Below are 144,179 nucleotides of genomic sequence, written 5' to 3'. Positions count from 1 at the left end.
TGAAGGGAACCGGAGATGGCCGATCGAGGGTTCAAGTGAAAAGATCACTCCTGTCTTTGGGGTATGCAGCCTTCCATCTCCAGCACCTCGGGCCAGCCCTCGTACTTGTTGGTGTCGGCGTTGTTCTTTATGTGCTGTAGAGACAGAGACAGAGGTTTTGGATTAGACCCAATGTCAGCATCCCAAATTGCAGCCTATTCCCTATATAAAATGCAAGTGTTTTGTGCACTACAAGGGAATAGGACACCATTTGGGAAGCACATTGCATGGCCCCTCTTGTCTGATAAGGCTGTGTGTGTACTGGGCACAGCAATCACAAACAATGTCCCAAGAACACATAAGGGAGGATGGAAAGTCAATATTGAAGGAGTGCCTGTTCACTCTGGGACATGTTCAAGGGTCAGATGGAAATGTAAAAAGACAGTATTCTCAAAATGGTCTTCTCTGGTGAAACTCAGATAACGAAATCAATAGTTCAGAACTGTAAAGAACAAAAACTAAATCATGGAGCGGCTGTGTTTTACATATCTTATAAAGCAATTTTTAGTTTACAAACAAACGTCACGTTCGAGTGCATTCTCACGTCAAAGTGCCCTGCTGCAAGAGAGTTATACGCTGATGTCGGGACCTTGACAAACTGACCATGAACACCAGACTGAAGGCTATAGCTATGCTCAACAAGTAGATTATTGTTCTGGCTTCATCTAGCTCCATTTGAGATATTTCACCTTGCCTCGCTAGGTAATCAATCCTCTGATGACATCTGCGACGTTGTAGACCAGGGGTGTTCAACTCTTAACCTACAAGGTCCGGAGTTGGTTCTGGTTCTGTTCTACCTGATAATTAATTGCACACACACACTGTGTGCCAGTCTAAATCAGTCCCTGATTAGAGGGGAACAATGAACAAAATGCAGTGGGATTGGCTTGGAGGTCCAGAGTTGAGTCTGAGGGTTGTTGATGAGGACATCCAGGTGCAGTTTTACAAGTTATTGTATCGACTCCAATATAAAACATGCCCATTTCTGAAGCAGAACAGCACGCACAAGTCTTTATGACAGGGCTGGGAAATGAATCTGTATCATGATAAATGGTGTGTTCTAGGTACTATATTTCTATAGACAAAGTTCTCTCAGTTGTGCTTCACTGAAGCCATGATATTTCAACGGGGAGCGGTGAAAAAGTCCCGTTGTGAACAGACCAAAAAGAAAAAATGTGAACAAACCAGGTTAAGGAGGATAAAGATTTAAAAAGTGGGTGGGGTGGGGGGTGGGGGGTTGAAGTTACCTGCTCAAAGGGACTCTTGGTCTTGATCCCTTTGCCTCCCACAAAGATCCAGTTGTCCCTGAAACCTAATGTGCTGATGCTAGAACTTCCAAGTTCACCAATCATCTTCTTGGACTCGTCGTTCAGCCTGTGGACCACAAAGCAGGGTCGTATTCATTTGTTCACACCGTAGCAAAATGTTTCAACACAAAAATAAAAAGTTTCTTATTGGCCAAGTTCAAGTAGTCCCTCACCATTTCTGTCCGTTTTCTAGTGAATACATGGCTAGAATGTCATTGAGAGTCTGTAGACTAGACACTTAAATATCTCTACCTACCACTCTTTCCTTTACTTGAACCTTTGCTCTTAGTCACCATTGTTATACATCAGTAATTGGTGACTCCTTTAATATCAGCAGTTAGGGAGAAATTCATTTACATTTCCCCGCAGTCAGTTAACGGGTTTATTTATGTGATAGTCGTTTGTTAATTCTACAAGGGTTCAATTCAGTCCCTGGAGGAACGAAACAGATTGATCAAGACACTTAACTGAAGTATTTGCCTAAGCTTAAAATTATAATCTAAGAGTTCACGGAGAAGTTAAATGCTGAATGTGCATCTTTTCTTCAGTTCGGAACACCTACTTGGAGGCCGAGTCGTCAAACGTGGCCATCATCACTACTGTTCCTTCTTCAATAGTCTTCAGGAATGTGATGAGCGTGTTGACATCTGCACACACAACAAAAACACAGGTACAAGACTGGTTTGCCTGGTCCGCCTGCCTAGTCAAGAGGCACTCCATGACACGGAAACACAGGAAATCTAACTGAAACTAAGGCCTCACCTCCCGCCCACATGTCAAAGTAGTCTGTCTTGATGAGGTCCCCTGTCTTTCCTGTGGAGAACAAACAACTTGTTTAAGACAAGCTAATGTACACTCACAAGCTAAGTGAATTATAGTACATTCAATGACAATGGAAAGTACTGTTTACACTGAGTGTACAAAACATTAAGAACACCTCTTTCTGTGACAGACTGACCAGGTGAATCCAGGTGAAAGCTATGATCCCTTATTGATGTCACCTGTTAAATCCACTTCAATCAGTGTAGACAGGTCAAATAAGGATTTCTAAGCCTTGAGACATGGATTGTGTATGTTTGCCATTTAGAATGTGAATTGGCAAGAGAAAAATATTTAAATGCCTTTGAATGGGGTATGAGAGTAAATGCCAGGCGCAGCGATTTGTGTCAAGAACTGCAACCCTGCTGGGTTTGTCACACCAAGTTTCCGGTGTGTATCAAGAATGGTCCATTACCCAAATGACATCAAGCCAACTTGACAACTGTGGGACACATTGGAGTCAACATCCCTGTGGAACGCTTTTGACACTTTGTAGAGTCCTTGCCCCGTCAAATTGAGGCTGTTCTGAGGGCAAAAGGGGGTGCAACTCAATATTAGGAAGGTGTTCTTAATGTTTTGTACACTCAGTGTATATGAACAGCGGTATGGACGAGTTAGTATTGAAGTAGTTAACCAAGGCAGGGATGGGCAACTACAGTCCAGGGCCATGTTGTATGCAGGCTTTTGTTCCAGCCCAGCACTAACAGCCATCTAGGCACTCTACACATCCTCAAAGGACTCGAGCTGCCAATCGCTGAACAAAGTAAATGTTTCACACACCAGATGTCATTTTCAATTGTCATATTACTCACAGATGTGGTCATGTAAAACAACCGATTTGACTACAAGGAGAAGTACTGTTTGTCTATGGCATGTAGCAGTGACAAGGCTAGTTTACCATTAACCAGGGCGATGTTAATTCCTCTGCCCACGTTGTTCTTGACTCCACTCATCAATCTGAAAGGACAAATTAAGTATTGTGACAGTGAGCCTGCATGTATTTTATTGGGTACTTTGTGGTTAGGTTAGTCCCATCCTTGTCTTTGTTCCCTGCACTGAGACTTGTCACACCCTGGTCGTATAGCGTCGACACAAAAATAAAAGACTTATTCTGAACCAGACTTGATTCCCTTGAAGCACTGCCTGAGGAATTGGATTTCAATAGCACGGATGCAGAATGCCACAAGAGTCAGTCAACAGTTTATTAAATAGAGAGTTAACAGTCAACAGGTTGCTTCAGGCATGTTTAAATTGAATCTCTACCTCAGTTACAAGATAGTTCATACCGGTCTACCTGAGTCTGTCTAGGAATCTATAAAATAAGAATAGAAATGCATCCTGTAGAACAGACATGGATAATTGTGTTGTAGAATATCCTATTGTGTCAGCCTTGCACTCTAGATTTCTACCTGGCAATAGATGTTTACCTTTTAGTCATTTAGCAGACGCTCTTATCCACAGCTACTTAGTTGCACATTCATCTTAAGATAGCTAGGTGAGACACCACATAACAGTCATAGTAAGTGCTGTAAATTCTTTCAAAATAAAAAGTAGTTATCAGTAAAGTCAGTGCTAGAAGGAAAAGTCAAGCGCAAGGTTCTTTTTTGCGCGGGGGGGGGAGATAAAACATGTCTTATTTAAAACACTTGTTTCTAATTAGGCCCCTGCGTATCGGTTAAGAGGGGGGTGGGTCGTTGGTTGTACTGTTATTATAGGTTAAGAGGGGGTGGGTCGTTGGTTGTACTGTTAATATAGGTTAAGAGGGGGTGGGTCTTTAGTTGTACTGTTATTATAGGTTGAGAGGGGTGTGGGTCTTTGGTTGTACTGTTATTATAGGTCTATCATGTCTCTTACATGTTGTCCTCCAGGCAGATTTTGGGACCGACAACACTGGCTGCTCCGCTGGCCATCTTAAAGGAGAAGTGTCCCTCGGGACATGGCTTGGAGAGGCCACACTTGTAGCGTTCCTGTCTGGTAGCTGTGAATGGAATTCCAAACAGAGTATACAATACCAACACACTTTAGCATCCCCCCCCCCATCAAACACACACAATATCAGCGAACACGTACATATTTAGGCCCTGTAAACACAGTCTACTATTACACACACATCTCTCACGCACAATATAACTCACACACCTACAGAACAAACCAGACTATTTACATAGAACTCAACAGCTAAAGAACCAAAACATTCACAATAAAGGCCAGGTGGTAAGTACACAATACACACAGATGAACTACTTAGCTCCTAACACTTAAGCATTCAAGGTGTATCCATGGTTTGTTAAGAGAAGATCAGTTCTGATTTTCATATACCACAGGGAGGAAAGAAAAAAAGAAATGTAACTTGATTGATTGCGGGAATCAGGTTAAAGTGATGTAACAGGAGCAGTTATTGAAGTATACTTACGGCCTTCCTCTACAGGCATAGACCCTGTTGTGGAGGGACAGAAACAGACAAGTTTGACTCGAGTTCCAGATGTCTTTATGACATTAGCCCGTGAGCTCCTTATTTAAGAAAGTTAAAACATTGAGCTTTGCACTAAATCTGGCTGTAGCCTGGCTAAAAACATAGTAAGCTGGCCAGGCCTTTTAGCATCACACATCTCCATGTGAAATCAGATGTATCTTTTTTAAAAACATGCCCTAGCAAATACTCTTCTACTTGCAGGTGCAACCTAAAACATTATCCCAGTTTGATATCCTGCTTGTGTACTCATTCAGATATCAGATAAAAGCACATGGCTAGCTAGTTGGCTAAAGCAGGTTCTACCACTTCACAATAGCCTTGAATCACAGGTTTTTACTAATAAACTAAATATTTTCAGGGGGTGGATTCTTGTTGTTTGGTTTAGCGTTTGAACAGCCGCAGAGATTATATTTGGTTACAAATACAAAATAGGCTACTTTGATGAATACCCTGTAGATCAGAACAAGGAACCGAGCGGCAACACTGCCCCCACGGCTACGGAAGGGAATGATACCGAGCGACAACACTGCCCCGATGGCTACAGAAGGGAATGATACCGAGCAACAACACTGGCCCCACGGCTACGGAAGGGAATGATACCGAGCGACAACACTGGCCCCACGGCTACGGAAGGGAATAATACCGAGCGACAACACTGGCCCCACGGCTACGGAAGGGAATAATACCGAGCGACAACACTGGCCCCACGGCTACGGAAGGGAATGATACCGAGCGACAACACTGGCCCCAAGGCTACGGAAGGGAATGATACCGAGCGACAACACTACGGAAGGGAATGATACCGAGCGACAACACTGGCCCCACGGCTACGGAAGGGAATGATACCGAGCGACAACACTGGCCCCAAGGCTACGGAAGGGAATGATACCGAGCGACAACACTGGCCCCGGAAGGGAATGATACGGAGCGACAACACTGGCCCCAATACGGAAGGGAATAATACCGAGCGACAACACTGGCCCCACGGCTACGGAAGGGAATAATACCGAGCGACAACACTGGCCCCACGGCTACGGAAGGGAATAATACCGAGCGACAACACTGGCCCCACGGCTACGGAAGGGAATAATACCGAGCGACAACACTGGCCCCACGGCTACGGAAGGGAATAATACCGAGCGACAAACACTGGAATAATACCGAGCGACAACACTGGCCCCAGGCTACGGAAGGGAATAATACCGAGCGACAACACTGGCCCCACGGCTACGGAAGGGAATAATACCGAGCGACAACACTGGCCCCACGGCTACGGAAGGGAATAATACCGAGCGACAACACTGGCCCCACGGCTACGGAAGGGAATGATACCGAGCGACAACACTGGCCCCACGGCTACGGAAGGGAATAATACCGAGCGACAACACACTGGCCCCACGGCTACGGAAGGGAATAATACCGAGCGACACACACTGGCCCCACGGCGACAACACTGGCCCCACGGAAGGGAATAATACCGAGCGACAACACTGGCCCCACGGCTACGGAAGGGAATAATACCGAGCGACAACACTGGCCCCACGGCTACGGAAGGGAATAATACCGAGCGACAACACTGGCCCCACGGCTACGGAAGGGAATAATACCGAGCGACAACACTGGCCCCACGGCTACGGAAGGGAATAATACCGAGCGACAACACTGGCCCCACGGCTACGGAAGGGAATAATACCGAGCGACAACACTGGCCCCACGGCTACGGAAGGGAATAATACCGAGCGACAACACTGGCCCCACGGCTACGGAAGGGAATAATACCGAGCGACAACACTGGCCCCACGGCTACGGAAGGGAATAATACCGAGCGACAACACTGGCCCCACGGCTACGGAAGGGAATAATACCGAGCGACAACACTGGCCCCACGGCTACGGAAGGGAATAATACCGAGCGACAACACTGGCCCCACGGCTACGGAAGGGAATAATACCGAGCGACAACACTGGCCCCACGGAAGGGAATAAATACCGAGCGACAACACTGGCCCCACGGCTACGGAAGGGAATAATACCGAGCGACAACACTGGCCCCACGGCTACGGAAGGGAATAATACCGAGCGACAACACTGGCCGGCCACGGAAGGGCGAGCGACAACACTGGCCCCACGGCTACGGAAGGGAATAATACCGAGCGACAACACTGGCCCACACGGCTACGGAAGGGAATAATACCGAGCGACAACACTGGCCCCACGGCTACGGAAGGGAATAATACCGAGCGACAACACTGGCCCCACGGCTACGGAAGGGAATAATACCGAGCGACAACACTGGCCCCACGGCTACGGAAGGGAATAATACCGAAGCGACAACACTGGCCCCACGGACAACACTGGCCCCACGGAAGGGAATAATACCGAGCGACAACACTGGCCCCACGGCTACGGAAGGGAATAATACCGAGCGACAACACTGGCCCCACGGCTACGGAAGGGAATGATACCGAGCGACAACACTGGCCCCACGGCTACGGAAGGGAATAATACCGAGCGACAACACTGGCCCCACGGCTACGGAAGGGAATGCCCCCACGGCTACGGAAGGGAATAATACCGAGCGACAACACTGGCCCCACGGCTACGGAAGGGAATAATACCGAGCGACAACACTGGCCCCCCCACAACACTGCCCCCACGGCTACGGAAGGGAATGATACCGAGCGACAACACTGCCCCCACGGCTACGGAAGGGAATAATACCGAGCGACAACACTGCCCCCACGGCTACGGAAGGGAATAATACCGAGCGACAACACTGCCCCCACGGCTACGGAAGGGAATAATACCGAGCGACAACACTGGCCCCACGGCTACGGAAGGGAATGATACCGAGCGTCTCAATTTCCTGTAGCACAAAAGTACGGCCGAATGCCAGAGAATATTACAAGGAGTCACCCCTTTTGTAACGAAAAACAACATGCGCTACACACCTTCCGTCTTCGTAGTGTGTGAATTTAGTTTCAGCCAGAGACTAAAGGGTGTCGCATGCAGACACGACAAAGGTTTTTCTGAAGGCCTAAATTTATAATCCCTGAGGAAGATTATTAATACCATCTATTGAGAGATGTATTCAAAACCAATAGCCTTTGAAACTAAGTGATTCCTCCTTGGAATTCCATGCAAGATCAGGCAATAGATTGATACAGTTACAACACTGGAAAACACCTGTAACCAAACTCACCAAACACATTCCCCAGATTGAAGTCCATGTTAATTTCCAGCAGCTGGAAGGCAAGGAAAACTGCCAGGAAAAAGACAGAAACCAATGCAGCCAACTTCAAGATGCCTGAAGGAAAGAAGATACATAGACCAAAGAAAGAGAATGAAGAGATCAATAGACAGCGGGAGAGAGGAGAGAGAGGAAATGGAACTCTATTTCAACACCATGTCTAATGTGTGTGTGTCATAAGGTCTCTGATGCTAACATAGAAATTAATTTGCTTGGTGACCTGAACATTGACTGGTTATCTAGTTGTCTTCTCCAGAGGAAGTTTCTTACTGTGACTAAAGCCTGTAACATGACCCAGGTTATCACTCAACCAACTAGAGTGTAAACCAATAGTGTTGGATCTGTGACATCCACTAGTATTGATCAGATCTTCACCACTGCTGCAGAGCTTGGCTCCAAAGCAATATCAGTTCCCATTGGCTAGTGACCATAACAATGTGGCAATAACAAGAAAAGCCAGAAGTACCAAAGGCAGGGTCTAAAGCCATTTATAACAGATCTTACAAAATGTTCTCAGGACTCTTGTTTAAGATGAAAAACATTTGTTGGCCTGATGTGTATGAGGAGAAACCAGATGCAGCACTTGGAGTATTTGTAAAATTATTCTTGCAAATTGTTGACAAGCATGTACCTGTTAAGAAACTGAGAACTGTTCGAGCCCCCTGGGTCGATGAACTGAAAAATGGTATGGTCCAAAGAAAAAGGACAAACAATTCAGGCTGCTCAGCTGATTGGTTGACATACTGTCAATTGAGACTTTTTTATTTGTTATAATAATAAGAATATTACTAACAACAAGATAATTTACATTTAAAAAATCTATGGTAAAATACTTTGGATCACCTTAAGTTATATTATGGACAGAAAACCCAATTAAATCTACATCGTTCATTGATGTTGATGGGCCATTTTAGCAAAACCTTTTGATATAGCAAAATCATTTCAATGACAATTTCACCGGTAAAGAGGACAAACATTAGTTAGTTAAAACATTGAACCACCATATGTGCATTGAAGATCTAATAATGAAAGAGTAGGAACGCCGTTTTGAATTTGGTCAAGTTAGTGTGGAATAGGTGGAAAAACAGTTACCATCCATCAATGATAAGCCACCAAATATAGACAACCTAGATGGGAAACTACTGAGAATGGTAAGACTGTATTGCCACCCCAAGTTACCATGTCTTTAACCAGGATTGTGTCCACAGGTGTGGAAGAAAGCTAAAGTAATTCCACTACCTAAAAATAGTAAAGCACCATTTGCTGCCTCTAACATCCACCCAGTCAGTGTGCTGCCTGTTTTCAGTAAACTGATGGAGAACTGCGTTTGAACAAATGCAATGCTATTTTATAATGACTTTCAGCATGCATATAGGGAAAGGCACTCAACTTGTACTGCACTGACTCATGACTGGCTAAAATAAATTGATTAGATGATAGTTGGAGCTGTATTGTTAGGTTTCAGTGAAGCCTTGTGTTATTGATCATTTCTTATTGAAAAAAAAACCTCACTTGGAATGGCTTTACGTCCCCTGCCATCACACGGTTGGAGAGTTAATTACCCAACAGAACCCAGAGTGTTCTTCAATGGAAGCTTCTCTAACATCAGATATGTGCAGTAGTATCCCTCAGGACAGTTTCCTTGGGCCGTTACTCTTCTCTATTTTTACAAATGATTTGCCACTTGTCTTACAAGAAGTTAGAATTACTACGCATGCTGATTGCACACATCACCATCTACAGCCAATGAGCTCAGTAGTAACCGAAAGGTTGCAAGTTCGAATCCCCGAGCTGACAAGGTACAAATCTGTCGTTCTGCCCCTGAACAGGCAGTTAACCCACTGTTCCTAGGCCGTCATTGAAAATAAGAATTTGTTCTTAACTGACTTGCCTAGTTAAATAAAAGGTAAAAAAATAAATAAAAAGAGTCTCTTAGCAAGGACTTACAGTCAGTGTCAGAATGGGAAATTACAATAATCTGGTGTTAAATTCATCTGAAACCAAAAAGCATTATATTTGGTTCAAAGCTCTTAAGACCTAAACTGGAGATGGTTGTGAACATTTGTAGAGAAATCCTGCACGGAGCCTTCACCGTGGGCTGCCCCTTTAAGAGCACAGCAGCAGTCAGGAGGGAGATAATAACAATGGCTCTTCCGGCTCTGTATGGAGGCTCTCGGTCGGCGTGGCAGTTTTGACAGTGTGTTTAACTCCTGGCAGAAGTCCTGTTTATTTTCAGCGTGATTAGTTTGTTGTTGAAGTTGATCGCCGGTGTTAACGCTCTAGGTCATGTTTGGAGTATTTGGGGCCCGCTCCTGTCATTGATCGAATGGATTAGTAGCAACAGTGTTGCGAAGCTTTGACAAACAAACCATCAGGTGTATCAGACTGACAGACAGTGCAACTGCAAGCCTGAAGTCAACAGCTAAACCCCCACCCCCCTCTCTCACTAATTTTCCCTCTATCGTTCCAGGAAACTTATTGTTCCCCACTGCGCTCCCTTTGATGTTCAGTGTCGCTGGACTATTATTGCCCTGACGGATGTATTTGGGTTGACATTTTAGTTAATTTATTATTTCACCTTTATTTAACCAGGTAAGCTAGTTGAGAACAAGTTCTCATTTACAACTGTGACCTGGCGAAGATAAAGCAAAGCAGTGACGACACAAACAACAACACAGTTACACATGGAATAAACAAGCGTACAGTCAATAACACAATAGAAAAAAAGAAAGTCTATATACAGTGTGTGCAAATGACGTGAGGAGGTAGGCAATAAATAGGCCATAGTAGCGAAGTAATTACAATTTAGTAGATTAACACTGGAGTGATAAATGAGCAGATGATGATGTGCAAGTAGAAATACTGGTGTGCAAAAGAGCAGAAAAGTAAATAAAAACAATATGGGGATGAGGTAGGTAGATTAGGTGGACTATTTACAATTGGGCTATGTACAGCTACAGTGATCGGTTAGCTGATGTATAAAGTTAGTGAGGGAAATATAAGTCTCCAGCTTCAGCGATTTTTGCAATTCGTTCCAGTCACTGGCAGCAGAGAACTGGAAGGAAAGGCGGCGTTGGCTTTGGGGATGACCAGTGAGATATACCTGCTGGAGCGCGTGCTACGGGTGGGTGTTGTTATCGTGACCAGTGAGCTGAGATAAGGCGGAGCTTTACCTAGCATAGACTTATAGATGACCTGGAGCCAGTGGATCTGGCGACAAATATGTAGCGAGGGCCAGCCGACTAGAGCATACAGGTCACAGTGGTGGGTGGTATAAGGTGATTTGGTAACAAAACGGATGGCACTGTGATAGACTGCATCCGGTTTGCTGAGTAGAGTATTGGAAGCTATTTCGTAGATGACACCACCGAAGTCGAGGATCGGTAGGATAGTCAGTTTTACTAGGGTAAGTTTGGCGGCGTGAGTGAAGGAGGCTTTGTTTGCGAAATAGAAAGACGATTCTAGATTTTATTTTGGATTGGAGATGTTTAATATGAGTCTGGAAGGAGAGTTTACAGTCTAGCCAGACACCTAGGTATTTGTAGTTGTCCACATATTCTAGGTCAGAACCGTCCAGGGTAGTGATGCTAGTCGGGCGGGCGGGTGCGGACAGTGAACGGTTGAAAAGCATGCATTTGGTTTTACTAGCGTTTAAGAGCAGTTGGAGGCCACGGAAGGAGTGTTGTATGGCATTGAAGCTCATTTGGAGGTTAGTTAACACAGTGTCCAAAGAAGGGCCAGATGTATACAGAATGTTGAGGTCAAAGTGAGGTTGTGTAAGAGTTTATTGTTTATTATTGCTTGAACTCTATTGATTTTGTGGGGGACTATTAACATTTAGCAGAGAATATTTTTGGACATTTCAAAGCCTTTGTCCCCCCCTCACTCCTCCACTGGGACATAATACAGAACATTGCAAGTTCTCTAAGGTTTATGACTGGGTTCTTTGTCATCAATTGTTTGTATGAAGTGGCCTTTGAATTGCTCTGCCATTATTCTAGTACAAGGTATTATTGGTGGGGTTACTAGTGCTGCTCTCTCCTATTCTTCTTTTCAGAAGGGTTAATACCTGCCTGGCGCCAGAACAAAATCTTTATCCCTCTCTAACAATACCGCTACACATTGAAGAAGCTCAACTCCTAGGAGTAACATTGGATGGTCAGTTGTCATTGCCAAGTCACATACAAAGTTTTTGTGAAGATGGTGAGCGGTACAGTATGTATGTTGTGGTGTGTTCTGCGTTTTTGACACAAAGCTCAACTGTACCAGGCTTTGATCTTGTCCCATAATATGGTCAGGTGCAGCAAAAAAAGACCTAGCAAAGCTGCAGCTGGCTGAAAACAAAAGCCTTGCCTTTAACTGCACACACACACAACATGATAGTCTTTCATGGTTGAGGAGAAACGGACTACTTCTAGTCTAAGAAAAATGTTTTTTTTTTTTTAAATGCCTAACCATTTGCATACACTTCAAAACATACATACCCCAGACACACCACTATGGCTTTCTTCACGGTACCCAAACCAAAAACACATTTAATGTGTCGCTCAGTTATGTATAGAAACATGAAATCGTGGAATGCTCTGCAACCAGAGGTTACTTAAGTTCACATTTAGAAACATATTGTATCACAGCACCTCTCCTCTTTCTGAAGGGCTGATTTAACTGTATTGTACATAAGAATGTATATATGAAGTGTGTAAATAGTATTTGCTGTCTATTGGAGTCTTTCTTCCACACACACCTCTTATTTCTATATTAAAGTCATATCTTATGTTGTTCTGTATTTTGTAATGCATGTTGTGTGGACCCCAGGAAGAGTAGCAGCTACATGAGCAGTAGCTAATGGCGTCCCTAATAAACTAAACAAGTAGGCTATAGGCATAGCTATGTTGTCCAGTGATTAAGAATATGATTTGTAGACAGAATAGCCAAGATAAACAATTGTCACACACTGACCCAAGTAAATGTGATAAAAGTTATGCTGTCAGAAATACAGGTACCTATTATAGCAAAACCTACCTCCAGCTCTCATGTTGGTCCCAAGAATCTGCAGTGAGTACAACACAATGTATGCCCCTGTTGAAAGACAAAGCAACATGTCAATATTCTCCAGTGTGGTGACATACAGAGGGAGAGACAGTGGTTCGACAGTAAGGTTGACTAGCTAGTTAACTTTGGCTGGTTGCGTATGATCATGTCACAATACTACTTGGACATTAGCCTTTCCTCCTGGGTTTAAAACATGACTCACTTTGGCATCTAACTGAGAACAAGGAAGAGCGGTAGTTCATAATGGGATGGTTAAATAAATATTGCCAGAAATACATACGAAGCTAGAGGGGTATCCTACGAAGAGGCAAATTTGGTCAACCAGTCATACGAATGAGTCTCACCTTTCAGCCAGGTAAATGTCCTCAGAACGAAACATGCTCCAGGGAAGGCTAAACTCCCTGCTAACTCCACTAACACCTGAATGAAATGATTGAGCCACGAGTTGAGGACCAATGAAATTAGATTTACTTCCTCTTGGAAAGATTGCATCATCTTCCCGTTCATTTGAGGAAGACGACTGAAATGATTTGATTAAATGACTTAATCAAAATAAATATTGATAGGAGTGGGGGGGGAAAGGAGTGCTTGTGCATTAATCAGCACACCAAAGACGGCATTAACGATAACAAAATAAAGACAACAATTCTAAAAGCCTATTTAACACCACAGCCTGCTGAATGTGCAAGATAATTTTTCTTTCATTTTGATGGAAAATGTTACACTGTGAAGCTAACTGAAACTAAGGATCCTGGGACTGAACACCTCCTTCTGCAACTGGATCCTGGACTTCCTGACAGGCTGCCCCTCAAGTGGTGAGGGTAGGCAACAACACATCTGCCACGCTGACCGTCAATACTGGGGCCCATTAGGGGTGTGTGCTTAGTGACCTCCTGTACTCCCTGTTCAACCACGACGCCAACGCCATCATTAAGTTTGCTGATGACATGATGGTGGTATGCCTGGTCACCCACGACGATGAGAAAGCATTCAGAGAGGTCAGAGACCAGGCAAATGAGAAAAGTGGGAAACTGAAGTGTTTAATATACAGCGTGATTCATTTATGTCCGTGCCTGTGAAATATAAAGCTGGGCTTTCGAGACTGAGAGCTAATTGTTTGAGCAATTTTAAGAGGCTTGTTTTGACAATGTCAATGGGTAGAGCATTAGGACATTCATTAGCATCTTTGAGAGGACTTGATACCTGGCATTGGTGAAAATATGTAACCATTGTCTAAAGTGTCATAATGTTGGGTCCAACACAGCAAAAGTAATAAACAATAAGCAATGTTGAGGGACTGATGGAAGCTGATTAACACACTATGCAGGCGTGTTTAAGGTCAGGAGAGCAGACAATGTTGAGGGACTGATGGAAGCTGATTAACACACTATGCAGGCGTGTTTAAGGTCAGGAGAGCAGACAATGTTGAGGGACTGATGGAAGCTGATTAACACACTATGCAGGCGTGTTTAAGGTCAGGAGAGCAGACAATGTTGAGGGACTGATGGAAGCTGATTAACACACTATGCAGGCGTGTTTAAGGTCAGGAGAGCAGACAATGTTGAGGGACTGATGGAAGCTGATTAACACACTATGCAGGCGTGTTTAAGGTCAGGAGAGCAGACAATGTTGAGGGACTGATGGAAGCTGATTAACACACTATGCAGGCGTGTTTAAGGTCAGGAGAGCAGACAATGTTGAGGGACTGATGGAAGCTGATTAACACACTGTGCAGGCGTGTTTAAGGTCAGGAGAGCAGACAATGTTGAGGGACTGATGGAAGCTGATTAACACACTGTGCAGGCGTGTTTAAGGTCAGGAGAGCAGACAATGTTTTTTATTTTTTATTATTCGTTATTTTACCAGGTAAATTGACTGAGAACACATTCTCATTTACAGCAACGACCTGGGGAATAGTTATAGGGGAGATGAGCCAATTGTAAACTGGGGATTATTAGGTGACCGTGACGGTTTGAGGGCCAGATTGGGAATTTAGCCAGGATACCAGGGTTAACACCTCTACTCTTACAATAATTGCCATGGGAACTTTAATGACTTCAGAGTCAGGACACCCGTTTAACGTCCCATCCGAACGACGGCACCCTACACAGGGTAGTGTCCCCAATCACTGCCCTGGGGCATTGGGATATTTTTTTAGACCAGAGGAAATAGTGTCTCCTACGGGCCCTCCAACACCACTTCCCGTAGCATCTGGTCTCCCATCCAGGAACAACCCTGCTTAGCTTTAGAAGCAAGCCAGCAGTGGTATGCAGGGTGGTATGCTGCTGGCTTAAATGTGAGAAAGCCCATTAATGGGCTCTGAGGTACCGTGTGAATTCCATCTTCTTTTTGACTCTGTGCTAATAGCAGCATGCGTGGTCGGGTTATATACAACCTGTCATGTATTCATCTATACTGAGGCTTTTGCATTGGGAGGGGAATGAGAGGTAATGACAGTAAGATGAAGCAGAGATAAGACCTACCTAAGTGATTACTGTCACGATCACCCTCTGCTCCCACCTGTCTTGTCTTGACATCGCCTCTCAAAGCCTTAGTGTCTGTGATTGCTGTGCATTGGGAATCTGATGCTTGGATCAAGGTTGTATTCCGTGGATTAGCATCAGTCAGCCTGTTTCATTTCCAGTCACACATCACAGGGCTTTGGGCTGGAGATTACTGCAAGGGAATGTTGTCACCCACTTGTCTGGCATGTGGCACATTTTGTTCCTCCCTTATCTGACACAGTTGAAGTTGTCTCTCTACAAGTGTTAGACAGATTCTACTGCAGGTGAATGACCACAGAGAACCTTCATGCATTAATGATTCTTGAACTGCAATTCCCACAACCCACTGTGAGGAAGCTACACAGGTTGCAAGTGTGTGTCCTGGATTGTACCTGGCAGTAAGAAAATGAGTCAAGTCAAGCTACAGAACAAAAGGTGCAGTACAGAGACAACTTGAACCTGTTGGAAAAACTGCCAAGTAATGTGAACAGGGTAGTATGGTTATAGATGTTCCCTTTAACTATAGCACATTTTCCATAGACCTATTCCTATGTGTTATTCATCTATTCTATCTGACCTGTGGACAACTTCTCAATCAAATGTCAGCAAGAGAAAGACGCTGATCATGGATTACAGGAAACGGAGGGCCAAGCACATCACCATTCATATCGACAGGGCTGTAGTGGAGCAGGTTGAGAGCTTCAAGTTCCTCTGTGTCCACTCCACTAAGGATCTATCATGGTCCACACACCAACACAGTGGTGAAGAGGGGACCCTTCAGGAGGCTGAAAAGATTTGGCATGGGTCCTCAGATCCTCAAAAAGTCATACAGCTGCACCGTTGAGAGCATCTTGACTGGTTGCATCACCGCCTGGTATGGCAACTGCTTGGCATCCGACCGCAAGGCCCTACAGAGGGTAGTGCGGACGGCCCAGTACTCCACTGGGGCAGACCTCCCTGCCATCCAGGACCTCTATACCAGGCGGTGTCAGAGGAAGGCCCTAAACATTTTCAAAGACTCCAGCCAGTCATAGACTGTTCTCTCTGCTACTGTACGGCAAGCAGTACCGATGCACCAAGGCTGGAACCAACAGGACCTGAACAGTTTATAACCCCAATTCCTCCTTTGGGCGCCTCTCCTTCCAGTTCTCTGCTGCCAATGACTGGAACAAACTACAAAAATCTCTGAAACTGGAAACACTTATCTCCCTCACTAGCTTTAAGCACCAGCTATAACCCCAAGCCACTGCTAAGTAGTTAGCCAAATAGCTACAATCTGCATTTACCCTTTTTGCACTGACTGACTCATCACATACGCTGCTGCTATTGTTTATTATCCATCCTGTTTTCGAGTCATATGTACATATCTACCTCAGTTATTGTTACTAATTGTGTATTTAGTATTACTTTTCTGTTATTTCTCATTTATTTCTCTCTGCATTGTTGGGAAGGACCGTAAGTAAGCATTTCACTGTTAGTCTCTCAGGGCACATGTCAAAATCATTCCATTAAGGTCACTAATTAGTAAAGAACTCCCCTCAACTGGTTTTCTAGGCCTTAATTGAAAGGAAAAACCCACAGACACATTCAGGGCAGCTGAATGAAAGCATCCTAGTTTGTACAATTAGTTAGCCAGCAGATCCGAGTAGATTGATCAGCCATGCTCAAGGTCCTAAACGATATCTTAACCGCTATCGATAAGAAACAATACAATACTGGCTTTTGACTCTGTCAATCACCACATCCTCATCGGCAGACTCAATAGCCTTGGTTTCTCAAATGATTGCCTCGCCTGGTTCACCAACTATTTCTCTGATAGAGTTCAGTGTGTCAAATCGGAGGGCCTCTTGTCCGGGCCTCTGGCAGTCTCTATGGGGGTGCCACAGGGTTCAATTCTTGGGCCGACTCTTCTCTGTATACATAAATGAAGTCGCTCTTGTGGCTGGTGAGTCTCTGATCCACCTCTACACAGATGACACCATTCTGTATCCTTCTGGTCCTTCTTTGGACACTGTGTTAACAACCCTCCAGACAAGCTTCAATGCCATACAACGCTCCTTCCGTGGCCTCCAACTGCTCTTAAATACAAGTAAAACTAAATGCATGCTTTTCAACCGATCGCTGCCTGCACCTGCCCGCCCGTCCAGCATCACTACTCTGGACGGCTCTGACTTAGAATATGTGGACAACTACAAATACCTAGGTGTCTGGTTAGACTGTAAACTCTCCTTCCAGACTCACATCAAACATCTCCAATCCAAAATAATATCTAGAATTGGCTTCCTATTTCACAACAAAGCATCCTTCACTCATGCTGCCAAACATACCCTGGTAAAACTGACCATCCTACCGACTTCAGCGATGTCATTTACAAAATAGCCTCCAATACCCTACCCAATAAATTGGATGCAGTCTATCACAGTGCCATCCGTTTTGTCACCAAAGCCCCATATACTACCCACCACTGCGACCTGTACGCTCTCGTTGGCTGGCCCTCGCTTCATACTCGTCGCCAAACCCACTGGCTCCATGTCATCTACAAGACCCTGCTAGGTAAAGTCCCCCCTTATCTCAGCTCACTGGTCACCATAGCAGCACACGCTCCAGCATGTATATCTCTCTGGTCACCCCCAAAACCAATTCCTCCTTTGGGTACCTCTCCTTCCAGTTCTCTGCTGCCAATGACTGGAACAAACTACAAAAATCTCTGAAACTGGAAACACTTATCTCCCTCACTAGCTTTAAGCACCAGCTGTCAGAGCAGCTCACAGATTACTGCACATAGCCCATCTATAATTTAGCCCAAACAACTACCTCTTCCCCTACTGTATTTATTTATTTTGCTCCTTTGCACCCCATTATTTCAATTTCTACTTTGCACATTCTTCCACTGCATATCTACCATTCCAGTGTTTTACTTGCCATATTGTATTTACTTTGCCACCATGGCCTTTTGCCTTTACCTCCCTTATCTCACCTCATTTGCTCACATTGTATATAGACTTATTTTTCTATTGTACTATTGACTGTATGTTTGTTTTACTCCATGTATAACTCTGTTGTTGTATGTGTCGAACTGCTTTGCTTTTATCTTGGCCAGGTCGCAATTGTAAATGAGAACTTGTTCTCAACTTGCCTACCTGGTTAAATAAAGGTTAAATATATTTATATATTTTTTTTAAAAGATTGCTCAGCTGCACTAGGGTTGGAGCCGGCGCGAGATATGGTTCAGAAAACATAGCTGAAAACAGGGATGGGAAATGCCTTGTAGTCCAAATTGTCATACCAAGAAGATTGAATGACTGCTATGTTGTTCTCATGCGAGTTAGCAGGACAGCAGCCATTTTGGAACAAATCGGATTGAGGGTGCTAGCTACACTTTCCAAACCTTCTCACACTGGCTCCAGTCTTAATCTACACCGGAAGTTATACATTTCAGCCTTAATCTACATAGGAAGCCTGTCCGACCTTGGTACAGTTTAAACAATCGGGTCAGATCTGCTGGCTACACAATTAGTTGTGTGTTAATAGTGTTTGGCTAACAGTAGTCAGCTAACTGTGCAAACTAGACACATACATTTTTCAGAATAAATGATCGTCCCCAAATAAGTAACGTTAAGGTATGGATAGATTTAGCCATAACTAGTTACAGAGATTCCCAAATTAGTTCGATTCCGTTAACAGTAGCTAGCTAGCCAACCCTAGTCAAAATAGTTAGATAAACCTGATTGCCCCAACAGCAAATCGATTTAATTGTCAAGAGCTAAAAATATTTTTTTTAAACAGCGAACGTTAGCAAGATAGCTGGCAACTTTACCTGAGAAACGCCACGGTTACAAGCCTTGGCTATACGATGACAGACTCTTCTTCTCTGTTTCAGAAAATCGCTATTTACTCTTGTGGTACTTCAATAATCTCCTAAACATAAAGGACGACCATACATTATTCTTCACCGCCACCTACTGTACTGGAGTGTGAGGCCATTCTATTCATCTTTAAATCATAGCGGTCAAACAAACGTTCAAGGTGCATACTGCTACGTACTGTCCTGAAGTTTGCGATGAATCACGGTCTACCTAGAAAATAAAAAATAAAAAACAAATCAATACCTGCCAAAACCCATCCCATGCCCCCGAATCAATTCAACGATATCTATAACCTGCTGAAACAATCCACCATTAGAATTATTCAGCATGTCAACATTGAAATAAGAAAATGCTATCTGTACTGTTCCAGGCAAAACCTTCTCCAACCTCAGCACCACTGATAAACTTTCACTTCTTTGACCCTCTTTCCTACTGAGCAAACTTTTGGCCTCAATCACTCTGCCTCCCTTCACATTTCCTTTAATATCAACCATGGACGTAGATATTGGGGCCCCAGTGATGACTCCCCTTAACCTAGCATAAGCCCCAGGGATATGGCTTTTAAGCTTCATCCCAATAAGCTTTTCCATTTGCAGAATCTTGCCTTTCTGAGCCTGGCTACCACAAAATATTAGCAATTTCCCTTTCCAATGAACCAGGATAGTTTGACTTCACCGATCTCTTTCTCCAAGTCATTGGTTAGTCAGATAGGGTGTAAATGAGGCCCTGTGGTCTCATCAAACACCATCACCACTTTCCACTCTGACACATTATGACTCTTGCTTCCAACCTTGGCCATCTTTATGCTTTCTTTCCTGAATTGTATGTTTTGTGTTAAATTGTCTTTTGTTAAATGTATATACCAACATTATAAAACATCCTTGTTTACCATTATCTAGTCCAATTGTGGCATAATTCCACTATTTTCATAGTGGAATCAGTTTCAATGGGGGACTTTTATTTTGAAGGCAAACAGCCAATTTCACTTTTGTTGCTAGTGCTGTTGTTCATGACACACACACTCGAAGTCACATCAGCTCTAAAGGTGGGGCAAAGCATAGACACAAGACTGTGGCAAAGACCCTTCGGGAGAGGATATGCTGCACAGCACCCTCGTGTGGGGAGAGTAGTTGAATGAAAAGTGCCTCCTTCCTCCGGCAATCATTGATCATTATTACAAGATTGGACAAGTAAATGCAAGGGCACCATCACATGGCTTTTACCTTTCCAATGATTTCTAATCAACAAGGAAGGAATGATGCCCTTTTAAAGAAATCAAACAGGGATTTCATTTGTGGGTGATCCTGTCCAGAAAGAACAAGTAGAACCTGTCACGATCTTCCTCCTCTTCATCTGAAGAGGAGAGGCGAGAAGGATCAGAGGACCCAAATGCGGCGTGGTATGTGTTCATGATGAATGTTTAATTAAAGAAAGAACACAAAACACCGTGACGCTTTCATAAGGACTGTGCTGACACAAGCAACTAACATAGACAATCACCCACAAACAAACAGTGCAACCCAGGCCACCTAAGTATGATTCTCAATCAGAGACAACTAATGACACCTGCCTCTGATTGAGAACCATACTAGGCCGAAACATAGAAATCCCCAAATCATAGAAAATCAAACAGACTGCCCACCCCACGCCCTGACCATACTAAATAATGAATACAAAACAAAGGAAATAAAGGTCAGAACCCATCGGGTGGAGCCCTAGCCCATGTAGCACATTGTACAGGTAAGCAATAAGGCAACAAAAAAATCCACCTAGGAAGTAAAACAATTAAAGAACATAGACACTTTAGGTGAGGTGCTGACTAACAGAAGATAATCTATTCAAATACAAAACAAGTTGATAGTAATCTCTACTTGCTGTGGGATCCACTCTACATGTCAAATCAATCGTATGTTATTTGTCACATGCTTCATAAACAACGGGTGTTGTTTAACAGTGAAATGCTTACTCACAGGGCCTTTTCCAACAATGCAGAGTTAAAGATAAAAAAATAGAGACATGAGGAATAAATGCATAGTGAATAACAGATAACAGTTGATTGTTCCTGCAGAGTAAATACAGAATAATTGAGGTAATCAGGCACTTTATTTCCATTACATCGCTATTCTAACATTACTGTATTGATTTATTATGAATGCACATTATTCAGGGCCTCATCAAAATACAGACTAGTGAACAGTGGTAATAACAATAATAATAATAATAATAATAAGCCATTTAGCAGACGCTTTTATCCAAATCGATTTACAGTCATGCGTGCATACATTTTACACAAGGGTGGTCCCGGGAATCGAACCCACTATCAATTGCGTTGCAAGCGCCATACAAAATTGTGCAAGTTGAAGAAAGTGTTCCACGCATAAATAATATCATCAGACAGAGACAAACTGTTAATTCATCAAATACTGAAAAACAGAGCAGTGAAACTTGAAGTAAACTCAATTCAACGTCTATTCTACGTTGGTTCAACCAGTGTCCAGTGGGAAGTGTTCTTCGCTCAATAAATAGCTTGGGACATCTGCATACCATCTACATGACATCTGCAATTTGTTCCTTACAAACCCTAGACATCTTTCCATTGAGATGCAGCAGGTACGTAATACAACAAGTGGAATGCCATGCATCCAAATGGCCAAGCTCTGGAGATCATCGTCAAGATATTTCATCTCATGTTGTTCATTCAATAAGATCCTACAAAACGGGGGGGACAACAGAGGGAAGGTATCAATATTTTCCACATTACGTCTTGTAAATGGATCATCGTTCATTTAAAACAATTGACGGGCCAACATGACCATAACGCTGCCCTTAAATGCACAAGTTCACACACATTTAGCCTTTATGCCTTGCACACAAAATGTCCTAAACATCCTGAGTGCCTTTAGCCACCATGCTAAAGCTAATAACACTCACATCATCTGAATCCACTGGGAAGACTGATGTTCCGTTGCTACTGGCGACACTCTCTGGGTCGGCGGCAATGGAGCAGTCGTCGTCCCGAAGCTGCAGGACAGAGAAGCGATACGTTGGCACCCTGTAGGGGGCGGAGCAGAGCCAGAAGGCATGTCAATATTTAGGACCAGAACGGAAGCAGGCATTTCAATGTGCACTTGTACCTGAGCAGTGTGTCTGTGTTTGTGTGTGTGTGTTTGTATGCGTGTGTACTTGCATGCTCGTGCGCATAAATGTGTATGTGGCTCACCTATTTCCATAGCCCATTCTCCTTACAGTATAGACAGCAGCGGCAACAGCCACCAGAATGACAATCCCTGATCCAACACAAACTACGATCAACAGCATCTTCTCTCTCTGAAATACAGACATAGCATTATCATATTTCTGGTCATAATATTCCAAATGCTATAAACCTTTATTATGTGACGCAATGAATCATCTAATATGTGGGGCTGTATTTTCTGATGCGGAAGTACCCAGAGGGTGTGCAGGCTTTTGTTCCAGCACACCGCTGACACAACTGATTCAACTCATCAACCAGTTATCAAGCCATTGATTGATTGAATCAGGTGTGTTAGTACTGGGCTGGAACAAAACCCAGCTCACAATGTGTGTCTCCCGAGAATGAAGAACACTGTTACATTATACCCAGATAAGTCACACCTTTCACACTGAGCAATAACAAAAGCACACACACACTCAAAGGGGACCCACACAAGAACTCGCAGATGCACACGCACAGGTCACACTCACCGGGGTTTCAGAATATGGGCTGGCAGTGGGGGGCTGACTGGAGTTCCCACAATGCCTGTTGACTGTCTCCTTTATGCGCAGGGGAGTGAAACCTCCCTCACACTTATCACTGGGAATCTTACGGTACCTACACATGGAGACCACATGGTGAACTGTGTGTGTGTGTGTGTGTGTTTGGTTTGACTATATAGGGATACAGTTAGAGTTAGGAGTTATGGTTAGGTGTTAAGGTTAGGGATACAGTTAGAGTTAGGAGTTATGGTTAGGTGTTAAGGTTAGGGTTAGGGATACAGTTAGAAGTTATGGTTAAGTGTTAAGGTTAGGGATACAGTTAGGGTTAGGAGTTATGGTTAGGTGTTAAGGTTAGGGTTAGGGATACAGTTAGACGTTATGGTTAAGTGTTAAGGTTAGGGATACAGTTAGGGTCAGGAGTTATGGTTAGGTGTTAAGGTTAGGGATACAGTTAGAGTTAGGTGTTAAGGTTAGGGATACAGTTAGAGTTAGGAGTTATGGTTAGGTGTTAAGGTTAGGGTTAGGGATACAGTTAGAAGTTATGGTTAAGTGTTAAGGTTAGGGATACAGTTAGGGTTAGGAGTTATGGTTAGGTGTTAAGGTTAGGGTTAGGGATACAGTTAGACGTTATGGTTAAGTGTTAAGGTTAGGGATACAGTTAGAAGTTATGGTTAGGTGTTAAGGTTAGGGATACAGTTAGAGTTAGGAGTTATGGTTAGGTGTTAAGGTTAGGGTTAGGGATACAGTTAGGAGTTAGGGTTAGGTGTTAAGGTTAGGGTTAGGGTTAGGGATACAGTTAGAAGTTATGGTTAAGTGTTATGTTTAGGGTTAGGGATACAGTTAGAGTTAGGAGTTATGGTTAGGTGTTAAGGTTAGGGTTAGGGATACAGTTAGGAGTTATGGTTAGGTGTTAAGGTTAGGGTTAGATTAAGGATTAGTGTCAGGAAAAATAGGATTTTCAATGGGAATCAATTCTTTGGTCCCCACAAGGATAATAAAACAAATGTGTGTGTGTCATAATTACCCCAACGTCCTAAGCTCCTCCTCCTCTCCATTTAGACACACCTCCAGGGCGTGGTCTGCAGTGTCCAGTTGTCTCATACACTCTGAGCTGTTCTCGTGACGATAGTAACCATAGTCACTGTTGGAAAGGAGAGACACGTTAGGCCATTTCAACCACAGACACATCATATGCCTTGTGGTAATGTTATGTTTGGGTCTGCGTTGACTCTGCCTTTGCCTCAAAGGCACAATTAGAGAAAAAAAATGCTTTTTTGACTAGAAATGAAGTAACAGATTGTGCCTTTAAATGGACAACTCTCAACTTCTGGTTTCCTGTATCTGAATGTATCCCTGACTAGAGGGAGAGAATGAAAACCAGGGTTGAATTTATTAGGGCACAACAAAGCATTTTGTTTTTCAACAGACAATGAAAACGAATGTTTCCTAAGTTCAGGTAGTCCCTTTCTGTTTCAGTTCATTTTCTTCTGCTTACTACTGAATTATGACCCAGTAGTGTTACGGTCCTCCAGGACCATAACTGAATAGCCTTGTCAGTTTAGACTGGACCCCTGACAGTGTTTCTTACCATAGGTAGTCCTCTCTGGTGCAGGGGCAGGGGCTTTTCTGCCTGCTCACCACGTAGTCCCGTCCATTCCTGCAGACGGACAGCTTCCTCAGCCTCCTGAAGGTCTCCTTGTAGCCCAAGACACACCCCTCTGTGGCCAAGTCCCCGCCCTCTCTGGCATGGGCCAACCACTGAACATAGTCCTGGTTACCACCTATGGGAAACCAACGTTAACCAATAGAGACTATTGAGACATGCCAATTTTAGTATATATTTATCGATATCAGTACGTTCAATTCCTTTCCTAGTGACCCACAGGGGTGCACGCCAAAGGTGGCTTGTGGAAGGATCTATAGGAGGGCAAACTCATTGTAATAGCTGGAATGGAATCAATGGAATGGTATCAAACACATCAAACATATGGAAACCACATATTTGACGACACTCTTTGGGTATTCTGACAATAGAAAGCTAGCTACTGTTTCATTCCTTGTGAAATGTCTGTTGTTGGTTAATTGATTATGATCCTTGGGGATATTACATTTGACAACAAACAAGTGACTCACAGGGGGAATCTCAATCATCTTTCCTTGATTCCTCGTGACCACTCTCCTTCACCTCCTTCTCAAAAAGCATTGGAGGAGAAGATCCAAGGTTCCTCCCCTCAGACATTCTCCTCTACTGAGTTTTGACAAAGAGACAAGTAGACACAGGACACAAACAATCAAGAAAATGCAATTGAGATTCACCCACACTCTCTGGTGAGGAGACTCTGGAAGTCAATGGTGACCACCACCCACATGGGCTGGTGATCTTCCTCGGGCCGGTAGCCCCACACACTGATGTTCATGGTCTTGGTGCCCGGCTCGGATGTCAGGCCAGCGAAGAAGATGGGCTGCTCTGTAAAGTTGTACACCTTCCAACACTGGCCCTCATCTGTGGAGAACCTGGGGTGATGCACAATGACATACAGGGTCGTTTTCAGTAGTGCACAGAGTCACAAAACGCTTTGCAACAGAAAACTAAAACAAGCCTTTCTTATTGGATAAAGTTAAGGTTGTATTCTTTCTTTCGTTGGTGCCTAATGAATACGGCCCTGTATAAACATCTGAATGTGAACGTGCAAGCACACACACACACACACACACACACACACACACGAAGTACACAGGATTAAAACACACACATACAGAGTTACCGGATAGTGGACTGCTTAGACACATTCACAACTTCATAGGGAGAGAAGAGCGGATAGACACACAAACACTCCATAGTCAAACACACACACACACACACAGACAGACACATACACAGAGGATGTCACTTGCATGCCATGGGTGGGGGTGCGAATAAAAAGCATCTTTCTTACAACCAATCTTTCTACATGCCACCGAATGTGTGTGTGTGCGTGCGGTGTTCAGTACTTGATGGTGTTGATTTGGCCGTCCATGGGGTGGGCCTCCACAGCCACGACGAGCCCCCCAGCGTCCAGGATGCTGTAGTGATGAGGGCCCCTCAGGGATCCCCTCCACTTGTACCCCCCGTCCTCCGACACGTACACGTCAGGCCGTGTTGACGAGATGGAGTCCCCCACACTGCCTGACCGGTCAAAGGGTAGAGGTCATAGATAGGTCACACACATTCTGGGACAGCTAGAGGATGGGGGATGTGTCCGAAAACATGTTTCTCCCTACCCCTCCGTTTAGCCCTAACCCTCCAATGTTTTCTGACCTGAAGGGCCTGGATAGAGATAACCAGTGTAGTGGAGAAGCTTTGACCATACTGATCCCACATTACTGATCTGCAAACATTAAATGGTAAGGGAACGAATGGGGACCGGGCATATATAGTGCACTATATATGGGATCAGCTATTTGTAGTGATGACCGAATTATTAGGGGCGGAAGAATTTCCTGTGTAGTCCATTCAAGATTCCCTACAGTGCTAAATGTAGTGCACAACATCATGTACACTACGGTTAAACAGAAGTATCACAATGCAACATGTCTTTGATATGTATGATTGACAGTTTGGTTACCGTGGGCGATGACAAGGCCAACGGCAGTGGGGTCAGAGAGAGGCAGCATTGGAGTGATGCCGTTGTAGCGACTGTGCTCACCGTGGATGTGCAAGTTACACTGTCACACACACACACACACACACAAGAATCAGTGTTCACAATCATATAATAAGCATCAACATACTCTACTCAACACACTTAATTGTCAGAGGAGGGAATTAAGTTAGTTCTCACATCATTTCTTGAATCCTCACCACACTCAACATTCTGGGGCTTGTTGAGGAGTGTCCACTCTCCCCCTCTGTTAAACGAAATGACTGTCCGAATGCGGCCGTCTGTCAAAAACAATACCCGGGAAAAAACATTTTAGCCCCCCTACAAAACACATGCATTTTATATTGGACAAGTTCAGGTATCAATCAAATGTATTTATAAAGCCCTTTTACATCAGCAGTTGTCACTAAGTGCTTAAACAGAAACCCAGCCTAAAACCCCAAAGAGCAAACCATGCAGATGTAGAAGCACGGTGGCGAGGAAAAACTCCCTAGAAATGCAGGAACCTAGGAAGAAACCTAGAGAGGAACCAGGCTCTGAGGGGTGGCCAGTCCTCTTCTGGCTGTGACGGGTGTAGATTATAAGTGTCCCTCCCCGTTTCGGACTGTTAATGTTCCTAAGGAATACAACCCAGATTGTGTTGATGCGTAGTTGCGTACCCTCCTCCAGTATGTTGGTGAGGTACACTCCTCTCATGGAGGTGACATTGGTGAAGTCGCTCTTCCCTTCCCCACCAAACAGGTGGCGCTCTAGAGACTTAGAGTACAGGATGCCCCGGTCATCTGATGTGTACACCGTCCCAAAGTAGCTTTCCTCTGGAGGATAGAAGACAGTAGAGTATGGTACAATAGAATAGAAAGTCAACAGAATCAGTAGTATAACAGTATGATATAGAAGGAATAGTCATTTATCATCTACTCTATCCCGACCCCATGAGACAACACACACACGGATGGAAGAAATACAGTGTCTTCTGTAGGCTTGGGGACAAACCCAACTGTGCTGACACAGCCCTCTATGAGTCGGCATAGTGATGAGGGGCTGTAAACATCAATACATGGTGTCAAGAACCCTCCTGACATCAAAGATGTAGAAACAACTTACGTCAGCACTTAGTGGTAAATAGTTTGCATAAAATCCCTTTGTACCATGTGTTGCTGTGTGTTTGTGTGTGTGTGTGTGTGTGTGTGTGTGTGTGTGTGTGTGTGTGTCTGTGTTGCTGTGTGTGTGTGTGTGTGTGTGTGTACCCTGATGCCCAGATCTGTGTCAGCTGTTATTCTAGTCTATTAATGTGTCTGTCTACCTCTAACCTTCCCCCACTCAGATAAAACCCCTCCTTCTTATCTTCTCCATTCAGCTGAATGGTACAAATGCCTCGGCCCTCCACCCATAGACAACAACTGTATGTACTGACACAGAAGACACACATACACAGCCTGTATGATAGGATTATTTGTCAGCAATACTGAGAACTTGTGAATCCAGTCATTCCTCTTTCTCTCTAAAAAAACCTCAAGCTTTTCCATTGCAGCAAGGAGGGTAGTAGGACTGAGACAGACATATCAGGGTTAGTAGGACTGAGACAGACATATCAGGGTTAGTAGGACTGAGACAGACATATCAGGGTTAGTAGGACTGAGACAGACATATCAGGGTTAGTAGGACTGAGACAGACATATCAGGGTTAGGGTTAGTAGGACTGAGACAGACATATCAGGGTTAGAGTTAGTAGGACTGAGACAGACATATCAGGATTAGAGTTAGTAGGACTGAGACAGACATATCAGGATTAGTAGGACTGAGACAGACATATCAGGATTAGTAGGACTGAGACAGACATATCAGGATTAGTAGGACTGAGACAGACATATCAGGGTTAGTAGGACTGAGACAGACATATCAGGGTTAGTAGGACTGAGACAGACATATCAGGGTTAGTAGGACTGAGACAGACATATCAGGGTTAGTAGGACTGAGACAGACATATCAGGGTTAGTAGGACTGAGACAGACATATCAGGGTTAGTAGGACTGAGACAGACATATCAGGGTTAGTAGAACTGAGACAGACATATCAGGGTAGTAGGACTGAGACAGACATATCAGGGTTAGTAGGACTGAGACAGACATATCAGGGTTAGTAGGACTGAGACAGACATATCAGGGTTAGTAGGACTGAGACAGACATATCAGGGTTAGTAGGACTGAGACCGACATATCAGGGTTGGTAGGACTGAGACAGACATATCAGGGTTAGTAGGACTGAGACAGACATATCAGGGTTAGTAGGACTGAGACAGACATATCAGGGTTAGTAGGACTGAGACAGATATATCAGGGTTAGTAGGACTGAGACAGACATATCAGGGTTAGTAGGACAGAGACAGACATATCAGGGTTAGTAGGACAGAGACAGACATATCAGGGTTAGAGTTAGTAGGACTGAGACAGACATATCAGGGTTAGAGTTAGTAGGACTGAGACAGACATATCAGGGTTAGAGTTAGTAGGACTGAGACAGACATATCAGGGTTAGAGTTAGTAGGACTGAGACAGACATATCAGGGTTAGCAGGCTTAGACAGCCATAGATCTAGATGAGATAGAGATGTACAATTTCAGACACGATTGGTGCTGAGCAAAATACATGAGTAAACTTGAATGTCTAATCTAAAGACGAATCCATGTGGCTCATATGTCCTTTGTCTGTACTTGACAAGCATGTGTGAGTGTGTGAGTTAGAATGTGTGAAAGAGAGAGAGGGAGAGAAAGTGAGGTAGAAACAGAGACTGGACTGTGTGCGTGTGACAGAGTGTGTGTAAGATATGTGTGTTTGAGTGAGTTGCGATGAAGTTCACTCCTTTCCCCTACAGTACCTCCTGGATTGTCCACATGCATGAAGATCATGTCCTCATCCCCATCCAGAACCGAGTAGAACTGAAAACACACACATGTATACAGGTGAGAAAATGAATCATTAAGACATGTATGGAACAGTTTGCGTTATTGTAATGCCTCCCCCAATTAGTGTGTGTGTGTGTGTGTTTAATCATCGTGAGAGAAAATCTTTGTTTCTGTCTCGTCAGCAAGATACAGTTTGGGAGGGAGTTGAGGGAGAGAGAGGAGAGCAGGGGATGGTATGTGTGTGTGTCTTTGTCTGTGGCAAGACCAGGTGTGTGCATCTGTCGTTACGTTATGTGTTGTAATGGAAAGTTGCCAAACGGTCTCCTCCTGATATGAGCAAAAGTCTTTCAAACCCCTACTTCCTCTTTCAAGAGCTTCTAGACCAGACCCTTGGTGACAGTTACGATATCTTGTAGTTATCTTGTCACAATGTGGTTTTTAATCTGTACTATGTCTTGTCAATTGTTGTGACAGATTCTTTACCGTGTACTTGTCGAAATGCTGTCACTTTGATCTGGAATTTTGAGATATTTTCAAATGAATTTATAACAGAGGGACAGATAGAGGGACAGAGACAGAGGGACAGGGGGAACAGAGAGACAGGAGAAGACAGGGACAGGAAGACAACAGTACAGAGGAACAGGAGAGATGGACATGGGTAGGATTGTGGCGGTCATGACATTTTTTCAGACGGAGATTGTCAAGCAAATAACTGCCAGTCTCACGGTTAATGAACGTTATTAATTGTATTATTTTATAGTATGAAGAATACAATTGAACATAGATTCATAAAATAGAAAGGATCTTTTCTCCAAACGATTTCAAAGGAAGCGCGCACATGCTGCTATTCTGTGTTGAGAGGTTAACAAAGAAACTGGTACTCCTATATGCTTCATTTAGAGTTATTTATGTAACTTTAGTTGTGACACAAACGTTGGGCTATATGTTTAGATTTTTATACATTTTAAGGCTGTATGATGCGACTCTAATATTGATTTGAAAAATAGTTGCATGAAAGGCACGAGCTCTTATTTGTTTCTTGTTCAAGCTACACACACTTCATCAGTCTCTCATTCAGAATTTGGCCTGATCTCATCACCTGATGAGAAAACTTATGAGTTTTCTCATCAGGCCTCAAATTTCCCTGCGGCATTCCCCTTGTGTGGTCGTAATGCCCCCTAAAAAAATCATTTTGCGGCCAAAGTGGCCGCTGTGCCCTTTGGCTGAATATAATAATTATAATTCCCTTCTCCCAGCTGCTGTGCTCCGAAGCACCTCTCACTCACATGGCTGTCTCAGATATCTACATTTTTAATATCCAATGCCCGTCACATGATCGAGTGCTTCTCACAGGCATTTCAGCTAAGAAGTAGGATACAAGTGAATGAAGACAGACACATCGGGGGACGCAACTCCGGATTCCCAGGCCCATATTGAAGATGTTAGAACTGTCCACTACTTTTCATCAGCCAATAAGATGAGTGGGCCTAACAACGAGCAGAATACTCGACTATGTCAATCTACTATCCCCCATATGTCACGGATTCCCCCGGTAGTGCTGCCCTTCCGTGCACCAGTTCCTGAGGTCTACGTCACTGGCGTCTAGGCGTCACTGAACTGTCTCATTACGCACACCTGATTCCAATTCTCCTGATTAGTAATTGTATACAGATTAAGTCGGAAGTTTACACACACTTAGGTTGGAGTCATTAAATCTCGTTTTTCAACCACTCCACCAATTTCTTGTTAACAAACTATAGTTTTGGCAAGTCAGTTAGGACATCTTCTTTGTGCATGACACAAGTCATTTTTCCAACAATTGTTTACAGACAGATTATTTCACTGTATCACAATTCCAGTGGTCAGAAGTTTACATACACTAAGTTGACCGTGCCCTTTAAACTGCTTGGAAAATTCCAGAAAATGATGTCATGGCTTTAGAAGCTGAGGCTAATTGACATAATTTAAGTCAATTGGAGGTGTACCTGTGGATGTATTTCAAGGCCTACCTTCAAACTCAGTGCCTCTTTGCTTGACATCATGGGAAAATCAAAAGAAATCAGCCAAGGCCTAAGAAATAAAATTGTAGACCTCCACAAGTCTGGTTCATCCTTGGGAGCAATTTCCAAATGCCTGAGGGTACCACGTTCATCTGTACAAACAATAGTACGCAAGTATAAACACCATAGGACCACGCAGCCGTCATACCGCTAAGGAAGGAGACGCATTCTGTTTCCTAGAAATGAACGTACTTTGGTGCGAAAAGTGCAAATCAATCCCAGAACAACAGCAAAGGACCTTGTGAAGATGCTTGAGGAAACAGGTACAAGAGTATCTTTATCCACAGTAAAACGAGTCCTATATCAACATAACCTGAAAGGCCGCTCAGCAAGGAAGAAGCCACTGCTCCAAAACCGCCACAAAAAAAGCCAGACTACGGTTTGCAACTGCACATGGGGACAAAGATCATACTTTTTGGAGAAATGTCCTCTGGTCTGATGAAACAAAAATAGAACTGCTTGGCCATAATGACCATCGTTATGTTTGGAGGAAAAAGGTGGAGGCTTGTAAGCCCAAGAACACCATCCCAACCGTGAAACACGGGGGTGGCAGCATCATGCCGTGGGGGTGCTTTGCTGCAGGAGGGACTGGTGCACTTCACAAAATAGATGGCATCATGAGGGGGGGAAATTATGTGGATATATTGAAGAAACATCTCAAGACAACAGTCAGGAAGTTAAAGCTTGGTCGCAAATGGGTCTTCCAAATGAACAATGACCCTAAGCATACTTCTAAAGTTGTGTCAAAATGGTTTAAGGACAACAAAGCCAAGGTAGTGGAGTGGCCATCACAAAGCCCTGACCTCAATCCTATAGAACATTTCTGGGCAGAACTGAAAAAGCATGTGTGAGCAAGGAGGCCTACAAACCTGACTCAGTTAGACCAGCTCTGTCAGGAGGAATGGGTCAAAATTCACCCAACTTATTGTGGGAAGCTTGTGGAAGGCTACCCAAAACATTTGACCCAAGTTAAACAGTTTAAAGGCAATGCTACCAAATACTAATTGAGTGAATGTAAACTTCTGACCCACTGAGAATGTGATGAAAGAAATTGAATCTGAAATAAATAATTATCTTTACTATTATTCTGACATTTCACATTCTTAAAATAAAATGGTGATCCTAACTGACCTAAGACAGGGAATTGTTACTATGATGAAATGTCAGGAATTGTGAAAAACTGAATTTAAATGTATTTGGCTAAGGTGTATGTAAACTTCCGACTTCAACTGTATATGTGTCCTCTGTTCAATATTGTCTTGTCGGTTATTGTTCCCATGTCCGTTGGTCTGTGAGTACCTGTTCTTTGTTATTTCCGCTTTCATGCTGCGTATATTGTTTACTTGTTACTACGGGTCTCGTCCCGTGTATTGTTGTGCATTTGTTATTATGGGTCTCTGTCACGCCCTGGTCTAAGTATTTTGTGTTTTTCTTCATGTATTGGGTCAGGCCAGGGTGTGGCATGGGGTTTTTGTATTGTGGTGTGTTTTGTCTTGGGGTTTTGGTGTGTATGTATTGGGATTGTAGCTAGTGGGGTTATCTAGCAAAGTCTATGGCTGTCTGGAGTGGTTCTCAATCAGAGGCAGGTGTTTATCGTTGTCTCTGATTGGGAACCATATTTAGGCAGCCATATTCTTTGAGTTTGTTGTGGGTGATTGTCCTTAGTGTCGTTGTTCCTATCTCTTTGTTTATTTACATAAGTATTGTTCTAGTATATGTTCTTCGTCTTATTAAATAAGATGTATTCATTTCAGGTCGAAGGTAGGATAGGAGGGAGAGTTTTTCCATTCTAAAAATCAGATTTTTATCAGATTTTTCATTTTTTGTTTCTATTGGCTTCTGTGTAAAAGAGAGCTTTTTTTGTGAAGATGGCACAGAAAAATCCCCACATAGGGGTACCTGGGATTGGTCTGGTTAATACCGTGAGGTTCTCTTGGACAGATAAGGAGAAGGAGCCCTGGGGGAGAGAGACCTTCGGGAGAAATGTTCTGATGGGATGCCTACAGCTGGAAGTAAAAGATGTACTATGCCTTCAAGGGAATCCCATCGAGAAAGGATATGATGTGACATTACAAGTGGAAGAAAAACACGACGAAGTTATGAAGAAGGTGAGAGAAGGAAAAGGAGCGAAACCCCTGTGCCATTACACGGTGACCAGCCTGGCAAGGAACAGCTTCAGGGTGGTCACCGTAACCATGTACAATCCGCACGTGAAGGATGAAGAAGTGAGGGCCTTTCTGGGGAGGTACATGGACAATGTCTCCTCAGCGAGGTACCTCAGGGACTCCCTGGGTTTCTGGAACGGGAGAAGAGGTTTCCAGGCGTTACTCAGGGAGTCCCCGAAGAGTGTGGATGGCTACCTCCATCCTCCGGCGATGTTCTCCCTGGGGGCTGACAGGGGGACGCTGTATTATGCCCGTCAGCCCCCGTTCTGCAGGCGTTTTATGGCCTACGGTCATATCCTGGCCTCGTGCAGCTCCAAGAAATGTTGTTTTTGTGGGTCGGAAGAGCACGAGGCCAAGGAATGTGACGAGCCCAAGGCTTGCCACGGGTGTGGCTCGAGAGCACACCTGTGGCGTGATTGCCCGGCTCGTCACAGGTCATACGCGTCTGCAGCTGGGGGGGGAGCGGGGGATGGGGGGAGGAAAGAAAGGACGCGTGCGGATTGTACGGATGGCACAGGGGAAAAGACGGCAAGAGAAGAGGATGGGAAGAAGGAAGAGGCGAGAAGAAAGGAGTGAAGATGGAAAGAAGGAAAAAGAAGGCGGAAGAACGGGAAGGAGCGGAGAAGAGGGAGAAGGGGACAGTGGTGCGAGAAGGAGTGGAAGAGGGAACGGTGACAGTAACGGGGACGGAGGGAGGTGTGGAGATGGGAGAAAGGAGTGGGGGGACAGCCTGCCAAGTTTCTTTGAGGACGAGACAAGGGAATTGGTGGAGGGGTTAGCGGGGATGGGACGTTGTGTCTCCCCGCTACCTCCTTCACCAAAGAAGAAGGGGAAGAAGAGGGGAAGTTTGGCAGGTAGTGAGAGGGAGGGGGTGTGGGAGGGGGGGGGGGGGCTAAGAGATCGGCGGGGGGGGGAGGGGGGTACATTGGCCTCCCTGTTTGCCTCAGCCCCTTACATCCTAGTGGGGGATGACTCCAGTGAGGGGTCTGTGGGCGGTGTGCTAGAGGGATTCCAACTCCTGTGTGAGGAGTTGGGGTCCCCTACATACGGCCCCGAGGCAAACAGGGAGGGGGAGGGTGGGTGGTGGTGAGGAACCCAGGGTGCAGGGCACCCGGCCTAACACACTGCCTGCATCCTGGGTTGGAGGGATGGAGGAGGACGGGGGGGCGTCAGGAGAGGAGAGGACGTCCCCGCCGGTGGAGATGGACCAGGGGAGCATCGGGTGAGTCTCCTGTTTTTTCTTTTTTTGGGTTTATTTGTTGTAAATAATTAAATGAATATTTCTGTTTCTTTTTTTAGTTTAAATGTTAGAGGGTTAAGGGATTTTGTTAAAAGGAGGGCGGTTTTTTGTTATTTAGAGGGGGTGGGTTTTGATTTCTGTTTTTTACAGGAGGTTCACCTGAGGGATGGTGGGGATGTGCATAGATTTAGGAGGGAGTGGGATAAGGGGGAATCTTTTTGGGGCATAGGAGGGGTGCACTCAACAGGAGTAGGGATTTTGTGTGGGAATAGAGAGGTTAAGGTAGAGAGCACTTTTGTTATAATGCAGGGTAGAGTATTGGGGATAGATGTAAAGTATAGAGAAGCTAGATATAGGTTAATTGGGGTGTATGGGCCACAGGTGGCGGCAGACAGGAGGGAGATGGTGGACTGTCTGGCGCCCCTGTGTGTTACAAACAGGCACTTGGTGATAGGAGGGGATTTTAATATAGATTTAGGGGTAGGTGGTGATAGCAGTGCAGGCGCCATCACTGGGCTAATGGCTTGCCATGGTCTGGTTGATGGCCTGCACACTACTGCGGCAATGGTCGGTCCTACATGGCGCAACTCCAGGGGGGTTGCGCAGAGGCTCGACTACATTTTGTATCCAGGTCTTTGGGTCAGTTGTCTGGGCGGCTGGTGCCTGTTTTCTTCACGGATCACGACGGGGTGTTCCTGCAGGTAGGGTCGCCAGTCTGCCTCTTCGGTAGGGGGTACTGGAAGTTAGATCGGGATATACTGGAGGAGCAGGCTTTCGTTGACGCATTTTTTTGTTTCTTTCGGAGGCTTGACGGCCTCTGGTCCATGTGCGAGGGGGTGTTAGAGTGGTGGGATTTAGTTAAGGTGAGGATTAGGGCTTTTATAATAGGATATTGTAGAAGGAAAAAAAGGGAGGAAAGGATCGTATCCAAAGGTTAATTGAACTCGAGTACGAGGCAGGCAACCTCGGCGGGTCGATTGACTGGGAGAGATTCGCAGCCCTAAAGGCGCAGCTCAGGGAGCTGCAGGAGCAGAAGGCTCGAGCTTTCCTGGAGCGTGCGCATAGTGGCTTTCTAGAACATAATGAGACTTGTTCCGCTATGTTCTTTAAGTCGGTTAGGGCCAGCCAGAGTAGGAAGGTAATGCATGGAGTTAGGGAAGAAAATGGTAGTATAGTAAGTAAACCAGAGGAAATGGTCAGGGTGACAACTGATCATTTCCAAGGTTTATTTAAGGAAAGGGAAATAGATGTAGAGCAGGGAAATGTGTTTTTAGAACACTTGTCCAGGCGGTTGCCGGAGGACATTAGAGACGTGATGGAGGCCCAGATCTCACTAGAAGAGGTTGAGAGCGCTCTTAGGAGGATGGGAAAAGGGAAGGTGCCTGGGATGGATGGGCTGCCGGCTGAGTTTTACCTCAAGTTTTGGGGTATACTTGGACCAGTGGTTCTCGAAGTCTTGAAGGCCATCCTTGAGACGGGGGTCCCGGGGGGGATCAATGGCTGTTGGTGTGCTGTCACTTCTTTATAAGAAGGGGGAAGCAACTGACCTTGGCAACTGGCGGCCATTGACCATGCTGTGCGTAGATTACAAGATTCTTGCAAAGGTTTTAGCAGACCGGTTGCGCACAGCCCTTCCCTACGTCGTCCACGAGGATCAGACGTGCGGGATAGAGTGGCCCTCTACAAGATGGAACCTACAGTTGATCAGGGATTCCAACGCTTGGGTTGAAGATAGAGGGCTGCCTTTAATGGTAGCAGCGCTAGATCAGGCAAAAGCTTTTGATCGCGTGAATAGATCTTTTCTATTCAGGGTGTTGGGTAGATTAGGATTTGGGGAGAAGTTTGTAGGATGGATTCGTACATTATATGTCGGAGCGGGGTGTCGAGTTAGTGTAAATAGTCACTTAGGTGACGTTTTTGACCTCTCGTCTGGGGTCAGGCAGGGATGCCCACTCTCGGCTCTCCTCTTCGTTCTGTACATGGAGCCTCTGGGGGCTGCCATTAGGGCAGACACAGGGGTGGAGGGCTTGTTGATCCCTGGGAGCAGTGGGCTGCGTGTTAAGATGACGCAGTACGCCGACGACACTTCCTTGCTGTTGTGCAAGGACTCGTGCCTGACAAGGTCTCTTGCCATCATTGGGGATTTCACCCAAGCGTCGGGGGCGGTTCTGAATCATGCAAAGTCTTCCGTTAAGTATTTCGGAAGATGGCGCGGTAGGACGGATGTGCCCGGGGGGTTCTCTCTGTGAGTGGGCCCTGAGGATTCTCGGGGTCCATTTTGAGACCTCTGGCTCAGCGACGCTGAACTGGAACATGGGTATCGCAGTGGTACAGAAGAAGCTAGCAATGTGGAAGGCTAGGTCTTTTATGGGCAAGGTCCTGGTACTAAAGGTGGATGTATTGCCATCTCTTTTGTATTTGGCATACATCTACCCATTGCCGACTTGTCAGAGAAGGTCTCTAGTGAGGCTTGTGTTTCAGTTCATGTGGGGTGGCAGGTACGAGTGGGTCGCCAGGGCGCGCATGCTCTGTCCCATCGGGGAGGGAGGTAGGGGGGTACCACATCTCCCCCTCAAGCTGGACGCGATTTTTGTTTCTTTCTTGTTGACGGAGCTTGCTCATCCGGTTATACACCCGTCCGGTTACTTCCTGCGGGTGTTCTTCTCGTATCAGGCGAGAAGCGTAATGGTGTGGTCTAACGCGGGTCCTAGGGCGGAACAGCTGCCGTGGCACTTTGGCCATGCGGCCAAGTGGCTGCGTGCGCACCCGAGGTTGAAGTTGCCCGAGTAGGTTTAGACCACAGGCACCTGTACGAGGAGGTCAGGCAGGCAGGGAGTCCTGCGCCTGTAGCGGGCATCTCGTCAGTGGTCTGGGAGGGAGTGCAGGCGCGGGGCCTGGACAACAGGCTCAAGGACCTGAATTGGTTGAGCCTCCACAAGTGCTTGCCGGTATGTTCCATCATGTACCGGCATAGTTTGTCGCGATCCCCCACCTGTCCAAGATCTGCTTGTGGCAGGGAGGAGACTGTGCGCCATGCCTTCTGGGACTGTGCCTTTGCCGGACTAGTATGGGCTAGGGCACGGGTGTTGCTAGGTGTGGTTAGGAGTGACTTTGTGTTGACATGGGCTAGGCTAGAGAGAGGCGTAGGGAGAGTGAGGGGAACGGATAGGGACAGGTTTCTGCTCTGTTTCTGCTCTTCTCATGAGTCTCTTTAAAAAGGGACTGTGGGAAGCCAGGCAGAATTTAGTCAAGACAGGGAGAGATTGGGGGGTGGAAGGGATAGTGAGGAGGGTGGAAGGTGATTTGAGGGGGAGGGCGAAGAGGGAGTGGGGGCAGCATGCGGCATGGGAGAGGTGGAAGGGGGGATTAGGGATGGGAGTGTTAGTGAGATTTGTAAGGGGATAGATTAGGGAAGGGGAGATAGGGTTAGGTATTGGTTAGGTATGACGGGGAGGGACGATGCTCCCCTGAGGTTTGTTTTTGTTTGATGTTTTTGTAAATAGAATTAATTAAGAATGAATGAGAATTATGATTTTGTAAAGTATGAATGGTATAGATGGTAATAAATTATTTTTTCAAAAAAAAAATCTCTTTATTTATTTACACAAGTATAGGCTGTTTTCGTTACGTTCTTTGTTTTGTAGTGTTTTGTGTTTATTCGTGTTTCACGTTCATTAAACATGGATCGCAATCTACACGCTGCATTTTGGTCCGACACACCTAGAAAACCGTAACAGTCTCGCCCTGTGTCGTGTATTGCGGGACTCGTCCTGTGCATTTATTAGAGGTTTGACCTCACTCTTTTGTTTGGGTTACATTAGTGTTTGTTTTGGGCTTGGTCCCCGTGCCACTCGCATCAAAAAAACATTTAAAATCAATGGAGGCAACAGATCAGAACGTTTAGCTTAAAATGTTGATAACCTATTTGGCTATTTCTTCACATTATAAGCTCAGTAATGTGGACACGGCAGTAGGCTATAAGTGCAAACGTTCCAAAATGCAATCAATTAGCAGGAAAACTGTCCTTGAAAGTGACGGCAAATGTGATTATGCATTCAATGCTGTATTATAAAGGTGCATTTTTATGGTGAAAATAATCTTCCCCAAACTTGAAACTCACGTGCAGCGTATATATGCCAGTTTGGCTCTATAACGGTTATAGAGCAGATTAATATGCCTAATTTTAGGAAGTTATTTGGCTACTTTAGTTGTGATACAAACATTATCAAATTATATAGGCCTATGGGCTAGGCTACATGAGGTGTGTGACTACGATTTGAAGAAGTCGCAAAAAAAAGGCATGCACTTGTCACGCCCTGACCGTAGAGACCCTTTTATTCTCTGTTTGTTTGGTCAGGGTGTGACTTGGGTGGGAAACTCTATGTTCTTTGTTTCTATGTTTTGGCCGGGTATGGTTCTCAATCAGGGACAGCTGTCTATCGTTGTCTCTGATTAGGAATCATACTTAGGCAGCCTTTTTTCTTTTGTTTTTGTGGGTAGTTGTCGTTGTTAGTGGCCTGTATAGCCCTAGTAAGCTTCACGTTCGTTTTTGTTGTTTCTTGTTTTGTTGGCGACATTTATAATAAAGAAATATGTACACCCACCACGCTGCACCTTGGTCCGGTCATTTCCGTGACAACGATCTTGCCTTACTTACTACACAAGCTGGGCATAATTCACAACTGATAATATATAATTCACAAGTGATAGGCTTATATTGTCACCCATCAGACTATTCTTAATTTAATGTTGTCTTTACATACTAAATAATATATGTCTGATATTAGGTTTGATTTAGAATGGGCCATTATCATGCACCTCTCTCAGAACAGAGGCATGGGGAAATACTTAAATAGAAGAGGCTTTTCCCATGGTTCATTTTCATGCCAGCCAGGTAGGCTATACTCCTGCTGTAAAGCAAAGCAATGTGCTTAATATTAGGAAAGTTAATAAATATATTAGGTCTAGCCTATAGAAAGCTGATGGGATCCTCCTCTTTTTAATAGAGGCCATCAAAACTGTTTTCTCACACAATTGCATAGCCTATAGAAATGTTGCGCAACATGAACACATGGGCCCTCGTGAAGTGTTTGATCCGATTTTCGATTACATTTGCATTTGATGTCAGAGTGATTAGATGGACAATAGAATTCTGAGTACCAGGCAGGTAGTAATTCTTGTAGGCTACTAATGACCATCAGCAGCATCAGAGCTTGGAAAAGCCTAATTACCGTGACTAAACGGTCACGTGGAATTTGACTGCCGTCGTTACTCATTACCAGTGTGGCGGTAATACCATAACAGCCATAGACAGGGGACAATAGAATGAAGTGAGGGCTGAGGGGACGTAGTGGGGTACAGAAGGACATAATGGACAGACAGACAGACAAGAGCCTGTCCTACCTGCTCAGTGGAGGCGGAGGGGAGCTGGGCTTTGTTGAAGTGGTCCCCTTGGTCTGAGGACACATAGATGACACGTGGGGCTCCCTAGGAGAGAATCAATTAGTCACAACACAGATCTAACCAAGGCTCCTTGGGAGAGAATCACTTAGTCACAATACAGATCTAACCAAGCAAGAACCACAATGTGGTTTAGGACTGTTGACTGACTGGACCAATGAAAGGCAGAGTGAATGTAAATAACACAGAGTGTAAATGATTGTATATGTCAGCTGATATGTTGATACCCGTGTGTGTTTGTGTGTGTGTGCATGTATGTGTACGCTTGCTTGCATAAGTATGCAAGCTTGCGTGTGTGTGTGTGTGTGTACCCTGATGCCCAGATCTGTGTCAGCTGTTATTCTAGTCTATTAATGTGTCTGTCTACCTCTAACCTTCCCCCACTCAGATAAAACCCCTGTGTGTGGATGCATCAGTGTGTGTGTGTGTGTGTGTGGTTGCATCAGTGTGTGTCTCACCAGTGTCTCTATGACTGAGGTGAAGAGGAAGCCTCCTACATAGCCGAAGGAGAAGATGCTGTGTGCCACGGTGGTGAACGTCTTCCCCAGGTCTTCTGTCCTCTTTAGGAACAGCTCTCCTCTTCTGTCTGCCTCCACTAAAGACACAACACATTACTAGACCAGCGCCCAAACAGAAGAAAATGAACTTGTCGCTCATTTTTTGGTTTAAAAATATTTTGCTACGGTGTGTACTAATGAATACGACCCTGCTCTCACCTGTTCCTTTGGGACTGAAGCTGAAGAAGAGAGTGATGCCAGAGCCCCTGGCAAAATAAGGAGAGAGAGAGAGAGAGACCCAGTTTAATCATATTTATTACATGTTGTTACTTTTTATTACGTAGGGGCCACTCTTATAACTTACACTCAAGTCATTTTCACTTAGTCTCCCATTGATTGATATCAATGCATGACTAAGTGAAAATTGGCCTTTAGTGACTTAACAAATAGGAGCTTCTCACTCCTACCAGACACACTATAGTTGCCACCAGACCTGGGCTAAACATTCCAATTCAGTCAAACAACAGACAACAGACTGTAGACGTGTGTGCTTTATGAGCTCTGTGTGTTTACTACATTGATGTATTGAAGTCAGTATTTAGATTGAACACGACACACCTCCTCTCTTTGTCTGGGCACGGCTAATCAAACTGAGCTCTGTGGTGTGTGTGTGTGTGTGTGTGCCCCGTTTGTTCTCACCACGTGAAAGATTGTGTTCCTTCGTGAACCTTTTTCCACACAGCCCCAAAGTCCAGAGAAAGCCACAGGCCACCCTGCAAGTGAGAAAAGCATAGGAGAATGTGTATTTATTGCTGGAATATGTCATTTTTTGGGCTACCTGACCAAATTCCCATAGAAATGTGAGTTATAGATCTGTAATTCTCACTGAAAGCAAGTCTAAGAAGCGGTAGATCTATTTTATCTGTGCTATTTCTATGCTTCCTGTTATTAAGTTCCATTTTTGCATCTTTTACTTTTGGTTTTGTACACCAGCTTCAAACAGCTGAAAATACAATATTTTTGGTTATGGAAAATATATTTCACAGCGGTTTAGATGGTGCAATGATTATCTACACTAGACTTGCTTGTTTATAATTATAATTTTTTCTACCAGGAAATGGTAGTGATTTTTACATATGGCACCTTTATGTATGTATGTATGTATGTATGTATGTATGTATGTATGTATGTATGTATGTATGTATGTATGTATGTATGTATGTATGTATGTGTGTATGTGTGTATATGTGTGTGTATGTGCCCGTGTGTGACCATGTGTGACCATGTGTGCGTATGTTTGAGGTGAGTGTGATCACAAAGAGATAAAGAGCATGTTTGTTTATTTACTCACATCTATGCTGATGACCACTAAGTACTCGGGATTCAAGAAGTGGAAGGTGATTGGCTGAGCCGGGTGAAAAGGCAGCTGGACAGACTTAAACGACACTCCGGCGTCAGTTGAGGTAAAGATGACGCCACCGGTGTTGTCCAAAACCGGTGTGTCTGCAGTCAGTATCACCTGTCAATCAGAACAAGCACCATACGTGATGGAAGGTTGCCTTAACGTGCATCTCAATAGTCTAAACTGGCTTCCTCCCCTTGTCTCCTCTATTGTCTTCATGTAAATCACCTCCCCCAACATATAACTATGAGGCCTCATCTTGGGGTGCATTCATTAGATGGCAAAAAGACAAAAACAAACTGCAACAGACCTGAATTTGTCCAATAAGAAACGCTTGCTTTTGTAGCTGAACATTTTCCATTCCAAAATGTTTTGCTACGTTGTGCCCTAATGGATACCACCCTGTTGTGGTTGTTTAGGTGCAATGGGTTAGGTGGTTTTGTTGTTCTCACTGTCTAGTCTTCACACCAGTGTTCTGAGCAGCGTGACCACAGTGGCATGTGGAGGAGAGTGTTGAAACTGAGCTGTGGTGGCTCAAGCTGATTGGACAGCAAGAACCAAGACGGCTGACGTGTCTGCACATGCACGCCAGACAGTCACAAACACACACACATACACACAGACACACACACAGACTGCCATCAGCCAGAATGCTTTCCTGCATGTACACTTGTGATCAGGCAGCTTACCTGTTGAGAGTTTCCTGGTCCAGCCTGAAGTCCAAATTCCTTCCTTATGAAGGTGTTATTGATGAGATGAGAAATATCATGGAAAGACTTGCCATAGTCTGCACTGAGAGGGGAGTATAACGAGCCGAAATGTCAGAACACTGGCTCGGTTCATCTAGAGACACAAACAGACAGACATTGCCACCATCCACTAACCTGCGGTACAATCGTGAAGAACCGCCCTCGAAGAAGGAATCTAGAGGAGCACTGATTGTAGACAACACCAAGATTACCTGGTGGGACACAAATGAACACTTGGCTAAACTTCACCATGACTGTACTATTACCAGTTTATGCAGTTAGCAATTCCCATTTATCCACCCGTCACTACAAGCAACCACTCAATCACTCACTCAGTCACTCACTCAATCAATCAACAAATTAACCAATCACTTAATCAATCAATCAACCAAATTAAAAAACTGTTGTCAAAGGTTTAAAAGGTTTCCTCTCTCCTCGTCCCCTTTCCTTTCCTTCATCTGCATCGATGAGAGAGAACTGGACAGGTGAAGGCAAATTCCCTGTAGGCATCTATCACGTTGCCTCACTGTCTGGTTACCGCAGGAGAAAGAGAGGAAACGAGGGGAGGAAGCTACTCCAGCGTACTGAGCTGCACCCCTTTCAGATGCACCCAATGAGTGATGATGACAATGATGCTACATCCATCATCCATTAAGTGACGACCATACGTACCCCTGTCCCGTCTCCAACCCATATGACAGTAAAACTGGAGCCATCGTCACCATGAAACCCTGTCTGAATGGAGAGAGAGAAAGAGAAAGAAAGAGTGATAGATAGATAGATAGATAGATAGATAGATAGATAGATAGATAGATAGATAGATAGATAGATAGATAGATAGATAGATAGATAGATAGATAGATAGATAGATAGATAGATAGATAGATAGATAGATAGATAGATAGATAGATAGATAGATAGAGGACAGTGTCTGACAGACCAACCAACCTGCACATGTCCTCTATGCTTATTGTTATTATTCAATGCATGGTTATTTTTACCCTTGTGGTTATTTTTGTTACTGTTGTCCAGTTGACAATAATGATTAGTATTAATTATGTAAATATTGTAAATCTCCAAAGAAAGCTTTGGTACAAAGCAAATTGAATTGAGAAAGAGAAAGAGAGTGAGCAAGACTCAACTTTATTTTTTTCCTCACATACACCCATAACATCACACCTTCAGAGCTGATGAACCTTATGACACCCAAGTAGCCCTACCCTCAAAACTATCACACACAAAATCATTAATAATGCAAGCATTAATCATCATTATGATATATTATGATACATTTGCATTTATTTATGCAATTGCAAAAGTAAAACTGCGAGGTTGATGCTATAGTCATTGATAAAGTACGCCAAAAATAGTACTGACATAGCTCTCACCTCGTGTGTATTTTGATCCAACACCCGGTGTTCTAATGGTGTGAGAGGGAGTTTACAAGCGGTGAAAGTGGGTCTTGGAGAAGCTGTGGTATCCCTTTCTGGCCGTGAGAGGACTTGGCGTTGGTCCCCATCTTGCTGAGTCTGATGGAAAGACACCGTTCTCCGGTTTCGTTGCTCTTTGCACTGACCCCTCACACCCATAAGAAGCAAGCATGCCCCCCCGAGGACCAACAGTCTCCAAGTCATTTTGATGTGGTGGGCTAAATAATGGTAAAATCCTAAATCCCACAGTTCGGGTCACGTATGACAGACTAGCACTGCCTATCGCTTCAGGCGACAAATGACAAGTGTCGCACTTGAATGGATGAGGGCGGAGAGACATGTTTGACGAGTAATTTACCTCAATTCTGCTGCCAGTGGGTATATCAACGATTGTTCGCCCCCATGCCGCATCCAAGTGATGTCCATACATATATAGGCAACAAAACCTCCTTCACATCAGCCACTGTAACGCCTTTACAAATACTAATAGTAAGCTATAGTAAGCTATGACTCAATGTTAATGCTATAGTAGCTATAGACTAAATTCCCTGTAGCATAACAAGTCATTTATGTATTACAAGTGTGAGAAAAGTATCTCCCACCATAGCAACATATCTACAGTGGTCTGCAAAGTATTACTACATAGAACTAAGCAACCTACCTAATAGATGTAATGTCATCAGCAACTATTTATGCGCTTCTCCCTTGTCCGGCACACAGTAAAACAACTGCTCCAACACCGCGAGATGACGCAGTTGGCCTATAAGAGAACACTGTAGACACTCGTACCAATTCCTTTTGTGATTTTTTTTTTTAACAAGTTCATGTAGACCTGTTGTTTCTGATGAGTTGACTTGGCTAGAGAGAGAGGAGAGACTTGGTAACATTTACATTCAATAGGTCCTTCAGCGCTCAATAACATTTTTGAGGAGTGTCACGACTTCTGCCGAATTCGGTTCCTCTCCTTGTTCGGTGGTGTTCAGCGGTCGACATAACCGGTTTTCTCTCCATCGCCGATTTGTTTTGTCTTGTCTTGTTTTCCAACACACCTGGTTTTCATTCCCTCATTAGGTGTTATGTATTTACCCTCTGTTCCCCCCATGTCTTTGTGTGGTATTGTTTGTTTGAAAGTCTTTGTGCAGATGTTGACTGGTGCATGTCGGGTTTTGTACCCAAGTTGTTATTTTCTTGATGCCGTTGGTTTTGGTATGAAACTGAGGACTCCTCTTTAAATCGGCGAATTCCTTCAAAGCTCAGTTGTCCTGAGTCTGCACAACTCTGCCAGGATCTAGGATCAAGAGAGACACTCAAGTGTTTTAGTACTATATCTCTTGACACAATGATGAAAATAATCATGGCCTCTAAACCTTCAAGCTGCATACTGGACCCTATTCCAACTAAACTACTGAAAGAGCTGCTTCCTGTGCTTGGCCCTCCTATGTTGAACATAATAAACGGCTCTCTATCCACCGGATGTGTGCCAAACTCACGAAAAGTGGCAGTAATAAAGCCTCTCTTGAAAAAGCCAAACCTTGACCCAGAAAATATAAAAACTATTGGCCTATATCGAATCTTCCATTCCTCTCAAAATTTTTAGAAAAGGCTGCTGTGCAGCAACTCACTGCCTTCCTGAAGACAAACAATGTACACGAAATGCTTCAGTCTGGTTTTAGACCCCATCATAGCACTGAGACTGCACTTGTGAAGGTGGTAAATGACCTTTTAATGGCATCAGACCGAGGCTCTGCAACTGTCCTCGTGCTCCTGCTTTTGATACCATCGATCACCACATTCTTTTGGAGCGATTGGAAACCCAAATTGGTCTACACGGACAAGTTCTGGCCTGGTTTAGATCTTATCTGTCGGAAAGATATCAGTTTGTCTCTGTGAATGGTTTGTCCTCTGACAAATCAACTGTAAATTTCGGTGTTCCGTTTTAAGACCACTATTGTTTTCACTATATATTTTACCTCTTGGGGATGTCATTCGAAAACATAATGTTAACTTTCACTGCTATGCGGATGACACACAGCTGTACATTTCAACGAAACATGGTGAAGCCCCAAAATTGCCCTCATGTGTGTGTTTCAGACATAAGGAAGTGGATGGCTGCAAACTTTCTACTTTTAAACTCGGACAAAACAGAGATGCTTGTTCTAGGTCCCAAGAAACAAAGAGATCTTCTGTTGAATCTGACAGTTTATTTTAATGGTTGTAGTCGTCTCAAATAAAACTGTGAAGGACCTCGGCGTTACTCTGGATCCTGATCTCTCTTTTGACAAACATATCAAGACTGTTTTAAGGACAGCATTTTTTCCATCTACGTAACATTGCAAAAATCAGAAACTTTCTGTCCAAAAATTATGCAGAAAAATGTATCCATGCTTTTGTTACTTCTAGCTTAGACTACTGCAATGCTCTACCAGCTGAATAATTTTGCACGCCCAATTTTTCAGTTTTTGATTTGTTAAAAAAGTTTGAAATATCCAATAAATGTCGTTCCACTTCATGATTGTGTCCCACTTGTTGTTGATTCTTCACAAAAAAATACAGTTTTATATCTTTATGTTTGAAGCCTGAAATGTGGAAAAAGGTCGCAAAGTTCAAGGGGGCCGAATACTTTCGCAAGGCACTGTATATATATATTTACATGTACTTATTTTAAGAATGTTACTAATAACAACAGATAAAACACATTTTTTTCAAGGGATCTGTGGATTAAGTTCAGAGGGGACAATACATGTAGGCCTAATATTATTAATCTACAATTCAGGTTGGTAGCCCTGTCCTGCAGTCAAATGACTACTGGCCTCATGGGTGCAATGATATTAATATTTTTCATAAATAAACCTCGTTTTTTTTAAACAACTGGTTTTGTTATATTTCAGTCTTCTGTGATGTATATAAAGTGTAATATTGGGTTGCAAACTCAAAATGCAATAGATTTCAACTCTATATCTGACATGGTACAGGTGTCTCCTATTTAAAAGCCCATAACCATGTGTGTGAGGTGTATACTTTGGTTTCAAAGTAGATTTGTTTAAGAATGCCAAGAAACACTCTGTGACCCTGATTTAGCCCACTGCAGTAAAAGGTTAACCCTGGGCAACATGGGCATGGGAGGCTCACAGGGATATTGGTATCCACAGTACTCCACCAATTATCAATTATTTATTTTTTACATAAATGCACTGCAATTTTTAAATATTTTTTTGTTTAACCTTTATTTAAGTTGGCAAGTCAGATAAGAACAAATTCTTATTTACAATGACGGCCTACACCGGCCAAACCCGTGCGGCGATGGGCTAATTGTGCGCCGCCCAATGGGACTCCCAACCACGGCCGGTTGTGATACAGCCTGGATTCGATCCACGGTGTTTGTAGTGACGCCTTAAGCACTAAGATGCGCTACTCGGGAAAAACTGTACAATGTGTGTAGAATTGCAGGATATTAGCTTTCAAGTTGGAACAACAAACAATCTCTCTGCCCCATGATAAAATGCATAGAACTGCAGGAAATTAGCTAGAAAACTGCTAAATGTTCTCTCCGATGCCAGTAGGTGGACCTTTAAAATGTTCCATCACAAGGCCTGAGACTTGGTTCGTCCGGCCATGTACAACACTGGAGTTGTGTTCTGATTATCAGGGGGGTCCCTTACAAATTTGCTGTCACAAAAGGGTTCCACGGCCCCAAAAAGTTTGAGAACCCGTTATGCCGAGATGCAGGCTGAACAGATATCAACATTATTTTGTCCCCATGTCAATAGATTTTGTAAACAGCAGGGGAAACACAGAGGTTGATTAGGGGGATAGCGATAATGGACTGGAGACTGGCCTGTAGGACTTACATCATGTGGAACCTAAGTCACAGCCTTGCTGGCATGAACATGTTTTTGAGTGGGTGTATGATGGGGTGTTATTCTATGTATGTTGTGTCAATTGATAGTATGTCTTTATGTGGAATCAGCAGCACTCTTTAATTGTCCAAGTCAAATTTCCCCTCTGGGACAATGAAGTATATGAAATGAAATTATATGCAAGATGAGAGAGCAACCTACATCTTAGATGCAAGGGCATAGTACAAAATGATGTGGCTAGTAGCACCAGTGGCTAATAGCCTGGCATAAAAGCATTGCATTTCAGTCAACAGTAGCATTGTCTAATAGCCCCAGTGGCTAAAAAGGCCAACCTGAAGACTATAGTGATTCTGAATGATGTAAAGGCCTACATCATTACAGAAGTTGGTCGATACGAAACTGATACATACACTTTCAGTTGAACATTGAGAATAGTTAGACATCTACTTTGTCATGTCTTCTCACCATTTAGCATTTTCAGTTCATTTGCTTAATTCTGTTTCCTGTGTGATCTGTGATGGAAAACACCTGTAGCCTATACTATACCCTAGTTTATGCTGTGTGATCAATGAAGCAGGTTACTCATGTTACTATATATTTGAAAGCAAAGCTATGTAAGGATATGGCATCCGGCTTGGTTTCTCCTGCATATTCATTCATTCATACAAAGAAAAGGGAGTGGTCAAAAAACAAGCAATAGTGTCTATTCATTTCATTGACAATAGCCTATAAAAGTGTTCATTCTTTACAACTTTGTTTGTGACACAATATTACAGTGCATGATGAAGAGTCAATTAGTGCATAATGTAGCTCTTTCTTTTACACATGACGTGATCTTCAATATACAACAAATAGCCTACACGATATAGGTAATGCCATGTATACAGATTAGTACATTTTTGTCATTTAGCAGACGCTCCCATCCAGAACGATTTAGCGTTTGCTAAATTAAGTAACTTGCTCAAGGGCACAGACAGATTTTTCCCCCTAGTCTGCTCGGGGATTCAAACCTGCGATCTTTCAGTTACTGCCCCAACGCTCTACCTGCTGCCCTACCAAGTATTAGTGTAGTATAGAGTGGATATAACTACATAGTAATAGCTGTCAATATGACCTAATACTTTAGTAATAGCCGTCTATAAACATCAACTAGGGTGTTCTAAAAATGTGAAAAACAAATTAAACAACTCATCAAATCCGTAGTGACCTGTATAAATCAAACCCCACTGCGCACAGACGTCAGTTCGACGTCTAGTTCTAAATTGCACAATTCAACAAAAAAATATCACCATATCATTGGATTCAGGTTAAAAAAGAGACAGAGTGCCCGCCCATACGTTAATGACTTTTTACAAATCCAATCCACGCTCATTCAACGTCATCACATAGATTTTTCAGGGGTTGAAATGACGTGGAACCAGCGCTGATTCAGCCAGTTTCTGCCCAATGGGAGTGGGACACCAACTAGTGAAACTGAAAGCGAACCATGATGAAAGGCTCAATAATGTTTTGTAAAAATCAGTGTACACATTGTACAGTGCAAGCAGTCATTTACAAACAAAAACATAACATAAGCCAAGCCTGTTCGTGTTAATTCTACTCCACATGACGTCCTCATCATGGTCCAATGCGTTTGGTACTCCCTGAACCTCTCGAATGGGTTGAAGACATCCGTATGTCAGTACTGCTGTCCAACTGTAAATACTCTGCAGGATCCGCGTCTTGGACATACATGAGACCACCAAATGAATCCACCATTCCCATCAGCGCGGCGAGGACAGTGAACGCTGTCCCGATAAAAAACATCTTCAAGACGTCTGTCACCATAGCTTCTCCAGTGAAATGGACGTGGTCTTGTGTTGAACAACCGCAGCGTCACCTTCACAAACAGAAATGATATTAATTACATGTGTTTTGTTGTTTGTACTCTTTTGCATGTATTTTCCTAAACGTATAATAAATTACTATTACATAACCTGGAACGCAACCACACATTAACCGCGTGGTGGGAAAGTAGACTACCAAACGGAACGCTGCCAGAAACTGTTGAGTACTTACAATATGCCTGCCGATTTTAAACTTCAACTTGTGCAGAGTAGTAGAACTCCCGACCCAAGATTGGCGTGGAAGACAGACTTTCCTTGCTAATGACGACACGGGATTTAGATATTCCTCAAGTTTTCTTTAAAACGCTTTGAAAACAGTCGAGGGAAATAAGTTAGCCCCCTCTTGATATCATAAGGCAATGTCGCAATGTCATGATGCATCGCAGCGCTCTCTTGCTTCAAGGCTTGTGTGTACTGACATCATCAAATAGTTGGGAATTTCCAATTCTCGACACATAGACCTGCAACTGATTTAATGTTAGTCACTTTCACCGATAACTCACGCAAGATGGCAGAAAAGGCTACTGAAGTCTGATTGGACTTGGTTGGACGTCCGCCCCCCCCCTCTTTTACACCTCTTCTACTCCCTGTTGTTATCATCTATGCATAGTCACTTTAATAACTCTACCTACCTGTGTGATAAGACAAGTGCTCTACATATTTTATATTTAGCCTATTCCCATCCAGCCAAGAAATACAATGTCATAGCAGTTAAGGATATAACCACCCTAGACTGTAGTTGTTTGACAATCCACTCAATAAGTAGCTCTGGGAAGTTAGGAGTTGTTCCACAATGCATTCTAACCCACAGTTCTGAGACACATTTTGCTTTAGGATATTTTCTGTATGCGTCAAAGAGAGTGATTACACATACATTTATAGGTTCAGCTTCATACTCTGTGGTTTACTTGTACAGTACTATTAATTAACATAAACCCACACCCTCCTCTACCCCTTGAGTGACCTTTCGGCTTTCATATATAATCAGACAGATGTACACTGAAAAGGGAACTTCCACATTAGGCTGATGATTTGGGTACTAGTTTCACCCAGAAAATTTCACATTTTAAGCTTCAGCTTTCTGTAGAATCAGTGAATCAACCAATGAGTCAGTATTGTTGTAGGCCTATTGTGGCCCGTCTCCTGCTATTTGCGGTCAGTCAGTCATACACTCTCATGTTTCTCCAAGGACTGACCACAGGAAGCAAATGGATGGAAATTCACTGAGCTGCTAAAGGCGCTCTGGGTAAAAGTTAACCAAGGATGGGACTTACTGGTTAAATAAACAAATAATATTCTGAATAATAGCATATCAATTATATGACTTGGCTTTTTTAAGGTCCCTCTTCAGGTCCATGTTTAAATTGGTGACATTGTTTTGTTTCTGGTTGATTCAAGGTTGTTTCCATGTAATTTAAACAACAAAACATTTCAATTGAATACAAATTGTGCTGTCTGGTTTGCTTAATATAAGGAATTAGACTTTAGACTTTTATGTAGTATTTTACTGGGTTACTTTCATTTTTACTTGAGTCATTTCCTATTAAGGTATCTTTAATTTGATCTTTTATTCAAGTATGACAATTGGGTACTTTTTCCATGACTGGGCAATCCCCACCAGACATAATATAATGCAGATGACACAACAGTGGCCTGATCACCGACAACAATGAAACAGCCTATAGAGAGGAGGTCAGAGACATGGTCGTGTGGTGCCATGACAACAACCTCTCCCTCAACGTGATCAAGACAAAGGAGATGATTGTGGACAACAGGAAAAAGAGGACCAAGCACGCCCCCATTCTCAATGACGGGGCTGTAGTAGAGCAGGTTGATAGCTTCAAGGTCTTGGTGTCCACATCACCAACAAATGAACAAGCACACCAAGACAGTCGTGAAGAGGGCATGACAAAACCTATTCCCCCCCCCCAGGAGACTGAAAAGATTTAGCATGGGTCCTCAGATCCTCTAAAGGTTCTACAGCTGCACCATCGAGAGCTGGTTGCATCACTGCCTGCTATAGCAACTGTATGGCCCAGTACATCACTGAGGCAAAGCTTCCTGCCATCCAGGACATCTATACCAGGCGGTGTCAGAGGAAGGCCCTAAAAATTGTCAAAGACCCCAGCCACACTAGTCATAGACTGTTCTCTCTGCTACCGGTACCGGAGAGCCAAGTCTAGGTCCAAGAGGCTTCTAAAAAGCTTCTACCCCTAATCCATAAGACTCCTGAACATCTAATCAAATGGCCACCCAGACTATTTGCATTGTCCCCCCCCCCTCACCCCCCTTTTACACCTCTGCTACTCTCTGTTGTTATCATCTATGCAAAGTCACTTTAATAACTCTACCTACATGTACATATTACCTCAACTAACCGGTGCTCCCACACATTGACACCCCTGTATATATTCTCACTATTGTTATTTTCATGCTGCTCTTTAATTTCTTGTTACTTTTATTTCTTATTCTCATTTTTTTTCTTTAAACAGTATTGTTGGTTCGGGGCTCGTAAGTAAGCTTTTCACTGTAAGGTCTACACCTGTTTTATTTGGAGCGCATGTGACAAAAAAAAAGAACAAAAAAAATGATTCGATTTGACTGGGGAATGCCCAATGATTAGTAGCTTGTCCTCAGAAGGAATGTGTGGAGGAAATCACAGGGGAAATTGCATTAAAAGTCCATGACCACTAGATGGCGATGATTAACAGTAGAACACCAGAGCACCAACCTGGGCCCGTTTTTATAAGCGTCTCAGTGTATTAGGGAAAGGGGAATACCTAGTCAGCTGTACAACTGAACGCATTCAACCGAAGTGTGTCTTCTGCATTTAACCCAACCCCTCTGAATGAGAGAGGTTCGGGGGCTTCCTTAATCGACATCCATAGGAGTGCTGGTGTAGGATCAGGTTCCCCTATCCATGTAATCTTATTCATTGTGATCTAAAAGTCTAAACTGATCCTAAATCAGCACTCCTACTCTGAGACAATTGAAACAGGGGGCTCTTATACACCTACCTGTGCCATCTGGTAGAGAGTGTCAAGATGTGAAATGCAGTGCAACATCAGACCAGGGTCTATATTTAACAATGCCTCAGAGTACGAATGATGATCAAGTATCACTTTTGTCTTTCAGATCACAGTGGATCAGGTTATTATGGACAGGGGTAGATGACCTGCTCCTAGATCCACACTCCAGCTCTGAGACTTGTGATAAATACTGGCACAGGGGTGTCAAAGTCATTTGACTCAGATTACTATATTTCTGTTCCAGCTAATGCTATTAGGGGAATAAAGATGCGCATTGGGGTAAAATGATGACAACCTAATGGCTGTGCGGTACAAGATAACCCACTGTAACACAATATACATTAAAGCAGTAACTCAAGGAAAAATAAAATCCCCAACAACACATTTTATATACTGTATTCAATGAGGCTATATTGCAGGGGAGGTTGGTGGGAGGAACGGGCTGGAATGGAATAAATGGAATGGAGTCAAACATGTGGTTTCCATATATTTGATGTTTTTGATACTGTTCCATTTATTCTATTCCAGCCATTACAATGAGCCCATCCTCCTATATCTCCTCCCACCAGCTGTCACGCACTGACCCTAGAGAGCCTTTTTATTTCTCTATTTGGTTAGGTCAGGGTGTGATGTGGGGTGGGCATTCTATGTTTCTTTATTTCTATGTTTTGGCCAGGTATGGTTCTCAATCAGGGACAGCTGTCTATCATTGTCTGATTTGGAATCATACTTAGGTAGCCCTTTTCCCTCATTTATGTGTGGGTAGTTAACTTTGTTTGAGGCACTTAGCCCTGTTGAGCTTCATGGTCTTGTTGGTGACATTTATCTTAAATAAAAATAAATGTACCCTCACCACACTGCACCTTGGTCCTCTTCTTCAGATGCCCGTGACACCAGCCTCCTCTGGTGGAGAGATGATGGCCACAAGATGGTGGGACATATTCAATGCCCAACATTAGACAAACCATGGTCAAAGCCGCAAACATGAGGATCAAGCAGTGAGTGTTTGGACAAAATGTTTGCCTCTCATGGCGATCCAGCGTACCAGTACTCACATTGAGTTTAAAATTGGAGGGCTGCACCTCTGTGTACTTTTGCTACGCAATGTCGTTTTGATTATCTACTTGTAGTTCTTGCATGCATATGTAACTTAGGCTTTGAGAAATGTGAAGGCCAACAGATAGGATTATGTCTAGAATAAAAGAGCAGAAAGTGAATTTGACAAAGTAGCCTAGTGTTGGCCTAGGGAGTGTTCTGTGAAGAGAGAGCACTGTTCTATCAAAGTGGCTGAATGTGACATGAGTTAGGCAGGGGGACTCTGTATTCAGGTCATCTGATGGAGGATGTCCTCAGTCTACACACACACACACAGGGCTCTGTTGTCGGGCTTGGTCATCGCTGGGTTGAGGAGTCTCGTGCCCCACGTTTGTCTTAGTTCTGCTGAATGAGTGTCCACACAAAGACTGGTCTCATACATTGAGTATACAAAACATTAGGAACACTCGCTCTTTCCATGACATAGACTGACCAGGTGAATCCAGGTGAAAGCTATGATCCCTTATTGATGTCACTATACTACTTCAATCAGTGTAGATGAATGGGAGAAGACAGGTCAAATCAAACAAATTAAGCCTTGAGACAATTGAGACATGTGTGTGCCATTCAGAGGGTGAATGGGCAAGACAAAATATTTCAGTGCCTTTAAACGGGGTATGGTAGTAGGTGCCAGGTGCACCGGTTTGTGTCAAGAACTGCAATGCTGCTGGGTTTTTCACACTCAACAGTTTCCTGTGTGTATCATGAATGGTCCACCACCCAAAGGACACCCAGCCAACTTGACACAACTGTGGGAAGCATTTGAGTCAACATGGGCCAGCATCCCTGTGGAACGCTTTCCACACCTTGTATAGTCCATGCCTGGATGAATTGAGGCTGTTCTGAGGACAAAAGGGATGGTGCAACTCAATATTAGGAAGGTGTTCTTAATGTTTTGTATACTCAGTGTAGAGTGGACGTAACAGTAAATGTAAATCAAGGGCACTCAAATTAGTATGATGTGTTACGTTTGGTATGGTTACATAAGACAGAAGGTTAATAACCTTTTACTGCAGTGGGCTATATCAGGGTCACACACAAGTGACATACACTTTGAAACAAAAGTATACACCTCACACACACATGGTTATGGGCTTAAGAAAAAGAAGACACCTGTACCATGTCAGATATAGAGTTGACATTTTGAGTTTACATCCCAATATTACACTTTATATACATCACCGTTACGCCTATTCCCGCTAATCCCCTCTGGCGTTCCACGTCGCCAGTTTATTAACCACCAGTCCTGGCAACCACCATTACACACACCTGTGCTTCATCATGAGGCACACCTGGACTCCATTACCTCACTTATTACCTCCCCTTTATCTGGCACTCCATTAGGTTCTTTCCCCAGGCAGTATTGTTTCTGTGTTTCATGTCAATACACTATTCCTATGTTGTATAGTTATTTGTTATATTAAACGTACCACCTGCACCTGGTTCTCGACTCCCAGCGTCTGTTTCTACAGCATTAGTGGATTCCGGTGCCGTGTTGAACTTTACTGACCAGACTCTTGCCGCCTCTCTTAACATCACCACATACCTGCTCTCCTCTCCTTTCCATGTTCAAGCCCTCGATAATCGGCCATTAGGTCCCATGACCGTCACACACATCACCGAACCACTCACCTTCACTGTGGAGTCCATCCATCAGGAGAACATTCCCTTCATCACCAGCTCACAAGATCCTCCTCGGCCTCCCTTGGCTTCAAAGCCATAACCCCACCATCTCATGGTTGAGGATGAAAATCATGGACTGGGCACCCGAATGCCGAAGGGCTTGCTTTCCCATCCCTTTTGGATCCACGTCGGTTGAGAGTCCTGTGGTTGCCCTTCAGCCCAACATCCCGAAGGTATACCAGGACTTGGGGAAGGTATTTTCCTAAATCTGCTCCACCTGTCTCCCTCCTCATCGCCCCTGGGACTTTGCCCTCAACCTGCTTGCAGGCTCTGCGCCCCCACCCAGACGCATCTACCCTCTGTCGGTGGCAGAAACCAAGGCCATGGAGGAGCACATCCATGAGGTGCTCCAACAAGGTTTCATCCACACGTCCACTTCTGCAGGCTTCTTCTTCATGGCCAAGAAGGTTGGAGGGTTACGCCCGTGTATTGATTACAAGAGGACTCAATGACATCACCACCAAGTACCATTACGCTCTCCCGTCGGTGCCATCGAACAGCTCCGTGTGGCCCGGTTCTTTACCAAATTGGACCTGTGGAGTGCATACAATCTCATCCGCATCCGGGAGGGGGATGAATGGAAGACAGCTTTTAGCACAATGTCTGGTCACTACGAGTACTTGGTGATGCCATTTGGCTTATCCAATGCTCCGTCAGTGTTCCAGGCATTCATCAATGAGGTGTTCCGGGATATGCTCGAACACCAGGTGGTTGTGTATATCAACGGCATCCTGGCTACCTTGGAGGATCACATCGCTCACGTCCAAGTAGTCCTGGAACGCCTCCTGGCTAACCACCTGTTTGTCAAGGCTGAGAAGTACCAGTTTCATCAGGAGGCTGTCTCCTTCCTAGACTACCAAATCAGCCCGCAAGGAGTGAAGATGGACGTCAAGAAGGTAGATGCAGTCAGGTTATGGCCAGTCCCAACCACCATAAAAGAGTTACGTTTTTTGTGGTTTGCGAAGTTTTAAGTTCCAACGCCGTTTCCTCAGGAGCTTTACCTCATTTATTACCTCCCCTTTATCTGGCACTCCATTACCTCACTTATTACCTCCCCTTTATCTGGCACTCCATTACCTCACTTATTACCTCCCCTTTATCTGGCACTCCATTACCTCATTTATTACCTCCCCTTTATCTGGCACTCCATTACCTCACTTATTACCTCCCCTTTATCTGGCACTCCATTAGGTTCTTTCCCCAGGCAGTATTGCTTGTGTTTCATGTCAAGATGCACATGAGACCCATGGTAATCCAGTGAATGCCTGGGGGGGACAACACAGAGGGCACATCTGAACTTGAATTGACACACATATCACATAGATAGCAGTGTGTGATTTCCCGAAAGTTTAGAGTAACAAGCGTGCTGATCTCACGCTAGGCTTCGGCTCCAGTGTTAACCTAGCTGTGAAAAGAGGGTTCCATGGAGAGGTTGACTGGGGGTTGACTGGGGGGTTGACTGCACGGACAAGGATGGGGCGTTGCTATGCTCTCCACGGGCAGCATAAGAGGATTTTCCGTCCTCGAGTGAGCAACTGTCACAAACACTCAGTCACCTGTTCCTGACCCCTTTCAGACACCAGGTCTGGAGTGGGAGAAAGGGGGATGGGGAGATACCTCTTTCTCACTGGTACCTATTTCTTTCCCTTTCTCTTTCTCAGCCTCTTCCTCTGACATTGTTTTTTACAAATGAAGAGAAGAGCCCATTTAAGAGATGTTTTCCCCATTGCAACTTTCTGTCGACATATACAGTGCATTCAGAAAGTATTAAGACCCCTAGAATTTTTCCACATTTTGTTACGTTACAGCCTCATTCTAAATGGATTAAATCCTTTTTCCCCTCATCAATCTACACACAATACCCATAATGACAAAGCGAAAACAGGTTTTAGAAATGTTTGTAAATTTATAAAGAATAAAAAACAGAAATATCTTATTTACATAAGTATTCATACCCTTTGCTATAAGACTCAGTATTGAGCTCAGGTGCATCATTTTTCCATTGATAATCCTTGAGATGTTTCTACAACTTGATTGGAGTCCACCTGTGGTCTATTAAATTGATTGGACATGATCTGGACAGGCACACACCTGTATATATAAGGTTTCACAGTTGACAGGGCATATCAGAGCAAATACCAAGCCATGAAATCGAAGGAATTGTCCGCAGAGCTCCGAGACAGGATTGTGTCAAGGCACAGATCTGGGGAAGGATACCAAAAAATGTCTGCAGCATTGAAGGTCCCCAAGAACACAGTGGCCTTCGTCCTTCTTAAATGGAAGAAGTTTGGAACCACCAAGACTCTTCCTAGAGCTGGCCACCTGCCCAAACTGACCAATTGGGGGAGAAGTGCCTTTGTCAGGGAGGTGACCAAGAACCCGATGGTCACTCTGACAGAGCTCCAGAGTTCCTCTGTGGAGATAGGAGAACCTTCCAGAAAGACAACCATCTCTGCAGCACTCCCCCAATCAGGCCTTTATGGACAGAAGCCACTCCTCAGTAAAAGGCACATGGAGTTTGCCAAAAGGCACCTAAAGACTCTCAGACCATGAGAAACAAGATTCTCTGGTCTGAAGAAATCAAGATCGAACTCTTTGGACTGAATGCCAAGCTTAGCATCTGGAGGAAACCTGGCACCATCCCTACAGTGAAGCATGGTGGTGGCAGCATCATGCTGTGCAGATGTTTTTTAGCGGGAGGGACTGGGTGACTAGTCAGGATCGAGGGAAAAATTAATGCAAAGTACAGAGAGATCCTTGATGAAAACCTGCTCCAGACCGCTCAGGACCTCAGACTGAGGCGAAGGTTTACCTTCCAACAGGACAATGACCCTAAGCACATAGCCAAGACAACACAGGAGTAGCTTCGGGACAAGTCTCTGAATGTCCTTGAGTGGCCCAGCCAGAGCCCGGACTTGAACCCGATGTAACATCTCTGGAGAGACCTAAAAAAAGCTGTGCAGCGACACTCCCCATCCAACCTGACAGATTTTGAGAGGATCTGCAGAGAAGAATGGGAGAAACTCCCTAAATACAGGTGTGTCTAGCTTGTAGCGTCATACCCAAGAAGACTCGAGGGAGTTTGCTTCAACAAAGTACTGAGTAAAGAGTCTGAATACTTATGTAAATGTGATGATTCCATTTCTATTAGCAAACATTTCTAAAATGCTGTTTTTGCTTTGCAATTATGGGGTATTGTGTGTAGATTGATGAGGGGGAGAAATGTGAATCCATTTCAGAATAAGGCTGTAACGTAACAAAATGTGGAAAAAGTCAAGGGGTCTGAATACTTTCTGAATGCACGGTATAGGCCTACTATACAGTATTCATTATGTGGGGCCCATGCCGGAATTGAACCCACTACCTTGGTTGTTGCTATAGCTAGCTCCATGCTCCAGTCAAATGAGCCTTTAACATTCTATTTTGTAAGCTTGTAAAACACTGTCTGGAAGATGTTAAGAGTGCAGGCCTCAAACTGTCCTATATAAAGGTACATCCACACACCGTTTTTGGGAGCAGAATGGTTTGTACTGTGCATATACTGTAGATTGTACTGAACATTTGAGGCGTATTTCAGGGGCTATGTAAGAAGCTGTCACCCTTGTGTTAGCTACACTCTCTCCTATGGTGCAGTGTGAGCACTGTTTGTACCTCCCTGAACCTGTCTGTGCCCAAGGCAAGCCAGGCATCCTCCTCAAGGCCATACTTTGGTACTATCTCAAGCAGTTTGTGGAATTATTTTATATTACTGTGGGTTTGTCCCACGGCCACACACACACACACAGACACACACACATTGGCGACAGTGCTAGTCTATTTGGAGTGTGTTTAAGTGCCCTCTCTGCCTCCTGCATGTATCTCCAGCCCACTGTATTCTAATTCCCCAATCCTCTTTGTGAAAGCGACGTGTGCCACTGACAGGAAACAGGGTTAAGCTGTACGCAGAGAGATTCATAGAGCAGCACTCGACTGGACAAAAACACACTGAGTATCCCATTCTGCTTCTCCTCTATCCCTGCAGGCATTCTCTTTCTGTCTTTCTGTCTTTCTTTCTATCCACCTCTCCCTCCCTCTATTAGTCTGGGCCATGTCTCTCTGCCATCTCACTCCTCCCATTCCCACCACAATCTCCCTTCAGGTCAGTGAGCATTAGTTCTCCCACAGGGGCAAGGGGAACGTTGGGACGGCAACGACTCCACGACGACAAGCCTCTCCGGCATCATTTCCACGACGACGCCATCTCGGCAGGAGCATTACCACGGTGACACCCTCTCCTGACACGCCTAGCGGACACTGTGGGTTGGTTAGCAGGTGCACCCTGCGCAGAGACGGGGGAGGGAGGGACATAACTATCTTCTTTCTGTCTCTCTCTGTCTCTCTCTCTCTCTCTCTCTCTCTCTCTCTCTCATATCTCTCAGAGTATTTTTGTATCTGACCTGGGATTCGACAACAAAGTTGACGGTAAAGACAACACTGGAGCTATGAGACCAAGATAAGAATGTGTTGAACCAGAGAACGTGTTATGTCTCTCACAAGTAGCTCTGTTTTTCCAACTCAGGTCCTCAGCGACTTTGACTCGTCTGGTTGGTTGGCTGAGATCTTTCTAATTCGTTCTCTTCTGTGGGAATTGTTTTGAGCTGGTAGGTCGGTTCAGGAAAACCCAGTCCCTACGTGACTTGAGTCCACTTGAGGGACGTCACCGACAGAAGGGTCAGAGGGCGACGGTGAGGTCACCGACCAGAGTGAGAAACTGGAGCAAGAGAGCTTGGCAATTGGACCCAACATGGAGGGGTACGGCTACGAACACTTTGGGGTGGATGGAGAGCGGGACAGCCACCAGATGGACTACCGGAGGATCGTAGGGGACACCGAGCTACCCCGTCCCAGCTCCAACCCCTCACCCCAAGACGCAGAGCACCTCTTCCGCCTCAGCCCCCATGGGCATGGGCATGGGCACGGGCATGAGACGGCCGCCCAGCGATACAGCGCCACCCGCATCCAGGCTGGCTTTGGCCCTGAGAGGTGAGTCGGGCAAAGCAAGATTATGGTTAAAGCTGTACTAGAGTATTACTTAGTGAAATAAACTGGCATCCATTTGAAAATAACAACATATTAGTGAAGGGCCAGGCAAAGAAGATTTTTAGATACTTGCTGAAATGTAGAATAGTTTACTAGCGTAGCAACTCTGGAGCTGACTCATGTTGAAATCCAACCTGAGTTAGAGTGGCACCACAGGGGGTTGGTGGCACCTAATTGGGGAGGACGGGCTCATGGTATTGGCTTGAGCCAACGGTATCAAATATATCAAACACATGGTTTTAATGTGTTTAATGCCATTCCATTTACTCCCTTCCAGCCATTATTATGAGCTGTCCTGCCCTCAGCACCTTCCTGTGAGTTTCACCCCGTTTTGCCCTCAGAACAGTCCCAATTGGTCGGGGCATGGACAAGGTGTCGAAAGCGTTCCAAAGGGAAGCTGGCCCATGTTGACTCCAATGCTTCCCACAGTCAAGTTGGTTGGATGTCCTTTGTGTGGTGGACCATTCTTGATACACACGGGAAACTGTTGAACATGAAAAACCCAGCAGCGTTGCACTTCTTGAGACACTCAAACCGGTGGCCTCGCACCTACTAGCATACCTTGTTCAAAGGTACTTAAATATTTTGTCTTGCCCATTCACAATGGCACACATACACAATCAATGTCTCAATGCTTAGAAATCCTTCTTTAACCTGTCTCCTCCCCTTCATCTACACTGATTGAAGTGAATGTAATAAGTGACATCAATAAGAGATCATAGCTTTCACCTGGATTCACCTGGTCAGCCCGTTGTGGAAAGAGCAGGTATTTCAAATTTGTTGTACACTCAGTGTATATTTGACTAGTGAGCATTCAAGCTGTAGCATTAGTTCCTCCCACTTGTTTTGACTACTTTTCATTACTCTGCTTTCACCATGGTTACAATATGTAAATACAGCCCATTGAGTAGTATCAGTTTACACTGCCACATAGCCCTGTGTTTAGCCTGGCTTGTCAATAACCTTGAAGTTAAATCTCCTTGTTAGCCCATAATGAAGCTCTAGGACACCTGTGTCTTATATGGTTTATGGCGAGTCATTCTGAGCGCGGCCCCTAAACACATTGAAAAGCTATGATTCAGTGGCGTACTCTGATGCCAAAACAACAGAAACTGCCTCAAGGCTATTTTTGGAGTGGCAGGTCCCCCTTATGCCTTGCAGCTAGGGCAGCAGGTGGAGAGCTTAATGGGATCGGGTTTGAATCAATGCTTGAAATAGCCACTGGTGTGCATAGAGGAATCTCTGACCCATATTGTGGGTGACCCACATTTAAAGCAGTGAACTCATGCACAGACACAGTACCCGCCAGATCACCTTGGTACTTGTCAAGGCTGGGAAGGCCCTCTGTGCTTTGCTTAGTACTGGAGGAGGGGCTCCTGGAATAGTGCCACACAGGGAGTAGGCCAAGGGACAATATACAGTGGGGCAAAAAAGTATTTAGTCAGCCACCAATTGTGCAAGTTCTCCCACTTAAAAAGATGAGAGAGGCCTGTAATTTTCATCAAAGGTACACTTCAACTATGACAGACAAAATGAGAAAAAAATCCAGAAAATCACATTGTAGGATTTTTAATGAATTTATTAGCAAATTATGGTGGAAAATAAGTATTTGGTCAATAACAAAAGTTTATCTCAATACTTTGTTATATACCCTTTGTTGGCAATGACAGAGGTCAAACGTTTTCTGTAAGTCTTCACAAGGTTTTCACACACTGTTGCTGGTATTTTGGCCCATTCCTCCATGCAGATCTCCTCTAGAGCAGTGATGTTTTGGGGCTGTTCACGGACTTTCAACTCCCTCCAAAGATGTTCTATGGGGTTGAGATCTGGAGACTGGCTAGGCCACTCCAGGACCTTGAAATGCTTCTTACGAAGCCAGTCACACCCGGGCGGTGTGTTTGGGATCATTGTCATGCTGAAAGACCCAGCCACGTTTCATCTTCAATGCCCTTGCTGATGGTAGGCTTTGTTACTTTGGTCCCAGCTCTCTGCAGGTCATTCACTAGGCCCCCCCGTGTGGTTCTGGGATTTTTGCTCACCGTGATCATTTTGACCCCACGGGGTGAGATCTTGCGTGGAGCCCCAGATCAAGGGAGATTATCAGTGGTCTTGTATGTCTTCCATTTCCTAATAATTGCTCCCACAGTTGATTTCTTCAAACCAAGCTGCTTACCTATTGCAGATTCAGTCTTCCCAGCCAGGTGCAGGTCTACAATTTTGTTTCTGGTGTCCTTTGACAGCTCTTTGGTCTTGGCCATAGTGGAGTTTGGAGTGTGACTGTTTGAGGTTGTGGACAGGTGTCTGTTATACTGATAAGTTCAAACAGGTGCCATTAATACAGGTAACGAGTGGAGGACAGAGGAGCCTCTTAAAGAAGAAGTTACAGGTCTGTGAGAGACAGAAATCTTGCTTGTTTGTAGGTGACCAAATACTTATTTTCCACCATAATTTGCAAATAAATTCATAAAAAATCCTACAATGTGATTTTCTGGATTTTTTTTCTCATTTTGTCTGTCATAGTTGAAGTGTACCTATGATGAACATTACAGGCCTCTCTCAACTTTCTAAGTGGGAGAACTTGCACAATTGGTGGCTGACTAAATACTTTTTTGCCCCACTGTACATCCATTCCCATGATAAATGTACTTGGGACGAATTCTGTTTTAATGCAGGGTGGATCACTAGTCACCATTACAAATGCATTTGGTTTTATTTGCTCTGAATATCTGTGTGTTGGTTGAGTGCACACAGCTACAGCAGTCCCACACTTTCATGCACAGGATCAAGAGTGCATGGGTTAGAATGCCCCACTCTCCAGGAAACGACGGTGAGAAGGAAGAACAAAACTCGCTTTATTGCGACATTGCTTGCGTGGTGGTAGGTTGCAATTGTCTGTCAGTGAACACCGTCAGCCACTGATGGTATTGACAGCAATGTGCTGTCCATGCTTCTTTTACAAAAGTGTGTGCTTGTGAGGGAGGTCTACTTCATCTGCCTGTGTATGTCTGTGTACGTGTGTGTGTGTGCTCCTCTTCCCAACCCTGAACCATCACAGACATGGGAGAGTGTGGAACTGTTCGGTACGCAATGCTTGTGGATTCACAGGTCAACATACAGCACAATAGGCCAAGCCTAAATAATTCAGTCTGATTCTCCCAAATCCGTCAGCTTGAATGACAATGGTCTATTGACTTTTGTGCTTTTATTATCTGAATGGTCTCGACAGACGATAAAGGACGGGGCCATTCTCTCTTTCTGTTTTAAACAGTCTGTCCTGCATTTGAAAGAGAAAGTCATAGACCATGATATATAAGTAAAGAAGGAGAAAATTAGGTCAAATTCCATCAACGTGTAGCCTCATCTACTGTAAATGTGTAAAATGTGATCTAGGCTATTTAAGGAGGTATGTAGCCTGGCTGGCTCTACTGGTCAGTTGAGGTCTATCTAGACTAGAAAATGCCACTGTCGTCTGTATAATTGGTTACTAGTAACTGGTTGCATGTGACTTGTAAATCTGACAGTGGTGCTGTTCAGTTAATACCTCCAAACGTTGCACCTCATTGAACCATCTGAAAATAGTTGATTTGTGGGTTGTGTCAAAATACAAAAGTCACATTAGATTGATAAGTAGATAAGCATTATAAAAGTTGATTTCTACACATTTGAACGATTTAAGATTCTTGTTGATCCTAATAATAGAAGCCCAAGGCCTAGTATTCCAAAAACGGATGGTAGGAGAGCCTGCTGTTTATGTGGTTATATGTGGGTTATAAAATGATAATATATGGATATGGGCACTGCCAGACTATAGTGCCAATTTCCCTGTAGCCTAAATGCATGATTTTCTCCTCCAAAAGATCTGCAGTGCAGATAATAGGTATATTACATAAATTACAAGGACATAATCTCACTAACCTGTAAAGTCTGTGATTGAGTTGAGACGTTTACCCTCATGTTTCCGAATTCAATGAGTGCCCCACGTGGGAGGAGAGGGGATGTGACGCATCCATTTTCGACGCTTCTGCGAACATATTCTTCTTCATAACGCGAATACACTGTAGCAGCGACAGGCAATCAAATTTGGACCAGCCTCGCATCATCAGTTGAGTTTGTAGTAGGGGAATTAATTGTGGGTTGGTTACCTCCACAATAGAGAAAGCACACATTGTTTCCGCTCATTTTGGACTTGCTAGCTACAGCTGGAAAGTTCGCATTTCCGAACACCTTCAACGTGGTCAGCTTCAAGAGGTAGAAAACGGGCTGGAATTTTTTTTTTTTTGTGTCACATTTTCTTAACGTAACTACCATTAGGTAACTGTAAGACTAAGGACGTGGTGAGGTGGCTAATTGCATATAATACAGAGCATCTTCAGTAATGAGTTGAAACATGTTAGTTAGCTTGCTAGCCGGCTACCGTTAGCTGACACATGCTCCTGCTGAATAACGCACTGATCATTTTGACCTGCGTGGCAAGAAAATAGATGGCTAATTTATAGTGCAGCTTTGGTGATAAAATACATTGCAAACGATATGCTAAAGACATCATATGATGGATGGAAATCTATAAATACTTAGGCTGTGGACAGTTGGCTAGATTAGTCATTAATCGTTAATATAGCCATGTTTTATTCTCCCCGCATGTATTTTGGGCTCAAGGCATTGTAACCATTGTTAGGTACTCAGCTGTACAGTAGCCGGTTAACGTTAGTAAGTGCTAGCTAACTACTGTAGCTAGCTACGGTATTGACAGGCATTGCTCACGGTTGCCTTTCAGCAGCTACCCAGAACACTGTAGGTAGTCTGGATAAATATGTGCTTGAAGGAAACGGTTTTGCTGAACAGATCATTGTTTAACATGACTTATTAGCTCATAGTGTCGCTTGATGGCTGTTTTGTTCGCATGGACAGCCACCACAAGCAATAAAGATAGATGTGCTCTATCTTCCTGGTATTTATTGTAAATATATATATATATATATATATATCTCAAACATGAAAAAATGTAAAGCAACGTGTTTTATTTAAACATGCAGCTAACATTAGTGCTTCTGCTATTTTAGGCATGGATATTTACACAACCGTGCATGAAAGGGTTAATTTCGCGAGGCTATATTTTGCCAGCATGCCCCCTCTAATAGAAAGGTTTCTTATAGATGTTAGTGGGTCATCCACATTTTGAAAACGCATAGTCGTTAGTGCGCAGCGATCTGTTTTTGTGAGTTCGGTTTGGTTTCAGTTTGACTATTTAAAAAAAAAAGTCATGATTTTGGGTTCGATAATAACAACACATAATGAAACAGTGAATAAAATGTCCATGATGGTAGTGACTATGATTACTGCTTATCACTTAACCATTTATTCACATTATTTTACTTCAATGCAATATTTCAGTTCTGTATATTACATATGTTTTATTTGATGACTATTTCATTTCAAGTCATCTCACCTCTATAGAGCTGCTGTCTGACAAAATCAGACAGTGTACTTCAATGTAAACAAGGTATACTTTTTTGACTGCTGAATACCAACTGTCAATTTCAGGTAGAGATACTTTTGTGTATGTGGACACACCTTCAAATTAGTGGATTCAGCTATTTTAGCCACACCCGTTGTTGAGAGGTGTATAAAATCGAGCACACAGCCACACAATTTCAAAAGACAAACATTGGCAGTAGAATGGTCTTACTGAAGAGCTCGGTGACTTTCAACATGGCACCTTCATAGGATGCCACCTTTCGAATAAGTCAGTTAAATTTCTGCCTTGCTAGAGCTGCCCCGGTCATCTGTAAGTGCTGTTATTGTGAAGTGGAAACGTCTGTGGGCAAAAACAGATCAGCCACGAAGTGGTAGGCCACACAAGAACACAAAGCAGGAGTGCTGAAGCGCATAGTGTGTAAACATTCTGTCCTCGGTTGCAACACTCACTACCAAGTTCCAAACTGTCTATGGAAGCAATGTCAGCACAAGAACGGTTCGTCTGGAGCTTCATGAAATGGGTTTCCATGGCCGAGTAGCCGCACACAAGCATACGATCACCATGCACAATGCCAAGCGTCAGCTAGAGTGGTGTAAAGCTCGCTGCCATTGGACTCTGGAATGATGAATCATGCTTCACCATCTGGCAGTCCGATGGACGAATCTGGGTTTGGCGGATGCCAGGAGAACGCTACCTTCCTGAATGTATAGTGCCAACTGTTAAGTTTGGAGGATGAATAATGGTCTGGGGCTGTTTTTCATGAGTGGAGGCTGTTGTAGTAGCAATGTGTGCGTATTAATGCCCATGATTTTGGAATGAGATGTTTGACGAGCAGGTGTCCACATACTTTTGGTTGTGTAGTGTACCTCGTGAAGCAACTGCTCTCCTTTCAATCGAGCTTTCTTGTCTCTTTTAATGTAGCAAGCTAAAAGAAACACAGATGGACAAGTAGGCATGCAATGGATTCTGGTTATTATAGGTAAATACCACGTTTTCCATGCTAAACTATGTAGAATATTGGCCTTTTGAAAACTACAACTCCCAACTACATCGAACAGTTTGGGCTTGATATCATTTGTCTCTAGAGAAACTGCACAATATGCGCATTGTTATCACAGAAAAAACCTGAACGAAATGCCTTGTTTAAAAAACAACTGGGTTTCGGGTTAATCACTCAGCACTAATAGTCATTCACAGGCGCAAAGCGTCGTCACCTTTTAATCCTTCTTCTATTGATAGCTAGTTATATTTGAAAATGCATCTAATGTTACATTTTAAACGATGTCTACAATCTAATGCCTGCTTGTCGTCCTTTTCATTTGACAGCATGGCTGATTACCTGATCAGTGGTGGTACGGGCTATGTCCCAGAAGACGGACTCTCCGCACAACAGCTTTTCTCCGTTGGAGACGGCCTCACCTACAAGTAAGTTCAGTTCAACCACAATACAAATGCCAAACAGAACCGTATTGTGCAAGTACGCTCTCGTACTGTCCAAACCTAAGCGCAAGCGATGATGGACGATATGCGGGCGGCGCTTTGTAATGATGGCCAACACGTTTTGAATCGCAGATCTGCTCAACAACAGTCTGTTGTCGCTGATGGTCAAACGGCAGAAGAGCTATGCTCTAAAGGCGACGGGTTGACTTACAAGTGAGTAAAACGGTTGACTTTTCAACCATTTTGACACTATATACACTATACTGTAAAAATGTCTTGTCTCCAAACGATGAGTTCATATAGGGGAAGCAAATGATTGTCCCATTAAAAATAGATTTGAATCAATAAAGTACCTTGTTGATGAATTTGGCAGAAGTAAACACCACATTCGTCACCAATTGTATTTGAATGTTTAGCTGGCTGAGAAAAACACTGATCTGTACAGGTGAATGAGTAGGACAGGGGTGGTGGGGGTTGATTGCTTATTAACCTGATCTGTACAGATGAATGAGTAGGACAGGGGTGGTGGGGGTTGATTGCTTATTAACCTGATCTGTATAGATGAATGAGTAGGACAGGGGGGTGGTGGGGGTTGGCTTATTAACCTGATCTGTACAGATGAATGAGTAGGACAGGGGTGGGGGGTTGATTGCTTATTAACCTGATCTGTATAGATGAATGAGTAGGACAGGGGTGGTGGGGGTTGATTGCTTATTAACCTGATCTGTACAGGTGAATGAGTAGGACAGGGGTGGTGGGGGTTGATTGCTTATTAACCTGATCTGTATAGATGAAGATAGGAATGATTGCTTATTAGATCTGACAGATGGGTGGTGGTGGGGTTGATTGCTTATTAACCTGATCTGTATAGATGAATGAGTAGGACAGGGGTGGTGGGGGTTGATTGCTTATTAACCTGATCTGTACAGATGAATGAGTAGGACAGGGGTGGTGGGGGTTGATTGCTTATTAACCTGATCTGTATAGATGAATGAGTAGGACAGGGGTGGTGGGGGTTGATTGCTTATTAATCCAGATGAATGAGTCAGGGGTGGTGGGGTTGATTGCTTATTAACCTGATCTGTATAGATGAAGATGAATGAGTAGATCTGTACAGATGGGTGGTGGGGGTTGATTGCTTATTAACCTGATCTGTATAGATGAATGAGTAGGACAGGGGTGGTGGGGGTTGATTGCTTATTAAGATCTGTACAGATGAATGAGTAGGACAGGGGTGGTGGGGGTTGATTGCTTATTAAATCTGTATAGATGAATGAGTAGGACAGGGGTGGTGGGGTTGATTGCTTATTAACCTGATCTGTACAGATGAATGAGTAGGACAGGGGTGGTGGGGGTTGATTGCTTATTAACCTGATCTGTACAGATGAATGAGTAGGACAGGGGTGGTGGGGGTTGATTGCTTATTAACCTGATCTGTACAGATGATTGAGTAGGACAGGGAAGGTGGGGGTTGATTGCTTATTAACCTGATCTGCACCATAGGATGATATTTGCTTCCGGTAATGATATGACTGCATCTTGAACTGCTCTGAAGAATCATAGTGCATGAACTGCTATTTGATTCTTTGAGACATTCAATCACTATCTAATCTATCTAGTAATGACATCTGACTGCACTCATATCCTAAGGCCCTTTCTTTATCTGCTCATTTCATATTCACTTGTTTTTCCTTTCACTGAAGAATCATCAATTCACTTTCACTCTGTTTAAAACTAACTTGATTTCAACAAGCGAAGCATTGGACTGCCCCAATATGACAGACGGTCATTGCATTGGTATGTTGCCACAGCAAGCTACTTCACTAATTTCACCCCTTTGCCCAAGACTGTTGCCCAAAATTCTTTGCATCGTTTTGCTTCTTGAAGATACCTCTGGCTAGAGGACTTGACAAAAATGACTAACTGCTATAAAAATGCTTCCAACACAAAATAGAGTAACATTCACGTCCTTGTGTTGATGTTGTAGCCTATGTCTTTTGACTATATGTGTCTGCGTCCCAAATGGTACCCTGTCCCCTACATAGTGCATTACTTTTGACCATAGGGAATAGGGTGCCATTTAGTATGGAACCTATGTTACAGATTAAATGGATACCGTAGGGCCTCCCAAGTGGTGCAGCAGTGCTCCGGCGAGCCGGGCGCTTGCAAGCTGACACAGTAGCCAGCTGGACGGTCTTTCCTCCGACTCATTGGTGCAGCTGGCTTCCGGGTTAAGCGAGCAGTGTGTCAAGAAGCAGTGCGGCTTGGCAGGGTCATGTTTCGGGAAGACGCATGGCTCTCGACCTTCGCCTAAACAGAGTCCGTAGGGGAGTTGCAGCAATCGTACAAGACTCTAACCACCAATGGAATATCATGAAATTGGGGAGAAAAAAGTGGGTAAAAGTTGCAAAAAAAATCTATATTAAATGGATACCCTGTTCATTCTAAACCGATTATGTGGCGTTTGTGAGACAAACAATATTTAGACAACAAGCCGGTACAACTCAACCATTTTGTTTCTTACAGTTTAACACTAATTGCTCCTGTAAGTTGCTCTGGATAAGAGCGTCTGCTAAATGACTAAATGTTATGGTTCAGACTTAACATCCACACAATAAGTGGATTCACTATTTATTTACACGACACATTTGCATGTTAGTCCCAGTTCACAGGGGTTAATTGATTAGGTAATGTATGTGTGTGTGATACCGGCACGTCCCTCCACTCCTTAATGAAGCTCGTCCTGCTTAAAGGCAAGGCAGAGCACATGACTAGCCCGAGGTACTGTCATGTGAGCGTCTCGGGGGACGACATCAGAGGAAGTCTGGGCCCGTATTACCTGTATCATACAGCTGTGTCTCCACCATGGCAACCACAGACAACTGCCTCACAAACATGGCAACCCAGGACGGTAGCGACAGTGGCTCATTCTCAATTCGTCTTTCCCTATCTCCTCGGCTCTTTTTTAACCCTATTAAAGGAGAGGGTCTAAAGTCACTCCCCTCGGACTTTCTTCTCCAATGTATTTTGAGAGGGAGGCGGGGATGCAAGGAATCGAAGGCAAGATAAATTGAGAAAGCCAGATGTATTCTCACTGGCTCTAAGGCCTACTGGCTTTGAGGTGTTTGCTTACCTGTTGCTGCTGTAATCTGTCAGGCTTACTGTCCACACCAACACGCTGGAGCTGAATACACGCTCCCTTATCAAAGTGTTCGCCAGGGTGAGCTGAGATGCTCTGTCAGGGTCTCAAGACCATTTCACCAAGCTGGATCAGGGTGAGCTGAGATGCTCTGTCAGGGTCTCAAGACCATTTCACCAAGCTGGATCAGGGTGAGCTGAGATGCTCTGTCAGGGTCTCAAGACCATTTCACCAAGCTGGATCAGGGTGAGCTGAGATGCTCTGTCAGGGTCTCAAGACCATTTCACCAAGCTGGATCAGGGTGAGCTGAGATGCTCTGTCAGGGTCTCAAGACCATTTCACCAAGCTGGATCAGGGTGAGCTGAGATGCTCTGTCAGGGTCTCAAGACCATTTCACCAAGCTGGATCAGGGTGAGCTGAGATGCTCTGTCAGGGTCTCAAGACCATTTCACCAAGCTGGATCAGGGTGAGCTGAGATGCTCTGTCAGGGTCTCAAGACCATTTCACCAAGCTGGATCAGGGTGAGCTGAGATGCTCTGTCAGGGTCTCAAGACCATTTCACCAAGCTGGATCAGGGTGAGCTGAGATGCTCTGTCAGGGTCTCAAGACCATTTCACCAAGCTGGATCAGGGTGAGCTGAGATGCTCTGTCAGGGTCTCAAGGCCATTTCACCAAGCTGGATCAATATTCTTTCAGCAACTCAACATTTTCTAGTACAGCAGACGACTCTGCTGCGTGTCCCTGTCATAAAGAATTCATCAATGCAGTCATTTTCTGTCAAAGGCTTCATGGGATGATTCCATGATGATGTCTTATGATCACAGCCACCTAATCATCCTCGGCTTCTAATTAGCCCCGTTCAAGCCCCCTCATCTCTCCAACGCAATTCTCCCCCGGGACATTGGTGTAGAAGACTGTATTCTCAATCCACTTACGTGGCATAGGGACGAGAAATGAAAAGATTACAATCGTGACATAATTCTACATGTGTAGTGCACTGCCTTTGCAGAAGTGTAGAACCACGTTATGAAGTAGTGCTATCCAGGCTTGTGTCAAATTGTCTGCATGAAATGAAGATGAATCAAGTCGCACCCAGCATTACTAGGGCCCGAAGCGGTTTTAATAACAGAACTGTCAGGCAATAGATATTTAAACATTAATAGTATGCAAGACTAGACAGGTAAGTGCACTCTAAATCAGACCTACCCACTTTCTCTACTTAGTGGCTGAAGGGTCATAATAATGTCTAACTCGGGCAGTTTGTGGTTGTCTACAGCACTTGTGTGGCCGAAATGGCATCATGCATTTGTCCACATTCAACATTCGAATGCACACCATATTGAAAGGTAGCCAGTGTTGTCTTTGGTATTTAAAACCCTAATGTGTCACGTGTGCCAAGTCACACTCTAGTTAGTTCTTCTCAAATGCCGTATATAGTTATTTACTCCTGTGGACAAAACATACATTTGAACCTGGACAAAAAACAATTTCATTGCTTTTAGGTGTGCCATCTCCACAAGGGAAGTCCTAATCTAGGTCTTACTCATCAAGATCCCATTTTCCACATATTTTCTGTTGCATTCTGGGTCAACCTGGCCACTTAACTTCTTAGTGATCCCTTCGCGCGCCAATCCGTTAACGGGATTGATTTGACAAAACCCAGTGAAATAGCAGCTCGCCAAATTCAAAAACAGAAATACTCATAATAATAATTAATGAATCATACAAGTGTTATACATCGGTTTAAAGATGAACTTCTTGTTAATCCAGCCACAGTGTCAGATTTCAAAAAGGCTTTACGGCGAAAGCAAACCATGCTATTATTTGAGGACAGCACCCCATCAAACAAACACATGAAAATCACATTTCAGCCCGCCAGGCGCGACACAAAAGTCAGAAATAACGAAATAATTCATGCCTTACCTTTGAAGATCTTCTTCTGTTGGCACTCCAATATGTCCATTAAACATCACAAATGGTCCTTTTGTTCGATAAATTCTGTCGTTATATCTCCAAAATATCAATTTATTTGGCGCGTTTAATCCAGAAAAACACAGGTTCGAACACACAACATGACTACAAAGTATCTAATATAGTTACCTGTAAATTTGATCCAAACATTTAAAACTTTCCTAATCCAACTTTAGGTATTTTTTAAATGTAAATAATTGATAAAATTTAAGACGGGATAAACTGTGTTCAATACCGGACGAAAACACAGTGGAGCGAGCTTTCGGGTCCCGCGCCCCAACCACAACAGTACACTAGACTTGACCCTCGTTCTGAACAGCCCTACTCCTTCATTTCTCAAAGGAAAAACATCAACCAATTTCTAAAGGCTGTTGACATCTAGTGGAAGCGATAGGAACTGCAAGCAAGTGCCTTAGAAATCTAGATCCACATAGAAAACCCATTGAAAAGAGTGACCTCAAAGTTTTTTCCTGGATGGTTTGTCCTCGGGGTTTCGCCTGCCAAATAAGTTATGTTATACTCACAGACATAATAACAGTGTTAGAAACGTTAGAGTGTTTTCTATCCAAATCTACCAATTATATGCATATCGTATCTTCTGGGCCTGAATAGCAGGCAGTTTACTTTGGGCACGCTTTTCATCCGGACGTCAAATACTGCCCCCTAGCCTTAAGAAGTTTTAAGTATAGGTTACAGGTTAAACCCAAGTGACCACTGTAACTTGTATTCTGTAATTGAAATTGGTGGCAAATCCAAAAACTCGAAATAAATGAAATGGCTACTTATCAACTGATCCAGTGACACTTTTTACCATTTGGCGCATGCTGGTTAGGGGTAGGTCTGGCTATTGCGAGCTGATCCAGAATCGGCTGAGTTTTGTGGTTTCCTTAAATATTTGCAGATGTTTTCCCCTCTGCCTCCCTGTCCCAGACTGTGTTGATGTTTGTGAGGTGTCTGGCGGTTGCAGCTGGACCCCTCCCTGTCCCGTTTGGTAGACATATTTTAGGCCCCATCTTTTCACCCACACAGGCGGAGGAGAGGGGGGGAATTGTCTGACGGATGATAAAGGCCAGGGGGCCATTCTCTCTCTGTTTTTGTTTCTCTCGCTCGCTCTTCCCGTTCTATCTGATTTAGAGCCCATTCTCTCCTGCACTCCTCCCTCTTATTCTGGTTTTCACTTTTTCCCCATCTCTCTCTCTCTGACAGACTCACTTATTCGTCTCTCCCTCTCTGTCCAGTCTGTCTGTGTTTTCACACCCATCTGCCAAACCACCAGATCCACCCATCTGTGAAAAACACACATCATCCTTCTTTTTCCCTCTGTCTCATATGCTCTCTACCGCTCTCTCTCTGCCTGCCATTGTGTTCATACAGTGTAAGAAATGAAGTTGAACCCCAGATGCTTTTGTCAAGCACTGGACTAACAGGGTGAGACAGTGTTTCTCTTTAGACTAGAGTACAAGGCAAAGGGAAGGGGCAGCTTGATCAGCGATCACTAGAGGGCGAACTTATGAACGTACAATTTTTGGGATCAAGACATTTTCTATTAGTTCTTAACGCAAACTGACTTGTAGTTTAGTTTATTCAAATTTATACAACAGGCAACTTTCGGGTCAGACTCCTCAACCATTGCGAGAACTAGTTTCCCCTATGTCGTTACCAGGCTCGGTCGAAGAAGCAGTTCTAGGGGCTAATTTGCACATATTCCCTTTGTGGCTTTCAATACTTCCTGCTTTGGACCCAACTCCAACATGGTGGAGGTACTTGTAAACGCTGAAATGGGTCGGGGAAAAGGGTGAGGGGTTTATAATAGGCCACTTCTGACCCACTGTCACCAGTTGGTTGGCAGTTGCATTGCACTGCACTATGAATCTTGTAGTCCTCTTGTCTTAAGCCATCTTTCTTTAGCCATGACTACCTGTGAACCTTGACCCCTGACCTCTTGCTCTGTCTGTCTTTCAGCGACTTCCTGATTCTGCCGGGCTTCATTGATTTTGCCTCGGACGATGTGGTGAGTAATCCTCTCTTCTCTGACTGTCAAGACCTTCCAGAAAGCTAAGACAATTCAATATGGGTTTTGAGCTACAGGCTACCCTTCGACCCATCTTCAGCCTACTGTTCTGTTCATGGGCTCAATTCCATTTTGTTCTGAGACCCTCTTCCCTAGCCCATTCCTCTTGGGGCGGCAGGGTAGCCTAGTGGTTAGAGAGTTGAACTAGTAACCGGAAGGTTGCAAGTTCAAATCCCCGAGCTGACAAGGTACAAATCTGTCATTCTGCTCCTGAACAGGCAGTTAACCCACTGTTCCTAGGCCGTCATTGAAAATAAGAATGTGTTCTTAACTGACTTGCCTAGTTAAATAAATAAAATGGGGTAGAGTAATGGGGTAGAGTAATGGGTAGGTACAAGCCATACGATGAAGGCTGCTCTTAGCCTGTTGAACTGGTGTCCTCCAGTTTTACATATTTTTTTTTTTTCATATAACCTTTATATAACTAGGCAAGTCAGTTAAGAACAAATTATTATTTATAATGATGGCCTACCTGGGAACAGTGGGTTAACTCCCTTGTTCAGGGGCAGAACTACTAAATAAAAAACAACACATTTTTACCTCAGCTCAGGGATTCGATCCAGCAACCTTTCAGTTACTGGCCCAACGCTCTAACCACTAGCCCAACGCTCTAACCACTAGGCTACCTGCTGGTTACTGGCCCAATGCTCTAACCACTTGGCTACCTGCTGGTTACTGGCCCAACGCTCTAACCACTTGGCTACCTGCTGGTTACTGGCCCAACGCTCTAACCACTAGGCTACCTGCTGGTTACTGGCCCAACGCTCTAACCACTAGGCTACCTGCTGGTTACTGGCCCAACGCTCTAACCACTAGGCTACCTGCTGGTTACTGGCCCAACGCTCTAACCACTAGGCTACCTGCTGGTTACTGGCCCAACGCTCTAACCACTAGGCTACCTGCTGGTTACTGGCCCAACGCTCTAACCACTAGGCTACCTGCTGGTTACTGGCCCAACGCTCTAACCACTAGGCTACCTGCTGGCTACTGGCCCAACGCTCTAACCACTTGGCTACCTGCTGGTTACTGGCCCAACGCTCTAACCACTAGGCTACCTGCTGGTTACTGGCCCCACGCTCTAACCACTAGGCTACCTGCTGGGTACTGGCCCAACGCTCTAACCACTAGGCTACCTGCTGGTTACTGGCCCAACGCTCTAACCACTAGGCCGTCCCAGACTGGTTCTTCCAGATCTCTGAAAACTACAGGGATAATGACTATGGGAGCAGTATTGCTTCCTACACATTCCTTATTATTTCAGCAGACACTCCTTGCCAGAGCCACTTCTGAAACCAAAGCCTCTTTACAGTATGCTGTGTCCACACATATGCACAAACCACCCTCTGCATTCAAAGCCAAAAACTCATTCTGTAATTGCAGATTTTCCAAAAATGATTTTTACTCTCAGCTTCCTTCGTCATCCCTAACCTCCTAGCCACCCTATTTTTTTACCAAGATGGCCTCCCACGCCTTGTCTCTGTCTGTATACGGTTCTGCCTGGTTGGTTGGTTGCTCACTCTTCTCTCAGGGGATGACGTGAGCGTTAATCTCAGGCTTAATGTGAAATCCCGCTGCCCTTCTCTCTCGTCCATCAGGAGTTTTTAATCTAATTGATATCTCGAATCTCCTTTTTTGTCCAGACTAGAACACAGCCCATGTTGCTGTGGAAGGTGCCTGTCTGCGTTGTTGCCGTGGCGTTGTGGGTAGTCTCCGTAGGGTTGTAACCTGGTCTATTTTCTTGACGGTGGAGTCAGTCTGGTAACTTGTACGAGCCTGTGTTTGTCTGTCTCAACAGTCAAAGTTCATGCAATAATATTTGTTTAGACTAGTTTAAAATAGACCCTCTTCCACACAGGGATGTTTTATATGTGTGAGGTGGGCCTCTGTCTGGTGTTTCAATGGGGAAATTATTGCTGGTCACACCATGTGCAGAGGTGGTCTCTCAATTTTAAAGGTTAGCCCTTTGTAGAATTTGGCAGGGTGGTGCAGTTGAGCTAACAAAATGGCTGCCAGTGTCCAGTCTTTTTCTTCACCCCCCCATTTCAGAAACACAGTAGTTGGTATGGTAGTTTACATTTGCCAAAGATAAGGGAGGGAAGCTCTTAACGTCATAAAATGCATGCTCTGGTTTTCTCATGGGTGAGGAATGCCATGTTTTCCCTCCCAGCTGAGAAGACTCTGGAAGTGGCCGAGACTTTTTTATTTTTATAAAAGGGAACTTTCCCAGTGTGTTGGCAGATAGTTTCTAACAAGGTCACAGCCTGATTGCGCAAAACGTTTCCAGAAAGACGTGGGTCCCCTCAGTCACATGCATCAGTTTAGTCAAAGCAACATCGGTCTTGTCTCTCTGATGACAGATTAAAAAATATATTTTTTTTAAAATGTTATTTAACTAGGCAAGTCAGTTAAGAACAAATTCTTATTTACAATCACTGCCTAGCCTGGCCGAACCCAGACGTTGCTGGGCCAATTGTGCGCCGCCCTATGGGACTCCCAATCACTGCCGGATGTGATGCAGCTGCGTCATTCGGGAGCCCATATAAAATGTAGCACATGATAATTTCCATTTAGGCCAGATGGCAATGTCTGCTTTCCAGTTGCATATTCTTTACTTGCTGTTCCAACTCTCGTCTGAGACTTTGAGACTCATCGTCCAGTCAGCCATTGAAAGCATGCTTGAGAAACGTTACCAAAAGCTGTCATTTTCCTTAGGCCAATCCACATAGGACAAATTTGCTTGTTGGAGCATGTCTGCCCCCTAGTGGACAACTGAGAAAGCAACCTTTACTATTACAAGCAATGATGGTCAAGGTTCTCTTTTCTTTATGAAGTAAATGACTTACACTCTGTATTAGAAATTAATAATATTGAGTATATTTCCTGTGTGGACATTTACACTCACTGCAACAGATTGTAATACCTCAATTGGGCCGACCAACCAGTGCTCCCGCACGGTGGCTAACCGGGCTATCTGCATTGTGTCCCACCCACCACCCCCTCTTTTACGCTACTGCTACTCTCTGTTCATCATATATGCATAGTCACTTTAACGATATCTACATGTACATACTACCTCAATCAGCCTGACTAACCGGTGTCTCTATGTAGCCTCGCTACTTTTATAGCCTCACTACTGTATGTAGCCTCGCTACTTTTATAGCCTCACTACTGTATGTAGCCTGTCTTTTTACTGTTGTTTTATTTCTTTACTTACCTATTGTTCACCTAATACCTTTTTTGCACTATTGTTTAGAGCCTGTAAGTAAGCATTTCACTGTAAGGTCTACACCTGTTGTATTCAGAGCACGTAAACTTAACCTGTTACGACGAGCAATCCCGTATCCGGGAGCGTAATTATAGCCTCAAGCTCATTACCATAACGCAACGTTAACTATTCATGAAAATCCCAAATGAAATAAATATATTGGCTCACAAGCTTAGCCTTTTGTTAACAACACTGTCATCTCAGATTTTCAAAAAATGCTTTTCAACCATAGCTACACAAGCATTTGTGTAAGAGTATTGATAGCTAGCATAGCATTAAGCCTAGCATTCAGCAGGCAACATTTTCACAAAAACAAGAAAAGCATTCAAACAAAATCATTTACCTTTGAAGAACTTCGGATGTTTTCTCAGTTAGATAGCAAATGTTCAGTTTTTCCAAAAAGATTATTTGTGTAGGAGAAATCGCTCCGTTTTGTTCATCATGTTTGGCTAAGTAAAAAAACGAAAATTCAGTCATTACAACGGCGAACTTTTTTCCAAATTAACGGACCACTGGTAAATGTAGTCTCTTATGGTCAATTTTCCAAAGATATGCCTACAAATACGTCACAATGCTGCAGACACCTTGGGGAAACGACAGAAAGTGTAGGCTCATTCCTTGCGCATTCACAGCCATATAAGGAGACATTGGAACACAGCGCATTCAAAATCTGGCTCACTTCCTGTATGAAATTTCATCTTGGTTTCACCTGTAGCATTAGTTCTGGGGCACTCACAGACAATATCTTTGCAGTTTTGGAAACGTCAGAGTGTTTTCTTTCCAAAGCTGTCAATTATATGCATAGTCGAGCATCTTTTCGTGACAAAATATATTTTTTAAAACGGGAACGTTTTTCATCCAAAAATGAAATACTGCCCCCAGAGGTTCAAGAGGTTAAACTTCGATTTGATTTAATATTATCTAGTGTGCTGAATGACTGATTTCCTAAACATGTTGTGGGTTATTGAGCCAATATGTCCTCCTTACATTCCCCACCAGGACCTGACCTCTGCCCTGACCAGGAAGATCACCCTGAAGACGCCTCTCATCTCCTCCCCCATGGACACAGTCACAGAGTCATCGATGGCCATCGCCATGGCGGTGAGACCTTGCAGCCTGACATGCGAGCCAGTAAAAAATATATATATGTGTGTCCTCTATGCTAGAAATTACTGTGCGCTTTCCACATCCGTCACATTCTAAGTGTTTTGTGTTGCTGGGGGGAAACGTACCATAAACAGTATTCCGTCTCCCAAAAGTGTGTTTTATTTGTCGGGTGTTTTTGAATGCCTTTAGCTCATGGGAGGCATCGGCCTCATCCATCACAACTGCACCCCTGAATTCCAAGCCAACGAGGTCCGCAAGGTTAAGGTGAGACCCCATAAACGCCTATGAAAGCATTTACCCTTTGTAGTTAATGACTTGCATCATTTTATATTCATTGGTATTAAATGGGTTGCGGTGCATCTATAAACATGATGGTTTATTAACAGATATTTGTTGTTTGTCCAGAGGTTTGAGCAGGGCTTCATCACAGACCCTCTTGTAATGAGCCCGCGTCACACGGTGGGGGACGTGTTCGAGGCCAAGACTCGCCACGGCTTCTCTGGCATCCCCGTCACCGAGACTGGCAAGATGGGCAGCAAGCTGGTGGGCATCATCACCTCCAGAGACATCGACTTCCTCTCCGAGAAGGACCACAGCCGACCACTGGAGGAGGCCATGACTAAGAGGGAGGAGCTAGTGGTGGCCCCAGCCGGTGTCACGCTGAAAGAGGCTAACGACATTCTACAGCGAAGCAAAAAAGGTGAGCCCGTCGGTCCAGTCCTTCTAGGAGTCTATTGTGGCCTGTTTTCTGGTACATTGTTCTATTGTATCATCCTCAACTTATTATTGATTAGATTGTCTTTGGTTTGCTGTACAAGGTCATTTATGAACTGTTTGAGGTTAGATGGCAGAATTACAAAGTCTCTTCGCTCTCTCTCCCCCCCACCAGGCAAGCTGCCCATCGTGAACGACAGTGATGAGCTGGTGTCCATCATCGCCAGGACAGACTTGAAGAAGAACAGGGACTACCCCCTGGCCTCCAAAGACTCTCGCAAACAGCTGCTGTGCGGAGCCGCCATCGGCACCAGGGACGACGACAAGTACAGACTGGACCTACTGATGCAGGCTGGGGTCGACGTGGTTGTACTGGTGGGTTTGAGGTTGGGGTTATGGTTAGGATCCAGATGGGGTTTAGATTGCGGTAGATGGGAGGGTTGGGTTAGGGGTTGACCTTTTCATGCATTTTTGGTGGACATGGTGGTTAGGGGTTGACCTTTTCATGCAGTTTTGGTGGACATGGTGGTTAGGGGTTGACCTGTTCATACAGTTTTGGTGGACATGGTGGTTAGGGGTTGACCTGTTCATACAGTTTTGGTGGACATGGTGGTTAATTGTTGACCTGTTTAGGTGGACATGGTGGTTAGGGGTTGACCTGTTCATACAGTTTTGGTGGACATGGTGGTTAGTGGTTGACCTTTTCATGCAGTTTTGGTGGACATGGTGGTTAGGGGTTGACCTGTTCATACAGTTTTGGTGGACATGGTGGTTAATTGTTGACCTGTTTATACAGTTTTGGTGGACATGGTGGTTAGGGGTTGACCTTTTCATGCAGTTTTGTTGGACATGGTGGTTAGGGGTTGACCTTTTCATGCAGTTTTGGTGGACATGGTGGTTAGTGGTTGACCTTTTCATGCAGTTTTGGTGGACATGGTGGTTAGTGGTTGACCTGGTCATAGTTAATTTTTTTAATTTACCCCTTTTTCTCCCCAATTTCGTGTTATCCAATTGTTTAGTAGCTACTATCTTGTCTCATCGCTACAACTCCCGTACGGGCTCGGGAGAGACGAAGGTTGAAAGTCATGCGCCACAAGAGTCGCTGGTGCACAATGAGACAAGGATTTCCCTACCGGCCAAACCCTCCCTAACCCGGACGACGCTAGGCCAATTGTGCCTCCCGGTTGCGGCCGGTTACGACAGAGCCTGGGCGCGAACCCAGAGTCTCTGGTGGCACAGCTGGCGCTGCAGTCCAGCGCCCTTAACCACTGCGCCACCCGGGAGGCCCTGGTCATACAGTTTTGGTGGACATGGTGGTTAGGGGCGGGTTACGGTTGGGTTTCAGGTCTAAATGGCAGTAGACCGTGTCACTGCAGTGCAGACATGACTTGTTTTCTCTGTTTCTGCAGGATTCCTCACAAGGCAACTCTGTGTATCAGGTCAACATGATCAACTACATCAAACAGAAGTACAGCGAGCTGCAGGTGGTGGGAGGGAACGGTGAGAGAGTGGAGCGCTGGGACAGGATTTATCACTATATGACACTTCCAGCCATCCTTGTTTCAGATCTTTGAGAGGCTATCAAGTTCGGTCTTGGGGGAAAATACATTAGACACTTACACACTAAACCTTTCTTTTCCTGCCTTCTGATGATGTTGTGTTTTGTGTCTTGTAGTGGTGACGGCAGCCCAGGCCAAGAACCTGATTGATGCAGGAGTGGACGCTCTGAGAGTGGGCATGGGCTGTGGCTCCATCTGTATCACCCAGGAAGGTAGTGACCCCACCCCCTGATACTATCAACCTTACAGGATCAATTCACATCTGAATGCAGGAGAGGATGTTGCTGGTTTTATATTTCAACCCACTTGCGGAATTGACTGAGTTGAAATGGAATTGACCCAACCCAGAATCTACACCTTGAGTGCAATGTGCGATTTGGAATTGTAGTATTACGTCTAAATGTTATGATATATGAGTGTAGTGATGTTAAATAGAAATGTGATAATACGCATAGGATTCTCTACCCATAGCAGCTGGCTTTGGATCAGTTCTAATGTAAGGTCAACCGCTGAAGCTACACAGCAAAACTGGAGAAGGATCAGAGCAGCGAGTAACCAACCAAGATGCTACGCTGGTTGCTAGTCTCTGTCGCCGTGGTGATTTATGAAGGCTCTGCTCTTGGTTACCATGGCGACGACTTTCTCCACAGCATTACATTCAGCAAATAATGGCAAATGTTTTTCAAGCACAAAACAAACATCCTTATTGGAAGAACATATTCAATCCTTTTTATTTTTTAACCGAACACCTTGATTCTGATATTACTTCCGTAAAAAATTCATCCATCCATCGGGCCCAACTGAACACCGCCTCACTACACCGGTCATAGGATATGTTACCATGGTAAGGTGACGCATTTCCTGTCTCCGTCTCCCGTAGTGATGGCGTGCGGGCGGCCTCAGGGCACCTCGGTGTATAAGGTGGCAGAGTATGCTAGACGTTTCGGTGTGCCAGTCATCGCAGACGGCGGCATTCAGACCGTGGGCCATGTGGTCAAGGCTCTCTCACTCGGGGCATCCACAGGTACCTTTCATTCATTTGTTAATTCATGCGTTCACTCTTTCATAGTCATTCATTCTCTTTCATTGTCATGCATTCATTATCATTCACTCTTCTGTTGTCATTTATTCACCCATTCATTCATTCATTAGCTTAATCCTTCATGAATCCCTTTTATAGCATGCACTAGGTCAATGTGGTTAATTTCATAGGCTAGAATAGGTGTATAGCAAGGCTGTCCAATGTCGGTCCTGGAGGGCCCAAACACTTCTGGTTTTCATTCTCCCCTTCTAATCAGGGACTAATTCAGACCTGGGACACCAAGTAAGTGCAATTAACTACCAGGTAGAACCAGCCCTTCAGGAACAGAATTGAACAGCCCAGGTCTATAGTATTACAGTATCTTGATGTCTTTGGGCTAGTTTTCTGTTTCCCACTGTTGATCTCATGTCTATTCTTCTAATCCACTGTTGATCTCACGTCTATTCCTCTAATTCACTGTTGATCTCATGTCTATTCCTCTAATTCACTGTTGATCTCACGTCTATTCCTCTAATTCACTGTTGATCTCATGTCTATTCTTCTAATCCACTGTTGATCTCATGTCTATTCCTCTAATTCACTGTTGATCTCATGTCTATTCTTCTAATCCACTGTTGATCTCACGTCTATTCCTCTAATCCACTGTTGATCTCACGTCTATTCCTCTAATTCACTGTTGATCTCATGTCTATTCTTCTAATCCACTGTTGATCTCACGTCTATTCCTCTAATTCACTGTTGAGCTCACGTCTATTCTTCTAATCCACTGTTGATCTCACGTCTATTCTTCTAATCCACTGTTGATCTCATGTCTATTCCTCTAATTCACTGTTGAGCTCACGTCTATTCCTCTAATTCACTGTTGAGCTCACGTCTATTCCTCTAATCCACTGTTGAGCTCACGTCTATTCCTCTAATCCACTGTTGAGCTCACGTCTATTCCTCTAATCCACTGTTGAGCTCACGTCTATTCCTCTAATCCACTGTTGAGCTCACGTCTATTCCTCTAATCCACTGTTGAGCTCACGTCTATTCCTCTAATCCACTGTTGAGCTCACGTCTATTCCTCCAATCCACTGTTGAGCTCACGTCTATTCCTCTAATCCACTGTTGAGCTCACGTCTATTCCTCTAATTCATTCAAAGCTGATTGATGGTAATGTGAAGCTAATCGATGTAACAAAACACTAGCCGTACCGACAATTAGTTGGAGAAATGCTTACCAACCAATGACCTTGAGTTATGACCTCTTCCGCCCCTCCCCAGTGATGATGGGCTCGTTGCTAGCGGCGACCACGGAGGCTCCGGGGGAGTACTTCTTCTCGGACGGCGTGCGGCTGAAGAAGTACCGCGGCATGGGCTCTCTGGACGCCATGGAGAAGAGCACCAGCAGCCAGAAACGCTACTTCAGGTAGGGAGGACATCACACACTAGAGCTGCAGCCCAAATCGCATCCTATTCCCTGGCCTGTATAGTGCACTACTTCTGACCAGGGGCCATAGGGAATAGGGTGCCATTTGGGACTAACTCTTGATCAGACACTACTAGAATTCATAGGAGGGTTGGAATGAAGACCAGGTAAACAAAGTTGTTGTACATCAACAGTTGCTGTTAATCGCTGTTGAATTAAATTAATATTTTATGTCTGATTATATACATGTATTTATTGGTTTGTCCTTCATTCAGACGGTTCACATTGTAATGCAATATATGACAAATGTCATTTTCTCAAAACAAATGATGCCAACTTTCCTGGGTTTAAGCTGCTCTCTGTGCTCTCATTTGAGAATTTCGCTGTCCATCAGCAGTGTCTAACCCGTCTCTGTTCTGACTGGCTGATTCCACAGCAGTGTCTAACCCGTCTCTGTGTTCTGACTGGCTGATTCCACAGCAGTGTCTAACCCGTCTCTGTGTTCTGACTGGCTGATTCTACAGCAGTGTCTAACCCGTCTCTGTGTTCTGACTGGCTGATTCTACAGCAGTGTCTAACCCGTCTGTCTCTGTGTTCTGACTGGCTGATTCCACAGTGAAGGGGACAAGGTGAAGGTGGCTCAGGGCGTGTCCGGCTCTGTTCAGGACAAGGGCTCCATCCACAAGTTTATCCCCTACCTGATCGCTGGCATCCAACATGGCTGTCAGGACATAGGCGCCAAGAGTCTCTCTGTTCTACGGTGAGTTGTGTGTGTGTGAGGTAGAGGGGACCAGTGTGTGATCTCTGATAGTAGTGTGACTTGAGTGATCTCTGATATTGTGTTTTCCACAGCTCCATGATGTACTCTGGAGAGCTGAAGTTTGAGAAGAGGACCACGTCTGCTCAGGTGGAAGGAGGAGTCCATGGGCTTCACTCGTACGTTGGACTCTGTCTCCCACACACACACACACACACACACACACACAGTGGAATTTAAATGTGTGTGTAGCAGTAGATAGCGATGACTTTTCTACTACTGATAGTGTTGCCTCTTTCTCAGACATCAGTCCTTTCTCTCTCTGTCTATCACCATAGATGTTCTGTTGTTCCATGTAAGTACACGTACATAGACCTGTGAAGTGAAGGGTGTGGCCTAGTGGTGGGCTCCACATCGCCATTTGCATGTAGAACAACTCTCCCCTTGTTTCTAAATTGAATGGTTAAGTTTGATCTTCTTGATTAAATGATCCAGGTGGAAAATGTAAATCTTACCTTTTAGATAAGTGCTTCCCATCTTGATGTTTGAATCTGGCAGCTAGCCTATAAGGACGGCTAATATGGCGATGTGACGTTCCCCTTCAGACTATTATCTTGTTATTGGGAGGAGGGGTGCTCGCCATTACGTATTTCATCTTTGAATGGGGATGAATTATGGGAAGCTGTCTCCTCTCTCTGTCCACTAGCCTCCTTCCCTCCTCTCCTTCCCCAGTTATCCATAGGGCAGATAACCCTGTAATAAATATACTGGCAAGATGATGGGGGATTGAATGGAATTGGTCTCACTTTGTTTTATAGTTGAATCAGTATCTTATTGCTTAGACAGATTGATAGCTGATGTAGTAGGAAAGGGTAATTGATACGTTCTATCAGGTTGTTTTAGGGCAGGTAATAGGAATTGTTTTGTGTGTTTTAGGGCAGGTAATAGGAATTGTTTTGTGTGTTTTAGGGCAGGTAATAGGAATTGTTTTGTGTGTTTTAGGGCAGGTGATAGAACAATTCCTATGTGTTTTAGGGCAGGTGATAGGAGTTGTTTTGTGTGGTCGTTATATTATTGATTATCATCAACTGATTGATGGTATCATTGTGTTTCCACGATGCCCTCTCTCTCTCTCTCTCTCTGTAGTTACGAGAAACGACTTTACTGATGGAGGGGCCAGAAAGAAGCGGACTAGGGCCGCCCCCGACACCCCCACCCCCGTTGTGACCAAACGTAACCGCCACATCTGACACCCACCTCATCACTCTCCCTTCCGACTCCCCACACACCCCCCGGGAGAGGTCTGGGGGGAACACCTGCAAAACAAACATCACCTGGGAAACATGGGATTTTGCACTTACGAAGCGGAACATCAGGGTTTTCACCATAACCCCCTCCCAGAATACGGTCCCCTTGGGGGGTGTGAGAGCGTGTTGAAGGAAGTATTTGATTGTGTGTGTGTGTGTGAGGACAAACTCAGTGAAGAAGGTGCTGTTATGCTATCTTCCTCTTCCTGGTGAAACTGAGAGAGCCATACTGTCACCCCTCTGTATTCCCTGGGATCTGCTCGTACCGACACCTCCACATCAGAAGCCACAAACATCCCAATCAAACTATATAAGTGGAAAAACACTTGTCTTGCTACACTGTGTGCAAGTGTATTGTGGCAATCCTCCTTTATCTATGTAGTTAGCTCTGTTTATGCAGAAAGATGTTAACTGCTTTGAGAAAAGTAGATTGTTCTGTTAAACTTTTGACTGTGATTTAACTGACAGACTCATTGGCTGGGACTCTAGACTAGGTGACATTCCCTCGCCGTAGTGGCCATGTCATACCCCCCTTATTCGACGTGAACCAATAAACTAGTGGCCTATCACAATGCTCCTAGTGTGTTGAGAGCACGGTTGCGGCCAAAAGATAGACATCGGCCATAGATCAAGGAACGTTTTTAAAACCACAGTGCCGGTAAACAATGGGGAATACGATAATCTTTTAGACTGGAATGAAACGAGTTTAGAGAAAATGGTTTGATTTAAAAGCTGTAAAGCAGGGTTCCCCAACTGGCATCCCCGTGCCAAATTTGACCCACATGGTTTAATTTGCCCCCCCCACAGTAAATAAATAAATGATTATTATGCTTGGAACAAAAGGGTGTAAAAACACCAGTTAATCAGAACCAAGCGATTTTAATTTTGGATATCTGTTCCCAAGTATTCCTACAGATAATACAGAGATGTCATCGTATACAAAATGTAAGCAAGGTTTGAAATGATTGTTTAAGTTATATTATATCTGTTTGGACCTCCTGCGGTCAATTTGCAGTCTACAAATTATTTGTAATTATGTTCCGGCCCCTGCCCATCCACCCAAGAAATCATCCCGAGGCTGAATCTAGTTGGCGATCTCTGCTGAAGAAAGTCCCAGTGGCTCGAAGGAGCATGAAGGGTTTTGATATGTATGTTTTTTAAAGCCTCAACACGGCTCTATTTATATTCCGCTTTTTTCTAATTCTGTACATACTGCCAAATGTATCAACATGCTCTCTGTGACACTTTGGTGTTATTAATACTAAAAGCCCAAATTTAAAGCTACGAATCGCCAGCAATGTAGTCTCTCGCTCCACCCCTGTCCCAGATTGTGGCACCAATTGCTAGCAGCTTTGACCTGCTCTGATTACCAGAGATATGCCTTGAAATGGGGGTCGATGATGACCGCACAAGATGGAAAGTCTTAAATTCCCGTAAGAACTGTGTATGTGCATGGCGCTATACATCCTCCTCACCCCCTTTCTCACTGAGATACCGTATCTATATCATTCAGCTTGTGTAGGAATAGATTTTTCTAATGTTTTTCGTAAACAATGTTCTTTTTGCCAGATGTTTTTTTTAGGATGTCTCTAAGCTGTAGGGGTGACTTTCTTTCCGTTTTGTGCTAATGTACTTTGCCCTACCGGGACCTCACTTGACTAATAGTACTCTTACATTTGACATGAATATTAAGTAAATATGTACATGAAGATGTATGGAGAATTATATACCTGTATCCTGTTTGAAATGGTTGTTTGCAGTCTCCCACCTTTAGTTATGAGAATCTCCACTGACTATGAAACAGGCCTTGTTTACAATGGGATTACAACAGAAACCGGTCCCTAATGCTGTAAAACAATAAAAGTCCAAATATGTTGATTTGTGTGTTATTAAGGCTGGGAATTCCCAGGGACCTCAGGATACAATATATTATCACGATACTTGTGTGCTGATACGATATGTATTGCGATTCAATGTTCCAAACATATTTCTCACCATGTGTCTTCTGCAGAGGGACAAGAGTCATGAGTTTTGATCAGTCATGGAAGTAAGTGTTGGATACAAACTGTCTACCTAATTTAAAAAGATGGAGATCAAACTATGAAGTAAAATACTGGTGTTTTGGGGCAGGTACAGCCAACTGGTTCAAAAATAATATTGTGTTGTCAAAAATACTATCCCCAAATGTAACTATAGAAGATATGTGATACATGACCTGGAACTTGGTGAAAACAAGACATGCACACTTAAATGTTGACATTTGTCTTTATTTAATCATGTTTTGAGTAAAGTATTTTTTTAACATTAATAAAATATCAAGCGGCTCATATAAAATGTACTGCGTGTCAGTCCGAAGTTAAAGCACAATAGTATCGGTGCTATCCTACCAGTATAGTTCACTGCTGCTCTGCTACAATGTTGCTGTTAGTTCAAATCAAGCTTTCCTTTATTGGATGGATCTTAAAGCACATCTCTAACATGTCTAATTCTTCATGTAGAGGCTCACAAACACAATGATATTTTACTGAATTGAAACAACTTGGCATTGAATAACAATCTTACACTATGAAAATGTAAAGTACAGTCCCGTGTAGCTCAGTTGGTAGAGCATGGTGCTGGTAACACCAGGGTTTGATTCCAACAGAGGACCAGTATGGAGAAGGGAAAAAAGTATGAGAATGTATGCACTCACAATCTGGATAAGAGTATGTTAAAATATTAAAACAAGATTTCAGTAGTTGTTTATTAAGTGCTTATTTCAATCACAGTATTATTTATTTGAATGCAAAACGTTTTGTACAAATGTATTTTGTTTTCCTGTGCCCCTCTTGAAATGCACAGGAAAACGCAACTTTTATTAACGTATCAAACTTCATCATCCAATAGCAAATGTGGAAAAAATGTCACAAATTTCTCATTGGCATGTGGCACTTAAGACTCTTGTCAACATTCTCAAACAAACCCTCAGTTCATTTACACACTGTTTTACCTTTCTTGACAATGAAGGCTAGCCTGATGAATCAAACCGCTCGTTGCTCCTTACAGATTGTGACGCCATCTTGAATCCTTCTTCACAACACCTTATTTCAGTCCAGTCCTCAGCCTTTAGCCCTTGACTGTTGAGAGCTCTGCCTACAGGTCAATTGTCTCACTGCAGATGCTCATCGCATCAATCTGTCTGCAGACATTGATGAACTCCTCTTGTACGGACCGGTCCGCTTCAGACTCTAGGTCAAGACTCTCCTGCGAGGCTGACCCCAGTGTGCGATAGTATCTCTGCATGTGTGAGCCCTGGTGGCTGGAGACTGTAATGCGGCTTGAGCTGCCGCCTAGGGATGGGGGTTGGGCGTGCCCCTCTGGGCTGGAACAGAGGACCAGAGAGGACCCCCCTAATGAGGGTCTGTACAGGGAGCAGGAGGAGGAACTTCCCCTCCAGCGTTCTGGGGAAGAGGAGTTGGAGGACAGGGAGGGAGATGGTGGAGCACCCAGGATGGTGTCGCCTGCCATAGGTCGGTTTGGTAGAGGGGTTGGGGGAGGAGGGGCCATCTCCACGCAGGAGGTCGTCCGGTACAGGCCTGGGTCAGCTGAGAGGGTCTCTCGAAGCACCTGGCCACCATTGGGCAGGGTGGACGTGGAGTAGGGGATGTTGAGTGACAGGTCACTGCAGCAAAAGGGTATGGACGGTCTGAAGAGGCTTATGGGAAAGAGGTCCTCGCTGAAGAGCGCCTCATCAATACTACGGCGCAGGTTGATGGGCGATGGCGGCCGCAGGTCAGCTGTGGAGTCGCTGGTGAAGGAGGAACCCCCGGACGCCTCTCCACCACACCTGTCCTCGGGCTTGCTGGAGCCAGGCAGATCCAAATTCAGGTCCAGGTCTCTGTAAGCCAAGGCCCGGTTGCTGTGGTACAGGAGGTCCAGGCCGTTCAAGCTGCTGCCTAGCCTTTCATCCATCAGCGTGTAGAGGGGCAGGCACTCTGTCTCCCCGTGCCCAATGTCGCAGATGGCCAGCTTCTCCTGCTGGCTCAGGGTCCACTGGTAGGTTCCCGGCATAATGGGCGACTTAATCGCCAGCAGCTCCGTCCAGCAGCTTCCAGGCTGGGGAAGGTGATCAGAGCAGTAGATTGGCTGGGCCACCACCAGGGCTAGGGTGAGACAAACTCCGGCCTCACAAACCCTGCAGCTGAGCTGGAAGGTCCACCAAGGCCAGGGGCGGAACACATCTGCTCCTCCGGCGAGCCCCAGAGAGTGGAGCATGGCGTACAGCTGCAGCCCGGCGCAAGCCAGGCAGAACAGAGCCGAAAGGCACACTGTCGCAGCCGCACGGTCCCAGTCCCTGCTCTCTGCGAATGGACAGCGGTTGTATCGCTCAGCTGGCGTGGGCGAGGTGTTATTCAGGTGATAAATGTGCTTTGAGTCCGCCCGTACGTAGCAGAAAAACACAAAATAGGCGACCGATAGAAAAGAAACCAGCGCCACAAACGTTCCCCGGGAGATCAGCGAGATGAAGAGGCAGAAGGGCGCCCTCCTCTGGTAGAGCCTCAGCAGTGCTACAGGACCAAAAGCTGCTGCGAAGTGCAGCAACACCAGACAGGCCAGGAAACAGGGTCTCTGGAAGGCTGAGTAGGATAGCTGCATCCTGGAGCGCATAGAGAGGAGCAGGAAGACCAGGCCGAAGGCTGCAGTCAGGCAGGGGAACGGGGCTTCATAGAGCAGCAGGGAGGCCTCGGTGGAGGGCAGCCGGTCCTGATGGCCGTAGGCATCGTAGAGGAGGGAGAAAGCCCTGGTACACCCTGCAGCCAGGAGGAAGACGCTGACCAGGGCGAAGTAGCCACAGCCGGAAGGGCAGCGCAGGGGCAGGCACAGCAGGTTGAGCGCCGAGGCCAGGGTCACCATGGCGAAGATGGAGCCCAGACCGTACACGTGTGCATCCCAGGCTAACCCCCAGGCGGCCATGGCGCTGTTCCAATCAGAATGCAGGGATACGAACATGGGCCGGGCCGGAATCAGGAAGGGGTTATTTGATTGGTTGGTGGAGGGGGTGTTGGCGGTGGGGAGGACGTCAGAGGTGGTGGGCGGTGCCCAGGTGTCGGAGATATTGCAGATCCCCGAACGTTCCTGATTGCAGTCTGGGAGGTAGGTGGCTTCACTGCCCGTTGGGTTGGAAAGCCAGTCTTCAGGATCAGGAAGGTTACCTGAAAAAAACATGGGAAAATATTGAATTTCAATTTAGATTCCATAAAATGTTTATCGCTTCCTAAAAAGCCATTTGTCATGAGGTTTGACATGTGAAATCCACCTGTGGACATCTGACCGTCCCAAATATAGATCAATGCCATATGCAGCAGCGTCTATACAGCGCAATGCTGCACAGCCACATCGTCCTCAAGTCTGTGAAAGCATGTGGGCTGAGGGCCAAGTCTGTGAAAGCATGTGGGCTGAGGGCCAAGTCTGTGAAAGCATGTGGGCTGAGCGCCAAGTCTGTGAAAGCATGTGGGCTGAGGGCCAAGTCTGTGAAAGCATGTGGGCTGAGGGCCAAGTCTGTGAAAGCATGTGGGCTGAGCGCCAAGTCTGTGAAAGCATGTGGGCTGAGGGCCAAGTCTGTGAAAGCATGTGGGCTAAGGGCCAAGTCTGTGAAAGCATGTGGGCTGAGCGCCAAGTCTGTGAAAGCATGTGGGCTGAGGGCCAAGTCTGTGAAAGCATGTGGGCTGAGGGCCAAGTCTGTGAAAGCATGTGGGCTGAGGGCCAAGTCTGTGAAAGCATGTGGGTTGAGGGCCAAGTCTGTGAAAGCATGTGGGCTGAGCGCCAAGTCTGTGAAAGCATGTGGGTAAGGTCAATGAATGTATACTGGTAAGATCAATATATGGAAGATGACTTGGATGTGTGTACCTAGTAGTCATTACACACAAACAAATGCATCACGGATGGGCACCAGCGACAGTTTCCCTCGCACGGTTTTAGGCTCTTCCTTTTCAAAGCGAGCTTTACAGACTTCGGCAGCCAACATCTTACATGACGTCCATAATAGCCATTAGCCAAAGCATTATCCTCAATCAATGCCACTTCAGTAAAACAGATCAGCAAGGACATCAAACAGACCAGCGGGCACCCATTTATTTCCATGCTTCTCCTCACTCCTCCTATTGAAGACGTGAAAACTGAGAGAAACAGGCCGAATTACATCTTGTATCCAGACACAGACACACAGCCTCATCAGTCATTCAAGCCCAGCCCTATCAGATATCATCTACAGGAGGTTGGTGGCACCTTAATGTGGGAGGACAGGCTCGTGGTAAAGGCTGGAGCAGAATCAATGGAATGGTATCATTCTGCTCGCTCCGTTCCAGACATTATTATGAGCCGTCCTCCCACCAGGCTCCTTATTGGGCTACAGAGACGGAGACAAACGAGCAGGATATCCTGGTATACAGGGAGGTACTAGCAGTTACAGAGCTGCGTGATTTGTAGGCTGCTAGATGTAGAGTACCTTGTGACTCTGTGAAACATCTGTCTGTGATAGTGGTGTGAAGTGGACTGTGTGGGTTGGATTTGATTAAAATAAGGATGCTTTTGAATATTGTATAATACAGCCCAGGCATTTGTCAAATGGTCTCAAAATGTGGTCTTTATGGTACTAAAATGCAGTTTGGATGATAAAGACGTGTGGCAAAACGAGAATACGTCATGTCTGTTGGCACATTGATTGCATGTTGTTATGCAACCTCGATTTATGTACAAACTTCTGTACCACAAAACTAAGTAATGTATTTATACATTTAAGTTGTCCCTTTTCTCTTGTGATATATGAGACCCTAGCTCCTCTGATTGTGTTGTGTTGTATGGTAGCTGTCTGTTTCCCCACCCCGTCTCAGTCCCAGACCCGTAATGGACTGTTTTGTTTGTGACGTCTCTTCTATACTGGTCCTGTTTCCTCCCTCGAAGACCATTCTTCTTTTTTTCTCTCTCTCTCTGACACACACGCTCTCTCTTCCTCTCATAACCTCTACCCCATCATAACCTCTACCCCATCGTAGTGTGTCTCTCTCTTCCTCTCATAACCTCTACCCCATCGTTGTGTGTCTCTCTCTTCCTCTCATAACCTCTACCCCATCGTTGTGTGTGTCTCTCTCTTCCTCCCGCATTGCCCCTTCTCGCTCTCTCACTCTCTCCCTGTCTAAATACACTGCCTGGCAATTGAGCTCTAATGTGACCAGCTTTGGGTATGGTGTGCATGCATGTGGCCCTGAAACCATATTGAGGATGCTGAAACACAAAACCCAGTGCCTTTTTCTCAGTTTAATGCAAGAGTGCTTCCTGTTAACATGGTGTGTTGTAGAAAGGTTGTCATTAAGACTGTATTCTCCACCTCCCATCAGCCTCGCTGGTCCCTCTCATTAGCCGACCAAAGAAACCTCTCCACTCTATTCAGGAAGCCCAAACCACAACACGGACTCCTGAACATTTCTATCAAAGCCTGACTCAGTGGCTGATCCTTTTAAAGAGGGGCTTCAACATAAACCTCAGCGCTGTCCTGTAGAGTACTGATTGTCTTCTTTTGGCACTCGTTTAGTCTTCATTCCGTGCTCAGCCACCGAATCCCGAGATTCGGTGTGAGTTGATGACGAACCCGTCAAGCTCTGGGAAATATGAACCTGAGTGAACGATCTGTCTCGCGCACGACGTCACCATTTTTTTTTATACCTCTGACAGACGGTTACGAGACGGGCAACCGTGGCTTTAATCATGGCGCTAATGCAGTGAAATACTGACTGCCAATGTTTTAAGAGGCTTTGTTTTTCCCTGATGCAGGGTTTTTTAATTAGGCCCGCTGAATCTTTAATGGGCAGAAACTAAACGTGGTTATTAAAGAGGATCCTCCGTGCATCGTTCCATGATGTTTCTCTATCTCTCTCTAGTCCCCTGTAGGATATAGTATACCCTAGCACAACATGGCTATTGATACATTCCCTTTAGGTTTTGCACAGTTGCACATAATGAGTGTCCGTTCAGCTGAATATATAGCAGACTCGGCAGTTACAACAGTCTTGTACACGTCTAAAATCCACTGAGGTGAATCAGCACATTAACAGCTCTGACACAGCTTATTACTCAACTAATCTGGAGGGTGAAATGAACAATAAATTGTATTTGTTCTGACAGGGTTAGAATTACACTGGCTGCCAGGGGTTCTGGGCACTCCCATAACAAATCAGTGCCCCTCCCCAAAAGCAATAACATGGCACCCCCATAGAATATTAATGTTGGTTCAGCCCACTATTTTTCAGCCACCTGTATGAGTCAGTAACTCATTGGAACCACCCCTGATGATGACACCTACAGACAGTAGTTAAATTGTAATAATGTTATGATAAGAGGTGGTGCCTGATATGTTCCTTATCTGTCACTAAAAGATTCCTTTTGAAGATGGCTATTACTACAGGAGAGACGAGAAGCAGTGTCCTAACAATAATGATGTAATATTGTCATACCAGACACCCTGTCTGCACAGTGTGGGAGATGTGGGCGGAGTTTAACACAAACAGGAAGTGCCAGGCGAGGCAACTGCCACAGATAAGGGCGGTCATGTTGTGGCAGGCCAGTCGCTTGTTCCACCCGTTTGTTTACTTTCCTGGGCGATGCCCTAGCTGCCCCGCGGGCACAGTGGAAAACGTGACTGGGGTTTCTGGACTAGAGCCAAAGGTTCCTGCCTGTCTCGCTCAGGTCAATTAATCGCCCATTGGAGCGTCCAGCGTGTCCGCCGTCCTGGATACCCGCCCCCGTTGGAATGTGGCCGTGTGACGGGGACAGCGAAGTCCGGTCCGTTCCATCGCGTGTTGCTGCCTAGTTATAGTCTACGTTCCACTTGTGACAAACCCCCTCAGGTTTACAGTCAGTCACATATATGGATGTCATGGTACTGCCCGGATTCAATGCCAACAGCGTGCGTGCGTGCGTGCGTATGTATGTATGTATGTATGTATGTATGTATGTATGTATGTAGACACTATAATCAATAACAAGCTACTTTACAATATAGCTTGGACAGAGATGTTTGTAGATGGTTAGAAAATAGAGAAAAAGAAGGAAATTCCAACTCATCAGGTGCAGGACAGAAGAACGTATTCAAGAAAAAGATGACCTGACGATGATCCAACTCGGATCGAAGTGTTGTCTTTTTTATGCGTCAGTTTAAATCGCCATTGAAACATACCAGAGTTGCGGACATACTGTAAGGTTCCCATAGTTCAACAGAAGTTGAGCGATTAGTATCAGACTTACGTCAGAGGCTATGCCTTAAATGCCCAATGCATCTGTTTTTATCTCAATATCAAATCATTTCTGGGCAACAATTAAGTACCTTATTGTTATTTTTTTCAATTAAAATGGTAAAAAAAATATTAAAAAATAGCTTCTTAGCAAAGACACATTTCTCAAGCAAGAATTTTGTTAGGACTATGGTAGTGGTCTGAGTGAGGGGCCTAAGCTTTATGGGAGGGATATGGAACCTCAAAACTAGCTGTTATTGGCGGAGAGGTTTAAAACTCTCTTTGTTATTGGTCTATGGGCGGCAGGTAGCCTCAAGGTTAGTGTTGGGCCAGTAACCGAAAGGTCGCTGGTTCGAGTACCGGAGCCGACAAGGAGAAAAGTCTGCCGCTGTGCCCTTGATACTTAACTCTAATTGCTTCAGGGGCATTGTACGTGACCCTGGCCGTGACCCCACTCTCTGTGGGTGTCTCAGGGAGAGTTGGGATATGCAAGAAACACATTCCCATTATACACTTGTGTGTAACAGGAGAAATATAAGCACCCCCAAATTATTATTAACTATTGCCTGTCGCCAGGCAGTCCAATATCCATCCCACCTGAACAGGCAGAAATCACAGCCGGTCTTGTCAAACAGCTCTTACGTTAATACGGCATTATCAGCCTTTTCACAATTTCACACTATTATTCCAACCTCATAGTGTGGAAATACAGGTAACTGCCAAAATAAATGAACCAGCAACATAAAGTGTCATAATAGGGTGTTGGGCCACCACGAGGCACCTGAACACCTTCAATGTGCCTTGGCAAGTTGGCGTAGATTCTACAAGTGTCTGGAACTCTATAGGAGGGATGCGACACCATTCTTCCACGAGAAATGACATCATTTGGTGTTTTGTTGATGGTGGTGGAAACTGCTAGTTCAGGCGCCGCTCCAGAATCTCCAATAAGTGTTCAATTGGTTGAGATCTGGTGACTGAGATGGCCAGGGCATATGGTTTACATCGTTTTCATGCTCATCAAACCATTCAGTGAACACTTGTGCCCTGTGGATGGGGACTCCACTCCCATCAGGATAGACATGATTCACCATAGGTTGAAGGTGATCACTCAGAATGGCTGTGTATTAATTGACATTTACCTTGCCCTCTAAGGGATCGAGTGGACCTAAACCATGCTAGGAAAATGCACCCCACAGAGCCACCAGAACCTTCATTTACTCAAGGGTTTCTGTTATTTTGGCAGTTACCTGTATATATAAAACACAGATAAATCACGTTTTTGACAGCACTGGGCCTTTAATACTCTTAATATGCCCCCCTTTTATTGATTTTCATCACATCAACTGATAGGTAAATTAGACCATCAGTGGTCATCAAGGAAATAGGAGGAAAGGAACCAGTTGAAGACTATTTGTTCCAGGATCCCAGTGTAAACCTTGACACCTGACTGCAGAACTCAACTCCCACTGACATCCTCCCCTCCATCTTTCTAATTGGTCTCCTGTTGTCCCCGCGTCAGGAAAATCCAAGGCTTCATTTAGCTTTCATCTGTTTTCCTTCACTTTCAATTTCACTGTCCTCAGAAAGGCAATTCAGCCGGAACGACTGTTGGAGGAGCTGTCATGCACATTGAAGAGGAGAGAATTGTATTTTGTGGCAAAATGGGTTGAGTGGAAAGATCTGATATGATCCCAAAACTCCTTTACATCAACAGACCCTGGCCTGCTACAGTCCTACATAGAAACATGTTATGGACTGATTTGATATTTGATTTGCATGATAAGGAGGCAGCAAATTCTCTCACACACACAAGCCTCTGTGGTGTCACGTCATCTGCAGTAGCACATTTAACTAGTCTATTTTTACTATTTGGCTGAATAGGTCTGCTATTTCTGGGCAGTAATGTGGGTTACATCTGCTGCGGAGAAGTGGGTTTCAAATGAACCTCTTAATTATCACACGATTAATGAATCATTACTGACCAACCACCAGATGTTTCTACTTCTTCTCTACCTGAGATGTTCTTCTGAAAAGGGTTGCTACTAATCAAACGAAGAGAGGAAGAGAGGTCCTTAGCTAGACTCCGGCTGGTAAATGTTCAACAACACGGTTCCAGCCAACAGTCACCTCCCTTTGGAGGCAATTAGAGACTGTAGGAAGGGCTGAGGGAAATGTTTCTGCCTGGCTGCTGTGACTCTCAGACAGATTGTAACAGTAATAGGCTGCTTTGCTCTTCAAACTGACGGTGTGTTGAGCTAGATTGGGGAAGTAAGTAAGCGAGGAGTGATTGGAGGGCTTGTGATGTATTCAAGTGTGTGTGTGTGTGCCTATCTTTGTGTGTCCAGTATCTTATTTGTGTTTGTGTGATGTTAAATGCGATCCAGTTACCTGTGATCAGTGGCTTTGACGTTGTCGTCGTAATGACTCCTGGTGGTATTTGTATTTATTATGGATCCCCATTAGTTCCTGCTAAGGCAGCAGCTACTCTTCCTGGGGTTTATTATGGATCCCCATTAGTTCCTGCTAAGGCAGCAGCTACTCTTCCTGGGGTTTATTATGGATCCCCATTAGTTCCTGCTAAGGCAGCAGATACTCTTCCTGGGGTTTATTATGGATCCGCATTAGTTCCTGCTAAGGCAGCAGATACTCTTCCTGGGGTTTATTATGGATCCCCATTAGTTCCTGCTAAGGCAGCAGCTACTCTTCCTGGGGTTTATTATGGATCCACATTAGTTCCTGCCAAGGCAGCAGCTACTCTTCCTGGGGTTTATTATGGATCTCCATTAGTTCCTGCTAAAGCAGCAGCTACTCTTCCTGGGGTTTATTATGGATCCCCATTAGTTCCTGCTAAGGCAGCAGCTACTCTTCCTGGGGTCCAGCAAAATTAAGGCAGTTATACAATTTAATAAACATTACAATTCATTCATAGCAGATTTCACAACCTACTAAGTGTGTGCCCTCAGGCCCCTACTCCACTACCACATATATACAACACACTACTCCACTACCACATATATACAACACACTACTCCACTACCACATATATACAACACACTACTCCACTACCACATATATACAACACACTACTCCACTACCACATATCTACAACACACTACTCCACTACCACATATATACAACACACTACTCCACTACCACATATCTACAACACAAAATCCATGTGTACGTGTGCGTATGTTATCGTGTCTGTATGCATGTGTCTGTGCCTATGTTTGTGTTGCTTCACAGTCCCCATTAGGTGTATTTTGACCTGTTTTTAAATCTGATTCTACTGCTGCATTAGTTACCTGATGTGGAATACAGTTCCATGTCGTCATTTAAAATCTGATTCTACTGCTGCATTAGTTACCTGATGTGGAATACAGTTCCATGTCGTCATTTTAAATCTGATTCTACTGCTGCATTAGTTACCTGATGTGGAATACAGTTCCATGTTGTCATTTAAAATCTGATTCTACTGCTGCATTAGTTACCTGATGTGGAATACAGTTCCATGTCGTCATTTTAAATCTGATTCTACTGCTGCATTAGTTACCTGATGTGGAATACAGTTCCATGTCGTCATTTTAAATATGATTCTACCGCTGCATTAGTTACCAATTGTAATTTTCCTAAGTCCCTCTTTGTGGCACCTGACCACACGACTGAACAGTAGTCCAGGTCGACCAAACTAGGGCCTGTAGGACCTGCCTTGTTGATAGTGTTGTTAAGAAAGTAGAGCAGCGCTTTATTATGGACAGACTTCTCCCCATCTTAACTACTGTTTTATCAACATGTTTTCACCATGACAGTTTACAATCCAGGGTTACTCCAAGCAGTTTAGTCACCTCAACTTGCTCAATTTCCACATGATTTATTACAAGATTTAGTTGAGGTTTAGGGTTTAGTGAATGATTTGTCCAGAATACAATGCTTTTAGTTTTTGAAATGTAAAGGACTAACTCATTCCTGTGGTGTCCTCTGTACAGGATCCACCCCATCTTCATCCCCATCGTGCCACTCCTCATCAGGAACCACTGAGGAGATAGAGTTACGCAATTCAAACTCTGAGACAATAAAAACAACATACTGTAGAGTAAAGTACTGCACATGACTTGAATCACGACCGCTCTGAGATCGTTAGAGCAACACAGATTACGGGAATACTGACGTGTCTTGGAAGGCAGTTGAGAGATGGGCATGGCAGAATGGGAGGAAGATTTCATAACCCAGATATGTCAAATGCATCCTTCTCTCATCCGTTTAGCCGTAGCCAGCCATCCGTGGTCCAGTAGTCGGGCCTGTTTAGTCTAATCACATTGACTTCTTCCTCTCTGTGTGTGTGTGTGTGTGTGGATATGCATCCTGGCCTGACATCAATGTCTCTGCCACATCATCCATCTTACAGATGTAACAAGGGAAAAACAACGGCAAACAATTTCCATTTATCTCAAGTCAAAGCACTCATACAGAACAGACTGAACAGAACAGACTGCCTTATTCTAAAGCCATCTCTCTCATCTCTCATCTCTCTTCTCACCTCTTGATGGATCTTAAGCACTGATCTAGTATCAGCGTACCACAACCCAAACTCTTAATTCTTAATCTATCGCCAGTCCTCCATTCTAAACCTTTTGGGCTAAATTCCCTGACAGACTGCGTTCTAAAGCAGAGCCCACCCATTCCCTGACAGACAGGGGTCTAAAGCAGAGCCCACCCATTCCCTGACAGACAGGGGTCTAAAGCAGGGCCCACCCATTCCCTGACAGACTGGGGTCTATAGCAGAGCCCACCCATTCCCTGACAGACAGGGGTCTAAAGCAGAGCCCACCCATTCCCTGACAGACAGGGGTCTAAAGCAGAGCCCACCCATTCCCTGACAGACTGGGTTCTAAAGCAGGGCCCACCCATTCCCTGACAGACAGGACAGGGGTCTAAAGCAGAGCCCACCCATTCCCTGACAGACTGGGTTCTAAAGCAGAGCCCACCCATTCCCCATTCCCTGACAGACTGAGTTCTAAAGCAGGGCCCATCCATTCCCTGACAGACTGGGTTCTAAAGGGCAGAGCCCACCCATTCCCTGACAGACTGGGTTCTAAAGCAGAGCCCACCCATTCCCTGACAGACTGGGGTCTAAAGCAGGGCCCACCCATTCCCTGACAGACAGGGTTCTAAAGCAGAGCCCACCCATTCCCTGACAGACAGGGGTCTAAAGCAGAGCCCACCCATCACTGCATCACTCTGTTGACCTCTGCACAGCTAGATCCATACCTTGGCCAAATGAGAGGCTGAATTTTGAGCCTTGCAGATGTGGTAACACACACTCTGGTATACACAGAGACACAGATGGCATCAATGCACACACACTCTGGTATACACAGAGACACAGATGGCATCAAATCAAAATCAAATCAAATTTATTTATATAGCCCTTCCATAGCTGATATCTCAAAGTGCTGTACAGAAACCCAGCCTAAAACCCCAAACAGCAAGCAATGCAGGTGTAGAAGCACGGTGGCTAGGAAAAACTCCCTAGAAAGGCCAAAACCTAGGAAGAAACCTAGAGAGGAACCAGGCTATGTGGGGTGGCCAGTCCTCTTCTGGCTGTGCCGGGTGGAGATTATAACAGAACATGGCCAAGATGTTCAAATGTTCATAAATGACCAGCATGGTCGTATAATAATAAGGCAGAACAGTTGAAACTGGAGCAGCAGCACGGTCAGATGGACTGGGGACAGCAAGGAGTCATCATGTCAGGTAGTCCTGGGGCATGGTCCTAGGGCTCAGGTCCTCCGAGAGAGAGAAGGAGAGAATTAGAGAACGCACACTTAGATTCACACAGGACACCGAATAGGACAGGAGAAGTACTCCAGATATAACAAACTGACCCTAGCCCCCCGACACATAAACTACTGCAGCATAAATACTGGAGGCTGAGACAGTAGGGGTCAGGAGACATGGTGGACCCATCCGAGGACACCCCCGGACAGGGTCAAACAGGAAGGATATAACCCCACCCACTTTGCCAAAGCACAGCCCCCACACCACTAGAGGGATATCTTCAACCACCAACTTACCATCCTGAGACAGGGCCGAGTATAGCCCACAAAGATCTCCGCCATGGCACAACCCAAGGGGGGGCGCCAACCCAGACAGGATGACCACATCAGTGAATCAATCCACTCAGGTGACGCACCCCTTCCAGGGACGGCATGAGAGAGCCCCAGTAAGCCAGTGACTCAGCCCCTGTAATAGGGTTAGAGGCAGAGAATCCCAGTGGAAAGAGGGGAACCGGCCAGGCAGAGACAGCAAGGGCGGTTCGTTGCCCCAGAGCCTTTCCGTTCACCTTCCCACTCCTGGGCCAGACTACACTCAATCATATGACTCACTGAAGAGATGAGTCTTCAGTAAAGACTTAAAGGTTGAGACCGAGTTTGCGTCTCTGACATGGGTAGGCAGACCGTTCCATAAAAATGGAGCTCTATAGGAGAAAGCCCTGCCTCCAGCTGTTTGCTTAGAAATTCTAGGGACAATTAGGAGGCCTGCGTCTTGTGACCATAGCGTACGTGTAGGTATGTACAGCAGGACCAAATCAGAGCGATAGGTAGGAGCAAGCCCATGTAATGCTTTGTAGGTTAGCAGTAAAACCTTGAAATCAGCCCTTGCTTTGACAGGAAGCCAGTGTAGAGAGGCTAACACTGGAGTAATATGATCAAATTTTTTGGTTCTAGTCAGGATTCTAGCAGCCGTATTTAGCACCAACTAAAGTTTATTTAGTGCTTTATCCGGGTAGCCGGAAAGTAGAGCATTGCAGTAGTCTAACCTAGAAGTGACAAAAGTATGGATTAATTTTTCTGCATCATTTTTGGACAGAAAGTTTCTGATTTTTGCAATGTTACGTAGATGGAAAAAAGCTGTCCTTGAAATGGTCTTGATATGTTCTTCAAAAGAGAGATCAGGGTCCAGGGAAATGCCGAGGTCCTTCACAGTTTTATTTGAGATGACTGTACAACCATTAAGATTAATTGTCAGATTCAACAGAAGATCTCTTTGTTTCTTGGGACCTAGAACAAGCATCTCTGTTTTGTCCGAGTTTAAAAGTAGAAAGTTTGCAGCCATCCACTTCCTTATGTCTGAAACACATGCTTCTAGCAAGGGCAATTTTGGGGCTTCACCATGTTTCATTGAAATGTACAGCTGTGTGTCATCCGCATAGCAGTGAAAGTTAACATTATGTTTTCGAATAACATCCCCAAGAGGTAAAATATATCGTGAAAACAATAGTGGTCCTAAAACGGAAGCTTGAGGAACACCGAAATTTACAGTTGATTTGTCAGAGGACAAACCATTCACAGAGACAACTGATATCTTTCCGACAGATAAGATCTAAACCAGGCCAGAACTTGTCCGTGTAGACCAATTTGGGTTTCCAATCTCTCCAAAAGAATGTGGTGATCGATGGTATCAAAAGCAGCACTAAGGTCTAGGAGCACGAGGACAGAGGGCCAAGCACAGGAAGCAGCTCTTTCAGTAGTTTAGTTGGAATAGGGTCCAGTATGCAGCTTGAAGGTTTAGAGGCCATGATTATTTTCATCATTGTGTCAAGAGATATATTACTAAAACACTTGAGCGTCTCTCTTGATCCTAGGTCCTGGGAGAGTTGTGCAGACTCAGGACAACTGAGCTTCGAAGGAATACGCAGATTTAAAGAGGAGTCCGTAATTTGCTTTCTAATAATCATGATCTTTTCCTCAAAGAAGTTCATGAATTTATCACTGCTAAAGTGAAAGTCATCCTCTCTTGGGGAATGCTGCTTTTTAGTTAGCTTTGCGACAGTATCAAAAAGGAATTTCGGATTGTTTTTATTTTCCTCAATTAAGTTTGAAAGATAGGATGATCGAGCAGCAGTAAGGGCTCTTCGGTACTGCACGGTACTGTCTTTCCAAGCTAGTCGGAAGACTTCCAGTTTGGTGTGGCGCCATTTCCATTCCAATTTTCTGGAAGCTTGCTTCAGAGCTCGGGTATTTTCTGTGTACCAGGGAGCTAGTTTCTTATGAGAAATGTTTTTAGTTTTTAGGGGTGCAACTGCATCTAGGGTATTGCGCAAGGTTAAATTGAGTTCCTCAGTTAGGTGGTTAACTGATTTTTGTCCTCTGGCGTCCTTGGGTAGACAGAGGGAATCTGGAAGGACATCAAGGAATCTTTGTGTAGTCTGTGAATTTATAGCACGACTTTTGATGTTCCTTGGTTGGGGTCTGAGCAGATTATTTGTTGCAATTGCAAACGTAATAAAATGGTGGTCCGATAGTCCAGGATTATGAGGAAAAACATTAAGATCCACAACATTTATTCCATGGGACAAAACTAGGTCCAGCGTATGACTGTGACAGTGAGTGGGTCCAAAGACATGTTGGACAAAACCCACTGAGTCGATGATGGCTCCGAAAGCCTTTTGGAGTGGGTCTGTGGACTTTTCCATGTGAATATTAAAGTCACCAAAGATTAGAATATTATCTGCTATGACTACAAGGTCCGATAGGAATTCAGGGAACTCAGTGAGGAACGCTGTATATGGCCCAGGAGGCCTGTAAACAGTAGCTATAAAAAGTGATTAAGTAGGCTGCATAGATTTCATGACTAGAAGCTCAAAAGACGAAAACGTCATTTTTTTTTTTTGTAAATTGAAATTTGCTATCGTAAATGTTAGCAACACCTCCGCCTTTGCGGGATGCACTGGGGATATGGTCACTAGTGTAGCCAGGAGGTGAGGCCTCATTTAACACAGTAAATTCATCAGGCTTAAGCCATGTTTCAGTCAGGCCAATCACATCAAGATTATGATCAGTGATTAGTTCATTGACTATAATTGCCTTTGATGTAAGGGATCTAACATTAAGTAGCCCTATTTTGAGATGTGAGGTATCATGATCTCTTTCAATACTGACAGGAATGGAGGTGGTCTTTATCCTAGTGAGATTGCTAAGGCGAACACCGCCATGTTTAGTTTTGCCCAACCCAGGTCGAGGCACAGACACGGTCTCAATGGTGATAGCTGAGCTGACTACACTGACTATGCTAGTGGCAGACTCCGCTATGCTGGCAGGCTGGCTAACAGAGCTAATGGTGGGAAGCTTCGGCGTCTCAGACCCCGTAACGAGAGGAGTAGAGACCAGAGAAGACTCGGCCTCTGACTCCGACTCGCTGCTTAATGGGGAAAACCGGTTGAAAGTTTCTGTCGGCTGAATGAGCGACACCGGTTGAGCGTTCCTACAGCATTTCCTTCCAGAAACCGTGAGAAAGTTGTCCGGCTGCGGGGACTGTGCCAGGGGATTTATACTACTATCTGTACTTACTGGTGGCACAGACGCTGTTTCATCCTTTCCTACACTGAAATTACCCTTGCTTAACGATTGCGTCTGAAGCTGGGCTTGCAGCACAGCTATCCTCGCCGTAAGGCGAGTACAGCGACTGCAATTAGAAGGCATCACGTTAATGTTACTACTTAGCTTCGGCTGTTGGAGGTCCTGACGAAAAGTGTCCAGATAAAGCGTCCGGAGTGAAAAAGTTGAGGGAAAAAAAAAAAATTATAATAATAATAAAACGGTAATTAAAAAGTAAAAACCGTAAAGTTGTCAGGTAGCAAAATAGGTTGGCAACAAAATGCACAGCAACTCGAAAACAAGTCATACACAGAGACAAGTTGGCATCAATACACACACACACTAGCATACACAGAGACACACATGCATCAATACACACACGCACACACACACACACACTAGCATACACAGAGACACACATGGCATCAATACACACACGCACACACACACACTAGCATACACAGAGACACACATGGCATCAATACACACATACACACTGGCATAAACAGAGACACAGATGGCAATACACACACACACTGGCATACACAGAGACAGAGACACAGTTGGCATCAATACATGGCACACACACACTGGCATAAACAGAGACACAGATGGCATCAATACACACACACACACTGGCATACACAGAGACAAACTTGGCATCAATACACACACTCTGGCGTGCACAGACACACACAGGGCATCAATACACACACACACACTGGCATACACAGAGACACACATGGCATCAGTACACACACACTCTGGCATACACAGAGACACACATAGCATCAGTACACACACACTCTGGCGAACACAGAGAGACACAGGGCATCAATACACACACTAGCATACACAGAGACACACATGGCATCAATACACACACACACACACACACACTGGCATACACAGAGACACACATGGCATCAAGACACACAGAGACACACACAGAGACACACATAGCATCAGTACACACACACTCTGGCGAACACAGAGAGACACAGGGCATCAATACACACACTAGCATACACAGAGACACACATGGCATCAATACACACACACACACACACACACTGGCATACACAGAGACACACATGGCATCAATACACAGAGACACACATGGCATCAATATACACACCCACTGGGTAGTGGGCTCCTGGTTCAGAAGCCGACAGGTCTTATCCCTGTCAGGAGAGTATTATCTACAACCCTCAGCAGGCTCAGTTAACTCTATTCAACCCTACACTACTGTCTCACTATATACAACCTCAGTTAACGCTATTCAACCCTACACTACTGTCTCACTATAGACAACCTCAGTTAACTCTATTCAACCCTACACTACTGTCTCACTATAGTTGATACAACCTCAGTTAACTCTATTCAACCCTACACTACTGTCTCACTATAGACAACCTCAGTTAACTCTATTCAACCCTACACTACTGTCTCACTATAGACAACCTCAGTTAACTCTATTCAACTACACTACTGTCTCACTATAGTTGATACAACCTCAGTTAACTCTATTCAACCCTACACTACTGTCTCACTATAGTTGATACAACCTCAGTTAACTCTATTCAACTACACTACTGTCTCACTATATACAACCTCAGTTAACTCTATTCAACTACACTACTGTCTCACTATAGACAACCTCAGTTAACTCTATTCAACCCTCCACTACTCTCTCACTATAGTTGATACAACCTGAGTTAACTCTATTCAACTACACTACACAACTACACTACTGAGTAACGAGCTCTGCACAAAGTGAGAGGGGGACAGTTAACGAGGGGCTGGTACTCCCACTACACACAAGTGCACATACACATCCTTACCAATGGCAGAGTTCTGTGCTTATTCCCAAACCCCCAAGGGTGCGAATAAGGAAATTCATGCACACACACACACCTCTCTCTCTCTCTCTCTCTCTCTGCACCAAACACAGAGAGGAGCAGGGCTATTAGAACTGTACTCACACTGCTGATACCATTTTGTCTGGTCATCACAATGTTACATAAACCACTATATTAGCACCTCACATGGACGATCCTGGTGATCAGCTAATGTTAGGGATAATGAGAGGGGGGGGGTGTTGAGGGCTGTTATCTTCTTATATATATCACACTGTGCCTACGTTCTTATAATCATAGCTTATTGTATCCATATAATTTCCTGCTTAGTTATTACCTTTACCTGAACTGATCTGTTCTTACATTGATTGTCTCTAGGTTCTAATGTCCATCTGTCTGTTAGCAGTGCTAAGGTTTATCCCTCTCTCCACTCTTAGAGGAGATTCCTAATGTGTGTGTGTATAATGGGTGGCAGGATTATTTATAGATCTTGTTTGTGTACCCTCTTGACTTGGTTTTCTCTCTCTCTGTGTGTGTGGTGTGTGTGTGGTGTGTGTGTGTGTGTGTGTGTGTGTGTGTGTGTGTGTGTGTGTGTGTGTGTGTGTGTCCAAGTGCATATTTTTAGGTGCGATTCGCCACAGCTCCAGTATTAAAAGGATCTGGCTCAGTTCCTCTGCTTTGCATGGTTGGACACACAACACACACACACACACACACACACACACACACACACACACACACACACACACACACACACACACACACACAGAAAGAGAGAGAAAGAGACAGGCTGTGAGAAACCCTAGAGACTTCCAAAGAGGAATGTTTCATCAGATCTCTGACACCATGCCCAGACCAGACTCGCGCGTCCGCCATCGTTCATAAATAGATTTGATCCCTCTACACCAAACGAGATCACGACATGCAGGTTGAAATATCAAAATATATTAATTTGGGGACAGGTCGAAAAGCATTAAACATTTATGTCAATTTAGCTAGCTTGCGGTTGCTAGCTAATTTGTCCTATTTTGCTAGATTGCTGTTGCTAGCTAATTTGTCCTGGGATATAAACGTTGAGTTGTTATTTTACCTGAAATGCACAAGGTCCTCTACTCTGACAATTAATCCACACATAAACGATCAACCTAATTGTTTCTAGTCATCTCTCCTCCTTCCAGGATTGTTCGTCTTTGGACTTTATGTGGTGATTGACATCTAACTTTCATGGAATTATCACGACTGACTGACCGACCTCAGTTCATCTCAATCACCCACGTGGGTATAACCAATGAGGAGATGGCATGTGGGTATCTGCTTCTATAAACTAATGAGGAGATGGGAGAGGCAGGACTTGCACCGCGTTCAGCGTCACAAATAGAACTGACTTTTATTTTAGAGCTTGGCAACGCAGATGCGAGCGAGCAGTGTGGGTGCAATGATTGAATAACATGTACAGTGGGGCAAAAACGTATTTAGTCAGCCACCAATTGTACAAGTTCTCCCACTTAAAAAAGATGAGAGGCCTGTAATTTTCATCATAGGTACACTTCAACTATGATAGACAAAATTAGGAAAATAAATCCAGAATATCACATTGTAGGATTTTTAATGAATTTATTTGCAAATTATGATGGAAAATAAGTTTTTGGTCAATAACAAAAGTTTATCTCAATACTTTGCTATATACCCTTTGTTGGCAATGACAGAGGTCAAACGTTTTCTGTAAGTCTTCACAAGGTTTTCACACACTGTTGCTGGTATTTTGGCCCATTCCTCCATGCAGATCTCCTCTAGAGCAGTGATGTTTTGGGGCTGTTGCTGGGTAACACGGACTTTCAACTCCCTCCAAAGATTTTCTATGGGTTTGAGATCTGGAGACTGGCTAGGCCACTCCAGGACCTTGAAATGCTTCTTACGAAGCCACTCCTTCGTTGCCCGGGCAGTGTGTTTGGGATCATTGTCATGCTGAAAGACCCAGCTTTGTTACTTTGGTCCCAGCTCTCTGCAGGTCATTCACTAGGCCCCCTCTAGTGGTTCTGGGATTTTTGCTCACCGTTCTTGTGATCATTTTGACCCCACGGGGTGAGATCTTGCGTGGAGCCCCAGATCGAGGGAGATTATCAGTGGTCTTGTATGTCTTCCATTTCCTAATAATTGCTCCCACAGTTGATTTCTTCAAACCAAGCTGCTTACCTATTTCAGATTCAGTCTTCCCAGCCTGGTGCAGGTCTACAATTTTGTTTCTGATGTCCTTTGACAGCTCTTTGGTCTTGGCCATAGTGGAGTTTGGAGTGTGACTGTTTGAGGTTGTGGACAGGTGTCTGTTATACTCATAAGTTCAAACAGGTGCCATTAATACAGGAGGACAGAGGAGCCTCTTAAAGAAGAAGTTACAGGTCTGTGAGAGCCAGAAATCTTGCTTGTTTGTAGGTGACCAAATACTTATTTTCCACCATAATTTGCAAATAAATTCATAAAAAATCCTACAATGTGATTTTCTGGATTTTTTTTCTCATTTTGTCTGTCATAGTTGAAGTGTACCTATGATGAAAATTACAGGCCTCATCTTTTTAAGTGGGAGAACTTGCACAAGTGGGAGAACTTGCACAATTGTTGGCTGACTAAATACTTTTTTGCCCCACTGTATGTGTACATTTATTTTGCAACGCTCGCGCACGCGACACGGGCCATGTGGTCAGCATGTGAGACTTCACCCTCCAAGGTGCATGATGTCTGGCAGACCAATTGAGCCTTTGCTAAGCCCCGCCCCAACATTTTTGGTAACCAATCGCAGCACTCCAATGGATAGGAACTGTCGTTGAGTCCGACGCCTCGAACAAGCTCACGTTTAAATCTCATGAAAGCCAGTGAGGCCTGTGGCAAAAAGTGACCGTTTTCTTCGAAAAACGTTAACCCTAAACCTAACTAACTGAACAGTGGACCAGGAGTATCCTACTTGCAACTGTGATTCCTGAAATGCAGAGCCAGTTGATGGAGTATTTTTCAATTCCGAAATTATACTTTTGTTATATTGTTTGCTAGCTCAGCTGATTAGTTAGCTCTGTCTGATTGGCCACCAAATAATGATATTGCTAGCTAGCCACTTAATATAACTTGTTTTCTAGCTAAGTTAAGCTAGCTAAGTTAGCAATGCTATGAATACAACTTTCATCTGCTGCCGACATCAGGATACTAGAGCACTATACTAGAGCACTATACTAGAGCACTATACTAGAGCACTATACTAGAGCACTATACTAGAGCACTAGTTAGCTCCAAAAGAGGTTATAGCTTTGATTGAATGCTGACAGTGAATTCAGAGCCATTCAGTGACTAGCTACACGACAAACGTCATTTTACCAGGTTCCTGTGAAGCACTTGTAATTAAAGTCCACCACAACATACTGTACCCAAGAGCTTCCTGATGGGGAAGTGTGTGTTTCATTTCACTGTGTATTAGAAACACAGCGTGAGATCATTGTGATGGGATTTATCCAGTGGTTGATCAGGCAGTATAATTATGCTCTCACTTCTGCCAGCATACACTATTTAATCTCCATCACTGTCATATACACACACACACACACACACGCACACGCACATATGGAGCTTAGAGTGATGAGAAATCGAAGCCGGTAGGATAGGAGGGTGAAGAGAGACAGACAGTCATATTAGGTTTCATTAAAACTGGATATAGCTACAATACCTCATCCTCCAATTTCCTGCCCTTCCCACTCTTGCTCAATGCAATCAGAATATTGCATCACTGTGCACAGGCTTATTGGGTTAGTTTTGTAGACTTCATACTAATGGGAATACGTTGCATTCTCAAAATGTATATTTCAATGAGTATTAGTAGTAATCTTGGGCGATGAAATGTGTGTATGTTTGCCTGATCAACAGTCTACTCCCTCAATTTACATTTTGGACCAAACAAACACATGAGCCTCGTGATGCACGGGATGGCAACGGCTAGTCAGGGTTACCGTGGTAACACAGTGGTGGCATGTTAGCCAACGATGTCGGGTCTAACGCTGGGTTCAAGTCATTTCCCCCGAGCTGCCGTGCTTCAAAGTAGAAACACAAACAGTCTAAACCACGCAGTTTATTAAAACATGTGGGTTGAATCACCTCGGGGTTGCTTCGTTCGTGGTCTATTTGTGATTGAAGAGATTGACCATACTGTACTGCATTTCTGACCCTGGCTGACCTCCACGGTCTGAATTGCCATTGGTGCTTTTAAGAGCATCTAAATGAACTCAGCCACGGTTCAAATCACATGGTTGATGTGAAAATAGATCTAGCTATATATATGTGTAAAACCACTAATTAATCCAACCATTGAAATTACATTGGTTCAAGGCCTCCCGAATGGCGCAGTGGTCTAAGGCACTGCATCGCAGTGATTCTGGGTTCAAGCCCAGAATCTGTGGCAGCCGGCCGCGACCGGGGGACCCATGGAGCGGTGCACAATTGACCCAGTGTCGTCTGGGTTAGGGGAGGGTTTGGCCGGCAGGGATGTCCCTGTCCCATCGCACACCAGCAACTCCTGTGGTGGGCCGGGTGCAGTGCATGCTGAGACGGTCGCCAGGTGTACGGTGTTTCCTCCGACACATTGGTGCGGTTGGCTTCCGGGTTAATTGGGCAATGTGTCAAGAAGCAGTGCGGCTTGGTTGGGTTGTGTTTCGGAGGAACGAATGGTTCTCGACCTTCGCCTCTCCCGAGTCTGTACGGGAGTTGCAGTGATGAAACCAGACTGTAACTACCCAATTGGGATACCAGGAAATTGGGGAGAAAAAGGGCTAAAAAATAAATAAATGATACATTGGTTCTGCTATAAGTCCTACGGCTGTCCTACGGCTGTATTGTATGGTATCTACAGTGCCACTGTATCATATGCAGGTAGTTATGGAGTGTGTATGGTTTAGTCCATTAGGCCATTAGTGTTGATGATAATGGTAATGTAGGGACAGGTAAAGGTAAAGGGGTAATCTGTTTGGGGGGGAAATGAGTGGAGATGGGGATCTAAAGCATTGCGCGATGGGTTTAAAGAGACTAATTTATCATCCCCCACACCTCCTCAGCCACAACCCCCCTTCTCCTCCTTTACTCAAGCCTTTCTTTACCCCCTCCTCCACTTCCCTCTTATCTCATTGACCTTGCTTTGCTCTCTGCAGCTGGAGTGTGTCTTTGAAAGGGATGAGATTGGCATAGTGTTATCGTACACACACACACACATACCCGTCAAGGGCGAAGGTGACACAACAAGCGTATTCTGAATCAATGGAAGCTCATTGGTTTTGGTTGTGATTTGCACGTCTCCAACATTGAAAAGCTGTGCCTTACTTACACATCTCTGAAACAGAAGGCTTTGACGGGTGGACATTCTCCTTCATAGCCGAGGGATAGGCGACAATGTATTATAGTACCGAGTGTCCTGCACTCTTTTCACATTTGAATCTCCGCTGGGGGTGTTTGGCGACGTAGGAGGTTCACTTGTTTTGTCGCTGCAGGATTCTGCACAAGACAAATGCATGGATTGTATCTGCACTGGAACAGAAGGAAACAGCAGAGTTCTCTCCCTCCCCAGTTTTCATCCCTGCTTTGATAATCACCAGCTTCATCCTGACAGAGACATTTTAGCCCTCCACAACCACCCCTACAGGAGGAGGGAAGGAGGGTGGATGGATGGCTGGAGGGAGGGAGGGAGGGAGCCTAAATGACGAGGCGCATGTTCAGCATCCATGAACAGGGGATGTGGAGGAGAAAGGAGCGGATGGTCCCATAGGATTGGTGTTTGCTGTTGGAATACTGATACAGACCACAGAGTATTCCCTCCTACACTCTTAGAACAAAAAAGGTGCTATTTAAAACCTTCTTCGGATGTCCCAATAGGATAACCCTCTATTTAGAACCCTTTCCACTGAGGGTTCTATCTAAAACCAAAAATGGTTTCTCTTATGGGGACAGCCGAAGAACCTTTTTGTACTTTCCATCCAACCGGTTGACTTTATCTGCATACTGTCTGTCACCGTGCAGAAAACGGGCCAGAGCACAACACAGTCATAATACAACACAACACAGTCATAATACAACACAACACAGTCATAATACAACACAACACAGTCATAATAGTAACTAAACAGCAGCCCTGGACACAACACAGTCATAATAGTAACTAAACAGCAGCCCTGGACACCACACAGTCATAATACAACACAACACACTATATTTCACATAGGGGACATCTAGATATAGAAAAACAATGCATCGGTGTACTGATTCAAAATGAGAAATAAATAATAAATATTACACATGACCAAGAATATCCTAAAACACTGCGCACTACCACAGCTATCCCTAGACATAACGAACGAAACCAATGCTGCCAATGGGATTCTCCTCCAAAGTTGTGCCCATGCCCAGACACAACACAGTGTGCTGTGTTGCAGTAAACACAACCAAATAAACTATTCTTCTCACTATCGCTCATCCGTATATTCATCAAAGATAATCAGTCCCTCAGGATTGTTGCTGATATTTGCAGGCTAAGGTGCTTGATTTAGCTGCAGCAACTCTGACATTCTGCACTGATTCTGTCTAATTTATTGTGAAACAGCTGACGAGGGAAAATGTTTGTTGACGTGTAGGTTGATTGAACCATATTATGCAGTAAATGTACGGTGGTGATTGGTTGAAATTGTGTGCCTTCTTTTTGTACTGCGGCGATGGGTCAGTGTTATGCGATAATATTGCGGTGATTCGACTGTTTTATGCAAAAATAGTGCAGTGATTGGTCAAATTTGGTCAAATGTCCCTGGGAACTGTTGATTTTTCCAAAACATTTGCGATCGGGGAATCCTGGAGGGACTGACTGATGGCATGTCAAGTGGCAACATTAAAAGGCGTTACGGGGTTTATGCACCAACGATATGCTTATGCTCTCTATCATACGTAGTTGGCTTTTAGTAATGGTGTGCTGAAAGTGACAGAAATGTGTAATAATGATGATAATTGCATACATTCCAGTGCATAGATATATGCAATAGTAGGCCCCTGTACCATTCTCCTGTGACACTGCCTTCTGGTTGGCCATAATCGTCTCATCATTGTATCACCTGACCTTTGACCCCCCTATGATCGATGCGCCTGTACGGGGGGGAGGGGCTTCCTGAGGTTTATTATGAATACAGACTCCAGACAGGGCCAGCGTCGCTACAGTGGCGGTGGGGGTTGGCGCCGGGCTACGGGTACTCCCTCAATGTCATGTGAAAGTGATACTAACTACCCCCCCCCACACTACAGTACCTCTCTCTCCTCCCCCACCCCTTCAGGCACAGTGGAGCGTTCCAATATCATCTGTTTATAAAAAAATAAAACAACCACTGCATCATTTTTAGGGTCTGTTCTAAAGAGGTGGAATTGCGTCTTTCCTTCCTTCCGATCCTCCTTCCTTGGAGTGATCATGTATGATAGGGACATGATAGGGGACAGTGTGGTTTCCACTACTTTGCGTTCACCAAGTGATTATCTCAAGGAAGGAGAATAATAAAGATGCAATAGAGATGTAAGTATTTGAACTGGGACTTGGGCTATATTAGCTAGAGAGAGGTTTGTGGCGACTCATGGCTGCCATTTCAGAGATGCCATTTCAGAGATCATTCACTTTCTTCAGCCTTTTTCTTGAACAGACTGAAGACCCCATTTGGTTTGAATGATTGATCACATCCATTGATTGTCATTTAGCCTGCCCATCACTAATACTAAATCAATATGTCTGTTGATGTGTTGGAGACTTACCTCCGGGTGTTGGTGAGTTAACCCTTAGAGTTCTATCGTCTGTCCTGGTGGTGGTGTTTGCTCCCAGTCGTTCCTCCACAGGCCCTGCTTTGGCCTCGGAAACACCCAGGTCTGGTGAACTCTGACTGGGCTGAGTTTCGGTGACCGGGGCCTCTTTAGTTCCAATGTCGGTGCTTACGGTCGAGGCCAGACGTCTTGTGGTGACCCTGGTTTGTGGAGACGTGGATGGGGTGCCAGAGTCAAAGGGTTGTCTGGTCAGTGTGGTCTCTACCTGTGTTAGGTTGACGGTGATCCTTGGTGGAGTTGTGACCAGGGTTGTGGGGACTGTGGTTTGTGGGGACGTTAGGTGTGGGACAGAGGCTGTGAGAGGGTCACCCTGGGGAACTAGTTCATCTTGGATCTTCGTTTCCTTGGGGAAAGATTTAGTGGTGACACTCCAACTGTGCTTTGGCGTTTGGGATGTTTCTGTTGACAGGTATGCGTGTGTTATTGTCTTTGGCAGTATGTTTGTGCGGGTGAGACTATCGGAGGATATATCAACCCCCTGTGACATATAAATAGAGGATATGGAATCTAAGACAGCGGTTATAGAATCTAAGATCTCTTGGATGTTTGGTTGTGTGTTCTTGTTAGGAGTGACTGTCTGTGGGTTTGTTACTGTTCTTATCTCAGTGGAGCTCGGGTGACCTTCAGTCCAAGAGGTGATGGTGGAGGACTGAGGGCTTTTATTAATACTCTCCTCCACAGACCCTGAATGTCCCGGTGAATTCTCAGGCTCCGTTCGTCCCTCCGTTTGTCTCTCTGTTGGTCCCTTTGTTGGTCCCTCTGTTGGTCCCTCTGTTGGTCCCTCTGTTGGTCTCTCTATCAGTCCCTTTGACAGTTCCTTTGTTGGTCCCTCTGATGGTGTGGTCCTTTGGGGCCCTGCATTCTTAGTCTGTGACTTCCCTCCAAACGGGTTGAGCGAAGAAAACGGAAACGACGGCGCCGCCGGGAGTGATGGGATCCTGGGCCAATAGGACCATCCCTTACTGGCAGGCGGTCCTGTCGGCTTCATAAGATCCGCCTCTTCATCAGCAAACACCGTCGTGTGGAGAAGAATGGCGAGGAGAGAGCACCATAAGCACAAAGCCATCATCTGGTGAAGGTGATGCATGTTGCCGACAGTGAAGCGGAGCGGCTAGTTAGGCACCGGTCACATACTGTCCTCCATTCCCCGGGCCCCCTAGGGCACGTTGGCTCGCTCTCCTGTGAAGTGACCTAAAACACAGATGCACACAGGACATTGAGTGACATACTTTCACTTTGTCACAGTACAGTTAGTTTGACTTGATACATGGATATGTGTTGTTGAGCTGAAATGTGTCTGCTGGCTTGTTTTCCTGGAGAGGTTATTTAAACGGGACGTTTCTGCTCTGTTTCATTTCATGCTTGACCTGTTTTTTGTCTGTTTTTCCAGAGAATATAATATCACATGTTGATGATGTTATACGACCCATAATACAGCAGGGCAGCCATTAAAATGGACTGCTGAAGTTAGCAGGCCGGGAAAATGTTGTCCACAACAAATCACCACAAGAACCACGATGTTATTGGACACATATACTTAGTGGTGTCAGATTCTGAGGTCAGTATTTGTGTTAGGAAGTTATGTGTCATTCATATGTATACTTGGTAAGAGTCTTTGGACAACCAAACATGAAATATACATCTGACCAATCACAAAAGAGACTTTCCAGATGTCATGTATTTCCTCAGCACTTTAGTTAGCGCTAACTTTTACATAATGTGTGTGTGTGGGGGGGGGGTCCGTCCTCTGTATAGAAATGGAAGGGGAACTCTTTTCTTGGAGGGTAGGAACGGGTGGTTCAAAGTCTCTGTCCAGTTGCCTCAGTGAAGAGATTGGAGCACTGATGGAATTTTCCATTGAGAACAACCTGTGTGCTTTAGTTGTGTTTGAACCCACCTCCCTCCAACTCTCTTTCATTCCCTGTTTGATTTGTTCTTTAAAACGGGGAGAAACCCCCTGGTTAAGTGAGAGTGTGTTTTCCTGTAGTGAGAGAATAACATCAGTATTCAAGACAATCAGCCATTTACTCTCTCCTGCTCTTCATCAAGCTCTTTCCTTCTTTCCCTGCAAATAAATTCCTCTGCTTTTCATCTCTCACCCCTTTTTCAGTACCTCCCCCTCTATCTCCTTCACTCCTTTACACCTCTCCATTTATTTCCCCATACCTCTATCTCTGTTACTCTGTCCTATGCTACATCTCTCTCTCTTGTCCTATGCTACATCTCTCTCTCTCTGTTACTCTGTCCTATGCTACATCTCTCTCTCTCTCTGTTACTCTGTCCTATGCTACATCTCTCTCTCTGTTCTGTTACTCTGTCCTATGCTACATCTCTCTCTCTCTGTTCTTGTCCTATGCTACATCTCTCTCTCTCTGTTACTCTGTCCTATGCTACATCTCTCTCTCTCTCTCTGTTACTCTGTCCTATGCTACATCTCTCTCTCTCTGTTACTCTGTCCCATGCTACATCTCTCTCTCTCTCTGTTACTCTGTCCTATGCTACATCTCTCTCTCTGTGTTACTCTGTCCTATACAACATCTCTCTCTGTTACTCTGTCCCATGCTACATCTCTCTCTCTCTCTGTTACTCTGTCCCATGCTACATCTCTCTCTCTCTGCTACTCTGTCCCATGCTACATCTCTCTCTCTCTGTTACTCTGTCCCTTGCTACATCTCTCTCTCTCTCTGTTACTCTGTCCCATGCTACATCTCTCTCTCTCTCTCTGTTACTCTGTCCTATGCTACATCTGTCTCTGTTACTCTGTCCTATGCAACATCTCTCTCTCTCTCTCTGTTACTCTGTCCCATGCTACATCTCTCTCTCTCTCTGTTACTCTGTCCCATGCTACATCTCTCTCTCTCTGTTACTCTGTCCTATGCTACATCTCTCTCTCTCTGTTACTCTGTCCTATGCTACATCTCTCTCTCTCTGTTACTCTGTCCTATGCTACATCTCTCTTTGTTACTCTGTCCCATGCTACATCTCTCTCTCTCTCTGTTACTCTGTCCCATGCTACATCTCTCTCTCTGTTACTCTGTCCCATGCTACATCTCTCTCTCTCTCTCTGTTACTCTGTCCCATGCTACATCTCTCTCTCTCTGTTACTCTGTCCCATGCTACATCTGTCTCTCTTTGTTACTCTGACCCATGCTACATCTCTCTCTATCTCTGTTACTCCATCCCATGCTACATCTCTCTCTCTGTCCCATGCTACATCTCTCTCTGTTACTCTGTCCTATGCTACATCTCTCTCCGTAACTCTGTCCTATGCTAATTCCCTTTCTGTTACTCTGTCCCATGCTACATCTCTCTCTCTCTCTCCTCTCTCTCTCTCTCTCTCTGTTACTCTATCCTGTGCTACATCTCTCTCTCTGTGTTACTCTGTCCCATGCTACATCTCTCTCTCTCTCTCTCTCTCTCTCTCTCTCTCTGTTACTCTGTCCTATGCTACATCTCTCTCTATCTCTGTTACTCCATCCCATGCTACATCTCTCTCTCTGTCCCATGCTACATCTCTCTCTGTTACTCTGTCCTATGCTACATCTCTCTCCGTAACTCTGTCCTATGCTAATTCCCTTTCTGTTACTCTGTCCCATGCTACATCTCTCTCTCTCTCTGTTACTCTGTCCTATGCTACATCTCTCCCTCTCTGTTACTCTGTCCTATGCTACATCTCTCTCTCTCTCTCTGTTACTCTGTCCCATGCTACATCTTTCTCTGTTACTCTGTCCCATGCTACATCTCTATCTCTGTTACTCTGTCCCATGCTACATCTCTATCTCTGTTACTCTGTCCCATGCTACATCTTTCTCTGCTACTCTCTCCCATGCTACATCTCTATCTCTGTTACTCTGTCCTACATCTCTATCTCACTCTGTCTCTCTTTGTTACTCTGTCCCATGCTACATCTACATCTCTCTCTGTTACTCTGTCCCATGCTACATCTCTCTCTCTCTCTCTGTTACTCTGTCCCATGCTACATCTCTCTCTTTGTTACTCTGACCCATGCTACATCTCTCTCTATCTCTGTTACTCTGTCCTATGCTACATCTCTCTCTCTCTCTCTGTTACTCTGTCCCATGCTACATCTCTCTCTTTGTTACTCTGACCCATGCTACATCTCTCTCTATCTCTGTTACTCTGTCCCTGCTACATGCTACATACATCTCTCTCTCTGTTACTCTGTCCTATGCTACATCTCTCTCTCATCTCTCTCTGTTACTCTGTCCCATGCTACATCTCTCTCCCTCTCTGTTACTCTGTCCCATGCTACATCTCTCTCTCTCTCTCTCTGTTACTCTGTCCCATGCTACATCTTCTCTGTTACTCTGACCCATGCTACATCTCTATCTCTGTTACTCTGTCCCATGCTACATCTCTATCTCTGTTACTCTGTCCTATGCTACCTCTCTCTCTCTCTCTCTCTCTGTTACTCTGTCCTATGCTACATCTCTCTTTGTTACTCTGTCCCATGCTACATCTCTCTCTCTCTCTCTGTTACTCTGTCCCATGCTACATCTCTCTCTTTGTTACTCTGACCCATGCTACATCTCTCTCTATCTCTGTTACTCCATCCCATGCTACATCTCTCTCTCTGTAACTCTGTCCCATGCTACATCTCTCTCTGTTACTCTGTCCCATGCTACATCTCTCTGTTACTCTGTCCCATGCTACATCTTTCTCTCTCTGTTACTCTGTCCTATGCTACATCTCTCTCCGTAACTGTCCTATGCTAATTCTCTTTCTGTTACTCTGTCCCATGCTACATCTCTCTCTCTCTCTCTCTCTCTGTTACTCTGTCCTATGCTACATCTCTCTCTCTGTGTTACTCTTTCCTATGCTACATCTCTCTCCCTCTCTGCTACTCTGTCCTATGCTACATCTCTCTCTCTCTGTTACTCTGTCCTATGCTACATCTCTCTCTCTCTCTCTCTGTTACTCTGTCCCATGCTACATCTCACTCTCTCTGTTACGATATCTCTCTGTTACTCTGTCATATGCTACATCTCTCTCTGTTACTCTGTCCCATGCAACATCTCCCTCTCTCTCTCTGTTACTCTGTCCTATGCTACATCTCTCTCTGTTACTCTGTCCTATGCTACACCTCTCTCTCTCTGTTACTCTGTCCCATGCTACATCTCTCTCTCTCTCTGTTACTCTGTCCCATGCTACATCTCTCTCTCTCTCTGTTACTCTGTCCCATGCTACATCTCTCTGTTACTCTGTCCCATGCTCCATCTCTCTCTCTCTCTGTTACTCTGTCCTATGCTACATCTCTCTCTTTCTCTCTGTTACTCTGTCCTATGCTACATCTCTCTCTCTCTCTCTCTCTGTTACTCTGTCCCATTCTACATCTCTCTCTGCTACTCTGTCCTGTGCTACGTCTCTCTCTCTCTCTGTCACTCTGTCCCATACTACATCTCTCTCTCTCTCTGTCACTCTGTCCCATACTACATCTCTCTCTGCTACTCTGTCCTATGCTACATCTCTCTCTCTCTCTCTCTCTCTGTTACTCTGTCCCATGCTACATCTCTCTCTGCTACTCTGTCCTATGCTATATCTCTATCATTGTTACTCTGTCCCATGCTACATCTCTCTCTTTGAAGTATAGCTCATAACACAGATCAATCACCTTTTAATAGCACTATCCTAGGGCTGATCTCTCTGCAGGACATTCAGGGACCTGACCCTGTCTCTGTGCCTCATATAGTGTTCACCTTAGAGGGCCTCACTACCTCTTTGAGCCTTCCTGGGGGTAGTTGGCTGGATTCTGAAGAATGAGTAGTGGAGCTGAGGGGCACACTCAGAAACATACAACTGCCCACACATTACTGCCTTCTATAGGACTCTGAGTGTACATGCTTGAAATACATTTCCATTGAGGAATGGTTGTACTTAGAGACCCACCCACGTCCACCCACATACATAGTCACGAGTGTGTGCAACACACACACACACACACACACACACACACACACACACACACACACACACACACACACACACACACACACACACACACACACACACACACCAAAGCCCCCAAGACGTTAAAACCTTTCGCCAGAGTTTGTTAATTCTTGGTGTGTTACAGAAAGGCAAATAAACGGTACTTAATGCCGTCTTTGTAGAAAATTGAGATATTTGTTGTGACATTCTGTTCTTCAGAAGAAACACGTTGCCTTTTTTAGTTTCACGCTAAACCATTCCAATTAGCTATTAAGCTTGAGAGAAAAAACTATGCCTCTGCCCTGATTGGGTTTTTGTTCAATTTGACACATATTGATCAATTATTTACACAAGGGGGATTATGCATCATTTAATTTGGCTAACATTCTCAAATTCCACTCCCCTCACTATCAATTACACAGGCATGCCAGCTTCCTGTTTCAGTCAGAAGATTACCTGACTAATTAGTGTCTATGCCTTTCATAGAGAGCAGAGTTAAATATACCCCCCTTCACCCACATGGTGAATCCCTAATAAGCTTATATAGGAAGATAGACAGCCCACTTTCAGATAACAGGGGGTTGGAGTTCTCAGTTACTCTCACACATAATCATTAGATTATTCTATGATGTTATCTACATGTCTACCATCCTGCCATGTGAAATTGTGTATGTCTCACAACTGTCAACTGCATAACGCTTAAAACACAGGAAATCAAGATTTGAATTTTAGTTTGCCTCCGTTTAGTCCTCTGTGAGCAATCAACTCAGTTTTAGTGCACTTGTGGTCAGTTGTAAACATGAAATATGTACGTCTGTTAGGGAGCCCTCTGTCTTTCCTGACATGCAGCAGAACAAGTGGAAAGAGAGAATGAGAGAGAGTAATAAGATGCACATGTCTGTCTGTTAGGGAGCCCTCTGTCTTTCCTGACATGCAGCAGAACAAGTGGAAAGAGAATGAGAGAGAGTAATAAGATACACATGTCTGTCTGTTAGGGAGCCCTCTGTCTTTCCTGACATGCAGCAGAACAAGTGGAAAGGAAAGAGAGAATAAGATGTCTGTCTGTTAGAGCCCTCTATCTTTCCTGACATGCAAGAACAAGTGGAAAGAGAGAACAGTAATGTGCACATGTCTGTCTGTTAGGGAGCCCTCTGTCTTTCCTGACATGCAGCAGAACAAGTGGAAAGAGAGAATGAGAGAGAGTAATAAGATACACATGTCTGTCTGTTAGGGAGCCCTCTGTCTTTCCTGACATGCAGCAGAACAAGTGGAAAGAGAATGAGAGAGAGTAATAAGATAAATGTGTCTGTGGGAACATTTACAAGCCTTCTCTTTCTTCACTGGTGTTTTGTTCCACTGCACCTGACAAAGACAGGTCCTGTCCCGCTGCACTGTGCTCAATGGAGCAGAGAGAAAGAGAGAGAGGAGGAGAGAGGGTTGGAAGTCATGTCACGACAGGGGGATATAGATGGAGAGAGAGGGTTGGAAGTCACGTCACGACAGGGATATAGATGGAGAGAGAGGGTCGGAAGTCACGTCACGACGGGGATATAGATGGAGAGAGAGAGAAGGCGAGAGAGTGTTGGAAGTCACGTCACGACGGGGATATAGATGGAGAGAGAGAGAAGGCGAGAGAGTGTTGGAAGTCACGTCACGACGGGGATATAGATGGAGAGAGAGGGTTGGAAGTCACGTCACAACAGGGATATAGATGGAGAGAGAGGGTTGGAAGTCACGTCACGACGGGGATATAGATGGAGAGAGAGTGTTGGAAGTCACGTCACGACGGGGATATAGATGGAGAGAGAGTGTTGGAAGTCACGTCACGACGGGGATATAGATGGAGAGAGAAGGCGAGAGAGTGTTGGAAGTCACGTCACGACGGGGATATAGATGGAGAGAGAGGGTTGGAAGTCACGTCACGACGGGGATATAGATGGAGAGAGAGAGAAGGAGAGAGAGTGTTGGAAGTCACGTCACGACGGGGATATAGATGGAGAGAGAGGGTTGGAAGTCACGTCACAACGGGGATATAGATGGAGAGAGAGGGTTGGAAGTCACGTCACGACGGGGATATAGATGGAGAGAGAGTGTTGGAAGTCACGTCACGACGGGGATCATAGACGGGGATATAGGAGAGAGAGTGTTGGAAGTCACGTCACGACGGGGATATAGATGGAAGTCACGTCACGACGGGGATATAGATGGAGAGAGAGAGAAGGCGAGAGAGTGTTGGAAGTCACGTCACGACGGGGATATAGATGGAGAGAGAGGGTTGGAAGTCACATCACGACGGGGATATAGATGGAGAGAGAGAGAAGGAGAGAGAGTGTTGGAAGTCACGTCACGACGGGGGGATATAGATGGAGAGAGAGAGAAGGCGAGAGAGTGTTGGAAGTCACGTCACGACGGGGATATAGATGGAGAGAGAGGGTTGGAAGTCACGTCACAACGGGGATATAGATGGAGAGAGAGGGTTGGAAGTCACGTCACGACGGGGATATAGATGGAGAGAGAGAGAAGGCGAGAGAGTGTTGGAAGTCACGTCACGACGGGGATATAGATGGAGAGCGAGAGAGAAGGAGAGAGAGTGTTGGAAGTCACGTCACGACGGGGATATAGATGGAGAGAGAGAGAAGGCGAGAGAGTGTTGGAAGTCACGTCACGACGGGGATATAGATGGAGAGAGAGGGTTGGAAGTCACGTCACAACGGGGATATAGATGGAGAGAGAGGGTTGGAAGTCACGTCACGACGGGGATATAGATGGAGAGAGAGAGAAGGCGAGAGAGTGTTGGAAGTCACGTCACGACGGGGATATAGATGGAGAGCGAGAGAGAGGGTGAAATATAGATAGTGGAAGGAGAGGAGATATATAGAGAGAGAGACAGACAGACATGTTGCATTCTGACTTCATGGCAGTCCACTAACTCCTTTCTATTCTCTCTAATGCTTCACTCGGTTTATTGCTAAATCTCTCCTTTTGTTTGTGTGTGCGCGCGTGTGTGTGTGTATGTGGTGTGCACTTCCATACGTGTGCGTGTACCCTCACCCACTCTCTTAACCACCACCCATCACCATGCCAATCACATCACATCCTCAAACACACTATTTCCCCATGAGGATTATCAGCATTATTCTGTCATTATCCTTTCTGTCATTTACATTAATCTCCAGGACAACGGCTTTAAAGGTCTGCTGTGTGGCCGCTGTGGTACTGAGGGGATAGAGATGGATATCTGATTGGAGACCGGTCCTTCAACAGCCTTTTAACATTTTACACTAATGAAGTGATTTTAAATTAAGAATGTTGGTTAGGTTTATGAGAGAGAGAGAGAGAGGGAGAACAAAGGCTATGGAAAGGTAGAGCTAGCAAGAGAGCGCAGAGGATGAAGGGAGAGAGGGCTGGAGAGAGAGAAAGGCAGAGAGAGAGAGAGGGAGGGAAGAAGGCTGAAGGGTGTCTAGTGAATTAGAGGTGTGGACTCTTGTCCTCCCTGAGAGATGTAAATGGATTTCTGCTGGATTTGAGAGGATTCGCAAATGGAGATGACTTGACTCTGGGCGATACCACTTATGTGGTTGACCATAGTCTCATGAAGGCACAGGGATTGATGTTTCACACTCCTTGGCAATGGACTGATTTTCGTGCACGTCTCAGATTTGCTAAAGTGTGTGTGTTTGTACAGTGCCTTCAGAAATAATTCAGCGTGAGTTGGAGTGAGGAGGGCTATATTAACAAAGCCCTGACACCCCAGTCTCTTCATCCTATCTAGCTCACTTCACTGGCCTTGGGTCTGGACAGGAATGTCAATAAAACAGATTGAATCAAACTGGCCACGTCGTCTTTAGCGAGTACAGATTTATTCAGTCATGTAGGTGGGCGATACTTCATTTGAAGGTAGAAACATTATAATCTGAAAGTATATTTTATGGGCCAGTTTCCCAGACACAGATTAAGACTGGACTTGGACTAAAAAGTGCTTTCCATGGAGAATCTCCATTGCGAATCCTTTTTGATCCCAGACTAGGCTTGATCTGTGTCTGGGGAAGCTTCCCTATGGGTAATACTCCTGGTTTCATTCCTGGCGATTGTTGAGAAATAATGAGACGTTATTATCCATCATTTAATCCTACATTTGACTGAATATTACGATTTTTCCTCAGTATTTCACAGTACAGTATCTGTCTAATATGTGCATACTAGTACACTTGATTTATTGTTGAAGTATTTCCTAATGATCAAATATATTATTCTAAAAGCTAGACTATTTCTAAACAAAACATTTCACGTTTGACCTGATCAGTTAAATCAATGAGTGTATCCAAGTATGAAATGGCTTCTTCAGGATCATGTTTTACAATGTTACTCAGATAATGATCTAGACGTAAAACATGGGGGTCCATACCAAAGTCTGGCAGGTCGGATGTTGTTGACGTAAAACATGGGGGTCCATACTAAAGTCTGGCAGCCCGGATGTTGTTGACGTAAAACATGGGGGTCCATACATGGGGGTCCATACCAAAGTCTGGCAGCCCGGATGTTGTTGAATTAAAACATGGGGGTCCATACTAAAGTCTGGCAGGTCGGATGTTGTTGAATTAGAACATGGGGGTCCATACTAAAGTCTGGCAGCCCGGATGTTGTTGACGTAAAACAAGGGGTTCCGTACTAAAGTCTGGCAGGTCGGATGTTGTTGAATTAAAACATGGGGGTCCATACTAAAGTCTGGCAGCCCGGATGTTGTTGAATTAAAACAAGGGGGTCCATACTAAAGCCTGGCAGGTCGGATGTTGTTGATGTAAAACAAGGGGGTCCATACTAAAGCCTGGCAGGTCGGATGTTGTTGAACTAAAACATGGGGGTCAATACTAAAGTCTGGCAGCCTGGATGTTGTTGATGTAAAACAAGGGGGTCCATACTAAAGTCTGGCAGGTCGGATGTTGTTGAATTAAAACATGGGGGCCCATACTAAAGTCTGGCAGGTCGGATGTTGTTGATGTAAAACAAGGGGGTCCATACTAAAGTCTGGCAGGTCGGATGTTGTTGAATTAAAACATGGGGGTCCATACTAAAGTCTGGCAGGTTGGATGTTGTTGAATTAAAACATGGGGGTCCATACTAAAGTCTGGCAGGTCGGATGTTGTTGAATTAAAACATGGGGTTCCATACTAAAGTCTGGCAGGTCGGATGTTGTTGACGTTAAACATGGGGGTCCATACTAAAGTCTGGCAGGTCGGATGTTGTTGATGTAAATCATGTGGGTCCATACTAAAGTCTGGCAGCCCGGATGTTGTTGAATTAAAACAAGGGGGTCCATACTAAAGTCTGGCAGCCCGGATGTTGTTGACGTAAAACAAGGGGTTCCGTACTAATGTCTGGCAGGTCGGATGTTGATGACGTAAAACAAGGGGTTCCATACTAAAGTCTGGCAGGTCGGATGTTGTTGAATTAAAACATGAGGGTCAATACTAAAGTCTGGCAGCCTGGATGTTGTTGATGTAAAACAAGGGGTCCATACTAAAGTCTGGCAGGTCGGATGTTGTTGAATTAAAACAAGGGGTTCCATACTAAAGTCTGGCAGGTCGGATGTTGTTGAATTAAAACATGGGGGTCCATACTAAAGTCTGGCAGCCCGGATGTTGTTGACGTAAAACATGGGGGTCCATACTAAAGTCTGGCAGCCCGGATGTTGTTGACGTAAAACAAGGGGGTCCATACTAAAGTCTGGCAGCCCGGATGTTGTTGAATTAAAACAAGGGGGTCCATACTAAAGTCTGGCAGCCCGGATGTTGTTGACGTAAAACAAGGGGGTCCATACTAAAGTCTGGCAGCCCGGATGTTGTCGACGTAAAACATGGGGGTCCATACTAAAGTCTGGCAGCCCGGATGTTATTGATGTAAAACAAGGGGGTCCATACTAAAGTCTGGCAGCCCGGATGTTGTTGACGTAAAACAAGGGGGACCATAACAAAGTCTGGCAGCCCGGATGTTGTTGACATAAAACAAGGGGGTGAATAAAAAGTCTGGCAGCCCGGATGTTGTAGACGTAAAACAAGGGGGTCCATACTAAAGTCTGGCAGCCCAGATGTTGTTGACGTAAAACATGGGGTCCATACTAAAGTCTGGCAGGTCAGATGTTGTTGACGTAAAACATGGGGGTCCATACTAAAGTCTGGCAGGTCGGATGTTGTTGAATTAGAACATGGGGGTCCATACTAAAGTCTGGCAGCCCGGATGTTGTTGAATTAAAACATGGGGGTCCATACCAAAGTCTGGCAGGTCGGATATGTTGTTGACGTAAAACATGGGGGTCCATACTAAAGTCTGGCAGGTCGGATGTTGTTGAATTAAAACATGGGGGTCCATACCAAAGTCTGGCAGGTCGGATGTTGTTGACGTAAAACATGGGGGTCCATACTAAAGTCTGGCAGGTCGGATGTTGTTGAATTAGAACATGGGGGTCCATACTAAAGTCTGGCAGCCCGGATGTTGTTGACGTAAAACAAGGGGGTTCCGTACTAAAGTCTGGCAGGTCGGATGTTGTTGAATTAAAACATGGGGGTCCATACTAAAGTCTGGCAGCCCGGATGTTGTTGAATTAAAACAAGGGGGTCCATACTAAAGCCTGGCAGCCCGGATGTTGTTGACGTAAAACATGGGGGTCCATACTAAAGTCTGGCAGCCCGGATGTTGTTGAATTAAAACATGGGGGTCCATACCAAAGTCTGGCAGGTCGGATGTTGTTGACGTAAAACATGGGGGTCCATACTAAAGTCTGGCAGGTCGGATGTTGTTGAATTAAAACATGGGGGTCCATACTAAAGTCTGGCAGGTCGGATGTTGTTGACGTAAAACATGGGGGTCCATACTAAAGTCTGGCAGGTCGGATGTTGTTGAATTAGAACATGGGGGTCCATACTAAAGTCTGGCAGCCCGGATGTTGTTGACGTAAAACAAGGGGTTCCGTACTAAAGTCTGGCAGGTCGGATGTTGTTGAATTAAAACATGGGGTCCATACTAAAGTCTGGCAGCCCGGATGTTGTTGAATTAAAACAAGGGGGTCCATACTAAAGCCTGGCAGGTCGGATGTTGTTGATGTAAAACAAGGGGGTCCATACTAAAGCCTGGCAGGTCGGATGTTGTTGAACTAAAACATGGGGGTCAATACTAAAGTCTGGCAGCCTGGATGTTGTTGATGTAAAACAAGGGGGTCCATACTAAAGTCTGGCAGGTTGGATGTTGTTGAATTAAATCATGGGGGTCCATACTAAAGTCTGGCAGGTCGGATGTTGTTGATGTAAAACAAGGGGGTCCATACTAAAGTCTGGCAGGTCGGATGTTGTTGAATTAAAACATGGGGGTCCATACTAAAGTCTGGCAGGTTGGATGTTGTTGAATTAAAACATGGGGGTCCATACTAAAGTCTGGCAGGTCGGATGTTGTTGACGTTAAACATGGGGGTCCATACTAAAGTCTGGCAGGTCGGATGTTGTTGACGTAAATCATGTGGGTCCATACTAAAGTCTGGCAGGTCGGATGTTGTTGACATAAAACATGGGGGTTCATACTAAAGTCTGGCAGCCCGGATGTTGTTGAATTAAAACAAGGGGGTCCATACTAAAGTCTGGCAGCCCGGATGTTGTTGACGTAAAACAAGGGGTTCCGTACTAATGTCTGGCAGGTCGGATGTTGATGACGTAAAACAAGGGGTTCCATACTAAAGTCTGGCAGGTCGGATGTTGTTGAATTAAAACATGAGGGTCAATACTAAAGTCTGGCAGCCTGGATGTTGTTGATGTAAAACAAGGGGGTCCATACTAAAGTCTGGCAGGTCGGATGTTGTTGAATTAAAACATGGGGGCCCATACTAAAGTCTGGCAGGTCGGATGTTGTTGAATTAAAACAAGGGGGTCCATACTAAAGTCTGGCAGGTCGGATGTTGTTGAATTAAAACATGGGGGTCCATACTAAAGTCTGGCAGCCCGGATGTTGTTGACGTAAAACAAGGGGGTCCATACTAAAGTCTGGCAGCCCGGATGTTGTTGAATTAAAACAAGGGGGTCCATACTAAAGTCTGGCAGCCCGGATGTTGTTGACGTAAAACAAGGGGTCCATACTAAAGTCTGGCAGCCCGGATGTTGTCGACGTAAAACATGGGGGTCCATACTAAAGTCTGGCAGCCCGGATGTTATTGATGTAAAACAAGGGGTCCATACTAAAGTCTGGCAGCCCGGATGTTGTTGACGTAAAACAAGGGGGACCATAACAAAGTCTGGCAGCCCGGATGTTGTTGACATAAAACAAGGGGGTGAATAAAAAGTCTGGCAGCCCGGATGTTGTAGACGTAAAACAAGGGGGTCCATACTAAAGTCTGGCAGCCCAGATGTTGTTGACGTAAAACATGGGGTCCATACTAAAGTCTGGCAGGTCGGATGTTGTTGACGTAAAACATGGGGGTCCATACTGAAGTCTGGCAGCCGGATGTTGTTGACGTAAAACAAGGGGGTCCATAACAAAGTCTGGCAGCCCGGATGTTGTTGACGTAAAACAAGGGGGTCCGTAATAAAGTCTGGCAGCCCGGATGTTGTTGACGTAAAACATGGGGGTCCATACTAAAGTCTGGCAGCCCGGATGTTGTTGATGTAAATCATGTGGGTCCATACTAAAGTCTGGCAGGTCGGATGTTGTTGACATAAAACATGGGGGTTCATACTAAAGTCTGGCAGCCCGGATGTTGTTGAATTAAAACAAGGGGTCCATACTAAAGTCTGGCAGCCCGGATGTTGTTGACGTAAAACAAGGGGTTCCGTACTAATGTCTGGCAGGTCGGATGTTGATGACGTAAAACAAGGGGTTCCATACTAAAGTCTGGCAGGTCGGATGTTGTTGAATTAAAACATGAGGGTCCATACTAAAGTCTGGCAGGTCGGATGTTGTTGAATTAAAACATGGGGGTCCATACTAAAGTCTGGCAGCCCGGATGTTGTTGACGTAAAACAATGGGGGTCCATACTAAAGTCTGGCAGCCCGGATGTTGTTGACGTAAAACAAGGGGGTCCATACTAAAGTCTGGCAGCCAGGATGTTGTCGACGTAAAACATGGGGGTGCATAATAAAGTCTGGCAGCCCGGATGTTGTAGACGTAAAACAAGGGGGTCCATAATAAAGTCTGGCAGCCCGGATGTTGTTGACGTAAAACACGGGGGTCCATACTAAAGTCTGGCAGCCCGGATGTTGTTGACGTAAAACATGGGGGACCATACTAAAGTCTGGCAGCCCGGATGTTGTTGACGTAAAACATGGGGGTCCATACTAAAGTCTGGCAGGTCGGATGTTGTTGACGTAAAACATGGGGGTCCATACTGAAGTCTGGTTAGCCGGATGTTGTTGACGTAAAACAAGGGGGTCCATACTAAAGTCTGGCAGCCCGGATGTTGTTGACGTAAAACATGGGGGCCCATACTAAAGTCTGGCAGCCTGGATGTTGTTGATGTAAAACATTGGGGTCAATTCTAAAGTCTGGCAGCCCGGATGTTGTTGACGTAAAACATGGGGGTCCATACTAAAGTCTGGCAGCCCGGATGTTGTTGACGTAAAACATGGGGGCCCATACTAAAGTCTGGCAGCCTGGATGTTGTTGACGTAAAACATGGGGGTCCATACGAAAGTCTGGCGGCCCGGATGTTGTTGAATTAAAACATGGGGTTCCGTACCAAAGTCTGGCAGCCCGGATGTTGTTGACGTAAAACAAGGGGGTCCATACTAAAGTCTGGCAGCCGGATGTTGTTGACGTAAAACATGAGGGTTCAAACTAAAGTCTGGCAGCCCGGATGTTGTTGACGTAAAACATGGGGGTCCATACTAAAGTCTGGCAGCCTGGATGTTGTTGATGTAAAACATTGGTGTCAATTCTAAAGTCTGGCGGCCCGGATGTTGTTGACGTAAAACAAGGGGTCCATACTAAAGTCTGGCAGCCCGGATGTTGTTGACGTAAAACAAGGGGGTCCATACTAAAGTCTGGCAGCCTGGATGTTGTTGACGTAAAACATGGGGGTCCATACTAAAGTCTGGCAGCCCGGATGTTGTTGACGTAAAACATGGGGGTCCATACTAAAGTCTGGCAGCCCGGATGTTGTTGACGTAAAACAAGGGGGTCCATACTAAAGTCTGGCAGCCCGGATGTTGTTGACGTAAAACAAAGGGGTCCATACTAAAGTCTGGCAGCCCGGATGTTGTTGACATAAAACAAGGGGGTCCATACTAAAGTCTGGCATTCCGGATGTTGTTGACGTAAAACAAGGGGGTCCATACTAAAGTCTGGCAGCCCGGATGTTGTTGACGTAAAACAAGGGGGTCCATACTAAAGTCTGGTAGCCCAGATGTTGTTGACGTAAAACAAGGGGGTCCATACTAAAGTCTGGCAGCCCGGATGTTCTTGACTCAGAGTGAGGATCAACAACCATCTAATTTTCCACATCACTGCTTGTCTTTCTGAAACCAAGCTAGCCAATGTTTGGCTGTCCTTTTAGGGAAACACCTGGTGTTGTACGTATGTCATTGAAGCTTGAATGCTAAAGAGTCCAAATTGAGGTTATTTCATTCCAACTTCAAATCCAATCCATGAGTCGGATAAAATGTTAATTGAAAATAATGGTAAACTCTCCTATTTCTACAGGGTCAGTTGAATTGTGTTGAGATGGAGTTGACCCCAGCCTGCAGATGCAGTATGTCAGAGAATGGACTTGACATTGCCGGGCAGTCACGGTCAATAGTCCCCAGTGGTTATTGACTGTGACCACTCCTGTGTCCTGGTTTACCTACTGGTCAGAACAGCAGCCAACCACCAGGCTAGGTGGAGTCACAGTCATGGCAGCTAGAGGAGCCAACACCCAACCATTTCCTATTACATGCAGTGGTACTTCAATCTGATCAGGTGTCGCACTAAAATGAACAACTAAACATCTTGCCATCTGTGGTCTAATCAAATGTAATTAGGTTCATCTCGGATCATGACTGAAATTTGCTCGATTAACATTAGTATCTAAGTAAGAACAGAACCCATTTTATACTCCCCAAAGAGTTATATTACATCGCAGGTATTCACCTAATCTGAATACCGTTCCCCCATGACGTATTCAACCATTCAACCTGCTTGATCATAGATCCTATGTTCATCCAGCCTTTCTCTGGAATCCCATTTCCCCACTGCCCTTACTACTGACAGAGTGAACTATAGCCTACCTGCCTGTGAATACCTAGTTATTAGAACATCCTACCAACGTTAGTTTTAGCCTTTTAGTCAATGAATGTGACGAACCTGCCTATGACAAGCATCACCCACTCAGACACCAGCGTTCCACTGACTAGCTTTGCCATGGTGACGACCGTAGCAAAAGACGTCTTGCTAATCCTGTGATGTGAGGGTCTTAGTGGTCTGCTATGCTGCTTTTACCAGAGTGCTGCTACCGCTGATCCTAATGGTACATATGTGCTTCACACTAACCCACACAGGGGACATATGCACACAGCTACAGTCGCACAAAAACACACACGCAAACACACAAATGCTTGCCACGGCAACCACTGTCACATCTGCTTCAGTTCAAACACCCTACACGCATGCACGCACACACACACACACACACACACACACACTGCTGACCATGGCTGTGCTGCAGAATTAGCCCAGAATGATTCCTTCCCTCCGCTCCTCCTGATGCTAGTCAAACAGCCTCAGCTGCTGCCTCCGTGTGTGTGTGTGTTTATGTATGCCTGGGATTGCTTGTCTACACAGGTGTGTGTGTGTGTCTACCTATAAAGGCTGTAATAGAAGAATGTGTGTCGTGTCATCTGGAGATATTGAGCAGCTGAATCCACACCCTCAAATGTGAGCTTGTAGAAATGGTGTTTTTCTGTAAGAGTGAGTCTACCTATAAAGGCTGTAGAGGAAGAGTGTCATCTCTAACAGCTCTTTACCTTTTTTCTCTATACATGAGGATCATAAACTACACACACACACACACACACACACACACACACACCATTGAAAGTGTTCAGAATAAAAGAGAGACACTCACCCAACCACAAGTGAAAAGGAAGAGGTTGTGAATCCACTAAATCCAGCAGGGAGCTGCAGCAGAGAACCGTCTCCCTGTGTGTGTGAATGTGTGTGAAATTGTGTTCCAGGCACTCACTCTCTCACTCTCTCCCTCCCTCCTATTCTCTCTCTCTTATATTCCCTCTCTCACTCTCCCTCTCGTACTCTTGTTGGCTCCCTCTCCTCTCTGTCAGCCTCTCTTCTCCCTCCCGTCTCTCTTTCTGCCCCTAACCCCCTGCATAAGTAGTCCAGTGTGAAGCTCTGTGACAATGCCTGTGGCCACACCTCACTGAGCAAATTGTTCATTAGGAGAGTCTCTCTACAGTGTGGACACTGGCCACTAGATAGTTAGACGGGCAAGAATGTCTAGTACACTCAATCCCACACACTTACAAGTACACAACAGACACAAATGTATTAGCAAGCTAATGTACATGCACACACACTTTGACAGTGTACTCTATTGAACATAATCAAGCATGCATGCACACACACACACACACACACACGTTATGTTCTTCTATCCTCGTGGGGACCTAAAATGAATTTACATTCAAAATCCTATTTTCCCTAACCCTTACCATAACCTTAACCCTAACCTTGACCTGTAACCCAAACCCTAAACCTAACTCCTAACCTTAATTGTAAACTTAACTTAAACTTAAACTTAACCCATAAGCTTAAAATAGCCTTTGTCCTCATGGAGACATGGGAAATGTCCCCACGAGGGAGAATTTTTTATTTGTTTTACTATCCTTGCAGGGACCTTTGGTCTGCTATCCAGTTGCAAACACACACACACACACACACCACGCTAAACCCTCACATTATGTCATGCCTCCAGGTCTGTGATGTTCACCTGTGACATGATTCAGAAAGGTCCATTTCTCAAACTCTGGCCGCCTTATCTTTGATGCCAGTCTGAGATCTAAGATGTCCAATCAGAAATGTCATTGTGAAGTCCAACATTCCCCAGATGATTGTTCCTGTCCCGTCTGTAGATCCTCAGGAATTGACTAAATATAGAAACAATCAGAGGTTCCCAGCCCAAGGAAACATCATTTCCTGAACAGCCAGGTCTCCTCCATGCTGAATGCCTTCCTGGTTCGGACCCGTTGGACATATTATGGTCTCAATAACGGATTTGACCTTGAGCCACCTTTCTATTCTTACCATTTGACCTTTGTCCATTCCATTCCAGTTATGGTAGCAGCTTAGAGGTCTCCTAAAAAATGGCTATGCTGATTTGTATTGTTGAATAATACCCCTTGAAGTTGAATAGTACGACACATTAATTGCGTTCACTGGTTCAGGCTAATCTGCTGTGCCATACAAAACATTACAGGTAATTGTTCAACATCAACTGTTTCAGCTTTTATTAGCTAGTTCTAGTCGCTACTGTTGAACAGTTTGATTGAACAATCCAGAATGTTAACGTTAGCTAACGTTCCACAGACCTGTGCCTTGTTGAACGCACTACTGATGAACATCAAATGAACTGAGCATTCCAAATGGTACATACAACATGGCCGCCAGTCCACTCACCACTGGATGTCTGTGAGGGCGCGGACATCTTTGATGTAGCTGTCTATTGAGGTATGAGCTCTCGTGTCTAGGTATAACTGTGACCTGTATGCTCTAGTCGGCTGGCCCTCGCTACATATTCGTGGCCAGACCCACTGGCTCCAGGTCATCTATAAGGTTATGCTAGGTAAAGCTCTGCCTTATCTCTGCTCTGTGGTCACGATAACAACACCCACCCGTAGCACGCCCTCCAGCAGGTATATCTCACTGGTCATCCCCAAAGCCAACACCTCCTTTGGCCTCCTTTCCTTCCAGTTCTCTGCTGCCAGTGACTGGAACGAATTGCAAATATCGCTGAAGCTGGAGACTTATATCTCCTTCACTAACTTTAAACATCAGCTATCTAAGCAGCTAACCGATCGCTGCAGCTGTACATAGTCCATCTGTAAATAGCCCATCTATCTACCTCATCCCCATATTGTTTTTAATTTACTTTTCTGCTCTTTTCCACACCTGTATCTCTACTTGCACATCATTATCTGCTCATTTATCACTCCAGTGTTAATCTCCTAAATTGTAATTACTTCGCTACTATGGCCTATTTATTGCCTTACCTCCTCACGTCATTTGCACACACTGTATATAGACTTTCTTTTTTTCTATTGTGCTATTGACTGTACGCTTGTTTATTCCATGTGTAACTCTGTGTTGTTGTTTGTGTCGTCACTGCTTTGCTTTATCTTGGCCAGGTCGCAGTTGTAAATCAGAACTTGTTCTCAACTAGCTGACCTGGTTAAGTAAAGGTGGGAGAAAAAATCAATCCAACCTGGCTACAGCTCCATCTCTTCATTAATTCATATCTACTATTCGTAACAACATCATACGAGTCTGCCTCCCCCAAACTCTCCTTTCTGATAGTGCCGTAATACAAATCCTAAGTAGTACAAGCAGCTTCAAAGGGGCTTGATTTTAAACATCACACCACTGTTATGTAGACCTCCTGTGCAGAGCATGTTAATGGTAACCAGGGGCTCAGCAATGGGCTCCCAGCCCAGCCTCCGGTCCCTGGTGAGGGGAAAATGTAATATTTCCCATGAGGCCGTAGTAGTCTGCGTTGGAAGTTTCAGCTTCTGTCTAGAGCGATCTAGTCAAACAAGCATTGATCTGGCTGTGTGTGTGTGTGTGTGTGTGTGTGTGTGTGTGTGTGTGTGTGTGTGTGTGTTTAAATGCCAGTGTTTAGGCCTACACCATGGCTCTAACAACGATCATAATCCAACCCCAACACACATCTACAGTATGTACAGTATGAAGATGTATTGAACAGTTGACCAAGGCACTGACTTTCTGAAGACAACAACATAACCCATTGACACACAATAACCTTTGCTGAGATATGGAAGTCCCCTTTGGCCTACCAATGTTCATGTGATTGGTATCTGATGGAGTTGTTGTGCGTGTCGGGGTGATTCTACTGCCCGACAATGACTGGCGTCTTTAGGACACGAGGAGGTAGACAGACGTTTCCCCCAGAGAATAGGCAGTGTGTGTGTGTGTGTGTGTGTGTGTGTGTGTGTGTGTGTGTGTGTGTGTGTGTGTGTGTGTGTTCACTCTCTCTCCGACCCGTCCCTAGGCTCCTTGCATCCGGACAGTATAAAACAATGGCAGCCTGTGAGGTTCATAAAGTTGCTTTGTTTGAAGGAAACAATAGAGTGGAACGGTCCATATTAGCTATGCCATCTATAGCTCCACTGCCCCTTCCCTCTGTTCCTTTTATTAGAACACAGGATAACATACGCTTTTGTCATGGATCTATTTCAGTAGTGTTTTGATCCTGTTGAAGTAGGCCTGAAGTCTGTTTTTATGTTATCTGTTGTTGTTGTCTAGGAGGGTAAGGGTTGCGTGTGTGTGCGTGTGTGTGTGCGTGTGTGCTGTGTGTGTGTGTATGTGCTTTACGCCTGCATGTCTCAATATATACGCTGGTATCTGTGGACATTGTAATGGGATTCTATTCAATATTAAAATATCCTGTGAATATTGATGCAGTTCCTTCACACACATGAATACAAACACAGTCAAATGAAAGGAGAGGGTACTTTAAGCTTCTTAAATACAGGTGTGTGTCTTCCCTACAGCAATATGTATGCATACTTTGGAAATAATATAATATTATTTGTAAATTGTGTGTGTGTACTAGTCAACTAAAAAAGGTCACCAGAGGCATATGAAACCAAGTGACTGAGTTGTGGCACCACTACCACAGTCTAATACAACTGTCACAGTGTACATGGAACCTTTCATAAGGACGATCTAAGGGAGGAAAATCCAATATGTGTGTGTAATGTGTGTGTTTGTGTGTACTGTGTGTGTGTGGTCTCTTAAAATGCACAACAGTGTTCCAGCATATGGCGTATGTCTCATGCAAGGGCAAAGTGCATATGTATCAGTGAGATTGATTATGCAAGTAGACACGCGTGTGTGTGCGTGTGAGAGAGATGGGGAGAGAGAGATAGAGATAACATACAGAGAGGAATAGAGAGATGGGGAGAGAGAGATAGAGATAACATACAGAGAGGAATAGAGAGATGGGGAGAGAGAGATAGAGATAACATACAGAGAGGAAGAGAGAGAACATACAGAGAGGAAGAGAGAGATGGGGAGAGAGAGATAGAGATAACATACAGAGAGGAAGAGAGAGAACATACAGAGAGGAAGAGAGAGATGGGGAGAGAGAGATAGAGATAACATACAGAGAGGAAGAGAGAGAACATACAGAGAGGAAGAGAGAGATGGGGAGAGAGAGATAGAGATAACATACAGAGAGGAAGAGAGAGAACATACAGAGAGGAAGAGAGAGATGGGGAGAGAGAGATAGAGATAACATACAGAAGAGAGAGATGGGGGAGAGAGATAGAGGTAACATACAGAGAGGAAGACAGAGATGGGGAGAGAGATAGAGAGAGGAAAAAAGAGATCGTAGAGAAAGAGAGAGATAACATACAGGGAGGAAGAGAGAGAGAGAGAGAGAGAGAGAGAGAGAGAGAGAGAGAGAGAGAGATAACATACAGAGAGGACGAGAGAGATAACATGCAGAGAGGAAGAGCGAGATGGGGAGAGAGAGAACATACAGAGGAAGAGAGAGATGGGGAGAGAGAGAGAACAGTGAGGAAGAGATAGATTGGGAGAGAGAGAGATAACATACAGAGAAGAGATGGGAGAGAGAAATAGAAATAACATACAGAGAAGAAGAGAGAGAGAGAGATCGGAGAGAGAGATAACATACAGGGAGGAAAAGAGAGATAGAGAGATAACATACAGGGAGGAAGAGAGAGAGAGAGATAACATACAGCGAGGAAGAGAGAGATGGGGAGAGAGATAGAGATGACATACAGAGAGGAAGAGAGAGATGGGGAGAGAGATAGAGATAACATACAGAGAGGAAGAGAGAGAGAACATACAGGGAGGAAGAGAGAGAGACAGATAACATACAGAGAGGAAGAGAGAGATGGGGAGAGAGAGAGAACATACAGAGAGATTGGGAGAGAGATAGAGATAACATACAGAGAGGAAGAGAGAGAGAGAGATGGGGAGAGAGATAGAGATAACACAGGGAGGAAGAGAAAGATGGGAGAGAGATATAGATAACATACAGAGAGAAAGAGAGAGATGGGGAGAAAGATAGAGATAACATACAGAGAGGAAGAGAGAGAACATACAGAGAGGAAGAGAGAGATGGGGAGAGAGAGATAGAGATAACATACAGAGAGGAAGACAGAGATGGGGAGAGAGATAGAGAGAGGAAAAAAGAGATCGTAGAGAAAGAGAGAGATAACATACAGGGAGGAAGAGAGAGAGAGAAGAGAGAGAGAGAGAGAGAGAGAGATAACATACAGAGAGGAGAGAGAGATAACATGCAGAGAGGAAGAGCGAGATGGGGAGAGAGAGAACATACAGAGGAAGAGAGAGATGGGGAGAGAGAGAGAACAGTGAGGAAGAGATAGATTGGGAGAGAGAGAGATAACATGCAGAGAGGAAGAGCGAGATGGGGAGAGAGAGAACATACAGAGGAAGAGAGAGATGGGGAGAGAGAGAGAACAGTGAGGAAGAGATAGATTGGGAGAGAGAGAGATAACATACAGAGATGGGAGAGAGAAATAGAAATAACATACAGAGAAGAAGAGAGAGAGAGATCGGAGAGAGAGATAACATACAGGGAGGAAAAGAGAGATAGAGAGATAACATACAGGGAGGAAAGAGAGAGAGAGATAACATACAGCGAGGAAGAGAGAGATGGGGAGAGAGATAGAGATGACATACAGAGAGGAAGAGAGAGATGGGGAGAGAGATAGAGATAACATACAGAGAGGAAGAGAGAGAGAACATACAGGGAGGAAGAGAGAGAGACAGATAACATACAGAGAGGAAGAGAGAGATGGGGAGAGAGAGAGAACATACAGAGAGATTGGGAGAGAGATAGAGATAACATACAGAGAGGAAGAGAGAGAGAGAGATGGGGAGAGAGATAGAGATAACACAGGGAGGAAGAGAAAGATGGGAGAGAGATATAGATAACATACAGAGAGAAAGAGAGAGATGGGGAGAAAGATAGAGATAACATACAGAGAGGAAGAGAGAGAACATACAGAGAGGAAGAGAGAGATGGGGAGAGAGAGATAGAGATAACATACAGAGAGGAAGACAGAGATGGGGAGAGAGATAGAGAGAGGAAAAAAGAGATCGTAGAGAAAGAGAGAGATAACATACAGGGAGGAAGAGAGAGAGAGAGAGAGAGAGAGAGAGAGAGAGAGATAACATACAGAGAGGACGAGAGAGATAACATGCAGAGAGGAAGAGCGAGATGGGGAGAGAGAGAACATACAGAGGAAGAGAGAGATGGGGAGAGAGAGAGAACAGTGAGGAAGAGATAGATTGGGAGAGAGAGAGATAACATGCAGAGAGGAAGAGCGAGATGGGGGAGAGAGAGAACATACAGAGGAAGAGAGAGATGGGGAGAGAGAGAGAACAGTGAGGAAGAGATAGATTGGGAGAGAGAGAGATAACATACAGAGATGGGAGAGAGAAATAGAAATAACATACAGAGAAGAAGAGAGAGAGAGAGATCGGAGAGAGAGATAACATACAGGGAGGAAAAGAGAGATAGAGAGATAACATACAGGGAGGAAAGAGAGAGAGAGATAACATACAGAGGAGAGAGAGATGGGGAGAGAGATAGAGATGACATACAGAGAGGAAGAGAGAGATGGGGAGAGAGATAGAGATAACATACAGAGAGGAAAGAGAGAGAACATACAGGGAGGAAGAGAGAGAGACAGATAACATACAGAGGAAGAGAGAGATGGGGGAGAGAGAGAACATACAGAGAGATTGGGAGAGAGATAGAGATAACATACAGAGAGGAAGAGAGAGAGAGAGATGGGGAGAGAGATAGAGATAACACAGGGAGGAAGAGAAAGATGGGAGAGAGATATAGATAACATACAGAGAGAAAGAGAGAGATGGGGAGAAAGATAGAGATAACATGCAGAGATGGGAGAGAGATATAGAGATAACATACAGGGAGGAAGAGAGAGAGATAACATACAGAGAGGAAGAGAGAGGTGGGGAGAGAGATAGAGATAACATACAGAGAGGAAGAGAGAGAGGGATAACATACAGAGAGGAAGAGAGATGGGGAGAGAGAGATAGAGATAACATACAGAGATGGGAGAGAGAGAGAGAGATAACATACAGAGATGGGAGAGAGAAATAGAAATAACATACAGAGAGGAAGAGAGAGAGAGATAACATACAGAGAAGAAGAGAGAGAGAGAGATCGGAGAGAGAGATAACATACAGGGAGGAAAAGAGAGATAGGGAGATAACATACAGGGAGGAAGAGAGAGATAGAGATAACATACAAGGAGGAAGAGAGAGATGGGGAGAGAGAGAACAGAGAGAGATGGGGAGAGATAGAGATAACATACAGAGAGGAAGAGCGAGAGAGAGAGAGAGAGAGAGATAACATACAGTGAGGAAGAGAGAGATGGGGGGAGAGAGAGAACATACAGAGAGAAAGAGAGAGATTAGGAGAGAGATAGAGATAACATACAGAGAAGGAGAGAGAGAGAGAACATACAAAGGGGGAGAGAGAGAGAGAGAACTTACAGAGAGGAAGAGCGGGATGGGAGAGAGATAACATACAGAGAGGAAGAGAGAGATGGGGAGAGAGATAGAGATAACATACCGAGAGGAAGAGAGAGAGAGAGATAACATACAGGGAGGAAGAGAGATGGGAGAGAGATAACATACGGAGAGGAAGAGAGAGATGGGGAGAGAGATAACATACGGAGAGGAAGAGAGAGATGGGGAGAGAGAGAGATAACATACCGAGAGGAAAGAGAGAGAGAGATAACATACAGAGAGGAAGAGTGGGATGGGAGAGAGATAACATACAGAGAGGAAGAGAGAGATGGGGAGAGACATAGAGATAACATACAGAGAGGAAGAGAGAGAGAGAGAGAACATACAGGGAGGAAGAGAGAGATAGAGATAACATACAGTGAGGAAGTGAGAGATGGGGGGAGAGAGAGAACATACAGAGAGGAAGAGAGAGAGATACAGAGAGGAAGAGAGAGAGAGAGAGAGAACATACAGGGAGGAAGAGAGAGATAGAGATAACATACAGTGAGGAAGAGAGAGATAGAGATAACATACAGTGAGGAAGTGAGAGATGGGGAGAGAGGAACATACAGAGAGGAAGAGAGAGAACATACAGAGGAGAGGAAGAGAGAGATACAGGGAGGAGAGAGAGATAGAGATAACATACAAGGAAAGAGATAGAGAGAGAGAAAACAGCAAGGAAGAGATAGATTGGGAGAGAGAGAGAGATAACATACAGAGATGGGAGAGAGAAATATAAATAACATACAGAGAGGAAGAGAGAGAGATAACATACAGAGAAGAAGAGAGAGATATATATAACATACAAGGAGGAAGAGAGAGATGGGGAGAGAGAGAACAGAGAGAGATGGGGAGAGATAGAGATAACATACAGAGAGGAAGAGAGAGAGATAGAGATCGGAGAGAGAGATAACATACAGGGAGGAAAAGAGAGATAGGGAGATAACATACAGGGAGGAAGAGAGAGATAGATATAACATACAAGGAGGAAGAGAGAGATGGGGAGAGAGAGAACAGAGAGAGATGGGGAGAGATAGAGATAACATACAGAGAGGAAGAGAGACAGATAGAGATAGCATACAGAGGGAGAGAGAGAGATGTTCTTATGTGAATGTATGTTCTAATGTACTGTGTGCAAGTGTATGTGAGAGTGTGTGTACTGGTATACGCTTAACTGTGTGTTATAATCAGGGCTTCAAATCAACTTTCTGGTCCACTAGCCACTGTGGCAAGTACCAGACAAAATATTTTTGGGCCGCAATAATTACACCAAAAGACAAAGAAAATTGCTGAACATGCTTTGTAATGTCTCTAAAACAATAAATGTATTACTATTAAGAAGTAACTAATGTGGTATATTTAAACAATAAGGCCTGAGGGGATGTGGTATATGGCCAATATACCATGGCTAAGAGCTGTTCCTAAGTACGACACAACACAGAGTGCCTGGACATACCACGGCTTCAGCCAAGCAGAATTCAGAGCTCGAACCACCCAGTTTTATAATGTTTCATTAAATGTTTTGTGACCTGAGTCTTTTAACCAAAATATCACAGATGAGACAAAACATTTCACCTGCCCCCTTTAAGGTCGGGAGGTTACCGTGGTAGCGCGACTAGAGTCATGTTTGTGACTGTGACTTTCAGTCTGACCATTAGAAGCGTTGTCACCTCAACCCAAACAGAGAAAAACAACCTAGCTTGTGAACAAAACAATGTAAATAGCCAAGAACCACAACAACACAGTCTCACTTCAGTAGTCTTTCCTTTCAAGTAAATTAGACCCACTTTTATGCATGTGCTCAGCGCTTCTAAAAATGAATATTTCCCTCAGCTCTTCATGTGGGCACAGCCAGGCAGTGTTGCAGCGCGAGGTGGAATAGGATTCGTAGTTCTTTGACTTTGTGCGATTAATTGACCAGCTATGAAACAAAACGGCAGAAGTACTTTGATAGCAGCATTTGCTTATTTATAAAAACCCTCTTAGGCCTCACTCCCCCCTGTCTGAGATATCTACTGCAGCACTCTTCCTCCACGTACAGCACCCGTTCTGCCAGTCACATTCTGTTAAAGGTTCCCAAAGCACACACACCCCTGGTTCACTCCTCTTTTCAGTTCGCTGCAGGTAGCGACTGGAACAAGCTGCAACAAAGACTCAAACTGGACAGTTTAATCTCAAGCTCTTAATTCAAAGACTCAATAATAGACACTCCTACTGACAGTTGTAGCTGTTTTGTGTTATGTATTGTTGTCTCTACCTTCTTGCCCTTTGTTGTTGTCTGTGGCCAATAATGTTTGTACCATGTTGTTGTTATGTTGTGTTGCTACCATGCTGTGTTGTCATGTGTTGCTGCCTTGTTATGCTGTTGTCTTTAGGTCTCTCTTTGTGTAGTGTTGTGTTGTCTCTCTTGTTGTGATCTGTGTTGTCATGTGTTGCTGCCTTGTTATGCTGTTGTCTTTAGGTCTCTCTTTATGTAGTGTTGTGTTGTCTCTCTTGTTGTGATCTGTGTTTTGTCCTATATTTATATTTGATTTATTTTTTGTTTTGAATCCCAGCCTCTGTCCCCGCAGGAGGGCTTTTGGTAGGCCATCATTGTAAATACGAATTTGTTCTTAACTGTCTTGCCTTGTTAAATAAAGGTAAAATAAACATTTATTTGACTATAAATGTGATCATACTTAATTATTTATATTCACAAATGCGAGTGAAATGGACATTTTACCCGGCAATGGCAAAATCTGGTGGGTGTTAATTTTTGATTTAAGCCCTGGTTATAATGCATTATAGTAGCAGGTTGCAGATAGCTGGTGGATGCTGTTAGATGGCCAATAGAGATGACTTTGGTGGCCAGACTGATTCCCATTGGAGTGACAAGATACAGAAGGATACCTCACGGGTATATACTATTCACTCGTTGAAGGATACCTCACGGGTATATACTATTCACTCGTTGAAGGATACCTCACGGGTATATACTATTCACTCGTTGAAGGATACCTCACGGGTATATACTGCTCACTCGTTGAAGGATACCTCACGGGTATATACTATTCACTCGTTGAAGGATACTTCACGGGTATATACTATTCACTCGTTGAAGGATACCTCACGGGTATATACTATTCACTCGTTGAAGGATACCTCACGGGTATATACTATTCACTCGTTGAAGGATACCTCACGGGTATATACTGCTCACTCGTTGAAGGATACCTCACGGGTATATACTATTCACTCGTTGAAGGATACCTCACGGGTATATACTACTCACTCGTTGAAGGATACCTCAGGGGTATATACTGCTCACTCGTTGAAGGATACCTCAGGGGTATATACTACTCACTCGTTGAAGGATACCTCAGGGGTATATACTGCTCACTCGTTGAAGGAAGGATACCTCACTCGTTGAAGGATACCTACGGGTATATACTACTCACTCGTTGAAGGATACCTCACGGGTATATACTGCTCACTCGTTGAAGGATACCTCAGGGGTATATACTACTCACTCGTTGAAGGATACCTCAGGGGTATATACTACTCACTCGTTGAAGGATACCTCACGGGTATATACTACTCACTCGTTG

At 44.7% G+C, this 144,179-nt stretch overlaps 4 protein-coding genes and 1 long non-coding RNA gene across 15 annotated transcripts in view; 1 reads left to right on the top strand and 4 right to left on the bottom strand.

Moving 5' to 3' along the window:
- Positions 1-19,375, bottom strand: part of LOC112246366 (protein FAM3C) — a 21,475-nt gene extending 2,100 nt beyond the window's left edge. The window contains exons 1-10 of one of the 5 annotated variants that reach the window (XM_042297870.1): positions 19,261-19,375; positions 12,910-12,966; positions 7,840-7,944; positions 4,579-4,602; positions 4,020-4,143; positions 3,064-3,122; positions 2,109-2,159; positions 1,909-1,993; positions 1,287-1,413; positions 1-134 (exon numbers count right to left, since the gene is read on the bottom strand). The exon at positions 1-134 is cut by the window's left edge and continues 2,100 nt beyond it. In XM_042297870.1, coding sequence (XP_042153804.1) covers positions 45-134; positions 1,287-1,413; positions 1,909-1,993; positions 2,109-2,159; positions 3,064-3,122; positions 4,020-4,143; positions 4,579-4,602; positions 7,840-7,944; positions 12,910-12,922 — 678 coding nt within the window. In that variant the 5' untranslated portion in view covers positions 12,923-12,966; positions 19,261-19,375 and the 3' untranslated portion in view covers positions 1-44. Of the gene's footprint in view, positions 135-1,286; positions 1,414-1,908; positions 1,994-2,108; positions 2,160-3,063; positions 3,123-4,019; positions 4,144-4,578; positions 4,603-7,839; positions 7,945-12,909; positions 12,967-13,283; positions 13,450-15,422; positions 15,566-19,260 lie in introns of those variants that run through there. The other 4 variants (XM_042297871.1, XM_042297868.1, XM_042297872.1 and 1 more) reach the window with 4 other exon arrangements.
- A 1,804-nt stretch (positions 19,376-21,179) lies between these two features.
- On the bottom strand, positions 21,180-45,236 carry LOC112233932 (sortilin-like). Its single transcript, XM_024401836.2, has 21 exons — positions 44,552-45,236; positions 43,836-43,898; positions 43,299-43,375; positions 43,104-43,206; positions 42,364-42,531; positions 41,712-41,785; positions 41,232-41,278; positions 40,974-41,110; positions 40,459-40,542; positions 29,563-29,623; positions 27,348-27,503; positions 26,869-26,969; positions 26,653-26,752; positions 26,039-26,213; positions 25,368-25,561; positions 24,636-24,828; positions 24,072-24,188; positions 23,036-23,162; positions 22,530-22,636; positions 22,241-22,361; positions 21,180-22,018 (listed from the first exon to the last, which is right to left on the bottom strand). The coding sequence occupies exons 1-21, from the start codon at positions 44,795-44,797 to the stop codon at positions 22,004-22,006; spliced, it is 2,466 nt and encodes an 821-aa protein (XP_024257604.1). The 5' UTR covers positions 44,798-45,236; the 3' UTR covers positions 21,180-22,003.
- Positions 45,237-48,917: 3,681 nt separating this feature from the next.
- On the bottom strand, positions 48,918-51,028 carry LOC112233931. The gene is made up of 2 exons (XR_002950823.2): positions 50,509-51,028; positions 48,918-50,329 (listed from the first exon to the last, which is right to left on the bottom strand). It is a non-coding gene; the product is annotated as an uncharacterized LOC112233931 (long non-coding RNA).
- A 9,104-nt stretch (positions 51,029-60,132) lies between these two features.
- LOC112233912 (inosine-5'-monophosphate dehydrogenase 1b) lies at positions 60,133-88,358 on the top strand. Of its 6 annotated transcripts, none has more exons than XM_042297862.1 (15): positions 60,133-61,165; positions 68,025-68,123; positions 68,271-68,351; positions 75,211-75,259; positions 79,584-79,685; positions 79,881-79,955; positions 80,097-80,391; positions 80,581-80,780; positions 81,815-81,905; positions 82,081-82,176; positions 82,845-82,988; positions 84,272-84,416; positions 85,033-85,176; positions 85,269-85,352; positions 86,320-88,358. In XM_042297862.1, the coding sequence occupies exons 1-15, from the start codon at positions 60,927-60,929 to the stop codon at positions 86,339-86,341; spliced, it is 1,866 nt and encodes a 621-aa protein (XP_042153796.1). In that variant the 5' UTR covers positions 60,133-60,926; the 3' UTR covers positions 86,342-88,358. The 6 variants fall into 6 exon arrangements, with proteins under 6 accessions (XP_042153796.1, XP_042153797.1, XP_042153799.1 ...); XM_042297865.1 differs by lacking the exon at positions 60,133-61,165 and adding an exon at positions 65,227-65,470; XM_042297864.1 differs by lacking the exon at positions 60,133-61,165 and adding an exon at positions 67,643-67,677.
- A 373-nt stretch (positions 88,359-88,731) lies between these two features.
- Positions 88,732-133,040, bottom strand: LOC112233927 (proline-rich transmembrane protein 4). Of its 2 annotated transcripts, XM_024401831.2 has the most exons (3): positions 132,872-133,040; positions 114,780-116,036; positions 88,732-91,672 (listed from the first exon to the last, which is right to left on the bottom strand). In XM_024401831.2, the coding sequence occupies exons 2-3, from the start codon at positions 115,930-115,932 to the stop codon at positions 89,613-89,615; spliced, it is 3,213 nt and encodes a 1,070-aa protein (XP_024257599.2). In that variant the 5' UTR covers positions 115,933-116,036; positions 132,872-133,040; the 3' UTR covers positions 88,732-89,612. The 2 variants fall into 2 exon arrangements, with proteins under 2 accessions (XP_024257599.2, XP_042153794.1); XM_042297860.1 differs by lacking the exons at positions 114,780-116,036; positions 132,872-133,040 and adding an exon at positions 99,704-99,779.
- Between the last annotated feature and the right edge of the window lie 11,139 nt (positions 133,041-144,179).

The sequence above is a fragment of the Oncorhynchus tshawytscha genome, linkage group LG15, assembly GCF_018296145.1.
Source record: "Oncorhynchus tshawytscha isolate Ot180627B linkage group LG15, Otsh_v2.0, whole genome shotgun sequence".
In the NCBI taxonomy this organism is placed as follows: Eukaryota; Metazoa; Chordata; class Actinopteri; order Salmoniformes; family Salmonidae; genus Oncorhynchus; species Oncorhynchus tshawytscha.
The sequence above is the reverse complement of the archived record's forward strand: the minus strand, read 5'-3'. Positions and strand labels throughout refer to the sequence as shown.

Excerpts from the sequence above, each read along its gene's own strand:
- LOC112233932 (XM_024401836.2), bottom strand. The coding sequence starts at position 44,797 with ATGACTTGGAGACTGTTGGTCCTCGGGGGGGCATGCTTGCTTCTTATG. Across the intron at positions 43,899-44,551 it reads TGGATCAAAATACACACGAG|ACAGGGTTTCATGGTGACGA; the intron begins GTGAGAGCTATG and ends CTCTCCATTCAG. Across the intron at positions 43,376-43,835 it reads GGGTTGGAGACGGGACAGGG|GTAATCTTGGTGTTGTCTAC; the intron begins GTACGTATGGTC and ends GTGTCCCACCAG.
- LOC112233912 (XM_042297862.1), top strand. The coding sequence starts at position 60,927 with ATGGAGGGGTACGGCTACGAACACTTTGGGGTGGATGGAGAGCGGGAC. Across the intron at positions 80,781-81,814 it reads GGGTCGACGTGGTTGTACTG|GATTCCTCACAAGGCAACTC; the intron begins GTGGGTTTGAGG and ends CTGTTTCTGCAG. Across the intron at positions 85,177-85,268 it reads AAGAGTCTCTCTGTTCTACG|CTCCATGATGTACTCTGGAG; the intron begins GTGAGTTGTGTG and ends TGTTTTCCACAG.
- LOC112233927 (XM_024401831.2), bottom strand. The coding sequence starts at position 115,932 with ATGCATCACCTTCACCAGATGATGGCTTTGTGCTTATGGTGCTCTCTC. Across the intron at positions 91,673-114,779 it reads TAACTCACCAACACCCGGAG|GTAACCTTCCTGATCCTGAA; the intron begins GTAAGTCTCCAA and ends TGTTTTTTTCAG.